The sequence below is a fragment of the Lates calcarifer genome, linkage group LG6, assembly GCF_001640805.2.
Source record: "Lates calcarifer isolate ASB-BC8 linkage group LG6, TLL_Latcal_v3, whole genome shotgun sequence".
Classification (NCBI taxonomy): Eukaryota; Metazoa; Chordata; class Actinopteri; family Centropomidae; genus Lates; species Lates calcarifer.
The window spans coordinates 4,551,875-4,696,053 of NC_066838.1; the positions used below are offsets into that span (position 1 = coordinate 4,551,875).

Here is a 144,179-nt window from a genome sequence, read left to right on the forward strand (position 1 = left end):
AGGTAGAAACACACACACACACACACACACACACACACTCACATCCACAGAAAAAAAAGAGAGAGAGTTGTATGAGTGTAAAGTGTGCCTGAGTTTTGTCTTGAAGGCAGAGCTTTAAACACTACCACATGCTAAGAATCCAGCAGTGAAAAGAGAGAGTGAGAGAGACAATGTGTTTGTGCATGCTTATACAACATACACACGTTGCATCTGTGCACAGCAGAGTGTGTTGTGTATTTATATGCACTTACCTGAGCATATGAGAGTGAAAGAAACAAAGAAAGTGGACTGAGATTTGACTCTAGTTTTATTGTCCACCGCTGACGGCTCAGACCAATTATAGGACTGATTAGGCTGTACTTGGCAGAAAACCATGAGGCTCTGCTTGCCTGCTTATAGTCAATAAGACACACAGCAAAAGAGTTAAAGTGTTGTTTAACACAGTCACTCACACACTCAAAATGTTGCATATAATAATGTACAATAGTTCTGTGGGAGAATTATGTAAGAAGATGCATGGCCAGTCAGAAAATGTGTTTTCCAGAAACTGTCATCATCGTCCAACGTTTCCTGGTTAGCGTTACAGTTTCTTTTGTGGTCTGACTATTCTCTGCCCCTTGTGTGTATGTAGATACTTGTGTATGTGTGTGAGTGTGTGCGTTCCTCAGTTAATGTTCCCCACGTTTATATGAATGTCAGACCAGCCCTGGACATTTCCAAGAGAAACCATTCATTCAGTAAAACCATCCCATCACATCACGCTCCAGAACCACAATGAGATGAGAAAATCACATCCAGTACATCTCACAGGCAGATTTTGTCCAACAGATTCAATAGAGAATCCTTTATGTGAATGGAGTAGAAACGATGGAGTGTTGGGAAATGCGTGTGTGTTTGTGTGTGTTAGAAGGATCCCTCAAGTTTTGTGTTGTGTTTAACTCTTTAAGAACCCCCTATTAAAAACAGCTGAAGAAAGAATTCATTTGATGTGCTGGGCGAATGCCACATATATATAGTAGCAGTAATACCATACTTGAAATAACCTGGTTAAAATCAAGGTCCAGAGGCCTAAGTTTAAAAATAAAAGACGTGCAATATATTTATAAGATTTCTCAATCACCTGTGTGACCATACACACTAAATTATTGGAGGAGTTTTTTACAACAATAAACACTTTGTGTAAAAACTGCTTCTTCTGCTCAACATTGGCTTACATGGGTATTCCCTCATGGGTATTCTGTCTAAGGTTCCGACAGAATCGAGGAAGTAGTTTCCCTTTTAAGTGAGTTTGCTTAACTTTAGCTGAAGAAGTCACAATTCCTGGATCATGCTAAATGCTAAACCACAGAGTAAGAGTAGCACAAGTGGAGAAGAATGTTGAGAGTTGTGAACAAGCTGACTTAGTAATGATGGCTGTTCACAGAACAGTATCTGTCTAAAGTTTGCTGACATTGGCTAACATTAGCAATGACAAGCTGCTGGTTATAGCAGACCAAGTGAGGCTGTAGTGGCAAAAGAAAGGCATGTGTATGTGTCCAATTTTTTTCTCGAGAAAGATTGTTTTATTTAGCATAATATCACTTGAAGTCATTTTGACTGTGTGTTCCTGTCACACACGATGGAATTAAACTAAAGTGAAGGATAGATGGTTTCCCTTTTCTATGAATGATTTTAGAAAACATATTTACTTCAAGCATGTGGTCAGTGCCAGTTTAGCCACTATGGAGCCATGGTCACCAAAATAACACATCTTTACTTGGAGGGAGTTCAAGAGCTCCACTAGTGAAAGATATAGATTGTAGCTTGTCTCTATTTACTGATTTGAAAAAACTTAATGCTAAATATATATCCAGCTGTGTAATATAGCTCTACAAACTGTATAACTGCAACTAGTGTACCCTGATCAATATTTTGGTCTATGGATTGATGAAATCACTGTGTGTGAAACATGTTATTCATACTGAACCCACAGACAATTCTCACCCAACTCTGTAGTTCTCATCAGTTCTACAGAGCCTTTAGGTGTCTTTCAGGTCATTTTTTCCCCATTTTAATTAAATAATGATGGTTCAAGCTCATTCGTTAGCTAAAATGTTAACCTATACATTTGTGAAGTCTGAAGATGTTATGTATTTGCAGTTACACATATGTGCTCGTTTGAAGCAGACATTCAGTTCAGAAATAACCAAATATCCAACTGCTTATAACCAGCTTAAGGAATTTTTCACAAGTGTTTACAATTAAATTAACACAATTAATACAACATTGCTGTTATTGGCCTTTAGAGGGTTTTATGCATGCTGGAAAGTATGCAGATTTGCTAGATTTCAGGTTAATGCTAATGATAAGATAAGCATTTAAAGGGTCATCCATTTAATTAAAAAAATTATTGCCCACTTACCCCAGGTGCAACCCTGTCTTCTCTACATTATGTTTTTATACAACTAACTTGTAACAGCAAATACATTTTGAATTAATTGTAATTGTGACGAGATAACAGTTTATATTAACGTAATGCAGAAATGTTGATAACTGATGTATTTGACAAAATGCAATACACAAATTTTCAATGTATCAGTAAAATTTCCTCAGACAATGTATTTGTTATATTACAATAACCACTTGTTGTGACTATACAACATTATTAAACATGTTATGGTTATGTTTAGGCTATCACAGCACTTGGTTAAGGTAAAGGAATGATCATGTTCTTGTCTAGTATAGAAAAAGTTCAGACCATAACCAAAACTACAATCTTTCCCTAACCAAATTAACCAAAGTGCATTTGTTACCAAACCTAACCAGACAGGACTCTGGATGTGAATGGTGGTTGCTGGTGTTCGTGTGCTTTGTACACCCACCATCCACCTCAACCCCATCTAAATCTAAATGTAAAATATAAATTAAAAATGATCCAGTCAACTATTGCATTGCCACTACAGCGTAATTGGGAAAAATGTTTATTTGTATATGAGTGTGATCTCTAAGAGACAGGGTTGACTAGTTGTAATGAATCTAATATTTGGTTTCATTTGTCCAAGTCTTGAGATACTGTACATGGCTACCTCCAAATAGGTGTATGTGAATGGAATTTTGCTTTGCTCATTGAAAGCATTTCAATATTACATTAAACAACATCTCTTTCTAGACACATGTCCTGTCTACCCATAGTTACTGTGAACAGTCTACACAACACACTGATAGTTTTCATAGACTTTCTCTTCCACTCCAGCCAACACCAAGTATCAGCTTAGCTAAACACTCCTAGAAGTGAGAAATTATTATTGTCATTATTATTATTTTGTAATTGTAACCTTTTTGAACGATGTACAAATCTATTGACACACTGATCTACCTTGTTTAGTGCATAATGACAGTCAGAAAATATGTGTGTGTGTGTGTGTGTGTGTGTGTGTGTAGTGAAGTGTTTCCACTGAATAGATCTGGTTTTACCATCCATGAGTAAGAGAGTGTGTGTACAGCTTTTCTTTGCCATTGATTATATCAAGTAACAGCCCATGGTCCTGCAGGGACTGAACGCTACTTGGCTAAGAGAGGACAAGGTTTCACTCTCATAAGCACAATAAATATTTCTCTCTCTCTCTGTCTCTCTTTCTCAGATGCATTCACTTTGATAGTTCTCCAGAGTGTGAGTCACCTCAGACAGAGAATGAAAAGTGGTTCAGTGACTTTCTTTTGCGTCATTTTGTGTACTTAATGCTTGGACTCAAACAAGCAGATTTCCAAACAGAAACAGCAGACGTGGTCAGCTAAGCCTCATTCATGAGAGAACTTTCACACTCAAAGCAAAGCCACATAAATACGTATTCACAAACACCGGTTATACTGCTAAAGCCATACATCCTTGAGCCTGGAAAGAAAAGGAAAAGAGTGAAGACACTGACGCTGACACATCTCACCACCACTGAGTACAATCAGGGCGGTGGCTAGACTCCCTCAGGACAAGCAAATTCATTGTACCAGTTTGGTTTTGTATAGTTGTTGTGCACAGTCAGTAACATGAATGGAAACAAATGAACAAACAAACCAGCAAACAATATCACATGTATTTATTCATTCTTAATTTGTGAATTTGGTTTTGGATGAAGACAGAGGAAGGAAACGTTTCATGTGCTGGATCAGTTGCAGCCTGTGGCAGAGTAAAATAAACTTTATGGTGAACTGATGGGGAAGTGATTTCAGGTTTATTTATAGGGAGAAAAGAACTATTACAAATGCATCCAAACAGTATTAGAGTGCAGGAAGCAGGGGTAGTTAAATATGGTAATAGTGACATTCCAACAACATAAAAATACAAATACTAATTAATGTGCAGCTGTTGCTCATGGTTGTTTTGTTAGGCCTCAGTGACAGCAGAGTCACAGAGTGCTGGTTGTAGATGCTTTTTTCCTCTGCTCTGTTTTACAACCTTTCCTGCACTCTGGCCTGTTTCCCTTTTCTCACAGCAGGCTGCTGGCTCTGTGGGAGGAATCAAAGAGTCTGCTCACTTCATTATATAAGAGCACTGCAGCTTGTTATCAACTTTTCTCAACTGTCTTTCAGGCTTTTAGCTTCCACAAACTAGCAGTAGTAGTAATGTAATAGTAATGTTATTATTAGCAACATTATCCTAAGTAATAATAGAAGAAGTGATAAAAGCTATACAAACAGTAAATCTGTAGTACACTGGTGATACTTTTCTCAACCAAAGCAGGGATGAAAAGTATTCACTGACAGTCTTTTTTCATTATAAAAACAAACAACATTGTTAGGAGCTGTGAAAGGAACGTTTTAGTCAGCTATCATCTGTTATTGTCGGGAAGAATAAATACATTGGGGTTAGGCTGTCAGCCATCTTATACAACAACACTGAGGGCCAGAATCAGCAGGGATTTTGTACCAAAAATTGTGTTTTTATCAAATAGACAGGAGGTGTCATTTGTCTGATTGTTAGCAGGATACATCTCTGTTCAGTTCTTTTTCAAGGAGACGAGTTAACAAAGGCTAAAGTAAATATATTGTAGTCAAGAGCCCTACACTATCATTTCTTTTCTGAGCTTAGTGATGTCATAGAAAACCCACTGCGTCACTTGCAGAGTGTGTCTGGAGGACTGTACCAGGTGACTGTGTAATGAGCTGCTGACGTATAAATCAGCTGCTGAATACACACAGACCATGACTGCAAACTCAGTGACAACTGCAGCAGACATTTGCACAAAGCAATTTTCTTAGTGAATCTGTCCCTGAGTGACTATGTTCAAACAGTTAGTGTGTGTGTGTGGGAATGACAACTGTGTTTAGCTGAGGAGAGTCAGTCCGTTGTATTGTTGCAGAGCAAGAGACACTGTGAGGACACAGTCACATAGTAATAGTAAAAAAGTAGTAGCTGCAGTGTTTGTATTAATTGTACTAATTATAAGAGTAGCAGATTTAATAACCTTGGTTGTAGCAGTTATTACAGCAGCAGTAATGATGGCACTGCAGTGTGAAATGACAGGAAACTCAGGGTGACACATGAGCAGCATGAGCTGCTGTCCCCGCACCTGTGTGCTCACGGCACAGTTAACAACTGGTTGAGCCACTGAGATTTACAGTGACAGTGTGTAGAAATAAACCACACACACATTACTGCATGGAATAAGGTTGTTTCAGACAAAAGGCTTGGGTGCAAAATGCGCTACATTTCAAATTGACTACACAATAAGTACTATTGCATGTTGGGTTTTTCAAAACAATTATAGCTGAATTTATTGCTGAATGAAATGTAACATTTTAATTACTGATTTTACTGATTTAAACAGCTGAGTAATCCTCATATCCAGTCCCGCAAGAAAAAAATAAGCAACACCTGCTGCTCTCAAGTTGATCTTGAGAAGAATTTTGAAAAAAATGAATGACTAAGTTCTGGGAAGGGGAAGAAAAGAAAGCGGTAAGTGAGTCAATAGAGGCAAGACGTATGGTGTGGGCTGAGTAATCCTGATTAGCTACCATGCAGTGACTGCTTCCCTGCAGGCAGAACACTTTATTTTAACCCTTCTCACACAACCCAACTGACCCCAAAACTCTGAGCCCGTCTATGGTGCACTGAGCACCCCCAGACCTCTGTCCCCTTACATGGGTTCCCAAAGGTTGAGCAGAGGACTCTTTGACCCTGAACCTGATCATTTCAGACTGCCAAACCACGCAACCTGAATCATCTTGTACTTCAATCATGATCGTTCAAATTTCCTGCCCATCTTTTTTTTAATCATAGCAAAATCTGTTAAGCACATCCATGTTTTTTTCTCTCTTTGATCTATAAAATGACTTTAAAGTTGTATTTTACATAACTCTGCATATATAGATGTTGTTCCATACATTCACTGAGTGAATAGTCTTCCCTGGAAAACAAAACAAAAAGGACATTTAGTTTATTTTCATCATTAACATCAAGTGATGAGATTGTTTTTAAATTATGCATTTCAGAAAAAGTTAAAAAGCAAATGATATCAAATTACAATGCCAGAATAAATAAATGGAAGTGTTTATTTGTGATTCACCTCACATCATTTTTCCAGTCTATGGAAGCATTAATGGGAATTTTTATTTATACCCTCTTTATTTTGAAGGGTTAAAACTTCACTGCAGTCAGGCTCGTAAGGGAGTAGTGGGAGAATAAGGAGTGTGTGATGAGAGTATATCCTTGAGCAAAGGTGTTGGCACATAAAACAACTGTGTAAGGAGCTCCAGTCATCCATCATACTGTAAACTTCAGCAGGATTATGCAACATGTCCCTTTAACTGCTCGACAGCAGCAGATCAACAGATGTCCCATCTTAACCCCTAGAGTGAAAGCTGATACATGCTTACTACACATGCACATACTGTGCATACTGAATGCACCTACAGGCATGCAGGCTGGGACTTGGTACACTATTAAAAGCCCCTTGGTTTTACAGAAGAAAATTGGCAGCTGTGGTTGCCAGAATTATTCAGTAAAAAATACAATAAAAATGTAAACAATTTTACAGAACAATATGTAAACTGTTGAAATTCTGGTAATTCTTTCAGAGAGTTACATCCAGTTTTCACTTATTTTACATTGATTCCCATTCATAATTTTTCAAATGCCTTCTTGCTCTTGAAGTACCTAGAGGCCACAAGAAATGTTGTTTTGTTCTAAGTGGACTTAGGAAATAAAGACATTCTTGATTCCAGATATTCTTGGATAATAATGTCAAGACAGCCTACCTGTAAAAACAATATCTTTTGTGCACAAATTATATCAGCAATATCTATAAGATGAAAAGTCAACTGTTACACGTCATCCTCTGGATTTTGAACTCCCTGTATCACCAACTGATACAGGCAGCAACATTAAGAAATTTCCAGTTCTGAACCTGAAAATTCGGACCCCTCAGCGTTGACAGCACATGGTGCTGTGAGAGCATCACATTCTTTGTACTGTTTGATTGGCCAGTTCAAAACTGAATATGTAAGCCATTTCTTTTTCTTCATGAAATACTTAAAGTATGGTGCAACATCTAGGATAAGACACCGTCATATATGCCATGGCCTGAATTAGGTGGGAGACCAGGCTGGCAAACATGAAAAGATTTCAGAGCATTGAAAACAGAGTTCATGCCTTTGATGTCCTGACTCTCTTGAACCTGTAGATCACCAGCAGCAGAATCATAATTCTCAGGGGAAGATCATCGCTCTGAAACTCACTTCACTTAATTTCAGAAAACCTGCAACTGAGAAAGGTTTTCAGTAAATGCACCAGTGCTGTGTTAACCCAAATTGTCACAGAGCCCCGTTGACTGTTTCCCCACTGACAGTTATTCCATTTTCTGCCAAATCTTGTAAATCTTACCAACATCTCTGACAAAACCTTAGTACTTCCAAATTGTTTTAGGCCATTCCCTCCACACAATAAGACAAGAAACATGTGATGAGTGATGGACTGCACATGAGGAGGTAAATTTGCCACAGAAAGAAAGACTGCAACATCTTTTTGTTTTTCTTAGCAGAGCCAAGGGGACAGACAATTTCAAAAGCATCCAGGTTAGCTTGAGGTAGCCTGGATTTTCAGTGAAGACCTGATTGGTCTGGTATGGTTTTGTCCATCACTTATGTCATCAAAATCATCTGAATCTATTTCACAAGACTGTTGTATATTTGAATATCTTTTTGAAGGCCTGAGCTGTGGTGGTCCCTGATGACACAGAAAGAACAGATCTGAATCCTTCACCCTATCACAGATTTTCGCATTAGTATCATCTGTTGGACACATGCCTTTTTAAAAAAAACAAAAACAAATGTAGTTTACTCTAAGTGTTATCCTACCCCAGCTCAAGCGACTCCTCAACCAATGTACATTCCTAAGACAGGTCTCATTGACATTCTGTATTAATTCAATGCTTTCATTTGTTGTTGCATCATTTAAGCTCTGGGAAGCATCTTCACAGAAGACTGAGAAATAGTTTCCCAGTACAATGTCACTTATATCTTCTACTGAACATGCTCTATGTTTCTTGGACATATGAGCCGTAACCTTACCAGTCACCTTACATTTTATATGGAACCCATGTTATGCTTTGTTATTCCCCCGCTATTCTTTACCCCCCCCCCCCCACCCCTCTCCTTCCTAACCCTACCAGTCGAGGCAGATGGCCGCCCACCCTGAGTCCGGTTCTGCTTGAGGTTTCTGCCTCTTGGTGGGATTTGTTGGGTCTCTCTCTGTAAATACCTATTTTAAAGAGTATGGTCTAAACCTGCTCTATATGAAAAGTGCCTTGAGTTGACTTTTGTTGTGATACGGCACTATATAAATAAAATTGAATTGAACTGAATTGAATTAACTGTGAACCTATTTCTACAACCAGTTACTGGACATGCCTCAGGTTGCCCCTCCACCTCAGACTCTTTTAAGTGGGATATTAGTTCTTTCATTGTGTGACATTGTCACTCACACAGTGAAATGGGCTTCAAAATACAAAAATGTCCACTTGCAGTCAGCATCAAAACATTTCAAAAAATAATGGGATCCGTTCCTATGACCTCTACAATCCAGCATATAACCCCTCAGTGTCTCCAGAGTTTTACAAAACAACTGCTCTACAACAGCATGAAGTGAAAGAGTTAGGTATGAAACCCACCAGATTAACCCCCAATCGGTCCGTGTTATTATTATGACTGTAAAATATACTTTGGTCACAAACAGGAGCTAGTATTTTTCTGATATCAAACAGTCTTGTATTTCAGTTTAGTATTTAGTTTACCAGTGCCACAGATTGTGATTTTCTACGTCATCGTGTACTCACTGCCCCATGGGCAGGCAGACTTGGTACACACTCAGCCAAGAGGTGTGAACTTCCCCAAGCAAGTGGACTGGTAGTGTCATAATTAAGTAGTCCAATGAAAGAACAGAAAACAGAACTACTGCTGTGAGTTGAGGATGCAGAGTTCATGTAGACTGAAATTTAAACAAAGGCGTTTATTTTAGCAGAAATGTAAAAAAATTACACTGAAAATCATTACTATTACACTTGAAATCAGTATTACCAAATGACATTGTTCTGTAATGAAAAAACATTAAAAGACCTTTTGATCTTCTACAGTTGATAATTAATGATTAGAACGCACAAATATACAACTAATGGACAGCCATGGAACTGTCCATTTGACAGATCAAATGTCTGCAGTTGAATTGCCAATCACCTTATGTTTAAACATCATGAAATGAAAAACTGAAACTTGATCATTTTCTGTCATTGTATGTATTCATGTCTGTAACATAAATGAATAAAATGTAATAGTTTCTTGTTGTATAAAAAACCTGACAAAAATCAATATTTTTACATGGTCATATCATAATTGTGATAACACAATAGACAACACATGAATCACCAACAAAAATGGCGACTGTCATGGCCAGACTGGACAAAAACAGGGCTTTTTGGGCATTGTGTACTGTATGTACTCTGTCACCTCTAACTTCCCACTGAGTTCAGCCCACACAGCAGATTGTTCACAGCAGCTTCATAACGGGACAGAAAACTAGAGACTAACCAGTGCTCCCTGGCTGACATAGCCTTGGCTCCAGGTTCTCAGTGTCATTTGATTTGTGGTAAATTTAGGAATATGCACCATGTGAGCAAAATCTAGGTTGAAGTTTATTAGAGGAATCAAAGCTAAATTGTAACTCCAGACCTCTACAAGAATCAGCCTCAAGATTAGTTAATGCTGAATCTGCCAAACCTAACAAATTACCAGTTGATCGAATGACCAAAACCAGTTGTAGTTAACCACTGATTTTTGGGTGTACTGGGGGTCTGGGGCCCCAAACTTTAATCCAGCTATGGTGACCTGTGTCACCAGTGTTTTACTGTGAGAGTGTGTTTGGCATTGCTTGCTTGTCAAATACTGCTAGTTTTAGTGTATGTATACTGTAAAAAGGCCATTATACAGACAATCATGCTCCCCAGCTGATAAATCCTTATCACCCTGGTTGTCCTATCATCTGACTTTTCCTCTATCACTACCATGAGGTTGACTTTTTTGTTTGTTTGTTTGTTTTGTAAAATATGGATGAAAAAGAACAATACAACAACACCAAGCTTTAAAACCTGCTATTGATCCCAAACTGACTGACAAGTCAAACACAACAGTTTCACACAGCAGCAGTGTTTTTATTAATGATCAGTTGAGACCCACAAAGTGCGCCCATTCCATCTAAAAGTTCAGCTCCTTAGTGAAATCTCTATGAAAGTATTCACCTAATACAGGTTCAGCTAGTGCACCATGTGTTAGAGTACAGATCATCTGATACTCCCCCCTCTTAGATCCAGTGATATGTGAGAGATTCATGAATCTGAGAAAGAAGATTTAAACTTGCTGAGATCATGATTTAGGCAGTAAACATCAACATATGCAACAGGATAACTTCTCTTATTAGATCTTTCTTAAACTTCTACTCTGCAACTGTTATGTATGTCAGCAATGCAGCTGATGATTGACAACTGGCCAAACAAAACGTTCCAGTGAAATTATAGTGACAGAAAAACATGATAAATTAGATTCTGGTCATTCGGTTTCATCATAACAAATGAGTCATGGCATCTTCTTTAATGCGCCTCTTGAAAAGCTCTCCACTGAAACAGGAAGACAAGATTGTGATGTTGAGTCATCACTGTGCTGATGCACTCAAACTACTAAACATAGGGATAACAGGGAAGTGCTGGTTGACAAGATATCAAAAATCATAAACAGCTCTCGTACCATCTGTACAAACAAGTGAGCTCCTTCTTCTTTGCCCAGACTAAAAACTCTCCTGATACAGTGTTTAGTGGTTTAGTGTAGTGTTATTGTAACAGTGTGATGTATTTTGCTGGATCAAGTCAGCAAAATGCATCAGTTTGAATTCTCATTGCATCATAGTTTATTTGAGTGATGGTTTTCATTGCCTCATATGTTTTTTTTTTTCAACAGATACATATAATTTCTGTGCAGATGATATTAGGAATTGAACCTTACAACAAAAAGGAAGTTCTCAGCAAAGTGGCTTTTTCTGAAAAGGCTCAATTCAAATTTTGCCAGAGGGGGAAGCTAAAACTATGGTAAGTGCAAACTGAACTATGGTCGGTTTATGACTAACAATTCATTACTGGGGGATATTCTGTACTGTGTAAGAAATGTGGCAAAATTTTACAAAACGGACAGCATCATTTCATTGATGACCTAATTTGACTTATCTTGCAATACAATAATTTAAACAATAAACAATAATTAATTATAAACAATAATTTATTTATAACATAATATATTATATTATTATTATATATATGATATATTTTTTTAAGTTTAGTAGGCAAGCTCCCCTTTGTAGTGTGGTGGTGACTTCCAGATACAGATCCAACTCCAAACTTTCAAGTAAAGCATCAACTTATATTCTTGAGTAAAGATTACAAGTTGTTTGGACCAAAGTTCAACAGCCTTACTCAAAATGATATTTGTTTCTTGCTATGATATTTTGAGTTTCTCTTTTTAACAGTCTTGAACACACACAGTGAGAGTAGTAACAAGAGTAGCAGTCATAGTAGCTGTAATGACACATGGGGGTGTTGCAAGAGTGGGTGAAATACAGTAGTGTGTGTGTGAACAGAAAGGGACAGGGTGGCAGGGTGGGTGAGTGGGACTATCACAAGGCCAACAGCTGCTGGTGTGACCAGCAACAGGTGCTCCAAGGTAAACCAGAGGCAGGTCATCAGAGAGACATTTAGACAAATATCTTTGCTAATATCTTTGCTGTGTAAGACTTTGAAGGATACATGATAAAACAGTTTAACCCTGTTTCAGCATGACAGGCAGCAGACAGACAGCCAAGAATGCAGACAGACAAATGGATGGTCAAACTAGTAAACAGAGGGACAGGACAGATGTTTCATAATGAGACAGGTGTAAGAAAGACAATAAAGTAGGCAGTCAGAGAGAGAGACAAACACAGACAGACCACTGACTGACTGACTGACTGAAGGGCTGATAGTGTGGCTGGCAACAGGGGACAGGGACATTTATTTATAGCAACATTACAAGTTTCCATGATAGTTTCCACCACGTAAGCCAGAGACTCTCGAAGCACATGGCTATCTATCAGCCACTGCACTTATCATCACACAAGTACCTAAGCTACTCTGTCGGCAGCAGCTTATAAAACATTGCATGGACCAAGAGTCTCACTGTCCTGAAGCACACAGCATTTATTTATTTCTATCTCCTAGTAAAAGGAATCTGTGGTGTGTTTTAGTATATGCATTAGTATAGAGTGTTTCCTTGTTTCTCCATTCTGAGAACAAAGTCAACACGCTTTTGTGAAATTGTGAAATTTTAAAATACTGTTAAATTACTGAGAATAAAGACACCAGAACTGTCTATGTTCCCTAATTGCATCATCAGTTGCTCCTGTGTCCCTGATTCCTCGACACAGTACGCTAAATGGAGCCTACTATAACTGGCATTGGCATGGAGCCTATAGTATCACTTGGCTTAATGCATGTGTAATGTAAGTGCTAATATGGGGCACTGGAGCCTCCAGTCCACTGTGATGCACACATAATTATGGAGTTAATGTCTATAGACTCTGGGATTTCTAATATAATTTAAAGGATGCTGATTTTTGATATAGTCAATAAATGCCATGAAAAGACCAAAACAAGCCATGTGTTCATCAGTCTCTATCTATCCAAACACAGGAGGGCATAGTGCATTTGTTGGAAACTACATTAATCCGCGGATTAATATACATGCAGTGGTTTAGCTCGTGTTAACAGCATCAGGATAGCGAGTGATGGATTGACTTAAAATAAACTTAAGTGCTCCAAAACAGCAGTGTGACTCTGTAGTTATTTTTGTTAGTTTTTGGATAAACAATGGAACTCTGTGGCAAACAAGATATATCAGACTTTCAATAAACAAGCATCACTTGTTAGTAAGATCAGTTTATTCAAATTCAGAGCAAAGCCAGACTTCTTGTTTAAACCAGGTTCAATGTGTTTGAACACAGCATGAGTTTGTAATGATTGTCCTGCTGCTGGTACAGTGATGAGTTCTTACAATTCAGAATACCTGAACTATGCAGGACTGAACATTACATTGGCAGAATTTTATGTAGATAGTATCTTACCCAAGCAACTACATTATCCAGAGGTTATGCGTGTCATATCTTTTTCAACATAAGCTGACAAATGTAACAATGGTCCAGAGAACCAATTAGGATACTACCACTACTACCACTACTACTACTACTACTACTACTACTACTTATTCTACTACTACTACTACTACTACTACTACTACTACTTATTCTACTACCACCACTACTACTACTACTACTACTACTACTACTTATTCTACTACCACCACTACTACTACTACTACTACTACTACTACTACTTACTACTACTACTACTACTACTACTACTACTACTACTTATTCTACTACTACTACTACTACTACTACTACTACTACTTATTCTACTACCACTACTACTACTACTACTACTTATTCTACTACTACTACTACTACCACTGCTACAGAATGCATAAAAACCACTGCCACAGGAGCTAGTGTTGCTTGACTGTGATGATATGTTTGTAAGAAAAATGCCTTTTTATAAATGATGTAGCTCATACATGATGTTCTGCCTGTGCATGCATGTGCACTGCATCTGCACAAGGGCGTTAATGAGGTGCTGAAAATGCCAAGGCTCACACAGCCACGGTAATCTGAAGCCAAAGAAAAAGAACACCACAAAACACGTACGGTACACATGGGAAGGCAATCTTAGTCTTTCCTGGTTTTGATTATAGTTAATATGAGTTGAAAATAAACAGTGAGGGGCTGTAAACCAGATTTCCATAACCCCCAGGGGCTTTCCACCTCTGAATAGAAGGATATAGGAACCCATAACTATAACATGTATCATGTTACTATAAACCTAAATAAGACCAGGACTTAAAGCCTGTTACAGACAGATCATCCTTGCAGACCACCATGCTGTTGATACCACCAACACACACTGCACCTGAAAGTTTTTTTTTTCCTCCTTTAAGATCTTGGAAAATTGCTCTTCATACTTGTCAACTCTAATATGTAGAGCATTTTTACAAGCCTCTTTGTTTTGATTCCAGTTGTTAGGAGCAGGCCTAAACTGTTCAACTGTACTTATAAAAACAAAGTCTCTCCATCGGGGTCTGTTTTTAGCTTTTGTATAATGTTGCAAGTGGGTGACATTTTTGCCAGGCAATAGCCTTTTTTTGAGACATGAACTGAACTGAATCTTTTTCTTTAATCCATGCTACCACCTAGTGGTGAAATTGTGTATTGAAGTGGCATTTAGCACTGTCATCTGCTAATGGTTAAACATCAGCATTCACTACAGAGCAGGCTCACTACAGGACTTTTGAGCAGCAAGAAGAAAAACAGGAGTTGAGTTCTCCTGCTGGGTTGATGATCTTGTCTCTAAACGGGAGGAGATTGAGATGTCCTTCAGCCTCAACAGAAAAAGTGGAATGAATACTTAGGCACACACTGCAGTGATGTGGTCGAAATGATTACCATATGGTCTCCAATTGAGCTCTTTGGGTGTTGATTCATCTATAGCCAATGCTTCATAATACACTATCTAAATTGATTCAGCGCATTTTATTGGGTTGATGGTCACCCATCCAAGGCAATTTCACTTTATAACCCAGAGCATATTATAGCTTTATGAGACACATATGTTGCACCCTCAGATATGCTACAGCAGTAAGTACATTTGTATACACATTTCAGCCACTAATTTTAATACAGAGTTTGGTATTGGCTTTCTGCTGCATTTATCACTCTTCTGGATTTACTTTCTGCATCTGATGATCATACTGTAAAACAATAGTGACAACACAATGTCAGGCTTTCTCATCATTATCTTTTGTTTTACTGTAATCAGTTCTGAACAGTGTTTTATATGAACAATGGATGAAATAACAGTATAGTGTGAAAGTTGTGTTTGTGGTGATGAACCCACAGAGAATAATCACCCAACCCTGTACGAGGGGGCTTCAAAAAGTTTGCATGATGCAAGATGCATGATCAATAAGCAGCTGACATTTAATGACAACACCACAGTAATAGAACAGCCCAGCAATGTCTGTACTTCCTCAAGTTTTCGACACACCTGAGAGGTGGATGTTCTTTTAATAATTATATAGTCATAATGTCCATACTTGTCTTTTTTGTATTACTTAGTTTGGCAGTCTCTCGACAAAGGTCAAGAACAGCCTGAATAGAGTGTCCTCTTCTTCTTCTATTTTGAGCTGCTTCCTTCTGGACAGTGATACAGAGTACCAAAGGCCAGGCTTTCTCTCTCATTCTACCAAACTGTTAAATGCTGAGGATGTGTGAGGAGATCATCATCATCAGAATCAGTTTTCTATATAATATTGGTGGGTGATGATCTTGTTTTAACAATAGGGATTGGGTGGGAAAATAATGGCTGGATGTACTCCAGGTTTTATATTGTGCTGTCACTTATGTACATTGTTTTATGTGAGTTTGTGTATGGTGTTTTTTACCTGACACAATTACACTACACATTACTGGTACAGTTATGACTTCAACCACCATTTAGAGCAGCTTACTATCTGATAAGTTTTCAGTGTAGAAGTAAAAGAAGTTATTCTCACTCTGTCACCCACGTAAATGAAATACACAGGTGAGGGTTGTATTTAAACGCAGACCACTGAGGTATTAACAACATCACCATGACATAACCATTAAATGTCACAGCATGCGCACAGTGTGGTGTCATATTACAAGCAACAGTGAGCGCCTGTAAAAAGATCATGATGCTGCTCTGTGTTAGTGGATGGCAACAAGTCTTGCCATGAATAGAGAAGACATTCCTGATGATAGATATTGAAATTAGTATTTATTATTAGTAGTAGTATTATTTTATATAATATTTTAATCACTTAATGGTTGGCTTCTTGTTGTTTAGAATCTAAACAACCATCATCAACCATCATCAACCATCATCAACCGTCATCAACCGTCATTTGACTGAAAACTAAGTTCAGTTATCAACTTCAGATAACTACATAACAAAGGTGTACTAAAAATAAGAAGACTGTAAAACCAGTTTTTTAAACATGTTACACAACTTGCATAGATTACAAATCAGGACAGGGAAATGAGTCATCAAAGGCTTCAAGTTTAGGCTGTAAGATGCTGTACTTATGGAACAAAAGACAAATAATTTCACTAACGTTTTGTGCTTTAGTTAAAAAATGAAAAAAACAAAACTCTTTCAAACAGGTTAGTGACCCCACTAATAAACATGAATTTTGCAGGAATTTGTTAAATGCCAATGATGAATATGATGAATTTGTTGTAAAGTTTATTCATGTGTGAATGAAACAGTGAAAATGCTGTAGCTGTCTGCTGCTGTCACCAGTCCACCAGAGATGGAAAGAGACAGGAGGGGGATATCCTTAACTGCCAATGCCATGAAATTCAAGACGGTGCTCCATGATCCATGCACACTAGTTCATACACTGCATACACACTCACTCACACACACACAGCCTAATGCAGAAACATACGTACAAAAATTTACGAGCACACAGAAAGCAGGACATACACATAGCCTAAATATAGACAGACTTCTACACTCAAACACACACACACACAACATAGCAATTATTTTTGAGAGCTTGCCTTCACCTCAGCTGTGCTCACACTCAGCCTCACAAGCTCTGGAGACAAAGGTAAGAACGATCAAATCTCAGCTTCAATACAGAAACTTACCTCCACAGTGTGTACTGTAGCTTTAATCCAGTTGGGTATAGCCTGAGAAAGACAGCAGTAATGTGCTTTTCAACCACAAGTTAACGAGTGTATATGGAAAGATCATGTGTCTTCATTATCAGCAATGTCTGCCTCTGGCTTTATCTTAACTGCGGTAACGCAAGAGTAACTATGGTTATGCAGTGTATGCCTTACACTTTGGAGTGGGCCAGTCATTGGGATATCACTCATGATTGCTCTCAATAAGACCTACATTGGTTTCCCTAGTGGAGTTCAGGAAATACTATAGCTATTAAATCTGGATTCTGTTATTTTCTGTGTTGAGGTCTTTGACATGGAAAGATTTTCACCCCTTGCCATATTAGTTTATATTATGAAGGATTTTATCAATCCTGATATGGTACAGCAAATAAATACATCCATCTTTTATTACTACAACATAGTCAAACATAGCTGGCTATCTGAACAGTAAATACTCTCTGTGACACTGGGATTCCTTCACAGTCTATGAAACTGAAGGTTTTTCCCCCAAATTTTCATGTGCTTCCTCTCCCCACAGGGGGGCGGCGCTACACGTTGCCACTATTTTACTACTGTTTCTACCCAATCAGAGAGCGCCTGGTTGTGTAACCACTGGTTACCAGAGCATTACTATTATGGGATGTACACATGGCAGCCCGCAGTACAGGAATGCATGTCAACAGAATGTGTATGCAGCGGTACATTTCATTGTTCTGATGCCCATCTCATGGATCCACAGATGACACTGAACGTTTCGCGAGATTTCCGGGGCTCTGTCGTCGACATTGTGTGTATTAATATCTTTATTTCTCGTTTAAAACACCAACCCTAACGTTGTTTTTGGTTGTTTGGCTCGGATAGGTTTGACAGTGAATGGATAATCAGCACTCGTATCATATGATCAGATGATTGAGTGCTGCTGTCGGCACCCATCGGCTTTTACCGGCACACATCAGATCAGTCTGCAGAAAAAAATAGCCATCAGATGAGGTAGTGCTACATAGAAAGTTTGTTAGAGCGTCTCCTCCAACAGAGACTGAAATAGCAGTAGTCCTTACCTTTACAGACAAGATTACTGTTGTCCTGGCTATTCTAACATTACGCATGTTAGAATCGATACTTAACTAGCTCACCACTTTCCTACTTCTTAGAATGCTATTAGAAACATCAGGCACCCCATCTGTGACGGTTCAGTGTTTCCGAGCCTTGAACTATTTCTTCACTATGGTTTCAATGATTAAACTCATGTGAGAACAATAGTGAATGTGTAGTTTCTTGTGTAAACAGTTTGGCACTTTCCATTAAAGAGTTTTGCACATTTATGAAAACGAAAATAATGAAATTACAAAGTAGTTAAATTCAATCAAGCAGCAACTACTTGGGATTATTAGAGCTGCCAGTGAGAAGCTGAGGAGACAACCTTTGCAAATGTTCAACACAAAAAGCAGTTACCAGGCTAATACACAGGCTAGGTGGATGATTGATGGTCACATTAACTGAGGAACTCTGATGTCAGTGATTTATTTACTCTGACAACTAACTGACAAAAGACATAGTCAAAACTATAACTGAATACATTAAATACATCAATAATACAGTTAGTTAAGTAATTAATATGGAACAGTTTCTTGGCTTCATATTTCTATACAATAAATTGGGGGTTACAGGGGTGATTAAACAACAGTTTCCCTTCCTAATGTCCTATTTTACTCTATTGCCAGATTAAACCGACACCTTGCAAACTGTCACAGCCACCACCGCCATCATGCCTGGTGAGGAGAAACCGCCACAGCAGACCCGCCAGAGGAAAAAGACCAAAAAGTCCCGTTCCAAGGGGAAAAGCCCCGGTTCGAGTCCCAGTGCCCACCTGGGAGGCACCTTAGACGGACAGGATGACCTCATCTCACCCCTCATCCTCCAGCCTCCTCCCAAAAAGCCAGCAGAGGAGAGGCCAAAAGTGTCAGCAGCCAAAGTTGAGGAGGAGTCGTCCATAGCCATCTGTCTTCAGGTGCTTTTCCCCTACCTGCTGGCTGGGATGGGCATGGTGATGGCTGGCATGGTGCTGGACAGTGTACAGGTGAGTATGTGCACTCCAGAGAGTCACCTGTATTATTATTATGACTTCAGTGGCTTGTTGTCAAAGTTGTCAGTGAGTTTTTGAATAATGAGGTGGTCATATGGCCTCACAACATCATTGCATTATCCTCAGCTAGCTTTGTTTGTATTGAAGCAGTAGGGTGATGTTTTTATCATAAAAAATTTTAAGAGCACTGATGCTTAACCTATCAGTACAATGAAGCTACAAGAATATATGTTTTATTAAGAAAATAATTTGGAATAATCAGTGATGGGCCGTGCATTTCACACCTAGACCTTCACTGGCGTCCCACCTGAATTAACCCACCTCTTAATACTGTCATTATGATGTCACGGCTATAGAAACCGTCAACAATATACAGAAACACAGTATAACAGAGCTTTGCATCACAGACAGGGATGTGATGTAGCCAGAATAAATGCCATTACTGAAGCAATGCTATAAAAACCCAATTAACACAATTCAATAGGTCAAACACTGCAGCCACAGCTGAGCCACACACATCATCTCCATCTCAATATTAACTAATAAAATGACAAAGTCGTAAACAGTAAAATGTAGGTAAAATGCATTTTACTCACAGAAACTGCTGATTATTTGTAGACAAATAAAGAAACCTGCTTTTGTTCAGCAGACACTCTCAGCCCTAAAGCCAATTAGAACTTGTGTGAGAAGGCAGACTCGACTATCAGCATTAGCCTCAATAGCGATAGAAAAGGACTTACTGTTGGAACTGAGACGCACAGATAACCTCTACAACAGAGTCATTGAACTGTCCCTCCTCCTTCAGCCATTGTGGGTTAAAAAAACAGCTGTTAAATCTGTACTAACATGTTTTAGCTTGTACTTGTAGCTATAGATGTGGTTTGCTAGCCCTGACCATTACGTTCTCTGACCATCCAGTCAAATGATGTGAAAATTTTGACATTAGTACAGGCCTGCTAGAAGGCACTGGCCTCGCCAGCTCGAAATCTGATTGGTTGAAGGAGGCAACAGTTTCATTGCCATTTATTTTAAATTACCGGGGCCTGCACTGTTGATCCTGAAGGCCTCAAGGCAGATTTCTGTTCTGTTAACTTGGCAACAGGGGCTAAAATCTGATTGGATAAAAGCTCTAACATAAACAGACTGTATTGGAAGCAGTGTAATCAAGAGGAAATTAGATGAAATGAAGAGAATAGACTATTGGAAGCAATTTATTTATATATATATAAAAAATAATTCAGTGTTTGGGCCAGCAGAGAAGGCCTTACCAGCCCTGACGGCCCACCACACTTCTGTTGGTTCTGTCCGACCAACTGCCCCAAACCCTAAAGTATTCAGTTCACAGTGACACTTGAAAGGCTGGAACCAGCAATTTTTGGCCTTTTTCCTACGACAGTGACTAAAACAATTATTAGAAAATCAAAATAGTTGCAGATTTTTTATTTTATTTATTTTCTATTTTTTTTGATGAATTGACTAATTGATTTAGGGCATGAAAACATGCCTTTTCTTAAACAAGTGTGGTAGTGTAACAGTGTAACTGCTTTAATCTATTCTCTTAGGCAGCCTGTATTCCCTTTTAATTGATGTGAATACCTGTGTATGTGTGTGGGCTAGTTGTGTCTTTATCCTCTGCCAGGCGTCCCTGGCATTTGGTCTGCAGCCAGCTGGGCTCAGGAAAGTCAGACACACTGCTGTCTGCTTTATGATGAGCTGGTACCTCTTTCCTTCTCTCAGTCCTCCACTGATAAACACGCGTCTGTCCTCATATGGCGTATTCCCTCCACTCCATCTGTTGCTCATCAGTATTTCCTCCACTTTCTCCTCCACAGTGTCTGTTACCCTCCTGTGTCTGATGGAGGGTGATTAGTCATGAGTTTGGCTGAATGCTCTGTTTCAAAGCACAGGGGACGTAGAAGGACATGGAGAGTAGGGTATCTGAATGGAAAGGAGATAAAGAAAGGAACACTTGGCTATCAGCAATTAGGATTCTTACTGTAGCCTGTGGTGGTTTAGAATCTTGTCTGGACAACCATGTCCTGTCATCATACTTATACACATTACATCCTACATTCTGCATCTGCCCTCTGCCTTCCAAGTTATGGCTCCCTCAAATTTATTAAGTTTGGGCTGCATTACACAATTATGGAAATACAGTATACTTCTTACACCTCCATAACATTACTTGTTTGCTTGAAATGGAGTTGGGGTTGTGGTGTTCATAGTTGGTGAGCCTCCCAGAAAACTGGGACATTACATGCTGTTCATGTTTAATACAAACAGATCTTATGTCAAACTATTACAACACAGACCAAGAGAGTGGGACGGCCATGTTTGTTATATTTATTTTATGGCATACACAAATGACAAATGAGAGGGATGTGTAGGTGAGAGAAAAAAAAACAGGTTTTGAGCAGTCCAAGGATGCATCCATGGTGATGGTAAACAGCTCCTCTTGTATACTGTACAATCTGATGATTTGGAATTGAATAAACAGCTAATGGGAAGAATAATTTCAGTAGTTTGTTTGTGTCCTGCGGTCTGGGATGAAGCTGTAAAGAGTTCATTGACACTCTCAGAATTGTGATAAATGCATTTTGTAACTGTATTTTTTATTCTTCTTTTGTAAATGCTGCTGTTCACAAATATTGCTTCAACTTTAAACAGCCCTGGTTATTGTAAGTTTGTCACATAAATAACTCATCATTTATTTATATAGCACTCTTAAAAAGCAGGATTTAGTGCTTCACAATCATAATAGAAATGGTAAAAAGAATTTGAGTACATTTTTATATCAAAGACAAGCAGGGCAGGGCAGGAAAGCATTAGTAAAATGAATTTGAGAATGAATAGGTCTTGAGATGAGATTTAAAACACTATAATCTAGGAGCCAGGACATCAAGCATTTGGTCAACATGACTCTTAAATTTTTAAGTGGATGCACCCTCGTCCTGGACCCCAAAAGGCCTGCTGGATCAGTATGGGATCTGCATCATCTGATGTACGCTGAAGCCAAATTACGTAACGTCTCAAAAGTAGTTAAAAGGATTTTTAATTCAGCCCTAAATTTGAGAGAAAGCCAGCACTGGGGTGATATGAAAACAGTCAATCAGAATTTGAACTATTTTCTGGACATCCTACTGCTTCTTGACAGTGCTGAATAACCTCATTAAAGTCCCTGAAAAGCTATTTCCTCAGCTTCTTTACTTGGTTTTGGTATCTGTATTTCTCAGATGTAAACTACAACATTTTGATATTTTACAGAAATAAATCAAAATATTTCACACTGTCCATTAACCTGAGTTTCATTCTTAATGCTTACATAGGTGAAGGTGAAAAAAATAATTTAAGGTGCAAAAGAAGTGGGGATCAATTAAATTATTTGATAATAATAGAGAGAAGAATACCCATTTCCCCCATTCAAAACAGGAAGTGACAACAATATAGTATGCTTACATACAGTCTTTATGTAAGAGAATAGGGTGAAGAAAAAAAGTGATTTGTAGATTTTTATGAGCTGAAAAGTGCAATGAAATCAATATTTTTGTTCAGTCCAGCATCTTAAAAGCAGGGCAATGTTTTAGTCACCCAGTATGGTATGATTGTTTGGTCTTCATGTAGTGTTATGGAACAAGGAGATAAAGTACCAGAGCCATGACGGTGCAAATGTACTGTAGCAGGTGGAGAGGAGGTAGAGATGGAGGGAACCAACAGAGAGAGAGAATGAGTCACGATAGGGAGAGAGCTAGGGAGAGAGAGAGAGAGATTAGAGAAAGAAGGATGATAGAGAGAGAAATGCAGCGAGACCAGCCGACGTAGAAAGAGGGATGTCACATGGTAAGGGGGAGGTAGGATGAGAGGCAGACACGCAGCAAGAAATAGCAAGAGGGAGCGTGTGGGGCGGTAAGCCGGTCGTTTCCCTCATGAGTTTGCATGTTGGGCAGCGCAGACAGCCCTGCCTCTTTCTTTGCTACGTCACAGCAGAACAGAGCGGAGGGAGCAGGACTACCCTGATGCTGACAGGAGGAAAGAAACACTCCAGCCTGCCAAGAGCTGGCTGCTGCATCTTGTCAGTGAACCTTTCAGATCACTTATTGACATTATGGAGATCTTTTTGTTTTCCTCTTTAGTCTTATTGTGACCCTGCCAAAAGAGAAGAATGGGCCGGAATAACACAGACATGAAGGGATCCTGCTGGTTCTAACTCTCAAGACCTTGGACCTGGACAATTCTTCATCCTCTTCCACTGCTGTCAGTCATTTAGCTGTCATAGCAAACACTGCTATCAGTTACAGGATACAGCCGTGCCTTTACACTGGAGGTCAAGTAGATTCCAGACTGGATCAGATGGATTCAGGACTACAGCCAACAAACATTAAACTCAGTTGAAAGGACTTTAAACTACATCAAATGGATTATCAAGTAGATCGCAGAAACTGGACTTATTCGGGACTCCTTGAAATCCAAACTGTTCATTGTCAGGTTCATTGTCTTTAAACCTGTGTATGGACATCAAAGCCATCCTTCTAACCTTTAAAAAGGCTGGTTGGCTGAAAGGAAACTGAGACTTTGATTGCATATGTGGAGCATCTGTGCTTGTAGAGAACGTTGCGACCTATGAATCAGGAATGGTGTTAATGATTGTGTTCCCCAGTGGTGCTGACGAATGGATACCTCATCACTGCTGACTCACCACTGGGCCAAAGATGCCATGCTTCATTGCCCTCAAGTTAGAGTTTAAGCCTTTATCTTTGCCTGGGAACGAAGTTAACTAATTTTAACAAATGGATAATTATGTTATCATCTTTTACATATATAGCATTTTTTTTCCTCTGAACATTTGAAGACATAGCAGTAGCTGAAGTTTTTCCAGAGGTCAGAGGGGTTAACATAAACTGATTGTTTGACTTGTTTGAAGTCAAGAATGATTCAAGCAAAGGCTGTGATTTCTTTGTAATCCCTCAAGAGTGGAACAACCATGCATTCACAAATTTTGTCTCTCAGTTCTTCAACAAAGGCCTTAGTGACTACTTGAACATTTGCCCTTGGCCTTGTTTAAACCGAGGAAAACAACATTGATTGGTTTCTTCTTCAGCATTCACCCTGCTCACTTCTTAGGACAAGTAAAAACTAAATTCATTTGGACATACAGTATCAGAAGCAGAAGATGTTTTTTGCCCCTCTAATAGTCATCGTTTATGTTTGGATTGCAGTTATACTTACAATGGGATAACAATATGTTGAACTAGTTACTAAGTAACCCCTCACTCAACATGGTAGTGACTCGGCTTGAGCTGGAACTACGCTACCAGGGCAAGAAGCTGCGTGGCGTGACGTGGAAGTTGACTCGATCGGAACATGGCTTCCTACCAGAGAGTTCCTGGCTGATCGCTGCTCAGGTTGTGGTGCCGTACCTGGTGTCAGGGCTCGGAATGGTCTCCGCTGGTATCGTTATGGACCTTATACAAGTATGAAAATCTAAGAAAAAATATTTGTGGAATTCTTTTTGAGAGATTGATTGTTAGACTAATGGTTAGGATTGGGCACCATCTAAAATATTTAATACTAGAGCCATTACAATTACCAAATTTTGGTACTCGTACCAAAACAGCAATAACTTATTTAACATATACAAACTCATTTTCTGCTAATCCCCTTTTTGTCTCAGTCTCTCTTTTTTACCAATCCCCAGTAACAGTTTTTACAGCCTGTGCACATTTCCAGAATTTGATGCTCTCTACAACATCTGCACACAGTAACTACAGTATGTATGTAGTAGACAGTAAATGAACTATTTCCCACATGAAAATCAGACTGACTTATCTTTGCCAGTCCATTACCCTGAACTTTATTTCCTCATTTCCTATTAAGGTTGCACTACTTTCACCACTTGTGCTGATCGTTGATACTGGACCTAAATTGTGAGGTGCACAGTCATCCAATATGTATGTAATTACTAGGGTATGGGGCTGAAACATAAATAGATCTCCAAGAATGTTGCCTGAATATAATAGTTTGAAGTTGCTGAAATTTATATTTTAAGACAAGGGTCAGATCAAGGAATGAATACAGAAAAGGACCAATTTAAGCAAGCATTTGATGCCACCTTTTTGTCCTTGTAAGCTTTCAGTGCTATGGACACTTGTCAGTTGGTACTAAAGAAGCATTGATCTTTGATACCTAGCCCTATGGATGGATGGGTGAATGGTTGGATGGACTAACATTACATAAATAGTTTATTATGTTGGCACAGTCTAATGAATTATGTAGAGAGAAGGGTGAACATGTACATACTGCATACAGACCAGAGACATATGAATGGGTCATTGGAGTATGAAGAACAGATAGACAGTAGAGTTCGAGGCAGAGATTGACTTTACCTGCTGCTGGGGTGACAGTGGTCTCAGCTGGCATCATTTCATATCCACAACCATAAATTGGTGAGAAAAAAGTGGGTGACGGTGAAGTTGGTAGAAGGAGGCAGAATTTTGGAATAATTGCACTGATGGAGGGAAGATGGAGTGAACAGATGGATGTATCAATGGAATGATGGACTGATTAATGGCTGAATGGAAATACTGAAGCAAGTACTTACATGTACAGCAGTGCTTCCCCACTGATGGTGCTGTATTCTGGTCTTGTGTAACATCCACCTTTCTGAGCTTTTCAAATTGGATTTAGATGTGGGAGAGAAAGTAAAGCCTTGGGATAAAAGTGAACAGTTAATTTAATAAGTGGTTTGAGGATGAAAGAAGGGAGGCCAGAGAGATAGAGAGGTTTAAGAAACATTGATACCATGATATCAGTTAGAAGAAAAGACATTTATTCTGCAGTGGAGGGAAATGCAGTCAAAAAAGCAATGTTCACACTGACCACGGCAGTTTACATATTTCTTGCTGAAGTGTTGTGTGAATTGTTCTGAAAATAACTAAGTGCACATGCTGATGATATAGGAAAGGTGTTTCTAGTGGTCAAGTATTAGTATCAGTAATTATATTGACAATAACAGCAAAAATAGTATATGTTTTTTTCTCCTGAGAGATCTTGAGTAGCACAGTGTTTTGGCTTCTGGCCCATCACAGCCAGGCAGCAGCAGTATTACAGCAAAAGTGGGCCATGTCCCAAGATGGCCTCCCAATATGACAGGCGTCAGCTAGACCTACCAGTCAAGAACCTGAGAGTGATGTGTATAAATAGATACACACACGAGCATGCAGACTGAGGCACTATAACCCCATTTATCCCTCTGTCCTCCCTTCTGGACTTGTTAGGCTGCCTTAAACCTCATCACTGCCACACCATTTGGCATATTACTGTTGTGCTTATACAAACAATTCAGGAGGTAAAAGTGATGTAATTGGAAATGGGAACTATGGCGTTGTTTCGTATTAGTGTAATAAAGGTCTGTGTGGAGTGATAAAGGTTACGATCACTCCACACAGATCTAACATGCTGAAACTTAGTATTCACTTCAGGGTCTCCTACTGCACTGAAGCTTTGTGTGTCCACAATTTTTTTTAAATTCACACTTCATACACATCGTATACATTTGTTTCATTTATGTGCAAAAAGGAAAATGTGCGTTAAAATTAGGCAGAAACACTTTTTTTTTTAAAAAGTAGGTTCCTTCCATATCCATGATATCCACCAGTGCTCTCCCTCAATGCAGTTTTTTCAAACCTTTAGATGTAATTTTTGCCGTCTAAAAACCTCTGTTCTAGCCACAGAGACTCAGCTCGCACATGGACTCTTTAGCTGGTGATGTTGAACCCACAGTAATCCTGGGCTCAGGGGAATTTATTTATTTATTTATTTTCATGCATCTTGGCTGATCAGGCGAGAAACATATCTAGTTAGCTGTAGACCTTGCCTTTTTATTTTTACTCTTCTCTAATTAATTTCTGCAGCTATATTTGCTGCAGAAATTAATCTTTTCAAGTTCATACAAGGACGCATTTGCTGAAAAAAACAATGACTTCAACAGTGTGCACAGGCTTTCTGGCCAAACAAGTACAATGATTTGTGCACCAACTGTTAGATAATGCATCATGTCGAGTTACTGTGTACTGTATATGTGGCAGAAAAGCCTCTGGTCCATGGCTGTGGTTTATAGCATACTTTAATATTGAAGTTGGTTATTTCTATCATTGCTTTGGCAGTGAAACATTTCCTTCATTCCTTTCACTAACTCAGTGATAATATTTAAATTTTTTGCTATGATAAATGTTTATATAATAAAACTTTTGTTATAAAAAATACTATAAAGATACAAAAAATACATAATTTGACTCTTCTTCTCTCCTCTTTCTCCTCTGTTTCCGGCCTGCTCTGTCATTCCATCCTCTCATCTTTAATCCCCTGCTTCTCCGCCTGCCACTGTTCCGCATCACTCTGCTCTTGGCAGCTGTGTTGTTCTTTTATATGTGCATCTATTTAAAGATCTAAACCATCTTGGACCTGCCAACGGGAGTTGTAGTCAGAAAATATGAGGCAGACTCTGTGAATTGAACATCTTCTAAACCCAGTGAACCTGTGCATTATGGTGTGGTGTCAGACGATGCTCAGAGAAGTGGAAACAGGAAAAGTAGGCTACTAGGTTAGTCTAGAATATGTTATGTGCTTATTTAACTGCATCAGGAAGGGGCAAGGTTCAGAAAGTTCATCTGTGATGGTGGAGATGACAGAAATGTGTCAGTATTAAGGTGGAAGAACCGAAAGAGTTGTAATTCAGTGGATTTATATTTCTGTGTTCTGTGTTTTTGTGCAATGCGCTGTAACTGTCTATTCCATATTTTATTTTTCCATGTGTGTGTTCCAGCATTGGAAGGTGTTTAAGGTGATAACAGAGGTATTCATCCTGGTGCCTGCGCTGGTTGGACTCAAAGGAAACCTGGAGATGACCCTGGCTGCTCGTCTCTCCACTGCTGTAAGAAGGGCTAGGTGTTAAATATTTTCAGGTCCTCATGCATATTTGTTTCAGGACTTGATAAGATTCTTCAAGCCCATTGTTTGTTTGAAGCCTGTTTTTTTTAGTTAAGAGAACTCTTATTACATCCCTACTACATTTATCTCCATACTTACATCATGCACAATTGATTTAATACAAAGTCACACAAAGAGGAATGTATTTTCAAACCTTTTAAACCCACATAGTATCATTAAAAACTAATAATGTTGGCAAAATGAAGTATGTTTTTTTTTTTTTTAGCTAAGTCTGAGCTGCACATACAGCCAGTTCACCAAGTAAACTACTTTAACTTTTAGCTGCTAAATGGCTTTGACAGGGTAATGTGTAATGCAACACGCTAAATTATTCAGAATGATATTGAGATCATGTTTTAGTACTTTGGTCCTGAGCAGATGGCACAGCAGTTCACAGTGTTTTTTACAGCCTGCCTGGATTTAATCTCCATCCTCCATGTAGGTTATTAGAACATTTTACTGACCAACATCACTACTGAGATCAGAGGATCAGAGGACATGGTAACTATATGAGCTCTGGTACATTTTCATTAAGCCAACATATTACAATGTAATTCATTCATTTGGGGTATCAAGTTAAAAAAAACAAACATGTACGTAAAGGTGAAGAAGATGAAAGGTTAAGGAATAAACCTTAGTCTCGTATTCGAGACTGTACTGCCTATTTAACAATTACAGACACTGTAATAGTATTGTTTAAGACAGGAAGAACTGGTTAAATGGGGCTGCAGTAGCAGTACTGGAGAACCTCTTAATATGTTGTATAATATGTTAAAAATCTGTTGGCTTAAAGCATTACCAGAACCCCAGTTTTTTAAAAACAAAAGAAGGATTTTTATCAGGACCTGATTAATTATTTATTGATTCGTTATTTACTCAGCTCTCCTGTCTCCTGACTCAGACCTGGAGTCTACTTTTCTGCCTTTGACATGACTTTTTAAAACAATAATTTGAACAAGTAGAACTGTATTATTGAATTGGTATCTCCATGTTTATAGGCCAACACAGGCCAAATGGATGACCCTGATAAACAATGGACCATGGTGTGCAGCAATCTGGCACTAATACAGGTAACCTATACTTAGTGTATACGTTCACACAGCTTACTGTTTTTATCACTGTAAACTGAACATCTTTGGGTTTTGGACTGCTGGTTGTATAAAACAAGGAAATGGTTTGGGGCATTTATTACTATTTTCTGATATTTTATAGACCAAATGATTCATTGTTTAATTCTGGAAATAATCAGCAGATCAATCAATAATGAAAAGAGCTGCTTGTTGTAGCCCTATGTTAATGGCACAATAATGTATATCACATTCATTGATGCACTGCAGGTGACTGATGTCCTCTATTTCTTCTCATTTTCTGCAGGTTCAGGCCACAGTGGTGGGCTTCCTTGCAGCAGTGGCAGCTGTGTGTTTAGGGGCAATTTCCAGAGGAGGTGTTGAACTGGACCAGGCAGCTGTCCTGTGTGCCAGCAGCATCACTACTGCCTTTGTAGCTGCTCTTTCTTTAGGTTAGTGGCCTGCAACACTTTTATTGTTTTGCAAAATTTTACAGTTGCTGTGACTCAGTTTTCACAACAGTGTTTCAGTTTGCAAAAGAAGTCGTTGCAAAGTTCTTGCACAACAGAAGTCATGTTGACATGTGAGTCAAATCAGAAACTCTGAATGTGACAGAACCAAATCCCACTCACTGTCGATCAGAGTACCTCCCTGAGGATAGCATGACAACAAATAGTAATAATAATAGTAAGTAACAATAGTAAGAATAGTAAGAATTTAGCAAGTCAGTTTGGCTCTCTTGCACTTTAAAGCCCCAAAGCAAATGTATAAATACAATAATATTAATCCATAATGAAGATCTCGAGTGTTGTCTTTTCCTGGGATCATGGCGATATCTTGTAGATGATTCAGTTTTACTTTACTTTTAATGGACTAGGGAAATAGAAGAAATGTGTCATAGTCAAAGTAAACATCATCAACAGACTTAACTCAGCATGCAGACGCATCAGATTTTTAACTGTGTACCTATCCCCACATCACCCCTTCCAACATGTAATTACTGCATAATCCATAATTTATCCTTGCCATAAATGTTCTGGTGTTAAGCAGGCTTGATGAGTGAGAGAACTAAATTGCTCCTGGTTCTTTTTTTTTCTTTTTTTTTTTTTTTGTTAATGTCATGTCTCAGCTTGGAATAATCTAGCTTTCCTCACATGGCTCTGCCATTTCAACATTTGTCTGTAAATCCATTTTCTGATATGATATGAAGATATTTTTTATTTTGCTTAGTGCTGAATGTAGCTTGTTTGATTCTTTGTTTCTCTTTTCTAGCAAGCTGTCACTCTGTGAGGCTGGCTGACGTGTTGAAAATTGTCTTTATTGTTAAAGAAAAAACAACTCTCTTCAGCTGAAAACTTTTGTCAGCATGATGTTGAATTGAACACTGAATTATGTCTTTCTGCCTGCACTTTTACTTCACGTAGGTCTCGGTGGAAATTAAAGACAGTTTTGTTTTTTTCTGACTCATTTTATTTCCTGTTTTTGTCTTTTCACACTAACTCCTTTCTGTCTGTCTGTGCCCTCACTCTCTCCTTTGTCCACTCCCCCACACCCCATAGGTCTGGTGATGATTGGGGTGATCATCGGATCCAGGAAGGTAGGGATCAATCCAGACAACGTGGCTACCCCCATCGCTGCCAGTCTGGGGGATTTGATCACCCTGTCCCTGCTGGCTGGGGTCAGCAGCACGCTCTATGAGTATATAGGTGAGTACATAACACTGCCGTGAAGTCCTGAGGGACAAGAACCAGGTCTCAGATTTGATGATGATGATTTTGTGTCACACATTCAGCTCAATATTTTCTGCACTTTTGGAATTTGACAAGAGCTTATTGGTTTCCCTCAGTTTGGCATGTTTGGATTTATGACTTTCTCAATAAAAGAAACATTTGCATTTTGAAGGTATATGTAGTAATGAGATCAACTTTAGAATGTGATCTTATTACTGATATTAAGTTAAAGAGAAACCATGTTGTCCATTAGAGAACATCCTTTTCGACAGAGCCACCATGCTGATAACCAGAACACAAGATGGCAGCAAAAGTCAAAAGATTTATTTTCCCAGACATCTCATCATGATGTTTGTGTGTACTTTAGTATAGTGCTGTAAATGTGTGTGTTCATACTGTTTTTTATTTTTTTTCTCTGTGTTCCAAGTAATTACACACTTGTCCTTAGTCTGTTCCAGGGCCTGTCTGTGCAAGTGTGTGAATGAAGTCTATAATGTAGAGATTTTTGTACACTTGTGCAATGTAATGCAATCCAATATGACAGCCCTGCTATAATGTCGAAGCTCATAATGTTTAGTTTGTTGACACTGTTGGAAATTCAGTTACATGTTTATTACAGAGGTCACAGTTAAAGGTGGTGTTGTACCACCTCCAAAGATTCCTTTAAGGTTTTAGCTGTTACTCACATACCTTTAAGGAGAGTAGCCACTAAACAATACTAAATCTTCTCCATCAACAGTTCCTGATCGTAGGTCCTCTGAGATCTCTTTTTTGGTCAGCAGATGCTTCTTGTAAATAGCAAACTCAGAATGTTTAAGTGTTTTTTATAAGTCAAAGTAGCTCTAATCCACATCTCCAATCTTGTTTCATTGATTGGATTCTAGGTTCGCCAACTCCTGACTCCACTTAGCTTTGGCTGGAGGGTTCACGTACTTTTTCCAGCCCACACTGTGAAAGTTTGAATGATGTTTTCAATATGGAAGAACTATACTATGATTGGTGTGTTATCAGTTAATTGTGTGTAACTAAATTAAAGTTAATTGTAACTTAGATCTGACTATATATATATATATATATATATATACACACACACACACACACACACACACACACACACATATTGTGTATTTCTTCCCCACCTCATACCTGTTCCTGCTCTACAGATATATGGTACCTGTCCCCCCTGGTGTGTCTGGTCTTCTTGGCTCTGATCCCACTGTGGGTGATGGTGGCTCGACAGAGCCCTCAGATCAGAGAGGTTCTCCGCTCAGGGTGGCAGCCTGTTATAGTGGCTATGTCCATTAGCAGGTATATATATTCACACGTTTATTATTATTGTTGATTATTAATTTATTTAGTGGAAATGTACACTGATGTTTGAAGTTCAAGATTTAGAATTAAGCTGACCCAAAATAAAAACTCACAGACTTGAATAAAACTGTTAGCATAGCTGTCCTCTGTTGAACTTGATGCTGCAGGGAAAGTCATTTTATACAAATCAAATCAAAGTCTTTTCCAAGGAGTATATAATTATGAAACTGCTGAGCCCCCTCCAGGGCTCATATGGTAGGAAAAAAAACAAAAAATGAACTGAATGGGCTAAATAATAAACTGTGAATGTACTGCTTCTGTGATATGGATCTGGCATTCAGGATGAAAGCAGGGAATAGTTAGTGATAACTATAATTATAATTTTCCTGTTTTCATATAATGCAGTGTAGCACTCAGTTGCCATACCAGCTAAATGAAAGCACAGACTAACTGGTAATGGAGAAATTATGACATGAATATGAATAAAACAGTATTTCATATACATTACTGACAAAAAGGCAGTTCCTCTTTGATTGTAAAATGGACATGTTATTCATTAAAACATCACCTCACATCACATATAAATTCCATTATACACATTAACAATCAAACACTACTTGCACAGTCTCTGAATTTGTACACAGCTCTGACTGGCTGATTGTGCAACACACAGGCAGAATACATGTTAGAGTATTTTATTTTTGTGATATTGATAATTAATCTTATCTGGTTATATCCAATGAGTATAAATAATAAATGACATCACCTTAACACAATCTAACCTCTCCCACCCTTTTTATTCTGAAGGTCAGAGGTTTATATTGGAAGCCATTTTGTTCCAGTGAGTGGAACTTGATAGAGTGAACAGAACACTTTAAGTAAAATTATCTGTGTGGATTGCAGATCTAAGTAATCCAGATGGTAAGATGTTCAATGAGCAAACATAAGACAGCCCTCTGAACTGGTGATTAAGTAGCTGAAAGCAGGAAAACCCTTTCCCTCAGGTCTGGCATCAGGCTGGGAAACCCAGCAACTGTGTGAGGTCCTGATCCCTTCTCTGTTTATGATTTGCAGTTTTGGAGGCCTTATACTGGACAAGACAGTGAGCGATCCCAACTTTGAGGGCATGGCTGTCTTTACACCCGTCATTAACGGTAAGCTAATTGGTCTTTAAAGCTAAATAATGCCACAAGGAGTAATCAAACTGAGGGTTAAATTAGCATTTTTAGCCATTTAGAGGATATTGTCCAGAGTGACAGTTAAATAACACTCACATCATTAAGATTAAACCATTACTGTAGAGATGTTTCTAGTGCAGTGTTTGGCAGCACATGCACATAAGCATGTTCCCTACACAAATCCAAACAGAATGCTAGAGTTTAATTAGCACAGTAATCCCAAACAAACACACCTCACTCATGTTTGAAGGGTGCATAATGAACATGGCAAAAGTTGCCATCACAATTGTATTGATATCAACACTATATTGATCTAAAAGCAGGAATGAATGAGGGACAGGCATCAGTGGCAGTCAGCAGCAGATTGGAGTCATGCAGGGAAAGCTCAGCAGTTGAAGGTTAAATAAAAGCACACAAAATATACATGAACTAACAACATTCATTTCAGTCATACACACCTGATCATATAGTCAACCCTACTCCTGTCATACAATTACATTTCAAGGAACAAGTTGTGCTCTTAGGGTGCTTTGTATATGAATCCGAGCAGCATACCAGACACTGAGTCAAAAGCGCAGTCCAACTCTCGGAGCAGAATAGTAATGTTTCCTCACTGAGATTTGGTGTTCAGTGCGTCACTAATTCCCAGCAACATACCTTCTTCAAATAACTTTTTGGATTGATTTCTTTCCTTCCAGACAGCTGCTAGCAGTTTTTATTTATTTATTTTTATTTCTCTCTATCTTTAGTTGTATGCTGTGACTTGAAAATGCTTATAGTAAGTGAGTATAAGAATACCTGAAGTGTGACATTATAAAGGTAACTGCTGTACAGTGTTGCTTTCAACAGTGGTACAATCAGATAATTGAACATAGAGGACACACAGTTATGTACCTAAAATGATAAAGTAAACTTGTTTTTTTTTTGTATTGAAAAGTGTCCTCCTGAGTAAAGATAAGTGAAGCCTTTAGAGTGTACATTAACAAATAGGACTGGGTATCAATAGTTAGTTTGAGCAGTATATACAGTCAGGAAATGACAAATGTATGATTTTTAACTCTGATCAAAACCAAGTGAACAACACTGTTCATTTGACCAGGCATTTGGGTCCAACTTTCTGTACTCTCATGCCTTGATTCCACAGACACATTTAAGTCAGTACCATATAAGTATTGGTGGTATAAGGTAAAATACACAGCCCTAGCAAAAAGGGTAGCAATCAGGTTCTTGCTCAAAATATCATACATGCTAGGCCTGTATGTGTCTGTGGTGCTCTGTGTGTCTGTATCCTCTCCTGTCTTCACGTTAGCTCCACCAGGTGCTCCCTGACCAGCCATCAATGTGCTTAAAAGCTCCTGTGCTAGCATTATAAGGGGGAGGCCTCTAGCATCGGGCTGCTGGATTCGATGCCTCTTAGCCTGGGGTTTGTGTTGATGTTGTAGTCTTGATTTAGTCGTGGTTATTTTGATGTGTCTTTATCTCTAAATCCCATGGATTTGGTTGTTCTAAAGGTGATTTCTGTGGTTGATTTGGGTCAGTGGTAGAGTGTTGTGCCCCCATAGAACCTATATCAGTCAGATTTTTCCAAGTTGATTTAAATTATCATTGACCTGAATGACCTGAAACCAGTGTCTGTCTGGAAGGTCAGAAGTAAGTATAAAATCATCTGTGATGGTTTGGAAAATGTTTGGCTTTAATATTAAAGTATACATGATTTACAGTCAATGGGCCAAAACACCAGAGCTGCCAAAAGGTCCTGTAAATGAAGCCTTAAAACCACTGGAACATTTTGAGAAGCACCAGCTATTTCAGATGCACCACAGCACCAACATGTGGAGCATCAAACTGCTTTGATGATTCACTCAGTTGTGCAGTCTCAACTGGAGAGAAATTCACAACACTTATGCATATGCATACACATGCATGTGTGTAAAAATGTGTGAGTTGAAGTAACAATACACCCTTTGCAGCTCATCAGCCCAACCACTGATATGCTGGATATAGGAATCATTTGAACATTTCCTCCTCCAAACTGCAATTGTTCAGTTATAGCTTGGCAACTGTAACTAGGCATGGCAGGTCTGTTGGAAAAAGTGAAGGGAGAGCAATAACGTTAGCCACAAATGTTAGCGTGTCCATCTAACTACAGTAGTAGCCCAACCCAGCATTACCTCCAAGGCCACAGAACATGTCATTATACTGCTTTATTAGGTTGGATTACAGGTTGTGTTATAAAAAAGTTAAAACTTCACTATAGCGCATCTACTATCATTAACATAACTATGTTCCCAAGGTCCTATGTTTCTATTGTTTTTGGGTCAAATTTGATCCATTTCAACTGAAAGGATGAAATACCAGTCTGATCCTATATCTGTCCTAATTGTACATAAAACATTAGTATCTACTCTCTCTGTAGCTTCAGTCTCGTTTCAAAACTTGTCATTTGGCAAGTCAGCCTGAGACAGCATTTCAAACAACTCACATAGCTAATATTGTCTTAATTAGCTATCTAGCTAAAGCCTGCTTCTGCTTGTGACAATTCTCCTTTCAGCCACTAAATGTAATGGTTACCAACTATAAAATGAGAAGCATACTTTTTCTTTTATTATTACAGATCCACTACAGGATGCAGTTGGGGGGATAGGAAGAGCAGGGGAAATAATCAAGAACAGAGGGATGGGAAAACAGTGTTTTGCAGTGTGTACAGATTTTGTAAACTGACCCATGTGCAATCCCTAACAGTTTAACTTTTTGGATTTGCATGCAGCTCTTTTCTCCATGAAATAATCCCAATCAACTGTAGGCATCAGAGAATGAAATGTACTTTTTAAACATAAAAAATGATTTTCACCCCATAATGCTGTTTCAGAATGATGAAAAATGCATGTGGAAGCAAAAAAGAAGCAGCCTTCAGTATAAGTGGTTTGGCTGTGAGGTGATGCATGTAGGGATCCACTGAGTATAGGAGAGAAGTCGATTTAAACCACTAATGGTGCACACCCAGTGTCCTGGCACAGCTGACAGGCCCTTTAATAACCTTCGACTCACTGTCACTGTTTCTCATTTTGTCTCTTCCCATCTTCCCGCTGTTTCTCAATCTCCCTCTCTTTCTCTCTCTTCGCACCCCTCACTGCGAAATTCTAAATTCTGCAATCTGGTTTGAATTTGCCATTTTCCCTCATTGGCTTGCATATAGACGAGTATTATGTTTTACTGAAAGTTCCCTCAAGTCTTTTCCATCTCACAAAAGAACATCTGTGCCATTTTTGGGATAAATAACTTGGAAAGGTGTTTGATTTAACTGAATTAGGCACAGATACCCTTGTCAACACCAAAATTAAAATGGACTTTTAAAACCGGTGGGATCTGGAAAAGTTAGACTAGACTAGAATGAAAGGATAAATATATCTTTTTATGTTTTACCCTGGTGAGGCCTTTTAAGTTGCTTTGAAGCACATAACATCTGGGAAGGATTTAAAAATCTGAAAATTATTTATCAAACAGATCAGACACCTTGACACAAAGTCTGTCAGAAATAAGCGATCTGCCAGAATGTGAGAAAAGACACATAATGATTTTTGCACAACCAGAGTCCTGTTTCACTGTCAGAACCATATGGCTGCATGTGATTGACTTTGTTTCCATACGTGCATATCGCTGTTTTTGTGTCTTTCTGAGGTATCAGGTTGTGCTTTTGTTTGTATTCATCTCTTTAAATTCTTTTCAGTTACTGTGATACCACTAGCCAGGTTTTAGCTGTGCTTTGGCCTGTGTGACTTATTAAGACGGACACTTTCTATAAACCCTGACGGGATCACAGCCGAGCCAAGCTTGTGTCATTACTTGGCTTAATTTGTGTGCAGGCGATGATGAAAGAGATTAAGCGTTACTGATTGTAAAGCTGTGTTTACTATCCCTGGTTTGAAAGAGCTTTCTGTTTCACTTAATTATGATAATACAAAATCAATATCAGCTTCTCAAATCAATGTGTGGGAAAACAATAAGTCTTTGTCATTTGAACACATACAATAAATCTTGATGTTTTTAGGCAGAAATAAAGTTACAACCAGTGGATTAAAGTGTTTGCTCTGCTTTGTGCCACAACTCCATTCATACACTCATTGATTCTCTCACCCACTTAGTCAGTTTGTCCTTGTTTTTTTTCTACTCCTGTGTAGGAGTGGGTGGTAACTTGGTGGCCATCCAGGCTAGTAGGATCTCAACCTACCTGCACTTTTGGAGCATCCCAGGGGTGCTGCCCTATAAGATGAGGCAGCACTGGCCTAATCCCTGCATCACCTTCTTCTCCTCAGGTAACACTGCCATATTGGACACACACTGTGGCATCTGAAAACAGTAGAGCATTTAGCAGTTGAAGAGATGGAGATGATTCTCAATAGCTGCTGGATACCAAAACAGTCCAAATGAATGCTAATGTGGTTTTGCTGGATTTGTATATTGCTAACAGGTTTGCAATAACAACTTTATCAATATTAATTTATTTGATATATTAATATTGAGGTAACCAACCAAGTAACCAAAAAATAAATTAATGCACCTTAAACATTATTATGTTAGATTATAGGACAGTAACTAGTTTGGGAAACACACATAGATTTACAGTATCATGGTTTAATCATTCCTTGAAGATAGTACGTGAATTCCTGAGTCGAAACACTGGTGATAAAAGAAAAGTGGAAATCATTTTTAATGACGAAAGAGACGTTTTTCATCAAAATCTGTTTAGGCAGGACTGCGTTAACATAAAGGAAAATTCAAGCATTAAGTGATCATACTACCAAAACAAATTAGCCTGCCTGCTTACCAAGCTGAGTAAAAGCCTTTCGTCTCCATCTCACAGGGGTGAACTCCAAGTCAGCACGCGTGCTGCTGATGCTGGTTATCCCTGGTCACCTCGTCTTCCTCTACGCCATCTCTCTGCTGCAGGGAGAGGAGGCACCCATCACTATAGCCTTCACCGTCTGCTACCTGTGTGCTGCTTTGCTACAGGTAAACTGATGCACTTCCATATGCACGTTTTTACATGTTTTCATGTCCCCTTTTAATTGCAATAAAACAGGATACAGATTTCATTTCATTTTTTTTCATTTTCATTCTCCAGCCTGTGGTAGCTAACACTGAGCGATTTCTCATGAACTTATTGGCCCTCAGCTGGCCCTTAGTTGGCCCTAAGGTTTCACACGACCCTCTGATACAAACTGTGGAAACCAGTCATCAGAAGGTACATTGTAAGACTTTGCACAGCCTGATAAAAATGGCTGCTGCCACCTGTTACCTAACTGTGAAATGACTTGTGCCAGATGTTGGTGTTTCAGCAGTTCGCTGAGATAAAGATTTGTTCCAGAACAGAACCAAATGTACACTGCACTCCTGCCACAGTCCCCTTTCTGACCTCCTCAACATAACATCATCTCAGCTGCTAAGTGTTTATAAAAACAATGTTTGATGGTCCTGTCAGTACTGTTGTACTAAATTAGATGTTGTTTTCTTTGGTAGCAAGTCAGTGACTGTTTGGCAGATATATAATCTGACTTTTATTTGAATCCTCAAGAGTTTACTGAAATTGCCAGAGCCCAGATAAGTTGACTCAGACCTTGAATGATTTCACTGCTCTGGAAGATACATAGGAAGCTGCTATTGAGATCACTTGTCTGGGTGATGTGGTAAAATAACACACACAAAACATTCACAGGTGCAGAGAGAAATACATCAGTACATATTTACAGTACGCATATGAAGTGCACCAGTCAAATGTAGCTAACTACTTCAATATCTCGGCTCTCAGTCTGACCAGTTTTTGCACAATATCAATAGCGACATAGTGCTATAGTGTTGCCACCAGGTTGACAGGAAACACCCTTAAATCACCCAATTGTAGATTGTAACTTAATGATTTTTGATATACTAATGGTTACTGTCAGAACAAGATTGGATTAATGTGAATATGTTGAGGTTTTTTTTTTCTATCAAATCAGAATTTGTATTTTTCACATTAGTTGAGTTTCTCCACAGATCAGTTAGATCAGGTTTTTCTTCTTTTTTGCATTATCTTTTTTTTCTCTAATTGCAGCCTGTTTAGCTCTGTTTTCTTCTCTCTCTAGGTGGCTATCCTCCTTTATGTTGCTGACCTCATTGTCCGTTTGATGTGGAGAAAGAGTCTGGACCCTGACAATTTCTCCATCCCCTACCTGACTGCCCTGGGGGACCTGCTGGGCACTGGCTTTCTGGCCCTGTGCTTCCGCTGCGTCTCACTGGTTCAGGGCTTGGGTCTATGAATTTTTCCCCTTTACCCTGAACCCTTCGCCAGCCACTGTCATGTTGCACCAATATTATTTGCACAGAGTTGCTTTTGATTGGACAATAAAGCATTTTCTGGTCTTTATCACTGGGCCAGTTAATACCAAAGAATTTGTCTTCGTCACAAATTCAAACCTTTACACTGGTGGAGAGACAGCACATGTGACACCCACCCATTTACACCCATCCATCTGGGTAGAGGGTTTGCTGAACATGTCCAGCCCTCAGCTGGATCTAATTCTTTTATTTGAGTGCAAAGGACTTGAAAGTATTTAGAAGTTTTTGTTCTCTGTCCTTCAGAACATCTACAGTATACTGAATTTAAGTTTTAAAATCATTCCTCTTTATCTGTCCATCATTTAATTTTCCTGCACTAAGATTTGAGTTTGGTGGCTCTGTGTTCACCTCATCTCCTAGCTCATCTCTTTGGCTTTATCAGAGGAATATGTAGCAATTTTACAACATAGCAGCTGGACATCATGACAGCATATCAACTCTGTAGGCCAGTAGAATTGTTTTTCAGCGGCCTTTACTGTGAACAATTAGTATGTCTAAAGGAAATTTGTTTGAACTTGGACAGAAAAAACAGACTGTACTATGCATTAAGGCTAGAGGTGGTAGAGGTTCACATATGTAGTTCACTAACTGGAATTTTCATGGATGTATGTATGTTTGGAACAGACAGTTTGGACAGATGTTGTTTTCATGCACATCAGGTTAAATACCTGTAAACACACAATATTTCAGAATCACATGAAAAAACCTGAATCTCTATTATTATCCATATATTATCTTTTGTGAGAGTGAACACCCCTGTCCCAAGGTTTTAGATGTTTTAGATACTGTTATAACAGGGTCTGACAGACAGATTGCATGAGGTATTTCCATGGCCAAAGGCAAATGGCACAGCTGCACAGTGGAACAGTATGAATAGGAGGAAGAAAATTAGTAGGTTCGGTTGGAGTTTTATCTATCACAAACAATGGAATCACATCTTTCCTTGCAGTTTAACGCACAGTGCAGAATCACCTTGAGAGTCGCCACCTCAAGCATCTCCTGCAATGTGTAGGAGGTGCAGACATATCCTGTGTTGGTCTAGGGCACCTGCGAAGTGTTATGGGAGATAACATATTTAGTCACTCTGTAGGTGAACCATTACATAAATGAGGTGAGGAGCCAAACAAAACTGACCATAAAGACTGTTGACTTTAGGAGGGATGGAGGCACACACCAGCATGTTTTTGACGTCTATGAATGATGTATTTGTGTCCAGAATCCCTACTCTTTGTGTCTGTGTTGACACCTATGGGCATACGTAGTTATTCCTGGCCAGTGGAATAAAATCAAAATCTACTAAAAAGCTATTATTCAAGCAATTGTTTGACATAAACTAATATCAAGTTATAGCCAGCAGCTGGCTAATGTAGCTTAGCACAAAGACTGGAAAAGGGGACAGTTAGCCTGACCCTTTCCAAAGGTAACTAAATCTCCTGCCAACACCTCAAAAGCTCAATAATGAACACATATCTTGCTTGTTAAGTCCATACAAAAACAAATATACAAGTGTAAAAAATTACTGATGTATGGGGTCCTGTGCCAAACTAATTTTTGGCCATCATCTTTGGTTTTTGTACAGATTAAACAAATAAGATATAATGTGTTTGTTAGTAAGCTTTACAGCTGCTTGCATATTCCTGGATTCTGACAATGCCTGGTTAGCAGTTTCCACCTGTTTCCAGTAATTCAGACTGAATGTACACTGTACACACAATCCTCTCATCTAAACAAGAAAACAAGTAAGCATGGTTTGGAATAGGACTCCTTAAAGCAGTGTAAAGGATATCTGTGTTTGTACAGATTGCTTGGTAAAGCTACAGTAATATTCCTGTGCACAAATCCCTGTAACCACTGACAGCTGTTCCTTCTTAGACACTTCCTCCACTATGGAGAAATAGGTTTCACATCAAGTCACCAAAATATGAAATAATTACAGGTAAAAGAAGGACCAATTTGTGCTCAGTGAAAATATCACATTTTTGACTTTTTGACACAAAAACTGTCTCCAGAATGTCTAATATGCAGATGATGTATGGCTTTTCATTGCACATACAGTGGGTATATACTGTACAATGCCATTAAACAGGCACATGCAAATACTACAATAATAATTCTAAGCAATGAGATAGTTTTTCAGATTCTACATCTACATAATAGAAACTAAAGGCTCAAACACTTACACAGTCACGTTCCAAATCATTCTGATGCTCTGAAAAATATGTCCACACCTCTCTATTTGTACAGCAATCTCAATGTTCAAAAAAATTAGTATTACTTAGTCAGTATTTTATTTATTGTGAATAATTTTTGCTGCCACTCAATGTAAACAAACAAACAAACCGCAGTGAGCTGATGCAGATGACTTCTACAATTGTTTTCATCCATCAGCCCAGGTTTATGTGTTTACATCAACTGTCTAGCTGCAGAGGATCTTGGGTAATCCCTCACTTACTGCCTTACTGCTCATTGTGACATTGTCAGAACCATAAAACCTCATCATTACTGCAGTGAGTGCATGTACATGCACATGTTACTCTTCAGGGTGTTCAGACAGACAGCGAAGTGAATTCTGGCTTCACATAATTCGCACAGATTTGACCACTGGACGGTTTGGCTTCAGCTCAGCCGCTGACTGACTTCGGAACTCAGCTTGAACTCCAGTCCTTTCTTATTTTTTCCCACAGTCCCTCTCTCTCGCTGTCACTCTCATCTCTGTATGTTTATGAGATTCATATTCAAATTGAAATTCATAAATTCAAATTCATGTGCTTAAGACATATTCAACTGGCACAGACATGGCAACACCATCCTGGTCAAATTTGCACCTAATCATGTCTTTCCATTGACCTTGTTTTCAGTCATGTCATGCCAAATTACCTTCGCATTCTGTTTGAAGTAGCACTCGTCATTCAGTTAACATTTAAAGTCATGTTTAGGCATCTCCATATTATAAACGTGTATTTTTTCAGTTGACATGAATATACGGAAGATTGCAATTTGTATGTAACTGCAAAAACCTCCTTGTGTAGGATACAGACTCTATAGTCTGATGTATATTGGCTATCTGTATCCTTGCTATCATACTTGCATTTCTTCACGTGTATGAGCTTCATCTCAAAGATTTACACAATATCTCAAAATAACACAGAAATACAAATGTGTGTGTAGATGCACTCATTAAATCACATGGAACATGTTTGCTGTGTGCTGTTACTAGTTGTACCTATTTTGAGACAAACCTCCTAAACACTGAAATCTGAGGCAAATGTGAGAATAACCTGTTTTATCAGACTGAATATGTGTGTGAGGTATTTCAGTGTTAATAGTGCTTTGCTAAAAGCTTTTATTGTGACACTGTTACACAGTACTTTCTACACTAGAAGGTAATGGAATATAATACTGTACTGTACTGAATCACAGTTAATTTCACTCAAGCTTACTGTATGAGATTAATGTGTTAACTGTGGTACTGTGAGAATTAGAGCTAAGGTAGTGTTGTGCCAGCACATTCAGTAAGTGTGTCATGATCAGTTGGGCTGGATGATATAACCTGAAATCTGTATCATAATAAACTGTCACATTTATATAGATAATGAATATAATAATTACTTCCTTTTTTTTTAATACATCATCACATTTGTAGCGGCCATTTAAAGATTCAACTTTTTTCTGTAGTTATTCTTGAATTATGTGTAGGGAATATATAGTTTACTTGATTTTTTTGATAATGACTAGGTCTAGGTTGGTGATAATGATGGTAATTTAAAGGACTAGTGCAATGTATGGGGAATATACTTATTCATTCAAAGATGAGAATATTGCTAGAGAGCTAAAACTTAACCAGAACTGAAAAACCCCAAAGATCATTAACATTTGGAATGATGTGAATAACTACAAATCCTGAGCTGGATAGCCCTTCTCAACATATGTCATGTAGTTCATTCCATAAGTTTAGATAAGAAAAAAAAGACTATATTTATTCAGAATTTATGCTTTTAGCTTTAGGGCACACTATTTCCTATAAGGCCTGGACCATGGCGGATATGGATTGTAACCCCATCTACTAGAGTAGATGAAAGAAATACTGGATGAGAACATGAAAAGATATAGATGCTAGTGGAATGAAAAATATGAAACTGAAGCAAAAGCTATATGTTGAGAGTAAAAAAAAATATTTCATGCTACAATAAAAGAGATAGGATGAAGTTATTTGTTAAATTTAGAGACGCAGGCAGGCAATTTTTAACTAAGAAAGCCAGACTAACTGTCTGCTTGCTATAGTTTTAAATTTAGCAAACACATGAGACTGCTACCAATCTTCTCATCTGACTTTTAGCAAGACAGGTATTAAGTGAATTTCCCCAAACTGTGTTTAACTATTACCTTAGAAATATGGTTTATCATTCAGCCCTATTAATCAGTATGTCAAAGGGATTGCAAACTTGCACTTTTGTTTTAATAGTTGCCTTGAAAACAAAATTAATGTCAACTAAAATCTTGTCATCTACAACCATGTCAATGTTAACAAATGGTAGCTGTATCTAAATGTTGCAGCAGTCCTTCTCTGTTGCTTTCTGTAGGCAAAATTTTGTACTGTACTTAAGTGTTGACACTGCCACATAATGTCTTTAGAGGCTTTTAAAATGCCTTCATTTTCTAATCTTGCCGTGTTCACTGTCACCTGAGCTTCCACACCTCCAGTGTGTTGTCTTATGTGTGCGCAAAGATCAAGTGTGGAATCATAAACGTGACGTGTGGTGAGTGTTTATGTGATTTTTGTGGCTATGAACAATTATATTTTAATAAAAAGCAACAGTGTAACAAACTCAGTGTTACTTTGGCACCATCACGCAAATTAGCCAAAAAAAAGGACTACAAATTAAAGCCACTGTTAGAGTATGTGTATTATTTTATAACTTCTTGATACTCCATAAAATGAAGTATCAAGCATGACAGTAGTCAGGTTTACATCAACACAAATTAATGTCTCCATCCCCGCTGTAAATATTGGGAGGTGGGCTTATTTAGATAAACACAAGGTGGCACTAATTCTCAAGCCATGTGCCTTTAAATCATTGGTGCAACATGATAACATAATCATAAATGCACCATAGAGCTGAAAAATACTACCTTTTTAAGAGCCTTTTTTTTTTTCTTCCAAGGCTGGCCTGTTTATCAAGCACTGCAGGCAACCATAAGTAGTTGGGGAGAAAAACAAGGTCTATCTCAATGAAAATCTCCCTCTACCAGCAACATTGGAAGAATACGAGGTATAGCTATTAAATAATGAGACTGCGCTTATGAAGACAAAACCACATGGTTCATTGTCACACCCAGTGTTATATATTAAAGGTTGGGTATTCATGCACAACTGCTGTAAGTTTCCAATAAGTGACGTTAACTTGATTGAAGTACACATGTTTTTGGAAAGGTGTCGGAAAATGATTAGCAAGTTGAGCAAGGCTTTAACTTGAAATTTTTGGTGAAACTGAACATAACAGCAGCTGAATCTATTTGTACATTAACTGAGGCGTATGGGGAACACTGCATGTCACGTGCACGTGTTTGAAAGGCACAAAAGAGATTGTGCAGGCAGATAGGACGTCCAAGACGACAAACTTTCTAGGCGCCCATGAACAAATTGATTGATGACTCAGAATAAGAATGATAGCAGAATTGGTCTCCACTGATAAGGAGACAGTTGCAACAAAATTTGAATGTGACAAAAGTGTGGGCCAAAGTTGTCCTGAAACTTCTGACTCCTGATCAAAAGGTGAAGCAGTTTCTGTCCCAAAAACAAATCCCAAATCCCAGTGCTTGATCACCCTCCCTATTCACCTGATCTAGCGCCATGTGCAAATCTGTGCTCAAAAGAACACTTTCTGAGTCTGTGTCAGAAGTTAAGAAAAGAACGACAGAGGTTCTGAGACAACTGTCCAAAGAAGACCTACTGCACTGCTTTGATCAGTGGAAGACCTGAATGCAGCGGTGTGTTGATGCAGAAGGGGAGGGATGTTGAAGGAGAAAGACACTACAAAATGTCTACGTTCAATAAAATTGTAGTACAGCATTAGTCCTGTTCCCTTGTATCTCTGAGTATGACATAACTGTGTTTGTGAGGAACAAAAAAGAACACACACACTCTCTTCTGCTTTTGAGCGATTGTATTTGTTGAAACTTCAAGGTAACCAGCCAGTCAATCATCGCATCAGCAAGTGCACTTCAGTTATCACATTCACAGTTTTGGGTCACAAGTAAACTGGTGCATGAGAGTCTTTCAGATTGTGCTCTGTTCTCTGTTTCACAGTGACTCACCAAGCCACTGCTCTGACTAAAGGACCATTTCTACAGAAAATGGCTGGAGATGTCTGACTAGCTGTGCTTATTCACAGCAGCGTCTGGGCTTTTGAGATGGAAATACAGTATGTGTAAGCCTTTTGAAAGAATAAGCTACTTGTTATTTGTATTCTGTAATTTCCAGGAAAAAAGAAATTAAAAGGTAAAACATATATTTTGAGCAGCATGTCATTGAGCCAGTAGGAAGAAAAACATTAAGGGTGTGATTGGGTTTTGGCAAGTGACAGCTTCTTGCAAATTATGGCTTAAATCACACACTGCTACAAAGGAGAGCATTAAAAAAGAAAACCCTGTGATCCATGGCAAACACATGATGGCACAAAATTTAAGGACTGAATAAAAGAGGAAGTCACTTATAAAAACACAGCTTTTAACACCATACTCACACACAGATATTGCACCTTTCAAAGCGTAACTACAGGAAGAAAAATGCAATGTTTCCAGAGTGGGCCTGCACGGACCTGTCTGACACAAATGAAATGTCTTATAAAAGAAATCTGGAAGAGACTAAGCTGGTTCCTGCTAGTTCAGCGCCAACTTGTCTTGACATGCACTAGCATAATTTGTGTGAACTTATTGAGCGCAACTGTAACTAATATCCTGACTGCGGGGCCTGCCTATTTCAATGGATATGTTGACTTTTGTTGTTTTGTGGAGGATTCCTGTTTTTCTCAGGACAACAGGTCCAGATAAGTCCCTGCACTAAATGTTTTCAATTCAACCAGGCTAGATTAGTCTCTTGATAAACAGAGAAGCCCCAAGATATTCTACGGGGAGACATTGTTGAGACCGGAAAATGTTACACTACATTGCAAGTATTTGAACAGTTAGTTTGTTCTTTTGTTCTTCAGGCTCTCTGCCTCTGTACAGTAAAATAATGGGTAGTACTTAAAGCGCCATGTCTTAACTTTAATATGAGTCGGCTCCACAGCTGGTGGCTGCAGTGGAAGCTTGTATCACCAGACAGTGTCTGCTGTTGGGTCGAAGAGTTGAGGCAATAATACCTATCACAATTAGGTTAGACTTCATTTGTATCTGTATAATTACTTTTGAACTCCTTGACTTCGGGGACTATGTGTTAAAAGGATTCCACCTCCCACTGTTCTCTCTCTATATTGATGTAAACCTACTCAAATTAACACTGAGACTTCGCACTTTATGAAGTATTGATTATTTTAATTCAAACTGAATTTAGAGAGAACCTGAAGAACAACAGTGTACAACTTTCCAAAAAACTTACAGTCTGCACTGTATTTGTCATAGTTATTAGAAAGAATGTAGTTATATTGCATTATATACAATATATATAGGTGTGGTCCCCATTTCTAAACATTTTGATGTGACAAGGATCCAGGTGGGAATTCAACGTAAATCTGAATCACAAATTTAAGATGGTAGATGTAGAAACATGCTACGAAAAACAAAACAGCTTCACTTCTGACAAAACAGGACACACTGATCATCACAGATGCATATGATAGTCAGTGTGTCCGCGCCTTGAGTCTGACTGTGAGATTTTACAGCAACATTTTATTTTACGTGTCCATTATTTCCTAATCATTTGATAGATGGTTCTCCGAAAAGAACTGTGCAACTTAGTTTTAGTACTGTAGGGAAAGCAGACAAAGTTCCTATTCTGTGAACTTCACTTAATTGTGTTCAAATATAGCAGCACATTTTCCAGAGGAATTTCCTTGATAAATTCAAAGTAAATATTTACTCAAAAATCGTTTATTTTTAAACTTTACAGTGGAAAAGTTGACTCGCATGCTGTCCTAGACAGGTCAGTGTCTCCATACAATTTGCATTTTCTGCATATTCAGCTGATTTGCTATGCACTGACACACACACACACACACACACACACACACACACACTAGCTTTGTAATTCATTGGAATGAATTTACTGAAACCACAGTTTCTCTTTTACTGTAATTAGTGCAAATTTAGGATTCTTTGTTGAAACTTCACAGCAAATTTTAAGGAATTTATGGAGCTGGAAAAATAAAACATTACGTTTTAAATTCTAACAAATAATTTCAACTCATATGTACTCTAAAAGTCTTACATAGTGTAAGGTACTGCAGTTTAATGTACTAGTTTTCAACAGTTTTGCACATGCGCTGGCAGATGTGACTGTATTAATTTAAATCTGTAAAGCTACTGGGTGATTTTAGCCATAGTTTCATGAAGTAATGGACACTGATGACATCATGATGAAGTCAAAACTTTGATGCAGCAGAACCAGAGATATCAAAACTGCTTGAAGCCATTTGTTAAAAGTGATCCTTCTGCAGCACAGGTGATTAATAAACACTGTCCTACATTAACCTCTGTACTATTAGCATAAATTTACTGACATTTGCTGCACAAGGCCGTTCAGTGCAGCAGTGATGACTACTGTGGGTGGATTAACCCTTCATGTGCCTGCCTTCACCCTAACAAGGGGAGCTCTGACCAGGAGGAGTGCTGGGCTGGACCCAGCCCTGACCACAGCTATGTGGTTGTTTGTTCAGCCTACCTGCCCAGAGCTAAATACAGACAGCGATAGAGGAGGGGTGGCAACAAGCGTTTACTGGAATTAAAGAGATACTGCAGGCTTCCCTGGAAATGCTCTCACATATAAATTTAAAGATAGTGTTCGGTGCTGTGACAAGTTAAGATAAGACAAGTCCTGGATGTGGATTTTCAACATGGGTTTGAGAAAAGCTTTTTTTTTTTTAAAAAAAAAAAAAAAAAAAAGAAAAGAAAAAAGTGTGATATGATAACTTTAGAGTTGCTCAGAAGATTTCTATTTGGCATCAGTTTATGTGCAAAAGCCAAGACAGCAAGTAACTTTCCATGCAAGTAAATATTTACTCTGAAAGACAAAAAACCTTTATGCCTTCATATAAAATTCATTTTCACAAAATCATGAGCTCAAATCCATACATTTCAATAATAAATACTTTATGCTCTCACATACATAAATAAAGGCCTTCCAGAGATATTGTACTTCAGGTGCTTTGAAATAATCTTCTGTGTTCTGTTTCACCTGTATACCCATGTGAGAGGAGAACCTGCTCCTCTGAAGTTTGACCTTGATTTATGGCTCACGTTAACAAGCCATGGGGAAATGTCCCTGTAGTGGGCACCACAGGAATGCTGGTAAGGCACATTACACCAACGTGACAGCCAGATGTAACAGACTAGAGCTAGAAATGGCAATCAGGAAAACAAAAAATAAATACCGAATTCTAACTGAACCTAAAGCTCTGACAGAAAGGACCTGTTTGTGAAGATGCGTGAAAGTAGACACGTCACCTGCATTTTCAAACACATTTTGAAAACAATCTGTCTGTTCTGCTAAACATCAAAACACTAAATGTGACATATGCTTGGTAGATTACAGCACAAACTAACTGTCTTTTCCTTCTCAAGACGAAATTTGGTTCCACTTAGAATGTTCCATTCACTGAAACCAGAAAATCAACTCATTCTCCACAGCCACCGGTTTCTGCTGGAGAGTAGTAGTGACGAGTCTATGCCTGTGATGGACCACCTATGCAGAAATGAAAATTTTAAAGGTCCATGGCAACCAGAAAGTGCAAAATAATCATTGTTTATGAGTATGGATGGGATGTGAAAGAAAAACTATCACACCCGAGCCATCTATGGCACTCACTCTGCCCCTTATCGAGTCCTGAGATACTCTGGTGTGGAGTAGTTGAAGAGCAAGAAGTCCATTCGATACATGTTGAACAGTTTTTTCTGGTAGAAAGGACTGATATGCTTAAAGAACCGTGCTGCCATGTTGCCATCAGTCCTGGTGCTCTTACCAGATGTTGGAAATTGAAGTGTCCCCTCCACTCCGGCCAACCTGAGCACAGCCTGAGCATCTGGCTCCAGAGTCTCGTACTTCCCCACTACATCATAGTGGATCAGACAGGGGTGGCAGAGGGAGTGCACCCGCTCCCAGTGCTCATTCAAAGGTTCCTCCCGTTGGGTCCGAGGATCCACGAGATACTGTACAAACTCATGGAAAGAAACATCATTCCCTTTCTCCAGTGCCTCAGGGTCAGGGTTTGGACGGTGCCGGACGGATGATCTTGGTTCCGTAGCGCTTGTGGAAAGCGGTGTTGTAGCTACGTGTGAACTTGTTCCGGTAGGCAGACACCAGACGCTCAAAGGGCTCCCGCACAAAGATGAACTTGAGGTAGCTGCGAAGGCGCTGGTTGATCTCTGGGACTGAGAACTCAGAAAGCGTGCGGAGGTTACCAGCTACGTGCGCCTCGTTGGCAGGGATGGCAAGAGGATCAGTGTAGCGGCCGTCACTAGTGAGGACCATAAGGACACGTTTCCAATTTGTGCAGGCTACCTGGAAGTCATAAAAGGGAGGAGGATTTTCTTTCAAGCAAAAATTCACTTTCATACATTGGGAAACTAGAGCTGCTGTTTTTATACACTGCAACAAACTCACATCTCAGCAGTCTTAGCTACAGGGGCTTTCAGTCTGATATTGTGTATTTCACAAAGATAAAATCGAGACAACTGTGCCAACACAAACTCTGTCCTTGTCAACAGGAAACCTGATGTTACCAGTGACTTACACTCTGGGCTACAATTTGAGCTTTTTTTTAACCAATATTTGCTTACATTTTTGCAAACTGGCACAATTAAATGTATGCTGAATTATTTATTACCGGTTCCTAACTGCAGTGTACCCATCGATGTTCAGACAAGTGTGACTGGATTAGTTTGACGCTAAAGAAAACTTAAAATGTGATGATTTTCAGGCAAGTTCAAGCTGGTATTAGTGAGGTTTTTTAATGATTTCTAAGCAGATTTATAGCCATGGATGCTGAGTCTAACAATATATGTATCATGCCTGTGTGTTCAGATTTGACTCAAACTGCAGGCTAATTCGGCGGCCAAACTACAGTAACTATCTTCTGGTTGAAATTAGAGATCAGGAACCTGTCCCTTTCATCTCACGCAGTATCTTTGCTTCACGTCTCTAACTCTGTCCCCTCCTTCTTCCTTCCTGTGTGACAAACTAACACAGTCTACAATTTCAGCTGCACTATTTAATGTAATGGTAACCAACCTTGGGTACGTAGCAGTAAATAAGGCTGTGTTTATCATCCACAATGAGGTGTTTGAGATCCTCAGGCGAAAGGACCCGGCGCTTCCTCGTGTGGCTCAGACATGCCTGCTCCAGCAGCTCCCTGCGACCTTGGAGGGACCTCTGAGCTGCCAACAGCTCCAGCTGCTTGTGATGAGGACAATGCAGTATGGATGAAAGAGGGACCAGACAGACGATTGAGAAAAGAAGAAGCACAAACAGAAACACCTCTTAAAAACTGCTGCAGTCTGTCCAGAGCAAAACTCACAGAACAAGAGATTTAATACTTTTGATACAAGTTCATCTATATCTTAAAATGATTAACAAAAACTGCATATATCAAGTTTAGAGTACTATTTTAGCTCTTTCCTTTTTAAAACCGAATGATGAACAATGAACAAATGAAAAATGAACAAATTTAAACCAATAACTTCCAGTAACTCCTTAACCCTCCTACCTATTTACAGGAGGTCTGGTATCTCTGTTGACTTGCTTATTATGCAGGACAGCTTGTTACTGTATGTTTTTGTTGCATGTATTCTTCAGTGCACTGCATGCTAATCCAAAATGACAGGCTGCAATGTGACCTCAGTGACTGACCTTGAATCAGTACTACAAATCATATCCAATCAGCCAAACACTGTATGTGACAATAAGCATCATTTGATGTCAGGGTTCAGGTTACTCTGATTCTAAATGTTAATATCCTACAGCCCAGACTTACACCAAGACGCCAAAATGACCTTTTTCTTAAGAGAAATTTGGGAATTGTACATTTTTCTCCTTCCAATGTCAATATCTGTTGCAAAGACCTCTTGACAGAACCTCAAAACTGGACAAATCTACACTCAAGACTGAGACAGCTGCATCTACAATTTTAACCCTAAATATAAGGCTAGATCCAGCAGCTGGTTAGCTTAGCATGGAGGCATGCCTGGCAACCTTACAGTGACAACAGGAAGTCACTGTACCTAGGAAAGATCAAGTCCAGCACACAACCTCTTGAACGAGTAAATAAACATGGAAAGATCTGACTTGACTTGGCAAAGCTAGCTGTTTCTCCATTTCCAGTATGTATGCTAAGCTAAGCTGCTGGCTGTAGCTTCACATTGAGAAGATATGAGAGATATGAGAGAGGTATGTAATACACATGTATCCCGAAATCTTAAACTATATCTTTTAGAAAATATGGTATTTAAATTGATAAACTCATACAGTGCAGCAGCAGACACCTGAATAACCATCTAAAATGATAATTATTCTGGTCGAGTAAGATCACTTAAAATCTGAAAATGAAAGTGCCAAGTAAAAAATATGTTTGTTGTTCATTGTGCATGCATTTGTGCTCTCACCTGGTCTCCATTGTAGAGGGTCTGCAGTGGACTTCTTCTGCTTTTCCCTGGTCTACTGCCAGTCTTTACACCAGGTTCTACAGTGACAGAGAAAGATTTTATAAATCACACTATTCTTCATTAGCTGTGCAGCAAACAAAGAATGTTTAATAGGAAAAGTGTGTTTCTGTGTTATCTTTATGAACTCATGCTATAGTGAATTTCTCACCTTTTCTCAGGATCTATGTGAAATGGAGAACACCACAGTAAGTTACATATTTAAGTTATATGTTAACAAGAGAGCTTGCTGTGGCTTTGTTGACTTTGTCATCACTAACTGAAATCTGACCACATTGCTGTTCATTTTAGATCACAAAGGAGGAACACTTTTTATGATGTATCATGTATTTGCACAAAGGTTTAAATTACACTGTTAAGATGTCAAACAGAGTTATAGGGAAGGTCAGTCAGAGCCAACTTTCCAACCCTCCTCTGGTCTGCCTTTGTCATGACGTGATCCCTCTTATAGAGAAGCCTCCCACTTTTCATTTATAGATTCCATTGGAACATTGTGTTCCCTCCAAACTCTCTCTCTCAAACTTCACTCTTTACTACTCAAACTTTTCTAAACTCACAGTTTACTCTCCTCCTCCTTTTTGTCTCTCTTTGACTTAGCTGCAACTTTTTTTCTTTATCAGTCCTGTATAATTTGACTTTGTATCTATCCACAGCAAATTATCTGTTGGAAACAAAACAAAACAGATTTGGAGAATGCCCAGTACCAATTTCCTCATCCAGGCTCTGCTGGTTTGAAGAAGTTACAATATCTGGATGGAGACCATGTTATCGACTCTCCTCCTACCTCCAGCCTCTATAAACACATCTGTCTTCTCCTTCCACCTCCCATCCACTCCCATCCCCCTTTCCTCCAGGCCTGATGGCAGTCAGTGTTGGTGTCTGCAGCTAAAGTTACTGAGCAAGAACAGTGTTTCGTTTTGCACATGTGGCTAAACAATGCCAAGGGTTACTTTACATCTTACGCAAAGCTGGAATGAGAGAGTGAGTAGAGAGAGATGAGGAATGTGCTTTATGTAGATATTTGCATGAGGGAAACTATTTGAAAGGAAGCCTCTGGAATGATGAGAAAAATCCATACCATCATATGGAAAGTATATCAACTGGCAATAAAACACAAGGTGAAGGGTTATTCTATGCATGGAATCCAGAAGGAGACAGAGACTGTTTGACTCCCACTGTTTCTCTTCTTTCTGCTGAGCTGGCATCAAGCAAATAAAGTGGTAGTTTCACTGTTTTGAAATGTCAGAGAAATATAATAAATCTCTACGTTGGCCTGGTACTCTGGTGTCAAACTGTAAATCATAACAGCTTCCTACATTTTGAAGAAGACAACAAAAAGGAGAACAATAACAGTAGTGATGAGTCAGCAGATACAGTACATGTAGTAAAAGAGGATCAGAGATAGACAGTGAGTCTGAGACTGCCGTGATACAGCCTCTATCTGTCCCTCCTCTGCGTGAGCTCACATAAATCACCAAAAATCCTCAACTTCCTCTGGGTGAATCTGTGCCACATCATCTGAACACACAGAGATAGACATCTAAGTCCTGCTGGACCCTGCTGAAAAGCTTTGCTGGATACATATAACATCCACATCTTTGGCCCTGTATGGATCCAGGGCACACACAGTTACATCTCATTTCTATATTCTATTTTTTGATTATAAGAAAGTATACATATGATAAAATCTTTTGTACAGCACTCAGAGAGTCAAAGCTACAGTACTGTTAGAATGAAATGTTGAAGAGGTCACAGAAACAGCACACTTATAAAAATAAAAGCTGATCGCAGACAGAAATCAGACTGTCTAAGTCTCAGGTACCACTGAATATAATCAATGAGGTGTCCAAGCTCTCAGTCAACAGCAATGCTGTTCATGTTAAGCATCAAAGCCTTCAGCAAACTCAGGACACTTCCTAACGAAGCTGGAAACTAGGTCAAAGGCTCAACTTGTGTATAAATGGTTTATTGTATGTATAAACACAACATGATGGAGAGGAAACATTTAAGCATTTAATCCATACTGATATCATGAGGGGAAGACAGCAACAGGGGAGAGTAGATGTCAAATACAGAGCTAATTTATCAACTAAAATCATCATAGGAGAACTGAAACCTGTTCGTGCTTGAGCATCTTTAAACTCAGTCTGAAAAGACTGAATGGTTTGAGACAGTATTCAGACTCTTGTTCATTAACTGATATTCATGTTTATGCCCTAAAACTGGTGAAGAGGGTGATAATTTGTGAACATAGTTTTACTTTCAAAAGACAGTGCTCAATAATCAAAAGACACATTTAAAAAAAACAACTAAAATTCCAGTGGCCCTGGACCCACATCACACCAAACACACAGGAAAATTGAACCAGCAAGAGCATGTCAAATGTTGATTCACCTCCCTATCTTTGTATATTTTTCTAAAGAAAAAGGAAGTCATGTAGTTTGTACTTTCCAAGCACTGGTAGCCTTTGCAGAATTCCCATCGCTCTATGACCTTATTCTGGGTGTAGACCACATGGGTGCTTAAATGAGTTAATCACTTGGAAAACCCCAAAAGGAAAAACAATGTTGACAAGGTTTCAATACATAATTTCTTTTGCCACATCAACTCAAGGCACACAAAGGATGGCAATGATGGTCCATCCGACTGGCCATGCTGATCCAGACTGAAATATCTCAACTGTGTGCAGATTGTCATTACATCTTGTACAGGGATTCAAGAGCATGTATACTGTGTGTTCAGTGCTAGTTAGCAACTGTTAGCATGCTGACACTAAGATGGTGAACATGATACGCATTACAAAGCACCTCTGTGCCACAACTCTAAGTCTTGTGTGCAGATAATTCTGATTGTGACACCAAGCTGTGCGTTATCTGGACTAATCTCTACATGAGTGAGTGTGAACATGAGCTTGTTGAGGGGAGGCAGGAGGGTGTCCTTTTGTCTTGCTCTTTTTTGAACAGACAGAATTTCTTTCTGACATGCTACTTGATTTGTAGATCTGCAACTCCATAAACTTTAGTATAAAACCACTCTAACTCATTTTACTGATCCTTTCTCTTCATACATAAAGGTCTCCAAGTCTCCTGGCCCTACAAGATATCAGTCAGTCTACAGTTTCTCCTCTATTAGCAGTGCTATCTTTTATTGTGGATATAAAGTCTGACAAAGGAATGACGTTCTTCTCTGTGCATCAAAGCTTTTACCTGAACTCACACTATCAGGCTTTGTTAAAAAGGAAAGCACATTTCTGAGTGCTCCTTTCTAATCATCACAAACCACATCTTTTTCTGTGTCATGTGCTCTATCACATACACCAGAAAACCACTACTTCCTCTCAGAACCAGGAAATGATACAATACTGACAGTTGAAGAAGAGCAGAGGAGGCCTCAGTCTTATGACACACACAAACAGCCACATTTTGAACCTGGACTTGTCTGGTTTAACAGTCTGCCAGGCATGTAAGGCTCTGCTGTTGTTACATTCTCAGACAAACAAGGTTCCATTAAGACTGTATACTGGTCTGGCTCATTATAAACAGACAGCACTATCTTGTGACTTATCAGTTAACAGGAAGCGACAACATTTATTAAGAATTTTGCTAAAATGCTTTGATTGTGTGGGTCCAATACATTTAAAACTTTTATTATTGTTGTTATTATTTCATTTATTTATCAAGACAAATCTCTGCCCCCTGTGGTGGCAAATAATCTTCTAATTTTTTAGAAAACCTCTTTCACAATAAAGAGCCAAGAGGATCCTGTGGCATCAATAATGCAAATATTTATTTAAAGAGGTAAAACTGCACTTAATTGCACTCAAAAGGAAGGCCTGTTTTTACGAGGGCCACAAGACGGAAGTTTCCATGAGCTGAGAGAAAACCGCAATGCAATTTGCTTTGATTGAGGTATGTAAAAGTTTCACAATACAACTAAAGGTGACAGAAAGATAAAGTAAGATGTCACAAATGAAAACAACAGATGGCAGGAAGAGACAATGGGATTACCAGGAGTAACAGGCCACCACAGTTTTTGTGTTTGTTTTGAGCACAGCTTGGTTTAAAAGTGTCACACTGTCCACTAATGAGAGCTGCAGATGGTGGTAATTAGGCCAACAAGATGGGCTGACTTTACGATCAGTGATATCCTTTGCAATGAGGCAAACACTTCCTTTTAATCTTACTCATACCGTCCTCATGTTCACTGGCACAATTCTTAAAAATGAGTTGAAAATGCAACAGAAACATGCCTGTAAAAGATTTCCTGAGTAATTACTACATCAACTAAATAAGATGTCAGACTTAAGGTTGACCTGAAATACATGTGCAACCCTCCCCCCAACTCTTCAGAACATTAAAAAGGTTAAGTTTGACAGACAATGAGTTCACTTAGGTTAGACGTTAAGGTAGGGAGGCTCCTCTTAATGGGTGAGGCCCTAACAAGTTTGGGTTATTATTCACAATTATATAAATACAACTTGAATATTAGGACCAGGAGGAGAGGGGATCAAGTGACCCCAGTAGATAATGCTTTCAGTCCTAAAGGATAAATTTTTGTATTTTTGAACCTGCTTATTTTCCTGTGTTTTGCAAATGATTGATAGGAACGTAGTACCTGGCAACCACAAACAGTAATGTAATCCAATGAGCATTTGTCCACTTCAAAGTACTAACGTGCTAACTTTTGTCACTTGTGACAAAAATGTCTGACAACACTATGGATAGTTTTCCAACAGAAATAGACTTTCTTTGTGTTGTGTGATATACTTTTACTTATATAAAGAATCTGAATACCACTGAAAGTGAATACTGACCAAAGATTGTGTTAGCTACAAAGAGAAAATCTATTCACACAATTAAATTATACAAAACTCTTCATCTTATCAGTCTAAATTCTCACATAATCAGGGTCAGTTGAAATCCCTCATTCTTGATGCCATGTTGGCAACCACGTCTTTTGCCATTAAAAAAGCAGCATGTGTGTCTACAAAAACACAGCAATGTTAGAATTTGTTCCTGCGTTTCTCTGAGTCCCTTACAAGTCATTCTCTGGAACTGGTCTAATTGCTGCTGATCCACTCTTGAATGCTCTGTTGTCTGGTGATGCTACATGTAAAACCTCAGGTTTTAGTATTTCCCTTCTTTTTAAATACAGGTTTTAACAGAGTTAACAATATACATATATATAGTCTGTTTTGTATCTGACTCTCAGTAGCCTAGCCCCATTTAGGACTGTCTCATCAACCTTTTGGTCAAATGGGGCTATTGCCAAAGTCTCGCCACACCACTGAGGTCTTGATATCATAGCTTGCTGCTATCTGGCTATCAGACTACTGTGCTTATTTTCTGAGGTATGCTGTCTGTTCCTTAAGTACTGTCATATTGTATCGTTAATTAGAAATAGCTTCATTTCTGTGATGTAACTATTTCAAAAAGTTGTTTGTATCACCCAGCCCTACTTAATATTAACATCTAATATAAGCACATCACAGGTTTGGGTCCAGTTTTCCAAACCGTTACAGCATTCTGACCATTTCTGTCTCTTAATAAAGTAGCATCACTACTTCCTGTTTGTTGATCCAAAAGTAATAAGCTCCTTTATACCTGACACAACACAGAGGCTACAAAGCACAGCACAAGATGCCACAAATGGATCACAGCTCACCTTCAACAAAAAAATGACAAACATAACCTGCTGCTGGTTTAACAGAACAAGAAAGATCAGAGGCACACTCTGATCAGACCATGAAGCACTAAAACCACAGCATCATCTTCAACTACTTAAGAAAGCAAGCCTCCAGCTCCCGTTTTTGCATATAAATCCACTTTTGCTTTAGTACTTCCTCTTTGTAAAAACCGTCATTAATGTTATGGGGAAGGCCAAAAGACTTAATGATTTAGAAGATAGAGCATGTTTGGGATTTTACAAATAGACTTTTAGATATGCACCCCATAGAGTGAGGAAGAACAAATAGCCAGCAGGTGTAGCATGTGGTGTACAGCATGCTCTACAGAGCTGTCGGCATTGTGGGGACCTTAAAGGCATCACAGCATTCTTTGTTTGTTTCACAACAGCTGCACTGATGTCAATATCAGATGGAGGCATGCATGCATGCCCATAAAGTAGCACTGATGTGTTCAATTAGAGGATTACACTGTGTATTATGTGTGTAAATAGGCATGTGTAGGGATGAGCAAGTGTGTTTGTGAGTTAACACATGTGTTCAGTGACAAAGACTATGGTGTCTATTTTGGTGCCTACAGTAGGTTTAGGAAAAATAAATAAATAAATAAAAATGGCGTGTAATGTGCACAGACTCTGTGTGTGGGCAAGACACATCAGAGTCTTGATGTCGACTCTGTTTAGAGTTAAGAGGTGAAATCCATCACTGTCAGAAGAGTGAAGAACATAAGTGATGTCTGGAAAAACAACCTTCAAAAAACTGCCACTCACCTGTGGCAGTTTATTTTTTTAATTGACCTCAGATTTGATCAGTTTGTGTAACAATGGTTGTGACAGATCACTCGAGACCTACAACAGTGGCATGGTGTAAAGGCAGAACCACGGCTATAAAATGTGTTATTCAGGTGCCTGCGGGCAGTTTGGCTTGTTGATCAGACAATTCGCTATTGTCTACCATAGCTGGGAAAGAGAGAGGAGAGTTTTCCCACCCTCTAGCATGTGAAGCCATGTACAGCTGCCTAGCAAATGAAGTGGAAAAGTTGGAAAGGGTGAATGTAGAGCAAACAGCACCATGAACAGAGAATATGTTCAGGTTCAGAAATAATGATTTTACCAAGAGCAAACCCCAGACACACTCAAGTCCTGGTTGTGCTCAAGGGCAACATTTGTCAGTTCAGTCTGAATTCCATGCCATGATGCACAAACCATTATGTACAAAGGGTTGTCATGTGAACAGACGTAAAAATTCTAAGAAGGTGACTGTGCTTGTTTCCCTACAGAGCAGTAGATAACGCGGGTTCTGTAGATGTTTTAGGTACTGCAGATGTGATTCTTTTTTGACCAATGGGGGCAGCATAATATATATCCCTACAAGTGTTCTAGTCTGATGTCAAGCACAAACGGAAGAAGACAGATGAAGAAGACAGATGAAGGCAGACACAGTAAACAAGTAGAGCAACACATGGAATGGTCTGCCACATGGACAAAAACACACCAAGAGTCATGGTTTCCTGTGTCAAACAGCAAGATCTAAGACTTGTCAAATTAGCACTTTCAGCATAAGTGTGGATTTAAACTTGTCTTGTAAATGCTGACAAATTAATTCTATCTTTGACGGATGCTCACAGTGTGCCACCACCCTTCCACAGGGAGAAGTCACACACGACGACACACACAATGACATTATGTCACACAGCATTGTCGAGTCAACACAGCCACATAAAAGAGAGAGAGGAAAAAGAAAGTGGGTGTGCGTCTCTATTTTTGTTCAAATTATGATGTATCTAATAAGAGAAGCTGACTGGAAATAGCATACGTCAAAGACATTTCCTCAATATGTTAAAAACATTTTTATGCTGGCTTGAAGGATGATTTTTTGGGGACAAAAGTTTGCATCTTATCTTTTGTAAAAAACAAAACAAATCAGGTCGAGATTATATCCCTGGTGTAATCTCTAGTTTGGAGACAAAGAGAGAATTTCATTTCATGGCAGAGGATAGGGATTGCAAGGACTTGAGCAAGTGCTATTTTTATCAGGGATGCACATTTGATATCTTCTCACTGGTGTCTGCTTTCACTTTTGATAACTTGAAAAAGTGACTTGAGAAGAGGTACAGTGATGACAGAGTTAGCTCCTCTTACGTCTCAGTTTCAGCTACTTTACTGAGTGATACATGTCTTATTTAACTAGAATATAGCCTAAATCCTTAAAACAAAACTCTTCATGCATCAGTTTAATATGGTCCTTGTCATTGCTGGTCTATGAAGTAGTTTTGATGCACAGCAGTAATCTGAGACAGAAGTTATCTATTACAGACTGATAAACGACCAACATCAGCTTAGGAAAGAAGTACACCTTGCAAGTCTGTGGACTTTAACATAGCAGACCACACTGTTTAAATAAATGACTAATAATAACATTATGTAACGGTACATGTGGTATGCTAGTTCTCCAGCAGTTCTGATTCACACCACTTAGACATGGACAGATACACCATACACGGTAAACCACATTGGTGATGACTAGTGAGGTGTTTTTGCTGACGTTAACTTTCATTAACATGTAATTCACAGAGTTCATGAACACTATGCACCTGTAACTAAGCAACAGTATATCTAAAGTATTTTTTGTTTTGGTTTAGCCTTAAGCACTGTGCTATCATTTATTTAGTCCTCTATGTTTGCAGTATCTTGAACACCACTGATCTCATTTTAACAAAACATGAGGATGTTGTCTGTGAGCTCTGTCTGCAAGTAAAGCTCAAAATAAGAGCTGAATCTCTCTAAAATACCTTAAACAAATGAACAGTTAACAGATAATAAATGTGACATGACTTAACTAGTGAGTTTATAATAGCATACTGGGTCAAACTTGTATTTCTTTCCTGAGTCCCTAACCCAGGGTGTTGGCACCGGAAGTCAGACAATGGAAGCACAACAATAATATACACTGTGTTTCCTGTCCGATATTAAACAGTAGGTTTAATTGGGAAATGTGGTTCTGTAAGCTAAGTGGAAATGAAACATGAGAGCATTTTAAAATGAGATCTACAATGCCTGTGCTCAACTTACAAATACACAACTATGCAAGAATTATTCTCCTTTTGAGGATGGAGGCCTTGGCTCAGTGTTACATGGGGTTTTATGAAAGCGAACAGAGCAGAGCAAGAGGCAGGAGGAACAGAGAAACAATGAGAAAGTGGTCCTCTGATAGATGACTTGTAGAAAAAATAAGCCTTTGTCATATTTGACTATAAAGTAAAGGTGAGCGATCTCCCTAGAAAAACATATTGCACTCTTTTTAATGTGCACTCAAAATCAACGATCTGAATTATCTTTTTTTTCCCAGTTTTGAAATACACTATTGACAATATTCAGACTTGAAGTGGCTTATGGACTTATCTATCATTTAAAACACAATACTGCATTAAAGACACTATTTTCAAATGGTTATTAAAACCTGAGTTAAACTCTAAATATTAAATTTGTAATCACCAGTAAATAAGTAACACAAGTGCTCAGAACTTGAGTAGTAGCAATTGTAGGTGTAGTAGTGATAACTGTTTTTGTTTCGGGACCTCATGAAATACAGATGAATGGGGTTGTACCGACCTCAGTGAAACACTCTCGCCATTTTCCTTCAGATGTTTTCTTTTAAGATGGCTAAACAGATTGCTGACCCTTGCCCAACAAAATTTACAGACAACTCTGCTTTGAGAAACATCTGACTGTGCCACACTACTGACGTTGAATCCTTCTTTGACATCAGCTCATCTGCCATGCTGCTGGCTCAATTTGAATTGCTTTCAAATACATCATGCACAAAAGAGACGTGGTATCATTTGGTCAATCAGCACAGCCATTTAGTAGCAATCATTATGTTGATCTGTGAATGTAGCATGGGTCCACATTATTAGAATAGACCGAGTATTAGTAGGAGGACACAAAATGTCACAGTCTCTACAATTCACTTGAAAAGTGAATCATGGACATGTTCAAGATCGATCACAATATATTATCATCAAATTGCCCAACTCTACTATATGGCTTCACCGGTGATGAATGATTCTGATCTGCAGTGTGGGCACAATAACAAGTGAAAACTCTATCAGCAAGCGACCTAAAACATAGTTCACACATGATAATCAAAAACCTGTATGTAACAGAGCCCTGAGGAGAGCCCAAACTGCTGACTAGCAGATCTGACAGCTGTTCACCTTTGTATGAGTGCATATAATTACTTGGTAATTAATAAAACTGGGACTGTTACTGCAGTACCACAGTAACATAACACCAACCACAGCATTAAGCTCATTACAATCTGCACTGTGTTTTTCTCTTTAATACCAACCAAGTGCCCACCTCACCACCCACAACAAGGGAACGTTACTGGAGGGAAACTGAAATTTCTCATCCTCTATATTCTGGTGGTTAAGTAAACATCAGACCTCCAACACCCCGGGAAAGGCGAGCACTCACCCCATGCTAAATCCTAATGGCTGATCACAGCTGTCCAAATATATGAAAGTCTAGTGTACAAACACAGTATGAAAGTATAAATCACATTTTTGTCAATTGGGCATACATTTGTCATTAGCTAAAGTATTATATACAGTACATAGTATAACAATTCATTGTACTTGAATACTACCTGCTGGTTCTTTCTATCCTGTTTCTATTTACTGTGCTCAAGTCAGACTGAAACAAGAGCATAAGTGAGAAATAAAAAGGAATGGAAAAGGCTGGGGTAACACAGAAACAGTATTAATACAGCAACAGTGTTGCTTCTCAAACCCAGTCTGACTAGACACACAGTAATTAAGGAAGACTTGTGCTTTGTTGACATCCTGTGAATTAGTCCTCTCTTATGTGGCTTGCATGGCTACTGGTTGGGCTGAAAAGCAGACAAGCCTAAACGCGTCAGGCAGTAAAGGCATACACCTACTTGGTGGAGGGGGAGCACCAGGGGCGCTAGAGTGTGTTACTTGTGGGTTTGGCAACATGTGGTCTGTTTGCCTGTCACAGACAGTTCCACATTTATTCAGCATTTGGTGGTCTAAAAGGTGATTTATTGCAGTGGTGGTGTACTGTTCTGGTGGTGTACTGGTGTACATGATGGGGTGTGTGCTGGGGACAATTCAGGGCAAATTATGGGTGTGATGAAAGTTTTTTTTTTAACTCTTTTTTGATCATAATCTTTCATATGTAACACATATGATTCCATGTGTTCTAGTATATGCTGTGACACGTGTTTCCCCATTGCTGCAAATCTGAGCATGCTTTGCAGAGTTCATCTGAATACATTTTAATAGAAACCTTTGTTCACCAATCAAGCTCCTCTCTGCAAACAATATCACCATAAACTGGACACTGTTTTCTCCTTTCTGCACCATTCTCCTCCCCTGCCTTTCTTCTTAACCAACCACATGCAAAACTCCTTGTTTTTAAGACACACTCTTCCTCCCTCTCTTCTACACCCATGTGCCACTTTGCTTCAGTACATATGGTCAACACAAATTGATTCACCTCTAATTCTCCTCTGTTTCTTCCTCTTTCTCTCTGACTAAGCTTTAACTTCTCCCCTGGAAGTCTGCAGTCCCCTGGGGGCCAGTCTGTCTTTCAATGTCCAGAATAGGCTCAACCCAGGAAACAAAGGGAGAGGAGAGGTAAGAGGAGAAGGGTTACAGCAGAGGAATGCAGGAGGTCTCTGGGAGGGGGTTTTCAAAACATTCCACTGTTCACAGTGCACTTATTCATACTTAATTTCATTCACATTTCATTATGTCTGTGCACATGCTCTCCGATTCATACATGTACACTAACACATACACACATACAGGTGTGCCAGTGTTTTATAGTTTATCAAAGATGCACAACCTTTGCATGAACCCACTGCCCTATTCAAAAGCCTGAATGCTGCATGAGATACAAGACACCAACACATTATCTACTAGTTATTACTTCCACATTGTACGCTAGCCATGTAACATTAATATAATGCAATATTATCAGTAATTACAGTATTGCTTTTGTATGATCAAGCTAATTATGGCTTGTGCGTGTACTACAAATTGGGACAAATGAAATTTGACCCAATAGTTTTACTCTCTTTGTGGTCACCGCACTATATTTCTAAAGTAGTATTCGTGTGGTATTTAAATATAGAACCCGTCACTTTAAGAATATTACAGTACGGTTTATGTAGTTCTTTGTCAAAAGATTGTGTGTGAGTATATGTGTGGTCTCACCTGGTTTAGTGATGCTCTGAAAGTAAAGCACAAGAACGAAGAGTGAGCCGAGGCACGTCGCCAGGAACAGGCGTCCTCCTCTGGGCATCTTCATCCTGAAGCCCGGCTCTGCTGGCGGAGCCCACGACCCCTCGTCGCTGCCTCGACACGGTTCATACGAGACCACCCGGCGGAAGATGCGAGACTCTCCGGAGAATTAGTAGCCTATTCATTAATTGCGGAAAGTGAAGAATAACCACAGCCCATCCAGGAATAACGTTGACCGGGCTACTGAACGACACATTCATCAACGTTAGCCGTTAATTTTAACGTGAGTGGGACGTAAATCCAGGTCCGCCCGATGTGGTCTTTGCCTGGTGTATAATATTACGTTGACTTGATAATGATGACAAATTAAGAAAGGTCACCTTAGATAAAACATTACATAATGTTACACTGACATGACAAGTCCTAAAGCAAAATAAAAACTTATTAATAAACAGTTTTGTTCCGTCTGAGCTCCAGTTGTTACCCACACTAATGGTGTCTATACTTTGCGAAGCTACACAAACTTCTTCTCCGCCAAACATGGACGGGGCACCATGCCATGACGTCACACCCACCCCTCTCTCGCGCCCTCTGCCCGTTTCATAGGCTGTTGTGCTGCCTTCAGGTAATACCGGACATATTTAAACCAGACTATGGATTTTCCATGTGAAGTATCCTCAGATGTCAGGTGTTTTTTATTTATAATAAACAGTTCAAACGACATATGTTATTACTTTGTGGGTACAAAAAATGTAGGCAACATTTTCCCCAAACAATCAGAAGCTGCCGTGAGCCCACTGCGTTTCCTTTGCCTAAGCCGTACCACCGATCTGAGAAGCACTGGCTTACAAAGAGAACGTGAAGGCAGCATTACAGTCGCTCACAGAGATTTCAGCGTACCTTCAGGTACAGCGTGTTCTGTGCAATGCGACTTCTAATACCTAAATGACGCTTGAAGTAATACGTTTTGTGAACAGCGTTAAATTTAAGTAATAATAATTTACCTAAACACACAGAAAATAAACATACTATTCACTGTATGGATACCAACTTTCCTGCTGTGAAATGGGTCGGGTATCTGTAGTCCACATTTTATTTTCAGTCATATTTGACTTTACTGATTGCAAACCTAGATTTTGCAGGGTGAAGCAGTGTGCTTCTGCTGTGTCAGTGTTACAAACTTAAGATGGTTGCAGCACTTACAGTAGCTTCTTGCTTTGAGCACCATCCTGCAATACGACATGATGGGCCTACTCATAACAGTCTTACACTGAATAACAGTACCTTTACAGACGCATAATTGTATAATTGAGTTTATATGTACTACTGTGTTTTCTAATGTTCTTTTAATATTCTTTCACCGTTTTTATGCAGTTCATAAACTTCACTTAAAACAACTTAATATGTTCAGATTCCACTCTGATGAGCTTCCATAGACTTTTCCATACCAAAATCCCCCCAAATGTTTATGATAAATTTAGTAATGGAGGATGATGTTCAAGTAGAAGGATGACTGGATTCACAACAATGACCCCAAGTAACTCAATGAGTAGATTAAAGCTGCCTATGTGATCACTATTAGAAATGATCCCTGTTGCTTTCTGTTTAAAGTTTCCAAACAGTGTGTGTAATGCCCCACACCCCATTTAATCACAGTGTTATATCATGTTAAGTCAGTTTTATTTACTGTTGCACATCTCAGAGACAGATCAACGGCGCCACAAACCTAGAGTAACTATGATAAATGCACACATATAATAAGTACGAAGGAAAACATTTCTACTAGGGCTGTCAACATTACTGAGTTAACGCTCGCAATTAATTCAGAGACCTAACGCGTTTTTAGCGCAAATTAACCATGTTACCAAGTTTGAGCCCAACTTCCTCCCATAATTCCAGCATGAGTCCTTACCGTTCGGGGTGAAAGGTGAAAGTTGAGGCTAACGCTGCTACGGCCATGAGTGAGGTGACGTTCACTGGTGTGCTTAATGAAAATTTTCGTTTTAAAAAGCGTCTAAATGACAGTTTTGATGAAACCGAAGTTGTGTGTACGCGATGTAGTAATGAACTTTCCACCGACGCACAACGAGTCTGAAGTACCATCTTCTGGCAAAGCACATCTTCGCTAATGTTAGCAAGATATTAGCACCGAGACTGGATGTAGTTACGCTCGTCAAACTACGTTGGGAGAGTTGAGCCAGGGCAGGTCTGTCAACCACACGACAACAACTAAGCTAACTACTGCTATCGCAAAATGGACCGCCACAGACTGCAGACCCAACAACATTGATGAAGACCATGGGCTTCAGGGCATTATCTAGATGTATCAGGTAACCCACTTTACAACACTCCTTCGAGGGGAATTGACATAAGAACTGATGAATTGTACAGAAGTGAAAAGGCACAAAATACAAGAACACTTTTATTATAAACCTGTGATCAATCATGATTAATTACACCCTATTATTGTGATGATTTCACTTATAAATTAATTTCATTTCATTTCTAATTTTTACCCATTTTCAAACGCATTTGTCCACGATTGGATCAATATCGAATGGCACAAATATTGATCAAAACAGATTGTATCGTTGACTGCTGTCACACTCATACACATTTAAATGCTGACTGTGTAAGTCATTAACTGCAAAAGTTTAAAACCAACTGTCAATAATCATATACATTTATTTGGTGCTGCTATTAGGATGGCTAGAGAAGGGATGTGCAGAACAATTACAGAGAATTATGGGAAGTTTCAAAAATGCTGTCAGCTTGTAATGTCAGTATCAGTACTGGATTTTTCCTAAATATACACTACAAACTGCTTACCTCCTTTAACATGATCAAATTGTGAGTACGTGGCAAAAACTGAGCCACCGAGGAAGTGCCAGGTTGGCGTGTGAGCAACATAACCATTCCTGCTGCTTTATCTAAGAGTGCTGTAATTATCCACATGCCCATCATTAGACCTACAACATGCGGTGCCTCCTGGGTTTCTTGGAAACACTTAACAGAGATCTCAGACTTGAGAATGAGAGAGGCTTGGTTAGGAATGATTTGGCAAATTATGTGGTTGTTCAGGCCAGTGTTAGCTTTTACCACATGACTCTCACCAGTAGATGGTTTTCTGACCACCCACTGGTCTCGATTTCCTCCCTACTTGTCGTTGAGTTTCACCATCTGATGAGGTGGAGTATCACCACCAGTCCACTGACCAATACTGTGGGCATTGCACTGCGTGTGCATTCAAATCTATGGCAAATAAGATGTTTCAGTTTTGAGCTACATGCCTTTGAACTGTGTAGTCAGCTAGTGAGATATGGTAACAGTTATCTGAGTCATGTTGATGCTAATAGCCTAGTCAAAATTTTGCCTGTTTCGGCTTATCCGAGACTAAGGAACCCTTTTTTGATTGTATAGTATTCATGGATAGAATTTATTTTGGTTCCAAAACATTTTGAGTAATTTCACATGTAGTATGTTCTTCACATTATAAACCCCTGCAGGCCTAGTCTTTCATTTGTGAATGATATAGAATCCACTTAGCTAATCCTAACATACTAGTCTGGAAGCAGAAAACAGCTCACCTACTCTGTCCAATGGTGAAAAACAAAATGTAATTTGTTCGTGTTCAGAGTAAACAAAAGAGCTGTTACCAGGTGAGCTTTAGAGCTGTTAGTAGGCAGATGTTTTAACTTTGGAGTTAGCCGGGTTAGCGGTTGCTTCATCTTCGTGCTAGGCTAAGCTAATTGACTCGTTCCTTGGTCTAGTACAGCAGGTATAGAACCTAATGTACAGACATGAGTGGTATCAATCTTCTCATCTAACTTTTGGCAAGAAAGACAGAACATATTTCTCAACTATTCCTTTAAGAAAAACAAGTGATTGAAAATAAAGTTAAAGACCTTTTTCACAGCAGACTTGCCCAGCCAAACATAGGCATAACCAATAACATTATTACATGTTATTGCTGTATTGCTTTAGTTCCACTGCTTTTTATGCCAAGACAAATCAATGCTTCTGCTGTGACAAAGGATCTATGAATGTGATTCATTTGGGAATGATAAACAAGATTGCTTTGATGCCAGGAAGCTACCAAGATTCAGGTTAGCATGATTTATTTTCAACTTTGTAAGAGGGGCATGGCAGATAAAGTTTGGAATCACTAGCGTATCTAAAGAATTACTGTCCCAAAAGATGCATATACTGCAGTCTGTTCAGCTCTTCTGCAGATCTTCCTTTTCTTGTTCTGCAATTGTCTTGTCAGCATACCACCAACTCAAATGTAGCATTTACACTATTTATATTTCAGTGTTGATATGTTAATATAGGGAGATTTTGTCAAGGGAAATTTCATTCTTATCTCTGCTGTTTTTATTTACTGTCATCCCATCCTGTGTTCATAATGATATGAATCAAATTTAATATTGATAAAATGGTTGACTAACAAGTTAGTCTAGAGTAGTTTTACACTACATAAAATTCAATTTTCTGTAACTGGAGTGTCCTTTGACTGTGACTTAAATGACGGATTTTAGCAGTATCAAGAGTCATTCAACAATATGAAGACATGTTGTATCACTGTGCCTAACATATGCTTTTAACCCTTTAAAGCCTACATAGACAAAAAAAACACCTGGACATAGATTTATAATTTTGCCAATTTCAGTCAGTATCAAGTGTTATACGTCAAATGATTCAGTGGAACCTACCATTTTTTCTGGTGCAGTATAAAGTCACCATCATTCATTACCTCTGTGTGAGGATATCATATTTGACATTAAAATTTTTTTTACAAATGCCCAGTGAAAAAAAACTTGTGTTTTGTTGAACAACTCCATAGTCAACCAGTGTGAAAAAGTTGTAATTAGGTGTTTTGGAGCTCCATATGAAGTTTGGTGCAAGGGTACCTTTTCCTCAGTGAGTTTCAGCTCAGTTACTTCTCCATTTATGACAGCGGGACGCACACTTTATCTCTATCTGTCAATATAGGGAAGACTTTTTCAAAAATAGAATTTGAATTCATTCAACAAGTTTCACCATCTTTAAACCTATGTACAAGATAGAGCTAAAGTTGCCTGACTGCATGAGTCAGGCTAGCAAATGTTGCTAGCGGGCTAGCAAATGTTGCTAGCCTGCTATTTTATGTCAAAGAAATTGAAAATTTGTGCTCATAAAGGAAGTTATTAAAATGCAACTATTAACTGAAAGAAATGAAAAAAACAAAACAAAACCAGTTTTATGTCTTCAGTTTAGATGATAAGACTGCCCCATTTGCCCCACTACCCTCTGCCCCTCTTCCCTCACTGTGTCATCTGGCCCACCTTCCACTCCAACAACAGCATCATCAACAACAGCATCATCTGTGCGTGCGTGTGTGTGTGTGTGTGTGTGTGTGTGTTTGTGTTTGTATGTATATGTCAGTGTGTCTGTCTGTCTGTCAAGCAGGCACAAAAATAAACACTAGTCTGTAGGTCTGAAGGAGGAACAATGTTACTGTAGAGCAGTAAACTATACACATAACTATAAACACATTTATAGTTATTTGCACACTACTATTTATGTTTATGGCTCTGCAGCATGCTCCATTACTCCAGGACACTTCTTGTAATGCCAGTCCGCAAAACAGTTTCTGTGTGCCACCAGACACAACACAACATCACAGTGACTGCATTTCCAGGTGGCACATTTGCCACCATTTGCACAGCGCAAACTGTGGCCTTACCAGGTGACCTCCCCCATCCTATGATGGTACCTGAAGCAACCCCAGGTTCCTTGTCCACCACATCAGTGTTTAGGCAGACTGGCAAACAATCTGGTCCTCCTTTTGGGGTGGGCCAATCCTTTGAGACACCGCATAGACCAGCAGCCAGCTCCTCCATGAACTCCAGGTGAGACATGGGCTTCCTCTGTGATGCAGAGCACTGCTCCTTGTATAGTGTATAGCTGTTTGTGGCAGCTATATCTACCACAGCAGCAGTGCCACAGCAGGGTTCTGTACCACTTGTTGGTCTCCCTGCGCACCGAGTAGTATTGGATGAGCTGAACAGAGAGGTCAGCACCCTCCATGTACTTGTTATAGTCCATCACAGCATTAGGTACTGGGATGACCTTCTCCCATCTTCCAGTCTCCTTGTCTTTGGCATTTCTCACCACAGTTTGGCCACTGAATGGTCTGTTGATGGTGGAGCACACACAAGAACAGCTCCTGTTCCCTGATCCATTTGATGGAACCCCTGGTGCTTTTTTTTGGTCAGGGCATTCACTGTTGTTCTTGGGGTGTCTCTTTGGGTGTCCCAGTAAATGCCACATGCAACACAGCCCCACTCATAAAGGTCTCTGAAGAGCTTAGAGCTTGTATAAAAATTGTCACAGTAGAGGTGATATCCTCTCCCCAGATGTGCCTCATCCATGAGCGACATGACCACGTAAAAAAGTCCCTGTCCAGAAGTGAACCTACTCTTTCCCGTATAAATTGTGAAGTCGGTTGTGTAGCTATAGGTGTCCCTGCTCTCTCCCTCTTTCACGCCCACTCCTTCCTCTGCGTCCTCTCCCCCGTCTCCCTGGTGATGTGGTGGATTGTGGTGAGGATGATGCAGTTGATTTTGATGCTACTGTTGATGCTGCTGTTGTTGATGATGGTGTTGTTGGAGTGGAAGGTGGGCCAGGTGATACAGTGAGGGGTGCAGTGAGTTGTGGGGCAGATGGGGTAGTCTCATCATCTAAGCTAAAGGCAAAAAATAAATAATAATAAAAGTGCAGTTCTCATTTTCTGCAGTTCATAATAACATTTCCATCATTACTTATATCAGCATTTACATCAATTTTCAATTGCGTATTTTACTTAGCTGTATAAAGACAAAAAAACTCTACTCAGCATCTGCTAGCTTTATTCATGCTAGTTCATTACAGCCAGACAACTTTCGCTCTCTTTTGCACGCACCCCGCTCAAAGTATTATTTAGACGTAATTGAACAAAGACAGAGAGAGAGAGATACAGGCAGACAGAGAGAGAGAGAGAGAGACAGACAGACAAAGATAGATAGATAGACAGACAGACAGACAGACAGACCTGAACATCTGCTAGCTTTACTCATGCTAGTTCATTATGGTCAGGCAACTTTCCCTCTCTATTTTGAGTGCGCCCATGAATTGATAATCAGTAATAATTTTCCACAGAATTTTATTGAAATAGCACAATCACACACAAGAATGATGAACAAAATTAGCTGTTTTTCATTGCACAATAAGACAAATCAATTGATACAACATTGCCTGTCATTATGTTTCGTCTTCAGACAGATCAATGCCCTCCTCGTAGTCCTCATCCGTGTGTCAGCTGTCAGGGTCTGAGTCGCTGTCATGTCCAGTGTCCTCGTCTTCATCAAATAAAATGTCTAAAACCTGTTTTACATAAAATTTCTTCATTGTACAGCTTCTTCTTGTCTGTCACTCCTGCAACTGCTGCATGCTCCTGTCAAACAAAGGACAAACTGCATGAAAATTCCCAGTGCAGTGAGCCAGTGAGCATCCATTGACGTACCACGCAATTATAAGCACCGTAAAGCGGCATTGATTGTCGTGCGTATTGCACCCGTTACGCTCAGCTTCTAAGGGTTAACCAATTAAATATTTTTACAATGGAACACATAGCCAGTCAGTCAAAGTGGAAAAAGGTCCAAATCACTGTATCACTAAGACATTTTAAAGAATCAAAGACTGGATACAGTTGGTGATTTTGTCATTCAAGAGCACTGATTGTACGTTAATGAATCCAAGCTGGAAGAAATCACAGTCTTAAAGTGTATTTAATTTATGACTGACTGAACTGGAGGGAAGTAAACGTTTGCAGTTTTCCATCTAGCATGTGCTGTAAGACCTGCAGTTGGTGGTTAACTTCATTACCATCCTTTGATCTCATATGGTTTTCTGTTTGTGGTGCTGGGATGGGCTGGGTTGACTGGTGTAGTGTGGAGACATCCCATGTAAAACTGAAAGACAATAATAGGGCCTTAAAACATGCTGTACAACATGAAGGGACATTTTCCTGGACATGAATTTGAGTCAGTTTTTAAGGTCTCAGAAAAGATTTAATCATAAGCCTGAGAAGGCAGCCTATAATACACCAACTGCTTGTTTCAGACAGCCATACCCAAATGACCTGCAACAGGTCACATTAGTGAGAATGGCATAAAGAGCATGTTGTAGATTTGTCATCATATTGTATACTGTCTGCTGACCATACCTCTCTGTCTACATGCATGCTGTTGCTTTCATTTGATACATATTGCTCCAAAAACAAGTCCAAATCAGGTTTATGTAATCACATTCCCAGTCTCAGTGTTTCACAAGCCCCTAATTTATGAAAACTACAGAAAATCATCCTCCCTTGATCAATCCTTCAACCTTTTGACCCAAAGTGAGAACAAGCAGAAAACTCCCACAAAAACCCCATGACATGAACAACCTAGCCTGTGCTTTAATGTTCACCATATAATGAATATGTGCCTTTTACATGCATGCAAGCCACTAATCTAGGCAACATCAATACGACCAAAAGATTCTGCCTATGTAAACATGTAACATGTAAAGGGCCCCTGCTGCACATGTCATCACAATGTTCAAATCTAACCACAGCCTTTTTTGTAGGTCATCTTTTCTGTTTGTACTTAAACCGGTCTAGTAAGGGTTACAATCCCACCAAACACATGTGGCATATAGGTCTAATCTTCATATGTGAATCTAGTTTATGTGCTTTTAATTGTACAGGTACATCATCACTATTGATATGACAACATTTCCAATTTGTAATTGACTGTGTTTTCGATGCCTTGTCACAAGAACAGATAGTATGTCCACCAGGGATGTTGTCTAGCTTATTAGTTCCCATGTTGTTTTGCAGTATGACCAATTAACACTTGCAACTTGTTATCACAGGTTGGGAGCGTTTTAATTAAAGACTAATTTTCCCCCCTGAGATGGTTAGATTTGTATACTTTTTTGAGGAGACAGTTTCACCAGCTTTTTGAAGGTTAAACCTTAGCCTGGTTATAGTGTTTACACAGTGGATATTTACGCACCATATCAACCTGTGTGGAGATTAGTTGGTACTGATATTTACACCCACTAACTTACTGCTACACAGCTAACGCAACTATTTAGATTAAAGTGTAAAAGAGGCAATATAGAATCCAGTCTCACCTAACACTTGATCAAAATGCTATTTAATTGCAATGTAAACTGTAAAAATTTTAAATTGCATTTGACAAAATTTGCAGAATTTACATCAGACTAAATGACCAAATAATGTTATGTTAGCAAAAAGCTGCATATTTTTATTAATATTGTACGTCAGGTTAATTTACACCACACATCAGCCTTTCTGCAACTTTTATGCTTGCACTGTGTGGATCAGTTTGCTCACCAGCATAGATGGAACCCCTTGTCAGTTTTGACATTCATAATTCCTGTAAAGTTGATTTAAACAAGATAAGGCAAGCCTCAGAAATGGTGACAAAAAGAGAGAAAGCCAGCATTATTTGTGTAATTCTACCATGAATGGAAAGTAAGAAGTAAAAGAGAAAAATATGGAACCAGAGCAAGAAGATGTAGACAACACTGTCTGCAGATACTGTCTGTACCACAGCACAGTCTGAATCAGGACAACAGTTTCAGGCACAATATGTAAACTATGCTCCACTAAGGTTGTAATTTTTTGATGGCTGTGTTTTATTTTTCAGTAAAGCTTTTTTCGATGCCAATACTTGTTTCAGTGCCAGTACAACTTTTTACAAATATTTCAATGCCAATGTTTCCTTTTTCAGTTTGGGTTTTGTTTTCAATGCAAAATCTTAATGTCACTGTTCTAGCTCCATAGGAGAGCTCAAATTGGAGATAGCTGACAAGAGCAACTATGTGAGAACAACATTATTGATCCCTCAGGCAATTAATCAGGCACTGTTACTCCACTCAAAGTGCAGGTCAAATGACAACTGATCTGGTAGTAATTTGACCCAATTTTGTAATTACTCAGATGCAAAAAGTCGGGGATTAAAATCTGTCTTAATCTGTACAGTGTCTGCCCAGTTTAATCCAATATTTCCCACTCACTATAAACTGCATAAACTCTGAAACATGCATATTTTTTAATGTATGAATATATCATTAAAACAAATTAATACTTAGTTTATAGTTGCTATATTGTTTATAGGCATGACTGAAATTTGCTGCAATTTATGATAGCTGATTGCTTTTGACTCCTGTATAACATATGTTAACAACCAATTTACATACTGATGGAGTTTTTACTAACTTAGACTTCCCTTCGGTTTTGACAGTGTCCCCCGATTTAGTAAACTTCTGGTTTAGCAGAAGTGTTTTGTTTGTTTTTTAATTCTTGTGTGACTTCCTAGAGTAGATTCATCTTCAGATTCTTTGTTGGGGTCCAGACCTCCAAGTTTGGAACCACAGCTCAAGCTAACACTGCTGTGACACTTGATCTCTTTTGCCTCTCTCTGTTCCAGCTGATGAGGCTGTTTAGTCACCCTATAGGAGATTACTTGACTGTGAAAACACTTTTATTGAACCATTACTACCATGGAAAGCATGACTCACTGTGTGTGTGTGTGTGTGTGTGTGTGTGTGTGTTATGGGTGTTATGGTACATGTTAAATGCTGAAGTAGAAGAATTTAAGCAAACGGCTCCCTAGACACTATTGCTAAGAATGCCTAGGGACTTTCTCTTGAAGGCTTCATAAACTTGTGTGTTTATAACTCACAGATAACTGCCAAAATAAAACAGAGCAGAATTACATGTCTTAGTGGGGTGTTGTGCTGTCAAAAGATGCCAAAACACCTTCAATATGTGTCTGAAACTCAGTTGGAGAGCTGCAACACCATCCCTCCACAAGCCATGACATCATCTGATGTTTTGTTGATGGTGGTGGAAAATACTCTCTTTCACATGGCAGACCAGAGTTTCTCTGAAGTGTTCAGCTGGGTCGAGATCTGAGGTGCCATATGTTTTTTCTGTTTTGTTTTCGTGGTCATCAAACCATTTGGTGACCATTTGTGGCCTCACTGGATTAGGGACAGAGGCTGACTCCCATTAAGTCTCAAATCACCACTGAAGGTGCTTAATAAGAACATGTGTATATTGTTTGTTAGGATGGGAGGTGTGCAGGTCAAATTTTGGCAAAGTACAAATACCAGACTGACTGCATAGTTGTTGTAAAATTTACGAGGCTAGACGTAACAACGGTGGCAGAGGCAGATCTCCCTCACTAAATGAAAGAAGTGACTTGGAGGATTATTGGAGCCCCTTGGAGATAGGAACAGAGCTTGTTGTGGAAGATCTTGTGGAATATTACATTTATTATTTGAAATTTCCACTTGTTTCTTTTTCAGTCTCAACCTGATAAACATGTTTACCTGATGTGATTCTAAATAATTATTTTGCATATACAAATCACCAAATGTAATATAACGTGAGAAGGATATAAGGTGCTGTATTCATCTGTCAGTGATGGAACAATCCCACTTCACTTTTCAGTTTCCTTTTTTGACCCTGACTTTGTCCTTGTAAATATTTGGACAAAAACCTTTCTTTGTGTCAGCTACAGCTGGATGTTTAAAACCTTGGCGATTCTCTGGAGCAAACAATGTCAGGTTGATGTAATGGTCCTAATTTTTTCTGCTAGCTTTGGTAGATGTTGATGAGCAAATTTACAGATATATGGGAACAGGCATGAACAAGTAGTAAAATAGTTCACTCAACCAAAATGTGTAGTTTTTCAAAACTGAAACTTTTGGCCACTTGAGAGCAGCACAACAAACTGTAGATGCAACATTTGACATACTATGTGGTGTACAGTGTAGGAATAACTTCTCTCTTCTGATGTGTTTATTAATCAGGAGATCTGCTAAAGTGTTGTTACAGTGCAGGGCTGGCTAACAGTTTACCAAACATACTGTCTGCTGACAATGGTAGGCCAACAGAAAGTGGATAATAATTATTCTCATAAGCATTTGTTTATTGTAGGGATTCTCCACTCTTCAAGGGTCAGATAGCAGAGGATTTCACAGGCCTAAGAGAACACTGCATCACACAAGCAGCAAAAGAGCCATTTTCTTTATTAAGAGTGTAAATGTTTTACTGTTATTTGCTGAATTAAAAGTAATGTTCCTGGGCCAGTGATTACAATGGTGGGGCCAGTGATCTTGAAAAGATATAACTTAATGTCATCCCCTGGAATGTAAACTGCGAATGTAAGTAAGTTTCATTCTCCTTTTACACATAATTTGGTGTCACTAACCACACAGACATAGTTAGTGATTAGCTAGTCACTAACTAATAAACGGAAAGACGCATCCATGCTAAAATGCTCCACAGTGGGGGGAAACTGCAGAGTCGGGTGATAGTGCTCTGTGGGTACTGCACTATGAGTGACACCCTTTACATAACAAATAGACACTGTTAGAGCAGCTTTAAGTTGTAGTGTATAAACATTACTAAATAATTCTTGTTAATAGAAGGATGGAAAAAATTCAGATTTGTTATTTCCAATTAACTATACAATAATGCTGTGTGCACACTGCATTGATTGTTAGGCTGGGGTAATACCACTGTTTCTTACATCAGTATCATCATTTGTTACTTTGTTACTCTCTAAACCCACTGCTTATTTTGAGAAAAGCAAGAATGGGATTTCAAAGTTAGAAAAGTTCCACTTAGTTAAATAGTCTGAACATATGCCCAACACAGCTGAGTGGTGCTCAGCATGCAGCAGAGGCAGGTACAATAAGCCAGTGTTGAGTTTCACAGACAGTTTGTGATGTACGGAAATGAGCTCAGTAGGTCCATCCTGCCTGAAATGCAAGCAACAGGCCTATCCAGCTGCCCTGGACCTTGTTGTCCTTAAGACTTCAAGGATGAGTTAAAGAAAGTTACAAGTTTAACACTCATCTGCATTCCTCACAGATATTTCAAATGGAATCCATCTCCTACTTCTGTTCCTGCGTAGTTCTTTGGGGTGTCTCCAAAGCCATATATCTGGCCACCAAATTTGATTTTTGAATGTTGACACTGGACATTTCCACATAATCTCAGAATAATTTCAGTGACAATGAGCCCTCATGAAAGAACATTTCCTATCCCAAACCTCTCTCACTTTAGAGGTGAGATTTGTTTGTGTGAGTATTCCGAGTAAGATTTTAAAACAAACACTCATAATTAGAAAAACCTGCTGTTTTGCTTGTCTCTGCCTGATGAATGCCACCTGTTCATGAGGAGGTACGCATTCATGAGATTTGATCATTTGTATAATTGATGCCCCTAACATTGCTGTTTAAGTGTACGTGATCTGCTCCATATGTGGGCACGTTTCATTCACAGAAATGTGTCCAAAGAGTAAAAAGAAGGCTTTCACACTGCAGATCATTCTTTTGCTTTTGCAGATAAGGAGACAAAAAGATAAGAAGTTTAGCAACGTCACACCCATCAAACAGCCCAACCTTCAAACTCTTACTTTCCACTTCACTGCAAAATGGGCAGACTACTTCCTGCATTGGCTCTGAAAGTGAGCACTGGACATAAATCCTGATGTGCAGAATCATCCAATATGAATGTAATTCCAAAGGATATTGGCCTGTCATTTCTGCAGCTATGTATGCCAAAGAAACCATGTGAGAGTCATTTATGTACTGCTGTTCCCTTTTACCCAAGCAGCATCTGTTGAGATGATTATTTTTTACCACACCTTTCATGTGGTGGACGTTTGTGTTGAATGTCCTGGTTGACTGATTGGTCTGACTTGGCTTAGCATGCAATATTGATGTTGAATGTCATCAGAGCCTCTCAACCTTTTCAGCAGCTAGTTGCCTCTTGTGTTCTAGCCTAGAGGGTGGGTCTGGTTTTAACCTTGCATTACAAATTCAACATTAGTGAAAGGTGAATGCAGGTTCGTCATCAAAAGCAAATGAATGAAGACCAAAACACAAATAAATTTAATCTTGAACTATTCAGCTGTGGTCTACACTGTTCTTCTAAGACTGTTTACACCACACCATCCATTACCACCACTCTCTCCCTGTGCTGTCCCTCATCCTCCTCAAAGCCTGGCTGTCAGTGTTGACTTCAAAAATATGACATTTGAATTGGTATTTAGATGTTTGGTTGATCCTCTTATCACATAAAGTAAGCTAATATGAAAAAGTGCAAAGGAAAAGATAAACTGTGGAAAAAAACCTGTCTATGGAGGCAATCCAGCAAAAGACTTCCACATAAATCAGTGTTAGCTGGAAAATATAATGGATGTTTTTATTGACTTGTTAAAATCCTTCCACACCACAATGTAAATAATTACTATCTTGGGATTACTATGAGCTGCAGACGGAATACTCCCTCATCCTGTAAGATTTCCCAAATGATTTCTATATTAGATTTTGGCAGTGGTTCTCTGGTGAAGACAGCAAGATGATAGACATATGCACTTAGTGTTGCATAAACACAAGGATGAGTCTATTTTACCAAGCAGAAAGAGATTACAAAATGTTGCATTTTCTGAGTTAAGCTATGTCACTCTACTATCTCCATTATGAGATAATATACTACACACCATTTTTTTTAAAGGAATGCTCCACATTTTGGCAAATACATATATGTGCTTTGTTTGCCAAGAGTTACAAGAGAACATTTCTACCTCTCTCATGTATGCCTGGAGCAAACAACCAGTTAGCTTAGCTTAGTATAAAGACTGGATTCAGAGGGAAACTGCTTGGATTTCCAAAGATAAAAAAAAGTCTACCCATACAAGCACCTCTAAAGGTCAGCAATTAGCAAGTTACACAATTTTTTGTTGGTTTGATCCATATAAAAAAGAACACTTTTGAAAATACTGTTAGCTTAGGTTAGCTTGCTAAGATAAGCTAGCATACTTAACAGACAGATATCAGAGTGGTATCAATCTTCTCATCCAATTATCTGCAAGAAAACTGAACTACTGTCAAACTATTCCTTTGACAGCTCTGGGTTGTGTCTTATTTGTAAGGCCATTTGATATAACAGCCAGACCAGTCATGATTTCTTAGTCTCTCACCAGGACTTTGCTCGGCCAACTATTCCGCCAATGCTGGAGGTTTGGCATGAGCCACAGGAGGAGAACCTCTTGTCTGACATCTTCTTCCCTATTTCCTACTTCTCATGGTAGTAGAGAGAAACCTGACCAGCTTCTAAGGTCACAGTGATTCTAGTTGTAGTTCCAATGGCCTGTTCTGCTGTGGCCTCTCGGATACTGAATCTGACATATAGGGGAGATTCAAAGCAAAGCAAATTGAAACTGACCTCTCAGTACATGCTATTTTAATGATCTGTCCTGTGAAGGTGGAAAATTTCACCCATGACAAATGTTGAAGTCACCAAATAAAAGGAAAAATATTAAACACTCTCATTTAGATTGTTTATTTTAAAAGCTATAAATAGACGATACACTAGTGTAATATGTTTTACACTGTATATACTACACATAAAGGCTGCATTAAAAGTACTATTATTACTATACTATTATTATTATTACTATATTTGAGGATTTGTTAGGTAATTTACAGACTCTGAGAGCACAAACTAATGTAATCATGCATTGTATGATGTAATCTTATGATTGTAATACAGTGTATGAAGGAAGATCTTTACTATTCAATAGATCCTGTGCTTTCCTTGCTTTACTGTAATAAACATTACCACAGAAAATAATAACAATTCTTTGAAATGGCCAAGCATTCAGCATTTAACAGTGTTCTGTGCCAGGCGACTTGGATCTGCCAAATATGACCTCAACATTTTACAGGCCTGTGTTTCTGCAGCTGGACTGCCATGATGCTAGATTCAGCTATTAACACTTCTTCACTAAAGATGTTGCTGACGTCAGTGACATAAATGCAGACACAGTGGGGACACCTCTCATATAAGGCACATACCAAGGGGTGACTAAGACAAACAGGAAAATGTAAAACACTTACTCATAGTATTTTATGATACTATGTTATAGAGAGATAGAAACACTATCAGCTATGATCTTTAATCTGTCTGATCCCTCCTCTCTCATGACATCATGAAACTACTGATTTTACACCCAAACAAATAATGCACATCTTTATCAATATACAACAAAGGGTACAGATGTCTCATTGAATAAATCTGTGCTACCACACATAGCTGTGATTATCTCTTTTGCAGTAATTGCTGTTCTCCTGCATGGTTAGGTGGTCTTCAGAGGAGAGTATCACTAACACAGCCTGAGTAGTTCCACATGCTGCGTCTTAGCTAATGGTTTGGCACACGGGATTTAATGAGAACCCAAGTCTTGGCAGTCTCATCCTGGGTTCTTTCTACAATGCCACATCAATAGGAGGACACATGGCTTGTCATTAAATCGATCTAATCAAGTCTGGAATATGTATAGGCCTGTGATTTCTCTGCCCATGGTCACTGAGTCCATGGAGAAGTAGACGCTGTACAGCGAGGCGTGTCTGGTGACTGGGCCATTATCCACATTGACACTGCAAATTATTGTAGAACTCATACCTTTCCAAATGTTTGGAGGAGCTCATGGCAGTGGAATGCCTCTGCATTTCATCCATAAAGCTTCAGCTTCTTCTGCTTCATTCCAGCTGGAAGGTAAAAGTGCAGTGAATATATTGCAAATGGGTTGTCTAACCACAGTGAAACCACTTGAATAGTTCCCAAAGTATACAACTTCACTCATGTGGCACTCAGGCCCAAGCAATCCCTCCGCACTCCAGCTGAGGTTGAGGCATTTCAAACACCACGGTGGCTGAAGTAGAACAGAAGAAATATTGATTTCTAATTATATTCATCAGGGAGGAAGCAACCACAAAGGATGGACTGATTACAACCTGACATTATCCTCCCTGGGTGTTTTCCAAGCTTTCAGTAGAAGTTAAAAATGACTTCAGAGTAGTATGTAGGATAAATGGAAGAGGTAGAGAGTAAATTAGATATTTAGAAGGAGGAAACAGCTACAGTTCTTTATAAAAGAATAACATTTACAGCTGGGGGAAAGCAAGAGCTCCAAATGAAGAGGTTTAGGCTGACAAAAAATTGCGACACTGACATCTGGTTAGAGGCATTAAAGGAGTAGCTCAAATGCTAGCCTGCCAGCAAAAGTGTGCTTGCCATCACATCTATCTTCCCCCCCGCCCCCTGCTTACAGTTGTTATGCTAAGCTAGCTGGCTGCCTGCTGGCTGTAGCTTTGTATTCAGTAGACTGATATGAGAGTGGTATTGATCAGTTTGACCTCTGTGTCCACCCACTGCTCGTTCTCAAAGACACAGCCAAAAGCAAAGTTACATGTATAGGGGATCTGAATTTTTGTACTTGTGGTGCAAATGGTAGGTGTACAAAACTGCCCCGCAAGAGCAGTATCATAATTGATACTGGGCGGTACCCTGTATAGAAGCTGCTCCTCTCACTGCCTTTTTTTTCAGAGTGTCGGAAACAGTTCAGGGTAGGAATAGAAAACGCTGACCCCAGATCGACCTGTGGAGGTGCTGTCCTGTCCAACAGTGAGAAGAGCAGGTACATGCAGTGTTTGTGCTCACATTGCCAACCATATCTGATCTTGATTCCTTTTCAGTCAGAGAATGTGCATTATGTAACATATTGTAGTGAATATTTGGTGTGGAATTCTGTGATGGAATTGTATACCTGAAATCACAAAAACTGAAGCAATAATTTCTGATCATTGGTACACCAAAAATATTAACAGGGTTTTGTCGAATTAATTCATGGAGTCATGACAATTTGTCATAATAATTTGAACTGATTTCCCACTTCACCCAAATCAGCCAACAGCTCACTGTCATTTCGCTTCCTGAATACTTATGAATTTCTGAAACCTCAATACAAGAGAAAGAATAGCTGCCTTCCACTGTGCAACTAAAAATTTGTGACTTATGATTCTTTTTTTTTCTTTAATTTTGGCTTGGACAAAATAAATTCATCAAACTTAAAAAAAAAAAAACTTATTTTTAATAACTTGGAGAGCTGTGTGATTCACTTCACATAATCAGTGATGTGAATGAGGTGTGAGTGGGAGACAGAGTGACAGACAGACAGAAAAGAAAATGAGGAATTATGAAGAAAGCTAGTCACAGTTTTCCAAAGTGAAGACAGACAGTACTGACCTTGTATGTGCCAGCTGGGCTTTAGAGGTACCAGCATTTTATGTGCCAGCTCAATATTTTCCTGCTCCACCTACTGTGTCAAAGACACACACACACACACACACACACAATCACCCATTTAACAAAGACTTAAATACTCACCAAAAATACATATGAAGGTTTGGTTGTGTAAACACTGTAGCTGTAAATCAATCCAAATTTAATCACCGTAGAAACATAAGTTCCCCTGCCGTCTTTAAAAATCTAAGTTAATTGAACTGAGGTTAAATTGTTACACATCATTTTGAGTTTTGACAGAATGAAGCTGAAGCTGCTGAAGACACTCAGCACTTTGAGTGTGTACAAACACAACAGGCAAGGCTGTTAAATTATGTCAGATTCAATACTCACCTTCACCATGGTGTTTTAATTATTATAAAAAGAAACAATCATATACCCTCACATGTATTAAAGACAAAGCAAGTTTACTTAATGTCTGTTTTGTGTGAACTATAAAAAAAGGAGTCTCTAGAGAGTTTTAACTCTCAAACAGTGCATGCTGGGAAGTCTGTTAATATGCTAGTATAGCTTGTTTGTTTAAAAACTTCATTTCAGGTCAGAAAACCTCACATTAGAACATGGGTGTCAAACTCAAATTTATCCCAGGCCACATCAGCATCTATCTACTCTCTCATATTACGTAATTGCCTCTGCAATCAATTATTATTAGTTTTAATAATAATTTAATTAATAACTAGCTTTGGAGGTAAGTTATCATGGGTGTGTGGCAGTTGCTTTTTTCCTCTTTTACCAGTCCAACCAAGCTGGTTCCCTCACCACACATGGCAGGCTCACCATTGGTAATAAGCCCCACCAACTTCTCCCAGGGTAATTTCATTTTACTTACAGACTACTCCACCTCACTGAAGATGTCCCTTTCCCTTGTCATCCCGTGCATGGCGGCCACTTCCAAGAGTTCCTCACTGATGGACAAGTCTGCCTTCACGGCTCTTAAAAAATGGCTAAATGCGCTGTATCAGTATTGTCAGTGCTTTCGTCACTGGCTAATGAAAAAGCCAGATAACTGCACGCTTCTTCAGCCAGATTTTCCAGTTATCTGACTCAGTTTGTCTCTGGTCAAGGCACACCTGCTCACGGTCATTCACTGCTTTAGAAATGCACCTTCTGAAAAACACTTTGAAAATCGGGCGATTGCTTCAGCCAACAATAAAGCTGGCGTTCACCGCTGCATCATTTTTTGCTGTAACCTTTGCAGACACATTCTGCTGAGACTGCAGGCTGATTTTTTTTAATTCTTGGACCTTATGTTGCTTTTCTTTGGCAGCTAAGGTTAGCATGCTTAGCTCTGTGCTTGGTGTCTGAGTGTCGATGCAAATTGATTTCCTTAGACACTGCCTCTGCCTCGTAGTAAAGAAGACATACTGGCCTCTCTCCATGTATTTGCTTACCCATCTCTCATTAAATTACCTTCACTCTGCATCAATTTTTCTTTTCTTGGACATTCTGGGACTATATACATTTTTTCCAAACCTCATCACTGACTGAAAAACCGTGGCAGGAAATGGTTGTTATTGAGACACTGCCATCCAGTGGCTAGATGCTTTCATTGCACAGGTAACAAAATTGAGATGCTCTCGCAGGCCACATAAAGTGGCGGGCCTTGAGTTTGACATTAGTTAGTTAGTTAGAACAACTCACACATAATTTCTAGACATTCTAACTTGAATTAATGTGCATATTTACATTAAGTTAATGAGAAAAGATTTGTGGAATCCCCTCAGTTCCTGTATGACATAACAGTAACTACATGCCAGATGACTTTACTTTAGTAGAATGTATTCCAAAACAAAAGGCTGCTGCTAGTTTACAAAGAGGAGTAGACAAAATTAGATAACTATACAGTCCAGAGCCAGACTCCATGTGGCCTCCAGACCATCTGGTTGGGCTTTGAGGATCTGGCACATCAGGGATCGGTCCACACTTGTATCAGCCTACTCCCACTGATAATCAGCTCACCAGTCTCAGCCTCTATGTTTACAAAAACACACACACACATACAAAGAAAAAGAAAAAAAAAACTGGTGTGTCCTTTCCCACACAACAACTGATGAACTGATGCACTTTAATTATCAGTTGGAACTGGGTGTTTAGGCAACAATGGCTGAAAAGACAGTAGGGTCACCAGCAACATCTGTCCCATGACTCCTCAGCCAGTACGGCTGTCAGTGGTCCATGACCTGCACACCTCCTACAGGACAGCACACAGTTAACCAGTCACACATGCTGTTGTAGTTTTATTTACACAACTGTGGCAACTTTCCTTTTTCTGACTGCTTTTCCAACTAAGCACAGAAGCAACTGTTGGCAGCTTTTATGCAGTGTGCATCTTATGATTCATTTAGCATTATTTTTCTGGAGCTAGAGATAGTTTCCAGGTGGGAAACTGTCTCTGACAACCAGGGGCATCAACTCAAGATATGACAATGTCTCTGTACCCAATGTAATTTGCAAGCTGCAGTTTCAAATCCATTAATTTTATTGGACAAATGGAAGAGAAACTGATAACTGATCTGTTATTGTTTATTTAATATCAAACATCTGTGGATGATATTACATGGTTTTTTTTTTCTCTCCCTGGTTGAAAAGCTGTTAAGTTTTAACATTTGTCATGACTGTATTGATACAGAGACCAAGGCAAAATATTATAGTAAATCTGATTTATGAGGCAGGAAACATGCGCTCCCAACATGTTTCCCCATTTTTCATGAACAAAACCCAACATAATTGCCACTGCCGCCTTCAAAGGCACACATGCAGTATAACAGAGAACATAGCAGTAAAGATGAATTGTAGAGGCCATGAATGAAGCTTGACTATTTACGGCGATCGCTGGACTGCTTGAATATGAGGAACACTTAGCTAAAACTAATGCAGTCTAAAAAAATAGATCCTTTCTCCATGAAGGTTATAATGTTCAGCTTTTGTTGGGACTGTGTTAAAGAGGTGTTCACTTAACAGTATGATCATTTTGTTGGCCCAGTTTGTGGTCCTGTTGAACTGCATTTTATTATGTTGACAGTTGTTCTTATTATTCTGTCCACCCCATTCAAACCAATAAGGGGAGGCCAAATAAGAGGTACAGCTCTGTTTAATGCAGTGCAGTTCAAAAATACATGTACATCCTCAAAAGATAGATAAGATTGATTGATTGATTGATTATTCAGCAACAACATTAAAACCAGTCACTGATTTTAATGTTGCCGATCTGTGTAGACTACATTAGTTGTAGCTAGGTGTTCCTAACAAACTGAGTGTATGTGCCTGCATTGTGCAAAACTGCAGAGTGAAATCAATCATGAATAGGCGTGACCACCTCTGTCAATCAGTGCAATGAAAACCAGAGCCTGTTTACATAAAATATCCTTCCATTTGCAGAACTGATCTGAGGCCAGTTTATCTCAGCAAGCCCAGTAAAGGTTGGTAAACTATGACCTCTGCTGATCACAAAGAAAACAACCACCAGCGTAAAAATAGATATGTATATATTAATGCTTAAATTGATTATTATTTGCATGTAAAATTACATAAATGAATGGATCAGCCTATCGAGGCTGGAAGCTGAATTCAGTAGGTTACTCTCCAGTCACCTTCCAGTATATCATCATAGTTCTGCTGACAAAAATACAGAAACACAAGCCAAACAGTTCCAGCAAACTTTTGACTCATGAAACACAAAGCTGGGGAAGAGAGTGCTTTTTTTTTTCTTTTTTTTAAGTTGATGCTGTGGTGTGACTGATTCAGCACAATGAATCTGGTGTCAGGTGATGTTTGTGTTTAGAATACATTCAATGCTGAAAGATACCAGACAAATCATACTGTACTCTGCGTTGAAACAAAGCCACAGACGTTTTCATGTCACGTCATGTCTGGGCCAGCGGGTGGCAGCAGCAGCCACAGCTCCTAATCAGCTCTGTCAGTTGTTTGTCTCAACACTTAAATATATTTGACAAGGACGTTTTACACTTCATGTGCAGTATCTCTCTCATCATTCTTACCTGACCTCATCAGTGTGTCTTTGTTGTCCACACACTTGAGAAATTAGATCACCACAATGATTTAATGAGAACAAAATCACATTGAAGCCAAGACACATGCTTTTTGAATTCCTGATTAATCTACCAATTATTTTCTCAGTTAATTGTTTGGTTTATAAAACAGAAGAAAACAGTGAAAAATGTCCATCACCATTATTTCCTGTAACATAAGACCAAGAAAAACAGAAAATTCCCACATTTGAAAAGCATCAAACATTTGGTATTTTTGCATAAGAAATTATTTAAGCCATTAATCAATTATCAAAATAGTTGCTGATTGATTTTCTTCCGCTTATTTATCTATTAATTCTTGCAGCTCTAATAGTGAAACATTCACATGCTGGCACCTTTCACAGATACATACTACTTCCACTGCTGGGCAGAGATGTTTTGCTTGGTAGGGTAAGTTGATAACCTTTGTCCGCATTTCCGACGAGTATTACAAAGGATTGCAAACAAAAATGTAGTAAATACTTATCCCTCTATTATTTTGACAGTGTGAGGTGTTGAGTGGACAGACTGATCTGGTATATGTTAGTGCAACAATGTCTGTTTAGAGTGTGATTCCACCTGGTCATGGGTGTCTCCTCTCAGTAGGTAAATGCTGCTGGTAGCTGTGTAACATTTCCATTTCACTTGAGGTAGGTTGTGTAGCTCAGCACTCCTCACAAGTGTGACAAATTTATATTAAGACATCCCCTGCATGAACATGTTCATGTCATAAGCACTATGCAGTGTTACAAGTACAGCAAATGAGCTAGCTCTCTGTTGTGCAAAAATAACTTGCTAATCTTTCATAGAGCTGACAGTGGCAAACTAAATGTATGAATGACCAGTAAAGCAGTCTTGAAGCAGGAGCTGGAGGTGCAGGGAGGCTTTTACCCTCAACCAAAAGTGGAGAAATAACTCCAAAGTTGTTGTATTTATATCTTGTGTATTTTTAACTGGCTTACTGAGGTTAGCCACTGTGAGCCTGCATTCAAGAATCATATGGTTGTGTTCAGTTGGAAGGTGTATGTACCCTGCAGCTTTACTATGAAGACTTCTGTAGTACAGCTGGTTGTAGTTATGAGACAACAAGCCCCTGGGCACAGACTTGTAAAAGCCCCCCACCCCCACCCCAGCAAATCACCCAGTTGTTTTGCCTCTCTTTGCAGGGGGTTTGTGTCTATTCATCACTTTCTCATAGCGACTCTTGCAGCATCTGGACTGTATTGAAGAAGTAGCACTGCTCAGTGTGCATATTCTAACCTTTTGTATTGTAAGTGCAAAGATGGCGACCATCACCATCACCATCACCCTGTCTTACAAATAGCTGCTTTTGTGTGTCATTAAAGTGCAAAAACACTCCGGCAAAGAGTCAAAGGACAGATGCACCTTGATGTCTGATTGTATGGTGAACAAACTTTTCTTTTCCCAACTTGGAGTGGCACAGTTATCGCTAACCACAGCAACCATAGTTTTCAACAGAGAAGTCCGCTCTCCTCAGTATTTTTTTATTTTTGAAACAGTATGAAAGAGTGAAGGAGCTCTGAGTGGGTAGAACGAAGAGAAAGGCTTCTGGGGGATTCAATTCCCTGGGCAGCAGGGGTAAAAATGGTTTGACAGGTAGGGGGTCTTAACCACTGCAACATCAGTGGGCATGACTCATCTATTCAAAGAAAATAATTTGTCAGACTTATTCAAACACAAAACATGCAGATCACAAAGACAGGAAAACCCAGGCAGCACGATTCCTATACTGAGACCATCCTTCCCTCTCACTTTCAAAAGCAAAGTTTTTATTTCTATTTTGTGTCTGTGTGAACAGTTGCATATTGCAAGTGTTTGTTTCCCAGACTCCCTCTCTGCTACTTGACAAGCCAGGTCTGTTCTATCTGTAAGTGTGTCCCTTTGGAAATGCAAACAGAAAATGGAGCCACTTGTCATTGCTGAAACTGTTCTCTGCACTCTATTAGCAACTTGCCAAAAACAGTCTGTCACTTTCCTTGCAGCAGTCACAACAACAGAAATAAGGAGAATTATCATCTGCTACCTGCCTGTCACAAACAACAAAATGCTGAAAATGAAATTATTTCAACATTTAGCATAATAGAATGTCACAGCTCTGCAGTTGTCCAGATGTCTCTAAATCATTTTTGGAAATAGACTGTATTGACTTTTGCTACATTGCACTTTACAAGAGTTAGATTACATAATTTGTTAGATGGGTGTTTTTATGTTGCAGCATGTGCAGCATATTTTTGTGGATCCAGACTTTCTCTCCGTTCCAAGTGTTTCATATCTGTGCACCTTTGTTGTGTTATAGGGTGAAGCAAAGCAAAAGCAAAAGAGGTAGAAGCAGATGCAGGATGACCTGGGGGGGAACCCCAGAACTGACTTTGTGCCTTTGCTCTGTGTTTTCTTACATGGCAGTTTTAGCACAACTGGTGTCTTTTTTGATTGTAGATTGAAGTTAGAATAAATTCCCACGGTGCAAAAACTAGTAGAAAAAACTGAGAGGAGGTGAATGAAAAAGGAGGAGGTAGTTACAAAGACAACTCAAAGATTCAGAGCCAGGTGAGAGAAAAACAGCAGATCAACAACCTTTATTTTCAATACAGGTTAATTTGCTTTATTTTATGTGTAAGTGAAACTGATTATATGGCTCTTATGGCAGGAGTTTTTCCAAATGTGACACTGTTACCCCCAACATGACCCCCCACCCTCCCTCGGCGTTGCCATTAGGGACAGGCCAATTATCTGCGCCGATATTCAACATTTTGACACATATCGGCATCGTCCTTTTTTTTTTTTTTTTTTTAAATCCGACGGCCAATAAGAAATCAATTTAATACTGGGTTATTTTGGCTCTGATGCAGCCGCACCTCTCTGTCTGCACTCACTACTCTGTCTCCAGCATTGTCCCACCAACAGCACCATCTGATTGGTTACACACAGAGCCACAGCATGGGTAACAGCCAATCGGCAGTGAGAGTTTATAAGAAAGTTTTATAAGAGATGCTGCTGACCCTGGGAACTCCCTGCACTTTTTGTTTTTGTTTGAACTTAAAACAAAGATAAGTGAAAGATAAAATAAGATTTCAGTTATATTGAAATTTTGGAAAAGTTTATTTACTGTAGAAAACTTTAGGGAGCTATTTATTTGTTTAAGTTTTCATTTAACTTTATAAGACATGCTGCTGAGCCTGGGAGCTCCCTGCACTTTTTGTTAGAATTTAAAAACAAAGATGTCTATTGTCTAAGATACAAAAAAAAAAAAAACCTTTAACATGTTGCAAATCTGAAAAGCTATTTAATAAACATATGCTTAAAGGCATTTAAACTAAGTTAAGTGTTGGAGTTTGTATTATTCTATATTTGACGCCAATATTTTCACTTTTACTGCAAATGAATATCTGCTCCAAATATTGGTTATCGGCCTCCTTGACTACTAATAATCGGTAACGGCCCTGAAAAAACCATATCGGTCTAGTTGCCATGGATTCAGTTAGTTAGCCGTGGGCTACAGATTTTAGCCTATATTCAGATTTTTACAAACTGGCACCATTAATTAAGCTGAATTAGGTATTAGCAGTTCTAGCAGTTTGCACAGTACCCATGGACATACAGACAACTATCCCCAGGTTACTTTGATACTGAACAATACTTAAAATGACAGTTCTCAGGCAAGTTCTGGAGTAATGAAAAGTGTCTTTTCTCTATGATTTCTAAACTGGTTTTGAGACATTTACTTGCATGGACATTGGTAATACTGATGCCCTTGAAAAACGTTAGTCACACAGAATCTAAACACGTGCGTAACATGTCTGTGTGTTCACTTTTGACTGTTAGGAGAGGGACTGTGATTGATTTGATGCTGTTTTCAGAGCACCAGCGTGAACCTGTCTCTTTCACCTCACATGGTATCTTTGCCTCACATCTCTGTTCTGTATCCCCTTTCAACTCTTGTGGAGAGGTGCACCTCCCAGTCCGAAAACCTCTGATCTAGGACTTCTGTGATGATGTATGAAGGCAAGAATTAGATTTTATTTACGCTCCATTAAAACAGAGTCTCTGTTACTTTTCATTTCCACATTTGCAGCCTGTCTATAACGCTATGTATTATAAAATATTTGCAAAAAGTTAACACAGACACATCAATAATAAACAGTCTCATCTTTTATTTCTGCATGTTTCCAGTGCTGCAAAGGAATCAAAACAAACTGATGCAACCTTGACTGAAAATCTAGTTAGTGGTCTTGCACAACAAAATAAGAGTCAAAGTGGTTGCTTAGCAACAGATATATCACTCTGGCCTTCCTCCAGCAGCAGATGCTGTTGGAGGATGTTTTTCAACCCATCACAAAAAAGTTGACATGACTTTGTTCAGTTCTCTTCGGTCAATAGAAATATCACACTTCACTGAATCTTGTGAGAAATCTGCCTTACAATTTGGGAGGTTAGAGGTCAACATCCGAATATTGAACATGAAACAGCAAGGAACATCATTATCTGGGTTTAGGCTATTAAACAACAAGGGTGGTTTCATTGTTAGAGAAGGATAGTTGGCGTCTAAACTGTAATTTAACTCTTTTTGCTACCATTTCTACCTTGAGCCATGCATGAATTCTACCAGACTTATTGCTCTGCATCTCCTGTGGTTTAATCTTTTATTCACAGAAATAATCAGCCATCAGAGGTCAGTACCTCTGCTGTCCATGTGATGGCACCATTGACTCATATTATGGATGTCCTTGTAGCTGGAGCCTCTCACATGTGAGCCTCTTTGCAGCACACATGGAAAAATAACTCTCCTTACATCAGTATGGTAATGAAGGGAGTTTCTAAATGCAGGCTTCAATATGTCCCCTCACACTGTGGCATGAGCACTTAGGCTAGTTGATCCTTTGATGTCCCAGAAATAGGCTTGGAAGCAGGTATCATTAGGGTTTTAGAGAGGGAGCGAGAGTGTACCTTCTCCATCAAAGCATGTGCGCTCCCCTTTGTAATGGAAACACCAGATGAGAGCTGCACTGAAGGAGTCTGGCCACGAGTTTTCATGTTTGAAAGGCACAAAACACAAAACATGCCACACAGTCACACAATTTTTCACCTGTTTGCTGTTGAGTCTATAAAGCAGAGTTCAAATTACTAAAATAACATATAAAATAGGACAGTTTATGAGTTACACACTATCATAACGAACCATTATGCACAAATTCACGGTTGGAAATGAGTAATGTGGTCTTTCAATCAAGGAGAGAAATAACGCAAATCCTCTGTACAGGAGATGATGACTATTGTATAATCTTTTTTTTTACTTTATGAATACATGTTAGTCCAATAGCTGCAGCTAGCTGAAGTGAAAGGCAGAATACAGTCTCATTGTGCTTTTATGGCATTGCCCTACTTACCTTGCCTTAGATTACTTAAAAAGGAGCATTGATATAGTTGTATATAGGTCATTGTATATGTCTTTGTTATTCATCTTGAGATTAGAGTTAACATATTTAGTTGTGCTACTGATGAGTCGATCACACATCAAACAAATGTTTGGTAACCAGTAACTGTTGAAGTTGTTTATCAGGCAAAAATGAAAAATATACAGTGATTCAAACTGCTTTTCTGTTTTTTATATTATTTTCAATTTAATATCTTGTCTGTCAAAACAAAACATTTGCAACCCTGGCTCCTAGAGACTGCATTTCTACAACATGTATTACTAAGTCGTAAAAGAAAGTATGTTTTAAAAATGGAAACATTGATGAACATGTTTCTTGCAAAATGTAGCTGTTTAACTCTTTCATGGTTATCTTAATCACCCAAATCACTTGGTTAAGATTAGTCAGAGGTTGTCATCTGTTTTGATACAGAAAAGGACCTGAAGCACGAGACGTGATGTTGCTGCAGTTTTTACTACTGACACACTCATCCAAAATCAAAACGTTCCCTAATCTTAACCAAAGGGCTTTTATTGCCTATACAGAATCAAAAGCGAGTCTCAAGATGTGAACATTGGTATTAAATCCCTGCACTTTGTTCACCCATGATCCACCTCCACCAGCTCACTACAGCTTACTTGTGGAATAAAAGTGATCCCAGAATCAATTTTTCAACAACAACATTTCTTAGACATCAACAAATAATCAACTGATCAGACAGAATCATAGATTAGAATAAAACAGATGTTATTTGCAGCCCTGTTTGAGACGGTAGATGGTCAACCACACCTGGCATTGTAGAGCCTAACAGCCAATAGTACTTCATATACACTGATCAGCCATGACATTGAAACCAGTAACTGGTTTTACCATATGTAAACTGTGAGGAGGTGGTTAATGAATGCAGACTTGATTTGCAGTCTGGATCTGAATACTTGCACATTTCATTTTGCGTGTTATTGCAGTTGGTTTTTTTTTTTTTTTGCTTTGTGCATCTCATTTCACACTTCATCACTTCTTTACTTAAAGGAAGGTGTAGACATGACACACAAAAAGTCCTGAAAGTGGCGTGATATTTATATTGTACTTTTTCTGCCACTACATTTCAGTGAAAACTATAATTTCTTATATTTCATTTACAAAACATCAGTTTATAAGATATTTTGTATTGTTAGATGCATAGATAGATTAGACCACATAATAACATGGTTATGTTAATGCATCAGTATTAGCAACTCAGCAGTATCACATATAATTATGGTGGGGGCTCTTCTGTGTGATCAGTTTTGATACTTAAGTACAGTTTGCAGATTATAGTTTATACTTAAATACATAAAATTGTCTTGTATTAGTTCATCCACAATCCACTATTTTCTTTTATCAGAATATTTTACACATTTAAACACATCCTCCACCATTGTCTCATTCTGTATGTATTTTCTGTTCTGTGATTTAAGGGTGTGTTTTATGATACACAGTAAGAAAATATAATGAAGTAATTAAAGAGAAGCAATTTGCTAGTCACTCAGCATAACTGGAAAGTAATAAGACAATGTTTCTGAAGACAATTAGATGAATGAATTCTGACAATAAAATGTTTATAAATGACTTGAGTTGTTTGCCTGAGGTGGAAATTACAATGCTGTGTTTAATTTTTTCTGAATATAGCCTAAGGTGAGCTCATACCTTGTAGGCATTATACTCTGTTTCTATGGATTTGTATCCACTCAAGGGCTGTATATGCTGCCACAGCAATATTTTCAGGATTCAGCTGCCCTTAGGTAACATTAGATAAAAAAAAAATAAATAAATAAAATAAAAAAAAAACCTATGTCAAGGTAAAGTCTGCAAAGTTGTCTGTGCCTTTGTGGGCTGGCCTAATTAGGCTTATAAATCTGGCCAAAATCTATGCAGTAGCTGCGGGTTCCACTCAGACTGTGACTCGACATATTCCAGGTTTTACCCCCAAATCACTAGGGGCATCTCTTGGAGAACATAATCCTTAATGCTCCAATTCATCAAGACCCAGCACTGTAACGACGACACAATGAAGAAAAAAATAAATAAAATAAAATACAGCAGTGAAAATACAGAGTGAAAACTTTCAGGTTGTTAGAACTCTGAGCTTATCCATTTGGCATCAAGGCCCTTTTGCTCTGCACTCACATTAGTCCAATCCCTTATCGCTCTCACGGTCCAGACACACTCAGATCTGGGCAGCGGTGGGAACATTGAGTTTTATATAAATCAATACTATGTCCCCAACACTTTGCTGCTCCCGGCACCCCAGGGAAGATTATAAAAATGCTTGGCCAGATCATCTCTCCCCCATCATTTCTTTCTGAGGCAGAAACTAAGAGCTGAATTGAGGAATGATTTCTTTGGAAAAGGGGGTGGGGGGGGGGAGTGACTCAAAGACAAACAATGAGGTGTCCTGTCCGCTCCATTGTCATTACAGTCAATTCTTAACTGCTGGACACATTTCTACGAGTGACTGTTGTTATTGAAGTCATGAAATTGTTGCTTCTTGAATTGTCTTTGAACTAAGTGCAATCTTCTCCCCACGGTCCTGCAGTCAGACCAGTTAGAGGCTGCTCCAGCTGTAATGTCAATGAATAAGCCAACACCGTGTTATTGAAATCTTAGTTGAAAATGTTATTCACAAGACTCAAAGCTAACAAGTAGCGAGTTTAGGAAGCCTTTCAATTCGACAGGTATTCAGACTTTGGGGAGATGGGAACAGGTTGGATTAGATGGGATAGTCTGTTGCCTAAGCAACTGCTACACTCCACTGTGTTCGAAGAGGTTGCTTTATCTGTGAGGATTACACTGGGCGCAGGGAGGGAAAAAAAGAAGAAGAAAAAAAGCTGTTTGCCTGGAGTCAAACACTTCAGTGCCGAGGCCAAGAGCTGTGTCAGTGCAGGACTAAATCCTCACTTGGTTTAAACAACAAACAAAAGAGCGGAATCTGTCAACAAGGCGCGAAAACAAAGTCAGCGGTATCAAAGAAAAGGTGACAAGGAAGAGGGAGGAAAGATAAGAAGCGTAAAATGAGGTTGATGTATGCTAAGTCCACTCCAGACAAAAATTATCCTGAAACAGCAGCACTGCGTACCTAAGCTCTTAGGTGAAAAGCGACTGGATTAGTTTATTTGTTTAATTATTTTTTTAGCTGACAAGTGGAAAGAGTAAAGCCACGTGGGATGTGTCACAATCCCCCAGAGCTCCTCCAGCTTTTCCCCCAGTGAGCTGACACTTGTTAATATTATTTATTTACATCTTCTTCATTTCATCGTGCGGCGCACCTACATCGCTGGAGCTCCAACCTGTGTTGTGCTGTTGTGGTGGTTTATAATAGTGGATTTCCATAAGGAGATTATAAAGGTTGTGTGATGGCAGAAGGATAGAGACAACAACACAACAGCCTGCTATCAGAAAAAAAGAAAACAACAACCATGCTTTCATCTCTGGAGTTCACAGGTGCCTTTGACAGGAGTAAAGCTGTAACTACTGCAACTACACCCACACACAAACAGTGGAGCATGACCTCTGCTAATGTCATGATGGTTTTAAGACTGCGTATGCAGATATGTAAACAAGTAATATGATTATACAGCAGTGTTACACTAATTTATCCAGGCAGTTAGAGGCATATTAAAAAGTTTTGATGAATGAGTGTAATAGCGTTCTGTTTGTTTGATCACATATGGATATTTACAACAGGAATCACACCACACTGGACTGCTGTGAAGTCTTTTACCCAAACTGATTCATACGTAGGGATGGGGGGGGGGGATACTTCGATATTCACAAGCTATTCATTTGATATTGATTCCTTTAAAAAAAAAAAAAATTGATAGTAAAATTAGATAGAAAAACGTGGGTGGCTGCATCACTACTAAAAGTTTTCAGGGCTTTCATATAGTGTCTGTGCTGATAACAGCCTGTGTCACATGACTGTGTGACCCGAGCGTGCAGCAGCTTTCACACTTTCGCATCAGGCATGAGAGATGGTGAACAGTAGAAAGAAAGTGCAGCGTGATATGGTGGTATGTTACACCTGTAGATAAGAATACAGCAAGGTGCAGCAACATGAGTAGCTCCTGGATATATTTCAAAACAGCACACTGAAAGTCAACAAGAGGATGCCCACACCTCCAAATATCCAGCGTTACCCTCTGTCCAACACACACACACATTTTACTTTTCGAAAAAAAATGTGTTCATTTAATTAATCTTATTTACTTTTGTAATTAATTTTATATTAATGTCTGGTATGTGTCATGGGATTTGAATTTAAGTGTGATTATCTTTTTTGTTACCATTATTTTGAAAAATCACAGTGAAATTTAAGAAATGAATAGTATCAATATCGGTATTGCTGGGATCAGTATCGTATTGAATCTTAAAAGGTTGGTATCGCCCATCCCTAACTTGTATGTATTCTTTAATAAAAAATTAAAAAAACTCAAATTAGAATTGAAACTATTTGGTACTGTCTTGACTTAAGAGATGTACCTCTTCACAGAAGTTGAAGGGGGGTGCTGAGGAAGGGATGTAAAGATACAGTGTGAGGTGAGAGGGACAGGTGCATGTTGGTGCCTCTTACACTTTCCAAGAGCATCATTATTTCCAATGTTCAGGGAAATAAAGGTCCCAAAATTTACCTTTTTTTTTTTTTTTTTTTTTTTTTTTTTTTACCCATGTTTAGTAGGCCTACATATTTCTGTTTTGCATTTTAGAAAATTTGAAACATTATTTTTACACTAGCAGTTTAGAGTTGTGTCTGTCTTCATCTAATTATTTTAAATATTTACTTTTTAAATTTAAGAGCTGGGGATTACAACCAGGCAACACATTGTTGTTTTGGTCTTTTTTATGGGATTTATTGACAATACAAAAAAACACAACAACACTAACCTTTCCCATACTACAACATTTCCATTATTATACAGCACGTACACTGTGCGTTTCTGGTTTGGCCTTAGTGAAGAATGTCAGGTCAGCACTGGTGCAGACTCACTGTCCGTCACTTCCACTCAGCACCAGCTAGCGTGTGACAGCTTTTAATATGGAGAACCCTCCACATGAACACCCCTGGAGTAGTGTAGTGTGTGGAAGTTACATTAGGATAGAAACTTTTTCTCTGATCTTTCCCGAACAGACAGAAGCTTCTTTTCTGATCTTCTCACCTTTGCTATGTCAGAGCCCTGATGATGTCTAAGACTATAAAGTGACAACAGAAAAACACACAAAAAAATTATGACTGAGCTCAGTAAATATTTCCTAGAGGTTCTTTCACAGTAAAGCATTTCCTGGTTTCTTATCTTTTACTGCATTCTAGATTAACTTAAAAAAAAAAAAAAAACCTTCTATGCAATGATGAAACAGAACTGTTGTTTACATATCACAGTCACAGTTTATTTTGGTATACCCATATATTTTTAACACCTAAAATAAAATCTTAGCTTAGCACTTTTGTGACTAAATGCCACTGAAAAGCTGTTTGTGTTTGTACACTGGATGTGAGATTAAGAACGACCAACTGCAGCCTGGAGCTGTAGTGTGAGATAATGGCTGCTCTGCATTTGGTAAACCTCCTGCTTTATTAATAAAATCCTTCTCTGACATTTGGCTCATCAGGCTTCAATTACAAGTCTTAGTTGACTAATCTGAAGATGGAAATGGTCACATATTACACTTCACATACGTGTAACCACAAACATGTAACAGCAGCTTGAACAGAAATGCTAAAGCAGGGCTAAATGGATTAGCTTCCTCAGAGGTGATCGCAACACAGAGACTGATTTGTGCCTCTGTGTGTGGTGTCATGTACTGTGTGTGTGTGTGTGTGTGTGTGTTTGTGTGTGCACCAAAGCTGCACTGCAGGGAGCAGAGACACTGAGAAGAGCTGCTTGACTCCTGCCATGTCTTCACAGTGGAGGCTTGGATACCATAGTAATGAGTGGTGTGCATTGTGTACACAACTCCGCTGTGATTGGGCTTACCAGAGGATAAACAAACCCGTTACGCTACACTTGCATGTTCTCACACACATCCACACGCATCCTCAGAGACACAATTAAAGAAACAGAAATAAAGAAATTAAAGCATCCCTAATGTAAATATGAATACAGTGAACGCTCCATTAGTGTTGTGATAGGGTCTCTGCTGAGTTGAACCTTTCTTGTTGTGTTTGTTTAGCTTGTTGTGTTGTGATCTGGCTGAAACAGCGGGACCTCCATTTACCCAGGGTTCCCGGCAGGTCAGTGCATTAACAGCAAAATGCTGAACACTGTTGGATACGAGGCTAACGGGGATGGTGAGGAGTTATTTCATGTGGCACTCAGCAGTGAATGTGGGAGGACTTCTTGGAGTAAAAACACACACACACACATTCAGAAGATACCCAAAGCTACACAGAGATACAAGTGCAGTTCTGACACATAAACAGTGCCTGTGACTTTAAAGAAACACTAATGATGTGTGTTTTAAAGCTGCATAAGGTCCATGTCCTCGAGCATGTGCTTTGTGAAAACCAAAAGGATGAGAGGATGTCATGGAGGAAGCGCTTACTTGCTGTGTATTCAGAGACTTTTTGGATGTCTCTCTGAGGTTTTGACTCATCACCTCCTGCCAATGTGAGGAGCAGGGGTCCAGCTAGAATCCCCCACCAGTAACAGCTCAAATTAGTTAAGTCTTTGAAGAATGGTTCCCTGTTGTTGGTTGGGGTACAGTCAGCTCATAGTTTGGTATGATACAACACTGGGATTACAGTTTGATGCACTTTGATGCAATATTCAACACTGTTTCTCAAGTTCGTTTAGAAAAAAAAAAAAAGTAATTACTGCGTGAAATATGTTAATGAGCAATGTGCAGCACCTAAGTTGTAGGGAGGTGGTTGAGGTCAGTAGTGGGTGTACAAAGTGCTGGACTTTGATGCCAGAGACTAGGGTTCATAGTGATGAGATTAAAAAAAATTATTAATGTTGTTTCAGTTCCTACAGGCAGATATTGCAAGAGCGTGTATGGCAGACAAAAACAAACAAAACACATTCTCTTGGAATGTTTTACAGATATATTCAGTGTAACATTTTTCAGCCTGGTAGACATTTTAGTGTCCTGAGTGAAACATTCCACCAGCACCTGTTATGACAAATCATTTTATAATAATTAATTATTTAATTGTTTTCAGCTTAACTAAACTTCTGTGCCATCAACATCATCTGTCAGTTAGTATCTTAATGCCAATTATTGCTGCTGATATTCGTCATTTTGACACATATCAGCATCTGCCTTTTTTTTTTTTAATCTGGCGGCCGATAAGAGATCAATTTAAAACTGGGTTATTTTGGCTCTGATGCAGCCGCACCTCTCTGTCTGCACTCACTACTCTGTCTCCAGCATTGTCCCACCAACAGCACCATCTGATTGGTTACACACAGAGCCACAGCATGGGTAACAGCCAATCAGCAGTGAGAGTTTATAAGAAAGTTTTATAAGAGATGCTGCTGACCCTGGGAACTCCCTGCACTTTTTGTTTTTGTTTGAACTTAAAACAAAGATAAGTGAAAGATAAAATAAGATTTCAGTTATATTGAAATTTTGGAAAAGTTTATTTACTGTAGAAAACTTTAGGGAGATATTTATTTGTTTAAGTTTTCATTTAACTTTATAAGACATGCTGCTGAGCCTGGGAGCTCCCTGCACTTTTTGTTAGAATTTTAAAACAAAGATGTCTATTGTCTAAGATACAAAAAAAAAAAAAACCTTTAACATGTTGCAAATCTGAAAAGCTATTTAATAAACATATACTTAAAGGCATTTAAACTAAGTTAAGTGTTGGAGTTTGTATTATTCAAAATTTTGACGCCAATATTTTCACTTTTACTGCAAATGAATATCTGCTCCAAATATCGGTTATTGGCCTCCTTGACTACGAATAATCGGTATCAGCCCTGAAAAAACCATATCGGTCCATCTCTAATCTTTACATGTGCATTAGTCCCTGTAATGTATTACCCTGGTTTCAATCATGTTCATATTATAATGTAGAACATTTATCTACCATTATCCATGTTACTTTTCATCTGTGCATGAGTGTCCTGATGCCTCCACATTCCAGACAGTTTGTCATTTCTGTATTAATTGCTGTTATGAATATGAGACCTTGAATTACCTGTTATCTGTCCTGACCCCTGTCCCCTTCATTGTACAATTTACAGTGCACACTTTAGGCCTGTTATAGATTAATAGCTCAGAATTATTATACAAAATGCTTGTTTCCTATAATATTTTCTGCAGTAGAGAGGATGTCTCACCCATGAACCTCTGCATTAACAACATACTTATAACAGCAGCATTTCAGAGGTGTGGCTCAACTGCAAAATGTCACTGAAACAGATGTAAAAAGCTTGTTTGCTGCTGCTGTCATACAACTGCAACTGCAACTGAAACGCCTTCAGTGTTTTAATGGAGCACAGTAGGGTGATTCTGACAGCTGTCATTCCAGGGGCAAACATCTGGATTTACAGCTGATGCCTAATTAATACCTAGTGCTACCTAGTAATAAAAGTGTTGGGATTTGCCTGCCTCAAGACATCAGTTACATTGCTTTCATTTCAGTGTACAGGTATCTGTTGTTGAACCCACTGACTATTATATGACTTTAGTTGAGGACACACTTGTGCACATACAGTTTTATCTGTGTCCTGATTATGATTTATCCCATGTAGATCATATTATAATGTTTGCATGTAAGACAAGCAAGTTATGACAGTGAGAGACAGCCCCTCTACAGTCTGTAGTCTTTTTTTTAACAATGTAAGCAGCACATTGGACATCAGTGACAGACTTTTTAAGTAGTACAATTAATTACAAAATATTTCTACCTCCTACTTGACTTGATATAAATGAGCCCAGATCATCTGATTCACATAAAGTCCTGCTAAATCAAATCTGATGTTGGACTGTTGTGTCCACTGCTGCAGAACTTTGAATATTGGCTTGAGAATAGGCACTGAAAGTGTGTATTCCTTCTATTTCACCTGTACAAAACCTAAGTTCAGGCCTTTGGTAAAAAGGACCATGTCTAAAAGTGGCAGAGTACAATTAGTCCAGAGTACATATCCCCTATAATCTACTGGATCTGTGAGAATTTCATATACTGTACAATTATAGTGCTAGAGTGACTCAAAATGCAGAGTTTGGCTTTGGAAAGCTGAACAGTTTCCAGCTGAATGGATCCTTTGTCAACAGTCTTTTCCTGTCAAATTTGAAGGGAGAGACAGACGTGTATTGCTGCCAGTTAGACAAGGATCTGGACAAGGAACTCAAGATAAGAAGATAAGGACCCATCTCAAGAGAGTTTGATAAAAAAAGAAAAATCACATTGTGAGGTAACTTGAGCGACATGTTAACACAGACAGGGCCTACAAGATGTTAAAACTATTGCACAACTTTGAAATAAAAAATAAATAAATAAAATCACAGAGCAAAGTTAATTCTAGAAATCTATGGCATTCATTGGCTCCATCAGTATGTCACCTTCCACATAATGAAGGTCTCTAATGTGGTCTACTAGACTTCTACTAAAAAGCCAGTGAAGGAAGTGATGCTACAGCAGCATGCTCAAGTAAAATTGTGGTTTGTGAAGCATACTTCTGTTAATAGTTTGAGAAATTTGAGTAGGTAAACGCAGAGCTAGTACAGACTGGATGTCACATCCTTCAAGTCTGCATTAACAATTGAAACCCAAGCCTTGTGTTTTGATGTCAAAGTGGAATTTTCATCGTCTGCCAAATGTCACAAGCCTCGCTCACTTCTTTGAAATGGATCATCAAGAGGTGCGCTGGCATGTTGTCACAAGGTGGCTGTCACTTCTGCCAGCTGTTGAGCGCATCCTGCACAGCTGGCCTGCTCCTCACTCCAACTTCCTCTCTGAAGGAGAAGAACAGCGCAGTAAGGGGCTGAGGTAAGTCAGCCCCCGAGAGGAAGCTGAGGTGTTGCACATTATATACACAGTCTGTGTGTGTTTTCCAAACAACGGTCCTGAAGTTGGAGAAAATTAATGCATCTGTCTTAGACTTGCTCTCAGTCACTGTCATTTTTTAAAAAAAACTTTGTGAAAGACTTTGCCTGTTTACCTTGGGAGAGAGAGAATGGTATGACATCCAAAAATATCCCCCAGGTAAATATGTGGTACACACCTTAGCCATGAGGCTTCCCATACACTTGGTCACAGTTGACCTCCATGCCAAAGTGATCAGAGGGTATCAAAACTGAAATACAGTTACATTACAGATGGTGTGACTATAGTTCACTTCTGAATCTATGTTCATTCTGGTGCTTGACACAGCTCAAAACAGCCATTCCTCTTTCCCAGAGACATAAAAATAGGCAATAATAAAAACTGTGTTGTTGCACAAGACCAGACAGTCCATGATTCTGAGGCCTGATGGAGCCTGATGGGAGCACTGTCCATCTATCTTCCTAGTACCTACTGTGAGACAATCTTCAGTCTCATGACACAGTTTTGGACCAACAAAGAAAACAGAATGTTCAGAGGTGACATGAGTGCATACAGAGTCAATGGAAAGGCACAAATGAAGGCAGATAGATGCAGTCACACACTAGTAAACACACGTGGTTGAGGTAAAAATGTTTTTTTCTTTTTCTTTGTTATGATCCTGGGTTGGATATTTTTGTGTTGTGACTTTCTTTGACAGATCTCTCCTCTCCACTGCTGAGTGTGTGAGTGCGTGCGTGTGGGTGTGCATGCGCCTGAAGTAATTGCAGCCATTTTACAGCTGAGAGCAACATGATTTAGTTGTGTGATGGTGTGCTAATTCTGCTATCTTATTTAAAAAGTAAATTTTGGTGTGTAACTTTGCTGTAAATTCTGAGCACTGTGTAACTAGAGCAGTAATAGTTTTTCTTTTGTGGGTGTGAGAGGCCCTTTGGTTTAACACCTGTAAATAGTGTGGTTTAAAAAAAAGGAAAACTATTTATTCACACATCAAACCCCTATACATACATTTTATGCAGCAGTGTTGTCATCTTAACCTATCAAATATACAACCTTGTATCTAAATTCGCTCCACCAACTGGTGCCTAACATGTATGACAGCCAATCAGAATGCAGTGTAGCTGTGACAGTGGGGGGTAAGTCGGGTCACGGGGGATTCAATTCAGTTCATTCAACTTTTGCTTTTAGCTTTAAAGCATTAACTATAAAAAATAAAAAAAATAAAAAAGATCTTTCACTTTTTTGGACCTCTTTAAAAACAGCTGGAACTGGAAACAGAACAGATAGACTGTAACTGAACCAGAATAACTCTTAAGTGATAAACTTAAAGGATTTTAAATATTACTCCCATCCATGTACAGCAGCATTAGCAAAATCATCAAAACATCTACATAAAGTTTTCTCTGCCACTGAACATGTTTTATTGCTGAGAGAGGGAGTGGTGATGGTCGCTTGGTCGCTATGTAGCAGAACTTTCGAATACCTCACTACTACAATACTCAGAAGTATCAAAAGTAAAAGTACTTGTTAGACACTATAATTCCCCCTGTCAGTGTTAGATTGCCATATCATAAACTGTCTTACCAGATTATTATTACTAATAACATCTAAACAGCATTTTAATGTTGGTTGAAATGATTCTTTACATACTGTTTGGTGGGTTAATTCTTAAAATTCTATCATTTTATAAACTTGTCATAGGTTGACTAACGTGTAAATTTATGACCTAAAAAGTAACTAGTGACAGTAGTTGTCAGATAAATGGAGTGTATACAGTAGTAGTGTATATATAACTAAATATACCAATCAAACTCCCTTGGACAGGGACACAACAGAGACATCTAGGCATCTGGTGGACTTCCCAGTAAGTCTGGAAATAAGTCTGTTTGAGCTGTCATACACTGAGTCAGTGTTTGTGGTCATGTGTTGCTGGCAAGTGCAAAACATGTCCAGAGGTCAATACAGGCTGAAAATTCACTATCCTGCGACTGTGTTCATGTACTCTGTTTGGAAGAGGATTTATTATTTTCTATTTTTCAGCATCATGATGCATGCATGATCATACTTTATCACAAAAAAAAATCATGATACTGTAAACTGCTGCCTTGCGAGCTGTCAGTCATCTTGTTGCACCTCTAAAGTCTTCAACAAAAGTAGGAACCAAAGCTATTAGTGCAGTGATGAATTTCTTTGCAATACCTACATGAAGTTCCCCACCCCCTCAGTTTGTCAAAGTAAAAACCAATCCACTGAGTAACTCCCTGACTCACTGTTTTTTCCCTGGAGAAATTCAATTCCAGGTATTACCTTTTTTTGGCGCTAAAACTGGGATGTATCTGCCCATAATCAAGCGTTATTATGTGACTTTGTTCCAACATTCACAGCAAACTACAGAATAATACACTGGATCAATACACTTCTTGATTACAAATTTCTCCTGGGAACTGTACTCGATATATATTGTTAAATTGATCGTTAACGTCACGCCAGTGTTGCTTATATGCCAGAGGTAGAAAGAAAAATGAAACTCTGGAGAGATGAAGTGAGAGGGAGAAGGGAGCTTAAGGGAAATAAAAGAAAGTGAGCATAAGAAGGAAGGAGAGAGAGAGCTGTTCAGACGTGTGAAGTGGCTGAGTGTAAAAGCAATCTATTTGCTAGCACGGTGATGACAGGAGTGGGCAGGCGTTCAATATCATAACAGCACAGAGGTGGAGTGGCAAATCCACCTTTCCTCCGTCCCTGCCATCCATCCACCCATCTGTCCATCTGTCTGTCTCTACATGGGGGTGGGGGGGCTGAAGCAGTGGAGTGATACCTGTCAGTCAAGAGAGGAAAGGAAGGATGTGAGGTGTGGAGAAGAGTTGTGGTAATGGATGGCTGAACAGAGGAGGAACCAAGGGCCAGAGAGGTGGGCCAAAGTGACTGAGATCATAGTTGGATAGTGTGTGTATTATTTTATAAATATATTGGATGGTAAATGGACGTTCATTCACATTCATACAGTGCTTTAACACATTCACACACTGATGATACATCGGGGGCAACGTGGGGTTCAGTATCTTGCCCAAGGATACTTCGGCACAGACTGGAGAAGCCAGGGATCAAACCACTGACCTTCTGATTAGTGGGCGACCCACCCCACCTCTTGAGCCACGGCCACCCATATTCTCACCCAGAACCCCATATTATATCTGATACATCTTCATACTAACATCATTTATCTCCTTAAAAACACCTTCTATTACTATACATACTGCTATGACATACAACTCAAGGGTCATGTGGTACTAGGGGCATGATGAACTAGGGGCACATTCAAGCTAAAATGGTGACTTAAGTTCCTCTTTAAAACCTGCCACACTGTGAGAAGGTGATCAGCAATTAGCGTTAGCAGTAGTGTTTCTAATCCAGATAAAATATGAAGATTAAATAACACACTAGTTTTGGTTGGTTTGTTGCTGCATCCACCAGCCTCTAACATGCCGGTGCAGGGTTTAGGATTTCCGTCAACTCAGCCTCAGAATTAATGACAGCTCATCAAAATGAGTGACAAGCAGGGAAGTGCAGACATTTTAAGCACCAGTGATTCAAACTAAGAATAAGGGCATCCCCCAACCTGCACACAATCTCATTCGCTCACACGCAGACTTTCATGCACATGTGCACAGACACACACATACACAATGTGAACATATATCATTTAAATTTGACAACCTGTCTGTCAGTGACTTGACAGGATGTTTGTCATTTTGATGTGGGAAATGCCTTTTCTGCACAATCTATAATTAGGAGTCAAAAGGTTTGAATATATTTGCTTTGCTAGGCTTCTTATTTTAGCTCACACCTATTATAACTGGACATTTTTTTGTTTAATTGATTCATATTCCATAGATTGACCCAGGACATAATGAACGTCTTTGCTAATTGTCAGTTTAGGGTTTTCTCCAGAGTGTGTATTTTTTTTACACTTGGCCAGAGAAGGTGTCATTGAGAAAGGCTGAGCAGAAACCATTCCTCTCATACTGTAAAACTAATGTTAGTTTAAGCTGCTGCAGTGAAGAGATATTATTGGTGGTTGTATTTGTGTTATACTGCTAAAACTGAGCAAAGCTGGTCTATTTTTTATTTTTTTTATTTTAAGAAAAATGAGTTTTGCTTGAAGATAAGCGCTTACCTTTGATGTTTTTAATTATGCTAAATAGAATCTTTTAATGACATTATCTTAATAATTCAAAAAGGTGTGAGGTGTGTAAAAGAAAGCAGACACCTGTTGTCTTAGTACATCAGATACACATTTATTTAACAGTAAATGTCCTGTACTATTCAGGTCTTACAACTCAGGTTGTAAATACAGATTGTGAACATTAATTAGACAGCCATTTAAAAAGTATAATTTTTCTGTCTTCACAGGTAGTTCTCAGCTGAATCTTGGTGTACTGTACTTAAGGGGGTGGATTTAAATTTAATATGTGCACAATGTGAAGTGATATGAGCCTCAAAGCATTTGATATTAACAACATAAACAAAAAATGTACTGATGGACTATAACTGCATTTTTTCCAGTGACTTTTGTTTTAGAAGGACATTTTTCATGACAATCTCTGTCTTTTCACTGTTAAGTAAATATCACAACCACACATACAGTGGTTTTTCTAAATTGGCCAGGTTACAGATGTGCTAGCTGAGAGATAGTGTCATATGTGTGTCACCAAGCAAAAGGTGCGAATGTAAGTTTAGATGTAGCAAAGACACCCTCTGTAGCAGTGGGTAGAAAGACCATAAGAAATAAATACAACAAAAAGTAACAACAAACACGTCGGTAGAAATGAAACAGCTACCTACCATTTGGAAAGTTGAGCGCTATAAGGGAGTGGAAAGGATTAAGATCACAGAGGGCCAACGATAATGACAAATGGCCCAACAATAACACAATGAAGAAAAAAACAACAACAGGGTTTAAGTGTAACAGCGTCATGTCACTTGTGGCCACAAGGGACCGCTGTTGTTGCTGTTCAGTAAAAGTCATATAGTCTTCTGTTAACATCGGCTGTTCACTTTGATGCTGAGGGAGAGGCAAGCATACAAATTAATCTAGCTAGCTAGCTAGCTAACTACCTGGCTAGGTAGCTCAATGGCAGTCTTTTAAATCAAAATAATAAAGAGGTTGGTAACTGTTACTAAATCAACTAAACTCTTACAGTTCAGTTGATTTAAATTTACTTAAGTATTTTTGTATCTAACAGGTGCTAGCTAGCTAAAGGGAGCCTGCTAGGAGAGGCCATTATGAAATCATAGCATGAAACTTGAAAGGGGGCATTTTGACACTTTTTTTAAAATAATGTAGTTAATGTAAACTCTGATTTATATGAGCAGTATAAAACATATCTATAAAAAATATTTTGTTAATAATACAGTTATCCCCTGTTGCATTAAAACATAGTGTAACAATGCCTCCAGATGACTTATGGTTCTTGTGGCTGTCTGGTTTAAATACAACCCCTCCCACCACCTCACCTAACCATCACCATCATCACTTAGTATAACTGATGACTGCAGAGACGTATATTATAAACATACCTGAACTAAACTTTATGCTAGACTTTACCCTTTTCTTGATGTTTTCCAACTTTTTTGTCTGGGACAAAGTTTTGAAGCCAATAAAAAGAGAAAACAGGAAAGCTGTGATTTATTTAAAGGTGAATGACGAGGGTAAGTTCAAAAAGAGTCAAAAGACTTGGGAGACAGCCTGACCTGAGTTGTTTGAGGAAGGATAATGGTGGTTCTGAATGGAAAGGTAAACTGAAGCTCAAACCAGGTGAAAGAGGGCAGTAGAAAGCAAAGATGAGAAGAGAGAACTGAGGGCCAGAACATAAAGCAACATACTGTTTGAGTTTAGTTTTACTGGAAAACAAAGACAACAGTTCACACATCAACAAGCACACACAGACGCCATACCTGTCTGATGCTGAGGAGTGTTTGTATGTTGGGTCATGCTGACTGAGTGCTGCAGGTGTTATTTACCCAAGCCTGTATGGCCCAGCACTATGCCATGGAAAAAAGCACTGATGGGTTGTTTCAAAGAGCCTTACCTGCTCTTTCAGCATCCAAAAGTGCACTTAGGAACCTCTGTAATTTTCCATCTCTTTCCTCAGCTCAGGTTGGGTTATATTATGATGAGCAATAGTCTCTCTCCTTCTCTCGCTCTCCGTGTCTCTCATCCTCTCTCCAGCCGCCAGTCTTTCATCCTCACCCCTCCTCTCCAGCCCCCTCAGTCTATCTCTGCCCTCACCGTTTCACATGCTACCCTGAAGTGTTGTTGCATTAATAACGAGCCTTGACTTTGACCAAAAAAACAAAAAACAAGACCTATTTCACTTTAAACTCAGAGTGCTCCTGGCAGTGATTTGGTTGTAATCAGAATTGTATGCAAAAATGCATTAAACTGATATGTAAATATGCTACATTTGTACTGAAGATGTAATCATTCAGAGAACGAGAACCTCAGGAGGTGATGTATTTGAGCACATTAAAAACAAGGTGTAAAGGCAGTGAGCCACCAATTAACATACTGCTATTAGTACATACAGGAGACCATTTGTATGTGGATGTAATCAAGATCACATGTGACAGGCAGCACAGATACAAACTGAATGGTGCACTGAAAACGGGTCAGACTATTTTTCTTCCATTTTCTAATAAGGCACCTTAAAAACAATTCACAAACCCTTAATAAACTCTACTGCTACTGCATCATAGACTTCAACATTTGTAGCTACAGAATTGATGGGTTATAAGAATGTTAGATCCAGTAATCTTTATTATTGAGTTACTAACTGCAGACAGTTTAACAGATTGCCAAAAATATTATTTTACTATGATAAGTTGTGATTGATCAGACTGTATTCCTTATTTTTTATGTTGTTTTGTCTGAAAAGAGATTTTCAATGTCAGTGAGGAAATATAGACAAAGCAAGAGTCAAGAATGAAAAACAGTCAAATACATTTTACACAAAAGTTGTTTTGATTAATGCTTTGAATGATACACTACTTGAATGATTTATTAACCACAAAAAACCCATCACAAAGTACTAGTGTACCTTTTTTAATGGATATCTTATTACAAAGTGTTACCCAAAAAGATTAAAGTTGTGGTAAATTTGTATTCTGAAGGAAATCCAATATTGGTCAACTGTCAATTGCCCAATTGTAGTCAAGATCAATATTAATGAATACTCATTAGTGTTGGTGTCACAGATTTTTTTCAGTAGCAAGGGACAATTCACCCAATCACAGACTCTTAAGGGAAAAAAAAAAAAGTTTTCTGTAGTTTTGTGTTTATTCCATCTATGACTTGGCCAGGGAGGCATGAAAATGCCAATATTTAAAGGAAGTAAACAACAGTACATTTCAGACACATTAATTGCTTAATTGCTGAGAGTATTTTATCCGCCATATTAACATAAGCAATTCCTTGGAAGGATAGTGCTTGCATAGCAGAAAATTGGCCTGGGGGGCTTTGGGGAATTAAAAAGGCAGATTGCATGACGTGGTGGAGGGAGAAGTCTAAGCTAGCGGAACCGACATTTGAAGCTTTTTTTCCTCCTAATTATGATCCGTCTGTGCACTTTTTACTGCACTCTCTTTCCTCCAAAACTCTTTCAAAGCTCATTTCATTCACTTGGAAGGGATCTGTCATGTGGAAAATAAGCTTTTATGTTTGATTTTTATTATTATTATTATTATTATTATTATTATTATTATTATTATTTGTGTGTACTAATGTAGAGACATCCTGTTTGAATTACATGACGTCAAGGATCTTAATTTAAACTCTATTACTGAGCACTCTGAAAGAGGAAAACTCTTCACAGGATTCTTGTCCTAATTGTTTTATTTGAATGTTGATCAAGGTTAAAGATGCATCACACAAGTGCATCTTTTTGCACTTATTTCTTAGATTAATTTTCATTATTTCAAATGTGGCTCAGCCTAATGGCACATGCAGTCTTTTTTTGTGCATCTTCTATCTCTGCTGTTTACTTTTTGTGTTTATTTCTCACAGTTGTTCTTCCTCCTTCATTTCCATTCAAACATTGCCCACCCATCCAGCATGAAGCAAAGAATAAAACCTAAACGAGATCACCCACCATGTAATCTAGCCAAACAAATGATGAACACCCGCTGCTTTCACGAAACACTGGCCGCAAACGGCTCCCGCTGTCCGTGATGGCAACTTGTGAGCACGACTAAATGCACCACGCTGACGGCAGCCAAAGCATGACAAGATGCTCCGCTTTCATTTCCATTTACCCTGTGCTGTTTGCTGACTCCAGAGATGCTTGTATTAATGGGAAATTGAAAGTAATGAAATGCTGAAGGAAGAAATAAAACTCACCCCTCCTCCCTCCCTCCTTCCCTCCCTCCCTGCTTTCTCCTCTATCTTTCCATACGTGCTGCAAACACGCACATTACCACACCATCCTCCAAAGCTCGCCCCTTGTCCATTCTGGCTCATTACAATGATAAAGGTCCGTGGAGAAGCCCAGATCTTTCATTCTCCAGGCTCACTCCTGTCAGCACTTTCCCCAAGATATTGTTGGGGCAAATCTGCAGACATTTCCCTCACATTTTCTCTCTCGTCAAATACACGTTGACCTCTGTCGCTTCATCTTCACGGCAGTCAAAGGCCACAATAAGAGTAGTTGTATTACAAATGATTCTGACTCCCGACTTAAATCTGCCTGCTGGAGCTATGACGTCCTGCACTACTTCTGGACTATCTGCCTACTCTAGACTTAGCGCTCATCTTCCTTTCCTTTTACTGTCTCATCCATCTACACCCCCCAACATGAATTTGTCTGTAGCCACATTTCTGAGTCTGAAATATGTTCGCTGGGAGAAGAGTTTCTGTGAGTGCTGCCAGTACTGCAGATCACACAGCGTGTGGGTGGCTTGATGACTTTTAAAAGCGATGTTTGTGATATTTTGCTTTATTGTATTGTGAAATATTCTGTTAAAGAAACCCAGAAGTGTAAAGCCCTTTCTAGTATGCATTAGTAAAACCAGAGTATGGCAGATAATTGGTTAATTATTACCACAGGAGCCTTTTTAAACTGTTTTAAACACACAGACATCAGTCTGCTGTCTCTGTTTAAAGAAAGCAGCATTGCTTTTCTACTGGTGATGGGGTTTGATAAAGCCTCACAGAGCGCTGTGGGCTAACATCAGCCACATGACGCTGCTTCCTGTGGCGCACATTCTTATTTCCCATGAGGCCGATATCTGCTCTTTCTCCTACTCGTTTTCTTTCGCTTCTCAATCTCTACTCTAAAAACATTACTTTTTTTTGCTTCTCAGTGTGGGCTAAAGCATATTATTTAGGACTTGATATTTTCTATTTCTAAACAATTGTAGTGTTAGTGGGTAGCCTGCTGCTGCCCTGTTAGCAGGGTTCCCAACTCTCACACTTCTGGCATGTGACACATGCTTTCATTCTCAATCTAACACTCTCACGCTGCCCAAACAGTTCTCATTCCAAACCCAGATGAACTAGCGATTGTATTTTGGTTGGTGATCTACTGTGTTGATAGACAGCTGCTCAAGCTCACAGCCAGCGAGGACTAGCTAATCACAGCACAGTAGGGTGGGAGATGCTGCATGACTTGCTAATACTTAATGTTAAGGAGCCAGTTACACTCCCATTAAACCTGGCTGAATGAAAGTGACCATAACAAATATCGATTGTGGATTAACTAATGAACAAACCCTAACAACAAACCAACATTATTTAATATTTGTATGAATAAATGCTCTGTAAGGTACAGAGTAAGTTTGAAATTGCTTAAGCTATGTAAACATCTAGCTAGCTATATGACATTAAGTGCACAGCAGAGAGAAGAATGAGAGCAACATGTTGCAATGGTGCTTGGTTTTTCTAGCTACTATGAATGTTTTAAAGAATAACTTATAAACTTTGTTATTCCAGATGATGAGTTTATTGAGATACTTTAAGAAGGCAAAAGAAAGAGATGAGGGCCCAGCATTAGCAAACACTTTAGAGGAACACAGGGATAGAGGCAGCAGGAATGAGAATGAGGGCTTGTAATTTGTTATGATTTGTATGCAATATGTTACGTCAATGTCTACACTTGTGTTCAATTAGCTATATCTCTTCTAAATAGACCATAGAGTGTATTAATGGAACTTTGTGCCCTTTATGGTGTCCATGTATGTCTATTATTGTGAAATTGTGAGTATTTATCTAGGTGGAAGTCCTGGGGTGTTGTAATCAGGCTAATATCCTTAAATTGTAGACCTAAGGTCCCATTCCCAACAAGTGTTAGCACCTGCATACTTTTTAAAACCATTTGTTTAGTCTGTGCCTATATGTGTGATTAAGCCCATGGCATCAAAATCTCACTCCAGCCAGGTACCCAAAGTTTGCAACCCTGCTGTTAGTTAAGGTAAGTTACTAGCTTAGCCTACCAGTTTATAACGTATAGGGCTTAACTTCTAGTTTTACACAGCTAACACTACCTCGCTAACTGTCTTACTATGGTGAGTGGCAGCTATTCCACTCTATTCCACTCTCTCTCACAGACAAGTTGTTTCACTCCACTCTTCTCTCCCAATATTATGTTAATGTAGCATTAGCACTAGCATAGCCCCTTAGGCAGGTGGTGTGAAGTTTATCCCTGTTCGCCAGTGAGGAAGGGTTTGCAAGAGCAAGCAAGGGGATTTGCCTTAATCTATAAACCTATTATCAGTTTAATCTAAGGATACTCTAATGACCAACTGGTCCATAGTCACAGTTTTTAGAAGAATTTGGAAAATTTATCTTAGACCTTGTTACACATATAAGACTTTATCTTAATTATAGGCTTTATGACTTCAATATTCAAGGCCTCTGACCCTCTTAAGTAAAGACTTTCTGGCCCCCATTGTTACTTTTATTACTTGTCTTTTTTCCACCCAGTTGAACCACCCATGAACCTGCTCACTGCAGTGGTAAAACACCTGTCCTGATTGTATCTTGCAGGATTGTGATTTCTGATCTGTCTTCCCCATCACATCTGTTACATCAGATCACGAACTTCCAAATTTGAGTCAATACTGTTATGTTACGTAAAAGGATAGCATTGCTAACATAACGTTGGTGCTCATGTATTACTAGACACAACTGTAAATTCTCTTGCTCAGCAATTATCAGTGGTCCTGGTTCCGTTCACTGAAGCAATAGTGACTCTCTTTCTGGTCTTAATATAGCTGCATCTCTTACCACTAAAGCTCAGCAGTCAAAGAGGTCTGCACCCTGGTTTACTGAAGAAATGTTTGCTCTTAAGCAGACTTGTGGAAGATTGGAGCGCAAATGGTGAAAATCTAAACTGGTGTCTTCTGTCTCCAGCAGCACGAATGTGCACTGAATGACAAGCATGCTCGGTCCGCCACTAGAGCAGCATATTTCTCTGACTTAATCAGTAACAATAAACACAATCCTAGATTTCCTTTTGACACTGTAGCCAAACTTACTCAAAGGCAGCAGCCTCTTAGCTGTTCACACTTTAATGCTTATGACTTTTAAAATAAATTCAGTACCCGTGGGACCTGCCTAATATTGCATAGGCCCCCCTCATACTGGCAAAACATATCTGAACTGTTGGGGCTTGGACACAGGATCTCTGAAGATCTCCTGTAGTGTCTGGCACCGGGACATTGGCAGCAGATCCTTTGGGTCCTATAGTTTGTGGGATGGGGCCTCCATGGATCTGGCTTGTTCTGGATCATCCCATAGATGCTGGGTCAGATTGGGATCTAGGGAGTCTGGAGGCCAGACCAGGTTTTTTGTGTTCTTGGGGACATTTCTGTGCAGTTTTTGTTGTGTGTTGGGAGCATTATCCTGCTGGGAGAGGCCCCTGACACTTGGGAGTGTTGTTACCATTGGAGGGTTAAGTGCTTTGTTTGTGACAATATGGTGGTACATGACAAAGTAACGTCCAAATGAATGTCAGGACCAAAGGTTCCTCAGCAGAACATTGTGTTATAACAAGGTGATCAATGTTATTCACTTTATCCACTAGTGGTCATAATGTTATGGATGATCGGTGTATGTGTGTATGGAATCATTGTCTACTACTACTACCTACTTCCTCCACCTTCTACCAGCTAAACATTCCCAAACTGTCTGGCCTGATTCTCTGAAGCTATAATCCTATATGTTTATTACTTACATCTGGCAGGTCTCACCAGCTTTAAAACTCTTTCTGATGTTTCTTCTATGTTTTCCCTTATCCCGTTTGAGGGTCTAAGGACAGAGGGTGTTGTAATGCTGTGCAGACTGTTAAGCCCGTGAGGAAAATATTCCAATATAAATAACGTTTGACTTTGTTGAATATGAATCCAGTTCCTTATCCGCTTATTGAATCAGAATCCTTTCAAAACCATTGTTGACTCTTTTTGGGCAGTTTGTTTAGTGGTGAATGAGGACATGTTGGGTAAAAAAACAAAAACAAGAGAAAACTATATACTGTTTGATTTCACTCAATATAATCTAAAATGTGGATATTCTGCTGTGCTATTGGGGCTTTCACCACATATTTTAGTGCTCCTTGACATTCAGTAACCTCTTCCTGACTCATTTTTCCTTTGCTGCGAGAAAAATGATTTTGCTTGGAAGGTGTGAAGCTAAAGTAAAAACTGCACAGAGTAAATTACATTAATTTTATTTCATCATTCAGCAAATACAAACTATATAAATCCTGCATGCATGATGTACTTGTTATTGCTACAGGTAACAGACTGACACCAGCAATAGCCTGAGGCTGAGTTCTCACTTTAACATGATGCATGGTCAATAGCGAGGAAGTTGTTGTTCCCCCTTTCCTGGCAATATTGCATTTTACAGTTGTTTTGGTGAGTTTGGTGAAGTTCAAATGAGAATGTTTGAGTTAAGGCAGTCAGTCTGTCTTATTAACAACTGCGTCGCTGAGTTATCACCAGTTGTTTTTTATTTCTTTTATGATGCCTATAGTGTCTGAAAGAGGCAAAAAAAGATGATCTAAGAGAGATTGTGAGTGAAAGATTCGAAAAAGGATTTGCTGGCTGCCGAACTTAACGAATCTTGGTATTTTACCAACTTGGGACTGGATCCAAAATGGAACCAGCAATTCCTGTCCCCACTCTCTACAAGGACACAGAGCCACTCCAAGAGAGATTCGTCTGTTTTGCTATACTCTTTGGCTGACATTGTGTGGTGTCCTTAAATTGCCACAGTCTACTAAAAATAATTGTACTGTCTAGATGACTACAATTACCAGTGTGGACGGGCAAAATCAAACCAGCCTCCCTGGTAATACCACTGCTGTCTGGACAGAAAAAAAAATCTCTCTGTCCTCCTTTCTCTCAGTCTAGCTATGCTATCCTAACTTTTTTTCTGAGTACCAAATGACAGACTCTGCAAAAGGGCACCACCATAACTACCAACAATAGTTCAGAGGAGGAACAGCAGTATTGATCAAGCTGAGACTCATCACTCCCAGTTATCTATTATTAAAAAATCTAATACAATGACAGTAAATGTTTGAAGCCAGGAGGAAAAAAACTGCGGCACAGAAACAGCTAAGTGACCAGAGCTGATAGGAGGCACTGTTGACTGACATAAAGCCTTGGCTGCCTTAAGCTGTTAATGTGACTGATAAACTCCATTAAAGCTATAGCTATATTAATTGCTGTGTTGACATGAGTGTTCTAAGTTCGAATTTATTTTCTTTTTGCTCATCAGGCGTAATTTTCCTATCCTGTTTAGAATATTAACCATTTTCTAACTTTACTCCCGATGCATTACAGTCTAGTTTGTTGAGTTTGTGATGCAGGCCAAATATCAAAAAACAGTTTTATCCAGTATTTGTTGTACAATAAGGGTGGCAAATGTTAAACAGTGCACTGAAGGAGAGACTGACAGTGTGTGCTGTTTCTGTTTCATTTAAATGATTACTGCATCTCCAGGTTTTTCAACACACCTTTGAATGTCACAGTTCCAAAACTGCACTTTGCACACACTATTTTGAGCCTACCCTTGCCTTTCATGTCTGCTGACCAAGTTTAACAACTACAAGTCCTCAGCTCTGTCTATTGTGGAAAGTCACCTGGAGAAAGAACTGATGTACTACTACCACTGTGATATATAGATTCCACTGCAAACTAAAATCCCAAAGCTTAGCCCAAAGAATAGACCACAATATCATTGCCACATTACCAAGAATAAAGGTTAAGTTTGCACTTGGGCCACCAGTGCTTAAAGTATGCGCTCATGATGCTACATCGCACTTTGGGTAGGGGTAGTCATCAGCTGGCATGTTATTAGTGTCACCTGTTAGACCCATTTTTGTCATGAATTAGAAATGCAGGTGGACAGGATATAATGTAGTGGAAGTAGTGAAGTATTTAATCTGTGAAAGTGAGACTGTGAGATTGTGCTAATGGCTATTTTGGAGCACTTGTGATATTTTGGTACACTCAGTTTAATAATACTATATAATACACACTGAATATCCAGATATGGTGTGATTAAAGCCTTCACCCTCACATGGAATTACATTTTTACTGAGCACTTCTCTTCAAGCACTTCACTGTCACACTGTCTCCTGTTTAAATCCACCAACCTGATTTTGAGATCTGCGATTGATCTCAATGGAATATATGTATACATAAACAACCATCTTCCCTGTGACAGATTTGAATGCACTGAAACGACGAAAGGTTTAAATGTGTTGGTTACGCATCATACAGTATGGGGCTGTTGCAGCTATTTTTGATTCACTTTTACTGTTTAAAGGGCTTCGGCACTTTCTTTCATGTCTACTTTGTGTGAGTGAGTGAAATGTTTTCAAGAAAGAGAAAGATATTAATGAGACTAAGAGGGAGAAAAAAAATCCAGCTTTATTGCAGAAAAAAATGGAAGTAATTCCCTCTCTGACTTGGACATCTGTCCATCATAATCTTACCAACAAATATATAAATGCTAAATTACCAGAGGTGGATTTTGTCACTGGAATAGTATGCTGTGGTTGTCACTGTGTCCTCAGATTATATTTATATTTTCCTTCATTCCAGTTCAAAGAGAAAAAGAAAGGGGGGAGGGGAAGGTATTAATTTGAAATGAGGGAGACCTCAAACACCTCCATTATCACAGAATTTGTTTTGGTGTTTTAATACTTACACAGTGGTAAATTCAAAATTAATTATGCATGAATTTGATGCATAAATTACAGGTTGAGACACGGGGATGCAACACCGAGATGAAAATGGAAATCGGAGGCTATCATAGGACAATGTCAAAAATCTTTCACTCTGTGCAGAAGATGGGATAATAAATGTTTATTTTCGGGTCACTGGGAATGTTAATTAGAATAGCTTTTTTTTTTTTGTCTTTCTCCCAAGCATGAATGGTGCTGGGCTCAGCGCTGAATGGGATTGCCACTGCAAGGCCATATCTGATGCATTGTAAATGACAGCTCGTCAACTTAAAGGACATTTTCAATGACAGGTTGCCTGTTCCTCTGAAGATCACATCCTCCGACCTGATGGCTCCAAGGAGAAGTGGATGGAGCACTATTAGGGTGTACACCACACACTTCCTGGTGTTTACACTGATTGGATACACAGAGATTATGCTTTAATAGCACTGTGGTGCACTTACATCTATGAATACACTATTAAACTATAGCAGCGCAGTACATCATGTGTAAGCTGCTAAAAAAAAAAAAATTAGCTGGAAAAGAAATCACATACGCCTTTGCAGATGGTAACGTTGGTCATAGCTAAAGCCTTCATGCATAGTGAATGACTGCACAGCTCCATATTGTGTGTGTGGCCCTAAATGGCCGCTTTATTTCAATTTCCATCAGAGGCTCTGATTGCAGCCATAACCTCTCGAAGAGCATCTGAGTAGCGCGCTTCCTCTCTGTTTGTCAGCTCCCAAATGTGCACTTCATTTGACAAACTGCTCACAGCAGCGTTTTCACCAAACATGATGGTAATCAGACGATGTGTGTCTCTCCCGCTATGGCTTTCCGCTTTTGTCCTGCACCTGTAAAGACATTTCAGACCAAACCTCGGCTCTCCTGAGGAGGACAGAGTGGGTGTGTGTGTGTTTATTGTGTGTACAGGGCTGTAAACATGATTCACCACGGGGATCTGATCATATCTCTGCTGCAGTACAAAGCCAACAACAAGTCTTGCTTCTTGCTTCTGTACCTTCGTTACAGTGGAAGGTTAAAGTGCATGGACACTTTGTATTTTGCCCCGCATTTCTACAGATGAAGGCAAGCAAGGTTTTTACATGGTTGGTTGGTCTGCATGCAAGAAAAAAGAATGATTTATCGTAGTGTAGAACTTAAGTTAGCCTTCCTAACTCACCTCTGCTTCCACAGCCTCTACAAGGTAAAGTGTTTAGATACAGTGGTTTTCCACCAACTGCTGAGCTCAATAATATGGAGCGTGTTGTGTTTAGAGTACGCCTGCAGATTCACCATCTGTTTCATATCTGCCACTCTGTTGAAAGCATTAAATAGGCTGATTATAGACATTATCGGTAAGTGCCACCCATTGTGACAGCAGATGTGAATCGCTCTAGCAGTGGTGGTAGAAAATGGTCCCGTCCGTTGTGGCTAAAATCAAACGGTTCAGCATCCCTTCGTTCATTTGGAAATCCATTATATTCTGAAATTGTAAGTCTATGAATATAAAAACTTGTGAGTAATTATTTGGAGCATCTATTGACCAAGCAGGTGAGAAATAAAACCAGAAAACAATAGTTAAGCAGTTATTATAACCTCTGACTATAAAGCAGACAGAATACCCGCCATTCTGACTTTCACAATCAATAGAATCACTAGCAGGGAAAAAAAAAAAACAAACAAAAAAAAAAAAAAACAACAAAAACACACATCATGGTGTGTATCTCCAGCCTGCCATCATTGATTCAGCCACCTATCCATTTCCAAACACCTTCAACTAATTAGACCCTCAAAGTACAGCAGGAGAGAAGTATCTGACAATTAACTCCAGCACTGTGCTCCTATGGCATTTAGTTTTCGGCGCGTTCCATGGTTTGGTATCGACTAAATGCTACATGGGCATTGATTGCCCTCAACCATTAGCATGCCTCTGATTCTCATCTCATAATGCTGGTTATATCGTCTTCACAGTCAAACTCTCACACGTCTGCCATTCGTTGGGGCAGATGACATGATGATGTGTTAGTGCTGCTGAGATATTACGTCTCTCTTGGACACCAAAGAAAACCCCTGTGACGCCACCTCTATTTATTGGTAATAAGTGAATCCACTGTCACACATTGTTTTTCAAATGCCATCTCTGCATCAAATAAAGTAGTTGGTTTACAGTTTATTGCATCTTCTGATTTCTAACTAAACTAAAACTCCCTTTAAGTCAGAATGCTACAGTAACAATAAGGTGTAGGTGATTTATACTTTGTATAGTGTGACTAAAATACACGTGCATGCTGTGCATTTTCAAAAAAATGCGTTGGAACATGGCATAGTGCTAGCAGTGCTCGTCTTGTGTTGAAGGGCTGCACTGCATTTGGTTGTGATTGTAATGCTGTGCTATTTGTTATGTAATAATGTAAAATCTGTGTTTTTTAGTCCAGGTTGTTTCCAATGCTGGTGGTACACATGGTATTTTGTTTACATGTTGCACACTGCCATCGATTCAGATCAGCATTCAGCAGTGTGTGTCATTGAAAACTACACAAAACAGCCAGAAGAGAATGGAGTAATAGACCTTTTTCATGTCAGACATTTCAACATGTCAAAGTAGGAAAAGCATTGGTGTACTCCATTTAATTGTAGTAATAGTAGTTCCATCTGTGCTTTTCCTGCCATCATAGTTGAAATAGTGACTGTGAAAAAGGTCAAAAGCTTATTCAAATAGATGGCTATTAAAAACAAACAAAAAAAAAAAACCAAACAAACAAAAAAAAACAGACTGTCTTGAAATTTCTCTTTGATAGAGCTGAAAAGTAATTGTGTGTGTGGATATTAATTTAAAGCAATGCCTTGTGGGAAATACACTTATTCACTTTCTTGTTATGAAGCTATAGTAAAAGGCCAGTTAACTTAGCTTAGCATAAAGAAACAGCGAGGGGCAGCAAGCCTGGCTTGGTCCGAAGGAAACAAAATCTGTGTCCCAGCCACTCTAAAGCTCACTAACGAACATGTTATATCTCTGATTGTTGTACTTTGCACTATAAAGGGTATATGTGTGTGTGTGTGTGTGTGTGTGTGTGTGTGTGTTTTTAAAAGTATATATATGGTAAGTTGTGGTTTTACAGGGGATTATGTGGAACCCTTTGGAGCTATTTCAGTAACTTATTGAGTCTCACTGCTGCAACCTCAAAATGATAACAGTCACTCCACACTGGTTTACTGTACATTGAACATTGAGGTTCAGGTTACTTGAGGGACAGATACAGTGACACTGATTAACATGACTTATGTAGCTAATACTGCACATTCTGTGACAGATAGTGGGGATGTATGGGATAGGATTTTTCAGCATGTAAAAGAGCTCATACTATCTGTCTCTCCAGCTTTATTATGTTTGTATGAAACATAAACGTACATGCTCTTGCTGTCTTTGTTACCAGTACACACACAGATGCACGTAAACAACTCACAGCCAATTATTCTGTCTTTAATTATTTTGCATGCTGCCCTTTATGGTGATTACTATGACCTTTCCCTCCAGTGCATCTCCTCCACTCTGCCTCTGCCAGCCCACCATCTTGGAGGCTTTTAGCCCCCATGTTTCAACCGCACTCCTAGAAAGCCAGCCCCCGTAATCGACCAGGCGAAAGACTGAGACCAATTAAAAGTATTTTACCCAGCACTTAAGGTTGACAGGAGCTGGCGCACTCAGCTCAGCAAATGCCATTTTAACGGCAAATTCATGAATGTGTAATTGTTGGGCTAATGAACCTGATGGTTTGAGTGTTGTAATAGAGGGACCCCCCACCTGGGACACACACACACACACACACACACACACAAGCACACACTAGACACAGCCTTGTCTCCTGTTTTTATTCATCAGCCTTGTTTTTTGGAATAGCAGAGGAATGAAACCACTGTCTCCTTAGACTAAGTTTACATTTCTCTCTAAAAGAGAACTGTCTGAAAAAGAGAAACAAAAGTTGGAGTGCATATACATGCTTGTAATTAACACAATGTACTAATCAATGCATTAAATGTACTGTGAGAGCTGCGACCAAATTGACCAAGTCCTGACCCCCTTTTTCTGTTGCTACACCTGTCAAACCCTCCATTAACACGTGGTACATATAGAGTTTACAATGGTAATTATGTATTTGTAATTTTTGAAACAATGGGCCCAGAGGTATGAAAAAGCAGGTTTCTTATTTCTAGCCTGAGGCCATCAATTTTACCAGACTGACTTTGATTTGTAAAAATGTTTCTCACTTATTTATATGCCAAAAAAAGGAAAAAAATTAATTTAAAAAAAGCAAACTCTTGCTCCTAAAGGGTTTTCTTGAATTTGTATTATTATTGCAAGCCCGAGATTATGAATTCCTGGAGGGACTGATACATCAGGTTTGTGATGTTTAATGTGCAAAAAAAGCAGTATCGTTATTACCTTAGTAGAAGGGCTGTGGCAAATTATGAGTGACAAGGTCATGGCACATGCATATGTTAGTAATAAAGTTGGAAGGCAGTTAAACTCACTCCTGTGGTGGAAATTCCAAATGCCACCTCATTTAAAGGCACAATCGAATTAGTTTGAACACAAGTGTGACTATCAATCATGCTGTTAGGTGCAGGACAGATGGGTTCAACAGTGGGGAAGAACCCCAGAGTAAGCCAGCATTGTAACTCATAAATGTTTTGAGAAAACTTTATGAAAATTCAAATTTATGTATTTTTCCATATTTGTATGCCAGGTATTATGAAAGCTTTAAAATAAGGTATTACTAATTCTATTTTATTCTTCAAAAACATAATTCCTATGAATAATCAGTAAAAAAGGGATCAGCTGTGTGTCCAGAAAGCGTGTGTCTGCCTTTCTTTCTCTCTGTTCAGCTGTGTGTTGTCCCTTCCTGGGGTTATTACACAGGCCTCCACCAGGCTTTGTTTGGCCTTCCACAAGGCTCCAGAGGGACCTAATGACTTTCATTATCAGATGGGGGAATTTAATTTGAGCTACACCGCTGTCAGAGATGAGTAGCCCGATATGGAGCCACGCTGGAGAAAATAAAAGAGTGAGTAATTACTCTTTAGGGGTCTGGGCGGGGTGGGTGCAGTTTGTGGGTGACGAGAGCACAACAGGTCGAGACATGGAGAGAAAGAGCGGGAGAGAGAAGGAGAGACACCGAGCGTGGTTTATGAAAGAAATCAATAGTGAGTTGCCACTGTCAGGTTATGAGATTTGAGTTGGGATCCGTTTCCTCATTGTGACCGGAGCAATGGTCCGCGTTATTATCCATGAGGCTGGTGGACGGGTTAGCAAACAAAAGGGGAAGCCGGGTAAACGTGAGGTGCTGTTTACAAGGACATGAGAGCGAGGCCTGATTTGTAATGTGTGATTAGGAGGGTATTCAGTTGCGGAATTAGTGCCTTCTACGTCTTGACAAACAGGCCTCCCGAAATGCGACACAAACCCGATATGACTAGTTCATTTCTGAGACAGAATGAGAAAATGACTGAAGAGAGAAATGATGGCAGAAGATAAATATTCATCAGTTCCAATTCAATTTCCCAAACAGTTTGGTACATAAAAGCTATGGCTGTATATAGATAGTTTTGCAAAAGCTACAAGATAAAAATAAACTAGCAGTTGATTGCAATAGATAAAGATAAAATTGCAGTCTTTACTTCGTGGCTCACAGTCAAAGCAGATGTTGTGACATTGTCTTTCTCAGATCACTTGCAGCTCACTTTGGCAGCAGAAAAGTGACACCATAGCGCCAACCTTGATGAAGACAAGAAGGCTGTAGTAAATGGAAATCTCTCTGAGGTGTGCCATTGCCAGCTCCACTCCTTGCTCTTCCAGCATTTGTAAATCTCCCATCTGTCTCCTCAGGTCTCTCCAGTAGCAGGATGCCTGCTCTGCTGCAAAGCATCAGTGTGGTAGCTTGTGCTTATTAGCCAAATATCATGCTGCCAAACAACATGGGATAAAGGAAGCTTGTAGAGTCTAGCTTCTTGCAACAAATACAGACACACGTTACTGTGAAGGGAAATGTTATAAATCTTATAAACTCAAAACATATTTAAATCAGAGGCACAGATTCAATACATCAAGGGTCAAAATAATCAACTACCTAGTCATGTTTATGGAGCCAAATTGAGTCTGAATTAACAACCTAGCTGCTGGTGTTAACACTAACTCTTTGATGCCAAGTAAGCCTAGCTAGGTAGCATAGGTGGGTAGCATGTTTGTTAAGCTAAACAAAAGAAGAGGTTACTTACTGTCGGTAGGCTGTTTATTTACAGCAGCAGCTTGTTGGTTAATTCAGGTTTACCAGCTGACAAAATTTTCAGGGCTGTTCAGGGCAGTGATGCCAACTATAAATATACAAAATAAAAAAATGTAATCAAAATAGATGTAACTGATTCTAACTAACTTTATCAATAGCTATTTTCCATTCATCATTACAACTGTACGCATCTAAATATGTCTGTAATGTAACACTTGTTGTGTCGGCTGACTGTGGAAGTATCATGAATAGAACTAACATTGTACCTGTGTATGTAACAGTGTGTCAGTGCACAAACGTGTAGAAAATAACATCACAGTGAAATGCAAATTGTGCCAGAGTGCTAAGTGTCTGTTGGCTGTTAAGAACTCTACTTCAAATTAGAAAAAGCACCTGCAGAGGCCCATTGAGAGGGTTTCTTTATTGTTGTAAAGCTGCTTTATGTGTGCCTAGTTGTAGTTGTAGTTCAGAAAAAAAAGTCTTAATAAGAGTCTTAATATTAAATTGATATAATTTAATAAATTATTATCATTTGTATATTGCACTCTGTTTATTTCATTATTTTATTTCATAACATTTATTTATTTCGTATTTAACTCTTAATGGCTCCATATAAATGAGCTCTCTGTGCCTACATCAGCAGGACAATCAACGCACTTTGAAAAAAAACTCACAACAGCTATGTTTATTAGAATTATCAGGACAGTTTCTTTAACAACATCAGTCACTGTCAGACATGAGGAAAGTGAGACTAAAGCTAAAAAAAGAGGCTTTTGCCTGGAGGGGCCTAGTGCAATGCCTCCTCCGCATCAGCTGGTCAAGTTCCTGCTCCAATATTTGTCACTCATCCTGAGGAGCAGCCTAACTTTAAACAGCACTTCTCCTGAGGCTGAGGAAACCAGTTTGGGTGAATCCAAATCAGGCACTGAAGAAGGCAGCAGTGAACACACCCAGCGTGCACTTACAAGGCCTAAAGTCACTGCTTGCCCATGAACTTTAACCCCTAAATTAAATCATAATTATCTATTGTAATTTCAAAGTGAAAATTGTTAGTTTGGAAGTTAATTCGCCAAATTCCACTCTTACCAGCTGAAATATACCTTACCTTTTCTCCATATCCAGATGTTCATATGGTAATAGCTTCATTCATATGACCAGCAGAGAGCAGCATTGCTATCTGTTTGACAGTACTGAGAAATTTGGACAGAGGACCCTCTCACACTGTTTGTTACCTGACACTGAGCCAGTGGTGGTGGGTGGGGGGTGTCTGAATGAGCAGATCTGGAAAAGAAAAAAAGACTGAGTAGGGTGGATAACAGGAAGGAAGAGAATAAAGCAGCAGTGAGTGACAGATTGGCAAGAGGTGGGGAACTTAAATATTGTAATTCACTGCAGATCTGATGGGAGTCAGGAGATTAAAATTGAAATGCCTGAATTAATTTGTGTTACATTCACAGTCACTTTGCACTGTGTTTCATTATCAGTGTGTCATACCCCCCAGTATGGAAGGTATCACCATCATCACCTTCCTCACATATCAGCACATCTTTCCCTATCATCTTTAAATGCACTCGTTCGTGCATTAAGATTCACAAATAATAAAGTTAAAATAATTTTAGCTGCATATATTTTCACTCTATTTCCTTGACCGATTCACTAAAAGAACATTAAATGACATTTTTTTGAGTGTATGCCATCAAAAACCATGACCTTAATACTGAGTTGCACCCAATTATGTTCAGTTTTAATCTCAGTTAACCCCATAAAGGTCTTCCTTTCACCTGTGTGCTGCCTTTTATCTGCATCTCCATCATATTCATGAATCCATATATACAAAAGGATGAAAGCACTTGCATGAATTCAACATGTCCTTCTCTTCCATGAAAAGAGTAGGTGGCTCTAATAACTTACGTAGTCAGTCTGTTGAGCATATTGGCCCTGTGCCTGAGTACTGTATATCAATGAAAAGAACATGACGTACTGCCTGAATTAGGGCTGATTCTCACTTAGTACACCATATGAGAAACAAAAAGTGGGCAAAAAATTTGTGTGTCCTCTCTAGAACACAGAAGTGCTGGCTGCAAAGGCATTTTGTGTGACTGTATAAGCATGGTGGGTTGCATGGGCATATCAATTGTGAATCTGTATTGTATCTTAATTGACTGTGAATACAATTCCATTAAGACACACCAAAAAACAGCAATACCATCTGAATATCTCACCAAATTGTGGAGCATTTTGTTAGAACTGAAAGCTTTAATTACACCAACAATAGGAAACACTTTCAACACACGTGAATGTATGGTAGAGGTCTTCATGGGTCCAACATTTTGGACCTGATCCCAAACCTAGCCCAATCCAGTGTGCATAAACTAATTTTGAAAAATAGGACCAGAGAATAATTCAGCACAGTATTCCTAGAATTTACTTCACATCTGACAGTGTTTTCAATGTAAATGCAGCATCAGTGGCAAGGAAATGGAGGGCACGGCTATGTGCCGCTTGGTCTCTGAGCTGATGATGGTTCCTCTTTCTGTTTGTTGCCGTGGCTCACCATATGACTGTGGCAACCACAGAAACCACACAGCAGTAAAAATGCAGGGGCTACTCTTGTATTAATAAAGTTCTCTGAATGAAGCCACGTTGCCTGCAGTGGGAAAACATATTAATGAAGAGAAAAGGTCTTGGAGCAATATTAGGCTCAAAGGTTAATTTTCAGGCCATTAAGTTTAGAAAAACTTGCTTTATCAATTGCATCTTGCTCTCCATTGTAAGATAGAGGACCCTTTTTGGCTACATGATGAGATTAGAGTAGGTGAATAGCAGTATGTTACAAGTTGTTAATATCACATTTTTCCAGAACTTCAAGGTTCAAACTACATCTGATTCATTCAGACACATTGACACATAGACCACTGACCCATACTATAGATTGGAACCCTATACAACCCAACTGCATCTGATTAACTTGCACTCTGACCCTGGGTTTGGTCTTGTTTACTTGGAACTGAGTTGACCCGTGAAGACCTTTACTATGTGGGTATAAGGAGATACATTTCTGTCATGCTTCTAAAGCCATAGGAATCCTTGTTTCTAACCAGCAGAGCAGGTAAATTATGGCAAGGAGTGGAGACATATCCATTACGTTTCCATAAAGTGACAAAGAACAAATCTTTGCCCTCATAGGAATAAGAGATTATTAATGTTCTACTCAATCTTTGTGATTCATAGGGGTTGACTTTAATTGTACCATGGACCTAAATGAACCAAACATAAAAATGTCATGAACTAAACTTTTCCACTGTGGCTTGGACCAAAGAGAATGAACTATAGGTGTGTCTGCTCTCACTGGCACTGACACAGAAAAAGGAGAGAGTGCTTTTCTTTCCTTTTTCCTGTGGCATAAATGCATTTTCTCTACTTTTTTCCCCTGCATTTTAGAATGTGGCTGCTGAACCATGGGTCACTGCAGATAACACTGAGATGCATAATGCGAATGCTGAAAAGTTGTCATTCATCGCACACTGCGCGGTATAATATGACCTTGTTTGAGAGTTGTGTCTGAAGCAGAGATCAACAGTGTAACAGAGGCAGACTCTAGACTAGACATCACATCAAACCTCCTTTTGACTTTTCCCTTTTTTCTTCCCTCTGCTCCTTGTCTACTTATTTATTCCAATCTCAGAACACCATGTTCCCAGAGAATATTTCACTTGAATATTTCACTACATGCTCTCTCTCCCACACCCATCCCCCTTCTCTCACTCTCTGTCTGTGTGTTATAATATTTATTTATTTCAGGAATAATTTTTTGGCGAATTACAGCAAAATGGCTACAGCTGTAATCAGAGGATAAGTAGCAGCCGACATGGCAGGTGTTTGAGGGGAGATAAGGCAAGAACCATTGTGAGACCGTGCTTCACTTCCATTTAAATGTTTTGGGGCTTCGACTTCCTTGTTTGATTTGTTACCTACAGCTTCCCTGTGAGCTGTCAGGAGGGAGATAGCGTGAGTTTTTCCTTAATGTGGTTTCTTGGGCTACTGTGTTTGTGCCGTCCTTCAGATGTTAGGGGTTAGATTTTGGGCACGCCTGCGAGGTGCGACGCAGAAGAGTGCATGTCAATGGCAGGGTTCATTATTAGATTACAAGGAATCCTGCTTTAAATCATGTTTGCCCTCTCAACTTCAAAAGCAGGAGGAATAACAGGCTGCTGCACACGTGCGCATACATGTACGAAGGTGGGGTGAGAAATGGACCGTGCCCACAATCATGCGTCTATACAAAGGCACAGATATATATTAAAGCCACAATGATACACACAAAAGCACACACTCACTTGTCTCTCAGGAGGCAGTTGTTAATTATATCACTGTGCTGTTTTGTTCCACCAAGTCCTCCAGACAAGTTAAAGCCAATGTGTTCTTGTTTGATTTTTGGCTACAGAACTCACATAGAGAAAACTGTTTCCACCATGCCCTTAGTCCTCCATTATTAAGCCAATAAAGAAACATACAATGCTGTGTGTGTGTGTGTGTGTGTGTGTGTGTGTGTTGGGGGTGGTGGTGGGGTTCCTCTGTTGAAGCTGTGACTGCACAGCAGTCTCATTTTTATTAGCTCCCAAGACACAATGGACGCCAAGAGAAAACATCACAGCCCCACTGTCTTCCTTGCTTCCTTTCTTTTAAATTAAAGCGATATCTCATTGCTGTACAATAGACTAGCTGTCTAACAGCTGGGAAATGGAGAGGAATGATAGTGATGCCTGCCATCACTGAAAAGATACATCTGCTTTGTTTCAAGACATTTTTGGGAGGAAGAGCACATGGGGATTTGGAGGAAGTAAAGGAGCTGTTGCCACGCCATATAAGCTTGAGCCATTATTACTTAATGTTTTAAATCAAAACAATGGCAGCTTGACTATTAGAGTTCTGATTAAGTTATCTGGCGTAATTAATTATGGTAGGTATGTGTCTTAACTTGGTAGCAGAGACAAACTCCAAATTCCATCTTTCCCTATGAGCCTTGCTGTAGGCTGTTAGCAGTCTGCTTTGTCTTCCAACACCTGAATTCCCTGATAAACAAGATTAACAGTCTACAGCCGCTCTAGCAACTCTGCAAGTCTGTGCAGTGGCATCTGTATGTTGATATAAGCATGGTAACATATAATGACAATGCTAAATATAAAGTTCAAATGAAGCTGGTGGCAATGTCTTTAGTTTTGTACTGGACAAATTGAAAATTGAGCTCATGATGCTGCTGGATAAAATGTCTGATGATCACTGGAGTTATTACAAGTTATCCTGAGGGATATTCAGAATCAAATGGCAGTTTCACTCAGTACCAAAGTGTTAACCTGCCAGTAGTGCTAAAAGAAAAGTCAGGTGTTTGTAGAAACAATTATGTATGAATGTCTCTGCTAAACAGGATTTTGTGCCAATGCGTCTAATATATTTCAAAATGCTGGATAACTAAAAACTTGACCTGCTGTTGGTGCTAAATATCAGTAGATTCACCAAAGACTGGATTCATCCTCCGGAGACCACCACACTTTGTGGCAATCTATCCAATAGTTATCGAGATATTTAAGTCTAGACAAAAGTGGTGGATGGACAGACTGTCATTTCCATTCTGTGTGTAGTATTATTTAAAAATAATAATAATAATTCCCTCACCTGAACATGGCAGCAGTGCATTAACAAGCCGACTACACACTGCCAGTGATCATAATGAAAACATTACATCATTGATGCAGTGTTGCACACTCACTGTATTCTACATGTGTTAAAAAGTGTGGCTTAAGTTTGGAAGAATGGGTTGCCCCTCTGGCACTGTGGAATCTGGATACTTGATCCCCGGTTGTACTGCAGCAACAACTGCTCATTTCTGGCTTTTTGCACATATCCAGTTGTAACCTGCTGGGACCACTTTTTGTGTTAGCATGCTTGTGGCATCAAACACTGCATATACAGCTTCTTTTAGACTTTGTAATTTTCAATTCAACCTCATGATCATCATTATCCATAAAGATTCTGTTTTTGTAAAAGAAATAATGGTGCATGCAGAAATGTTCATAAAGAGGGTATTCGGTGTAATATAGTGTTATAGTAGGACAGATGTTCTATGTCTGCCAACACTGGTCAGGATTGGCACTTGTATATGAAAACTCACTTGGCAGTGACACAGAATACTGGAGCTGTCAGCAGAGTCTTGTGTTGAGACAGGCTCTTGTGGCTTTGTTGTTAATTAGGTATTAAATACTGGATGAAGACAATAATTTAATTGTGTCAAAGACTTTCTTTTTCATAAAACAAAATACATATTATTGATTTATCTTTATTAAGAACAAATATTAATTTTAATATGAAGAAGTGGAATCATAAAAGATTCCCTCACTTCATCAATATCTGCACAGGACTATTTGCTGGTTCTGTAGTCTGTCTGTGGCACTCAAGCCCACTGGTTCCTAATGAATATGTAGCTCTTAAAAAACTGATCATAGATGTATAGTTTCACTAAGGCAAACTGTTTTCTACAGTTGGCCACTATAGATTTTAACAAACAGAAGTAAATAGTCTAATTACTAGGGATTGTTGTCAGTGGTGGATTGATTCATTTATGATGCAGCAGGGTGGTGTATGTGGGACCGAGTCAAAAAAAAAAACAAAACAGTTCCATGGTGATGATGGAACATGTCACTCATAAACCTTTTACACCAATGTGAAGCAGGATCTGTTCCAGGTTGCACACCTAATTTTGAACCACTGAATTATCAACAAAAATAAATTGGTTCAGAACCTGTAAACTTGGACCAAAAAACAGCAGATTTTCCTTGACCTCAAGTGTGAACCATGATGACATCAGTGGGTATGTCATATTCTACAGACTGGAAAGAGAGAATGGAGAAGACAACAGTGGAGGGTTTGACAGTTTTTTTTTTTTTTTTGGGTGGGGGGGGATAAAAACAAAGCTAATCATTGCGATCTACCACCTTGCTACTACTGTTTACCAACAGAACCATTTCTGTCCCCAAAATGTTCTGAAAACTCCTCCTTGCTATCAGTATGACCAAGCCATTTGGTCTGAATAAACACAACCTTGCTGGTGAAGTGTTTGAAATTGGAACATCGCTGCAGACGTAATGGCAACAGCCTCAAAATCTAAATCAAATAGATTACTGACCTTTGTTTGCTACATCAAAGCAGCTTCTTCAGACCATGGTAAAAAAGAAGTTTGGTATATAAAAGACAGGTTAGACAAAAGCAGAGGAGTGCATTTGAGAAAAAAACAATTCAATATCTCCTGACTCCTCTGTTGCAATTATCTTTAATTTGCTGCAGGGTGTTGAAGTTTGTCATCTGTTGTCTACCTATACAGTATGAGAGTTAATGAAAAACCTAAGTTGTAAGTAATTTTGTAACACTTTGTTCAGCTTCTCAGCTCAGCTCAGCTACTCATCAAAACAGAAAATTGAATATTGCCTCCTCAACCCGTTGTCGCACAGTTGTGACCTTTCTGGGACATTTGAACAAGGATAAATGATGTCTAAACGCAGTACTAGCAAAACAGTGAGCGGTTGACAGTGTTGCCGCACTACAAACAAATCCTAAGTGTCAGGGATGTTTGCCATGCAGATCTAACATGCATCCCCTCTTTGTTTTCCTTGCGTTCCTTTTAATCCTCATTCTTCTGAAGTCAAAGCGAAAAAGACAAAGGTTTGTTTTTAGTTGGCACGGCTTCCTGATCTGCTGCCGCTAATTGACACTCACAAGATTTGAAAGTCAGAGCGAAGGCAAACATGTCATAAAACTTTCATGATCAAACAATGTTGGATTCTCTCTCTGACAGTTTATTGTGGAGAAACAACGTCTACTCTGCGAGGCCCAGGTTAAAAACTTTGCTGATATAATTAACGTTTGCTATTTTGTCTACAAGGCTGTAGAGGGGTTAAGTAGGGAGACCTGTGTATGCTGTATTTATGTGTGTATCTTTAATCCTGTGTCTATAAGATGATTCTCCATCAGCCAGAACTCCTTGAGTCCTTTAAAAGAAATGTGTGTTCAGGTCTGTTCAGGTGCATTTGTGTGTGTGCTGGAGGAGAGGAGGGGAGGGGTCCCCTCTGCACTAACCCCAAAAAGTCATCTTCACTGAGGCAGCTACTCCTGATGAAGAGGAGCCAGATTTTGTTCCACGCCACCAGTCTCTTGCTTTTCTCCCTCTTCATCTAACCTGCTCTCTTGTTCTCCACCTCTGGCTCTTCTCTCTCTCTATCGCTCTCTCACTCCACCTGCTTCAGCTCTCACTCACTGAAACCTCTTTGGACTCATCTGAAGGAGCTCATCTGAGAGTTCACGCAAAACGAGATCCTTTCTTTTTCTTCTTTTTTTTTTGTGGATCGGGGAAAAGGAGGAGTCCCTTTTGAGGCTCTTTGATGCAAAACTTTACATCTTACCCTCTCACAGAAAGTTAGAGTACACTTCCATGTTCTGTGAATAATTCTTTGGAGACTCATCTTTGGTGGAGGACTATCAAAGCAAGAGCCTTCAAAACAGATATGATTACAGCTGTGCAATATGCACAGACACCCATTTCCTAACCCTACAGCAAGCATGATGGCTGGCCTTGCAACTGCAGAAAGAAAGAAAGAGACATAGTGACACTACAGACTCTAACACACACACATACATAGACAACCTGCATGGGGCTCAACAGCAAGAGCTAAACAGTGCAGGAATGTTTCTAATTGGAAAGCCTGCATCCAGAATTCTAATGATCCCCAAACCCTTTTAACATTCACTTAATATTCAGTCTCTCTCTTTTTCAAAAACACCACCTATCTTTTTTGTCTTTTGAAGACATGATTGTCATTTTACGGATATTATTCTATGAAAATCACAGCGGAAACATTAGGAGCTGCATGGCTTGAGTCAACCGTCCTACCCACAGACAACAAAACATTTTAGCATATCTGAAGGTTCAGTAAATGAAACGTGGAAGCTTTGGGTTTCTGTGATGCATTTTCAGCTTTCTTTTTGCAGTAAGTTATTCACAACAAAAGCCCAATCAATCTGGTGCTGGGCCAAGCTAACAGTATGCTGCTCACCGTGACGCTTTTCTTTCACACTCCACCGCGACCTTGCTGGCAAAAGGTTTCCACGCTCTCTTCTGTCGACTATTTTTGTGAGCATGAAAAGATGTTTTCCCAAGCGCGTGCTCCTCTTAACTTGGCATGTCACCCCCACCCCCCCCCTTCCCCCACCTCCAAAACACACACACACACACACCTCCACACTGCATTTATTTGGCTTCTTTAAGTGTTTTAATTAGTGGCTTTTGTATAATTTGTTAAAAGCGTTGGGATGCTGCTGAACGTCTGACAAAGGTAAAAGGTGTGTGGGATGAGGCGGTGAGAGGACTCCTAATCCTCTGTTCTCCTTTGCAATGAGAGGTGAGAGAAAACAGGTGTCGCAGTAGAAAGGAAAGTAGAAGATGTAACTATAAATTAGAGCGAAAGAGAGAAATCACTCAGGTTTCATTTGTCGGAAAGCTTGTACACCTGTCGAGTGTTTGCATTTGCAATTAGCCGTCAATTACCAGCGGTTGTTGTTTGGCCATCTGTCCATAAATGCTACATCTCCCCATTATCAGAGCAGACACTGTAGCAACAGAATGAAATGATTCTACATGCTCTGAGCCACACACACACTTTTCTCTTCTTTCTGACCTCAGCAGGAGTAACAGTTTAACTGGCATAGATGTTGGTTTAACACACGCCAGGGATGTTGCAAACGGAGAAGGGATGAGGGAGGCAGGGAGGGAGGGATGTTGGGGTCAGGCCTGCCTCCTCTCCAGTTAATTGGCCTAGCTTGTAGCGTGCGCTTGACAGATTGAATTATCAAGCTGGCTCCACGGTCTGCAATCCCCCTGCGGTATATCCTGGTTGACTATTAATGACCAGCTACAGCAGCCTCCTCTGTTCTGCCGCGCTCTGCTACTGTTCTCTCTGTTCTGCTCTCGTTTCTCCCCTCTGCGCTCCGTTATTTAAAACCTTAAGCAGAGAATTTCTCTGCGTCTGCCTGTGTCTGTCCATGCTGCTGGATGCCCTTTGGTCTTTCAAACTCAGTTTCCTCAAAGAAAAAATCAACTTCACAAGCAAACTTTTTTTGAGGCAAAAAGTTGAACTTCTTTTCATGCTTTGCAACCACGAGGCTTAATTGTCTCTACATGGCAACTCCCCCACCCCCTTCCCTGTTTTTCTCTTCAAATGGCAAAGTCTTGACGAGAAGGTATGGCCAGAGCGATGGAGCAGATAATGACAAACAATGGAAACAGGATGCAGGTTGATCTCCTCTCACTCTGCATTCTGTTGTACAGACAACTCTAATGAAGAATCAGCAAGGGTGAAATAGAAATGGCAGAACAAAGTTGCTACGCAATGCAGAGTTCATTATCGTCCATGTCCTGAAAGCTCAACCACAAATGCAGGCCTTCAACAATGGTTAATTTCAATATACATTTGCTGCCTGACTGGTTGACTCATTTTGTTTCTTTTCTTTTCTTTTCTTTTCTTTCTCTTTTGTTTAAGATTTGTCTAACAGCATTTGTACTTTATGTAGTTCACAGTTGAGCTGCACACACCAGAATAATGAAAGACTTTGTGTCTCTATACAAGAGCATCATTTAGATCCCTGTGAGAAGTGAATAATACTGCTGGACCATCTTTGATGTGCCTATAATTGATATTTTTCTATAACTGAAACAATGGATTGCATATCTAGGCCTTCTTGTGTGTGGAAGAGGTCGCACATGGTGATGAATCCATAGAGAATTATAACCCAACTTTACAGGTGAAACTCCCTTCGTGTCCTTCATGTCTTTCAGCTCATTGTCTTTGTTTTCTGGCCTCAAACCTCACTGGTTCCTATGGTGTCATATAGAGTTTATAATGTCATTTTTTGGCCTCAGAAGGCAACTTTTTTCAGACAGAATGACCTGCCCAACACTCAACAGTTAAGTAAAGTCAGTGACTAGCCAACACAGTCACTTTCACCACTAAAGATCCAGACTGGGGTGGCTGTGGCTCAGGGGGTAGAGCGGTTCACCCTCTAATCGGAAGGTGAGTGACTCAATCCCCAGCTCCTCCTGTCCATGTGCCAAAGTATCTTTGGGCAAGACACTGAACCCCAAATTGCCCCCTATGTATCATCAGTGTTTAGCGTGTGTTAGAGTGCTTCATATATATAGAACAAGCGCTGTATGAATGGGTGAATGTCAGCTGTAGTGTAAAGTGCTTTGAATGGTCGGTATGACTAAAAAAGGGCTATATCAGTGCAGTCCATTTACCATTTACTTTTGGAGAGCAAAACAACTGAAGAAAAAGTAGATTGAAAATAAGAAACTCTTAATCAGACTAGTCCAGTTACTAAAGTGTCCCTGAGATACTGTTTGTCCTGACTTTTCTCTTGTAAAAGTGAAACATGAAACACTTTTCTGTACAAGGGTGTCTTTAATTGCTTTAATTAATTCTTCATCAGTTTCATACACACATACACACACACACACACACACACACACTCTCCTGTCAGGTTCTAAAAAGAACCATGACAGTTCAAGGTACCAGTAATTCTTGGCTATTTAACAGATGATTGACTCTGAACTTATGGCCTCCATGGCGGCAAAACACATCACACAAGTTATGATGAGCTCCTTTAAGTTAAACTGGGCTTCCTGAACCGATACCAGATGCCAGTGTTACAGCATTACTCTCTACATTCAAACAGAATATCTGATGTTGTGAACACATAATATTCTACTCTTTGAAAGTAATTCACCCATCACTTTTTACTTATATTTTCCAGTTTCTAATTTGAACGAGTATGGTATGTTGATTTAGTCCTCATTCAGCAGGAAAAATCATAGAAATAGATCACATATCAAAGAAATACCAAAGAATATTGCTGTTGTATTTTTTTAATCATTTAAGTATTTAGAATTCTTCTCAAAATTTATCATATGTACTATAATTTTATAACACTCGACTCACCAAAGAAATTGCAAAAACTGGGAAACCAATCTGTTGTGTCTTTTCATTCAAATCCATGAAGCTGTTATTAGTGATGGTTTAAACCAGATATTTACCCAAGGAATACTGTTTAGGAATATTGTTTCATCAAAGCATTGTTAAATTAGTGTTGAGTTTTTCAAATGTAATATTTCATTGCATCGAGCACCAGAAAACACACGCAAATGGATAAAAAATAAACACATGAGGAAAGCATCTTCACTGGTTTGATAACACTACATAGCTGCACCACAACAAAGGGCTACAGGCTGCACAAGAAATTGGACTGAGGACAAAAACAAAGTTTACCGGGGACACTAATTACTGACGTTGCCATGGTTATGGCTCAGGGAGTTACTTCCATGATAAAAGCTATGTTACACTACACATCCTTGCTATGTATGTGGTGGTTTTCATAGATACCTGCAATAATGTGGCACAATGAGAATGTTAAAACTGAAATAAACTGATGTTTCTGTATTTGGTTGTCTTACCTGTACTTTAAGCACATTTTGTTATGCTGTCTATGTGTTGTCAAACTGTGAATGTGTTTCTCTATTAACTCTTTTTTTTCTCTGGCAGTATTTGTTTCTAAATGCTGTGCACATGTTGAACTGGTTTGCTTTTGTTTTGTCTGCTTGCGTGTGTTTTTAAGGTTGCCATGTATCGAGCTCTCAGAGAAGCCTCAGAAAATGAAACCAGAACCATCCACACTGGTAGAAAACTACAAAGTAAATTTTTTGTGTGTTTGATTTCTGAGAACACACCCTTTAAAATTATTTTGTGTGAACTCATCTCAGTTAAAGCGTGTTTGTGTTAACAGAGTCTGCACAAAATTACCAACACCTTTTTACAGTTTACCCTGGCAATTATATAGAAATGGCACTCAGAGGTTCACTCAGAATAAAATGAAATGTAGAAAAGACACCCCTTTGTCCAGGCTGGCATATTTCTCAGTTTGAAACTGAGGCTGGTGTAATGGTGATAATGGTGCCACCTCCTGCTGTGGCTAAAACCAGGCTGCCTGCTGGCTTCCTGACAACCCTAACATTACTGTATAATCAGTGCTTACCATCGCTTGCACTAGGCAGATACACAGAATATACACACACATGCACACAAACACATTTCTACTCCCAGATGTAAACAAAAATGCATCAACTCATGCACAGTACATGCGTGCACTCTCTATCCAGCTCTCTAAAACACAACATCACTCCGCATGAGGACAACAAAAGCTCAACCTAAGCCAGTACATATCTCTTAATACAAATAAGCATCCCTTATTCGCCCACTCTCGCACATGTACACATTCACAGCTTGTGTGTGGGCCATTGTGAGTGACAGTGTAGTAGCGGTGGTTATCAGTGTATGTGCGGCTGGTATGTGTCGTCTTAAAATGCCAACCGTGGGCGTCTTACTTGAAGATAAGATATTGAGAGATGTGAAGGCAAGTCTTGCAGACCAACTTCGGCACACACTTAGTGCGTCAAGATAAATGTGCAGAAGATGTGTGTGTGTGTGTGTGTGTGTGTGTGTGTGTTAGGGAGTGAAAAAAGAGAGAGCAAAGAGAGAGGAAAATGCAGGAGAAGAGAGAATCCCATTCCAATTATCTCTCCAAGCCTGTCCCTGAGACAAATGTCAGATAAGACTTTTGCAGTGATAAAACCCACCTGACCCTCAGGACTTTTGACCCTTCTCAGACTCGGTAGCACTAAGATTCTTGTTACATTGTCTCTTCTGATAGGCTGCCGAGCCCAAAGGGGAAATGGGATTTCTTTCTCAGCTGAATTAATTCAATAAAATAAAGCTTTTCTTTTTGGGCCGCTTTCTATATCTGTATCTATGTCTCTGTATTCAAGGCAGCAGGGTGGCAGTAAGGGAGACCATTGCTGCTGGAAAACATCTGACCTGCTGAAGTGTCACCATTGTGGACATGCAAATTTTGCCAGATCTTTCATGTAATTTACACCTCACAATCTGTGTGAAATTGACATGTGATTCAGTGCGGCAGCAGATAGTTATGCAATCAGTATCTGGGGTGACGGGATAATCATATGCTATGACTAAAAGAGAGGTTAAAGGTAACAGTTCACTGGTGGACTTTGCAGTTGATTGAGCCAGTGAGTGAAGAAAAGAGGCAAAAGTCTAAACTGAGAGGTCTTTATTCAAACAGTTAAATATTTAAAAACTTGCCAAAATATTTTGCAAGGCCACCATTAAAATTCAACTATGAAAAAATGCTTTCTCTACTTATATAATTGACGCAGTATGAGTCACTAAACAACTTCTGAGGGAAGTAAAAAGCAATGGAATGAAATAAAAGAAAGGTTACAAATAAAACTGAGGCAAAGGACCATCTCATATCTTAATGAAATCCCAATTTAATTAGGCCCTCTTGTAGGCTAATGCAAACTGGATGAATTTCTCTAAAATGTTTAATTAAAAAAGGTACATTCACTGTAGTGCATGAGCAATCTATTGATGGACCATGCATGGAGTGCTTCAGATGGTAGGGCTGCCTGCTAAAAGTCGATGTGCCTGTCAGGAAGACCCTGATTCAACTCGCAAAAGTCGACAAGTGGTAACAATTTTTTTGTTGCCGCTTTCACACACACAGCAATGCAGGAACAACAGCGTGCCAGGCTATTAACTTTACAACCAAGTTAAGTGAAAAAACAACAAAACTAATGTGATGTAAGTAGAGAGGAAGATGGAAACAAAGGGCAGAGCAACACCAGACAGGGTGAGACCGGATAATGTGACTCGTTTCTGTTGGCTGATGCTCCCAGCTCCAGTGTCTAACTTCTGCTGAGTCTGCTGACAGCTACATGTCCACTGCAGGAATGCACACAGCTAAAGAGGAAACTGCTGGCGAGTTAAAATTGACTGACAGGTGTAAGCAGACCTCCAGGAGAGACACTCCATGGTGCTGTAGGATTTTATAACTGAGGTATGACCTAGACACCAACTTTGCATCTGCTGTGTCTCTGATATACAGTATATATATACAGTATATATATATATATATATATATATATATTGTGGCGGTGACCCACCAGAGCTATGTTATGGAGTCACAACTTTTAAGAGGGCTTTTAATTTGAAATGACGGTTACAGGAAGTGAAGCTAGTGGGAACACTTGGTTGAGGCAAGAGGGAGAAAGAGAAGAGAGCAAAAGGCAGATTTAAATACTAATCTGGACATGATCATGGGTGGCCGGGAGACTGTCAAAAAGTTTTTAATCAGCTGCGTCTGTGTTCTCTCTGTGTGCATGTCATTCCTGCTTCTGTGTGAGACCCCGCCCCCATGCCCTTACCCGTCTACCCACCGAGTCATCCCACTGAACACCCTAATTCTTCTGATAACTCTAAGATGAATTGCCATGAAATGTGGTACACATACCCAGGGTGCCCAGAGGATAAATCCCTGACGACTTTGGTGATCCAATGACTTTTCTGCTGCAACACCATGAGGCTGCCATTTGCCATTTTAAGCGAATCTTAACAATTATCGGATGGACTGCCATCCACAGGATGAATTGGAGCCTTTTTATTATGCAATATATTCACTGTTGATTAACAAACAGAAAAATCATGCTAAAATACAAAATTACAGTGATGAACACAGTAAATATAATAGTCTCTACACATCAGCATGTTATTAATGTCATTGTGAGAATGTTAGCATGGTCACAGCATGCTAACATGCTCCAAGCAACACTGTGCTTAAGTAGAGCCTGGCAGAGATGCAAATGTGACTGTAGATTCTTAGTCTTGTTGAAATTTGCATGAAACTTCAGTGGCAGTTGGATGGTTAGTGCTTTGACTTCCAGCTGCATACCTGCCTATGTGTAGGGTGCAGTTCTTCTGTGACCTTTGTCTACTTCATAAGGCTGAGACCACCTCTTTGGAAGTTAAGTTCGACAGCACAGTTGAGTATTTACTGCAGCAGCTCCTGATACACAGTCTTGTCTTCAGCCCTGTAAGGTCTTCAGCCTTGTGTGTGAGTAATTTATAGCATCACCTCCTGTTGTTGTAATTCTAGTCAGATCAACAAACACAGAAACAAAGAAACACAGAGAAAATAAGACAGACAGGTACCGTATTTCCACTAAAGGCACCCTGAGCAGATTGGACAGTGATCCAACACTGAAGAATCCAAGAGTAAATGCAACCAAAAATTATTAATGTTTGATAGACTGCTACTGTGTCAGCAGGGCATGTGATTATATAGATGACATCTTGTACTACTGTATGTAGCCTTTGTATTTGTGGGTTAGTGGACTGGGTGACAAAATGATAAGCAAAACTGTTATCTAGCTAGCTATTCAGTCCAGAAACTTTGGGTCACTTTGTTTTGTTTTTGTTTTTTTCTTCATTGGCAAATAATTTTTTTTATTACTTACACATGCTGAACTGGAGTGCTGTAGAGCTAGCCACATTAGACATCCATCCATTATCTATACAGCTTATCTATAAGGGTCAAGGGTCATCAACTTTCTCATACAACTAATGGAGACATATGTAAATATACATGAACCTGTTTTAATTGTTTTAGACTAATCTAAATATTATCAGGATATGAAAATCATATTAAAGGACAAGTCTGGACTGAGCATTGTATTGACATGTTTTAGGGTCCAGAAAGAGAATCTGACTGACCAAAGATGGACAAATTATCAGTCTATCCTGGCTGTTATCATCCACAAATGGACAGTCTCATGGAGAGCTTTATTGAAACAGTGAAAACGTGATTGATAAGTTCATGCAATGGAGTAGTTATGATTGAGATAAATGCTTTAATAGAATGCATTGCAGGAAGTTGTCCAGATCATCATAAGAGTGTTTCTCTTTTGTTTTTTGGGCATGAAGATTCTCAGTGGGGAGCCTCTCCCATAGACTCCTCATTTCTATTCAGAATGCTTCTTCTTCTAAAGTGATGGATGAGCTGGATATATATGTATTTTGGCATCTCAGCTGACTCAACTGCAATGCATCTTTTTAAGGATACAGTGTTTAATGAATACTGTCATGAACTGAGCACTTTATGTTTGTTTGTAAAGTGTGCAGTTGTATCTTAAAAGCTTAAAAATTAAGGGCCTGTGTGCATGTATTTAAAATCATCAAGCTGACAAATTTATGGCAAGTTATTTCACAATCTTGATAACTTTTCTTTGATCCCTCTCAAGCATGACGTAACACCTGTCCCATCACTGCCCCTTCATCTGCTTCAGTTATTGTATCATTCACACCACTTTCAATAGCCTGTGTCCAGTTAGAACTATAACTCCACGTAGCTATCAAATACTGAAGTTCTTATTTGGCTGCAGGAATGAGACTGTCCATTTTTAGGAGCACTAGATATTGCAGTTATGATGTTTCTATCTCCTTGTCTCTTCTTGTTTCCTTCCCCAATCTTTCTAACTTCCTGTGACTCTTCTATCTTTGTCTTTATTATTGGAAAAGAACCCACTAGAGTCGACAGCCAAGGACAAGTGAAACTACACTGTGCAAACACAATGAGTTATTCAGATACAGTGACTTTCAGGAAGTATTCGGACCCCTTAACCTTTTGCACACTTTGTGTTGTAGATTTAATTTGAATAAAATTGCTATTTCCACTTATTAGTATACACTCAAATATACTCTTTAAAAAGGATTCAGTCCCAGTAGTGCTATGGTGAAGGGATGTTTAGGCCTCAGGGATTCACTTTTGGTGAGAAACACTGAATGTAAACACAACTGTACTTGCACCTGCAGGACTTCCCTGCTGCACACACATACACACATACTAGCACACTCCACTGTAACGTGGAGCTGTCAGCTCACAATCTGAAGTCTGTTACCATCATGTTATCAAATTACCACCAGTCCATATTGAAAAGCTCTACAAAAACTGACCTGAGATCCACGTAATACAGACTCATTTCAGTTTTCAATTCAGTTTTACAACTCACAAACAGGCTCTCTCTCACACACACACACACACACACACACACACACACACAACACTGCTAACCACTGCTTACCACATGCAGTGTACAACCAGCTGTGAATACTATGGAATCTTGTTTCACGCAACCACAGGTGGAGACCAGGATACAGATCAACAAGAGCTTTGATTTGTAGCTCAGGTGTCCATTCACTACCATGGCTCAGTACGCCTGCATTACTGCAGCTGATGCACCTACAGATGGTCAATCTCTCTGTCCTTCTTACCCTCACATGTGAGTACCTTAACTCTCTGTGAGTCAGCTAGTCTTGGTGAAGGCATGTCACCTCAAAGTTTGATCCAGGAAGAACACACACACACACACACACACACAGACACACAGACACACACACACACACACACACAGCCAGACATGGACCCTTTATAAAGTAGGACAAGAGAGCACCAGCCCCAGCCCCACCCCCCACCCCCACCCACCTCATTTTATGCAGGCAGTTCTCAGACCCCAGCAATACTGTATAGAGCACCCATGGGACCCTATTACCAGTGACACCACTAGACTCCATAACCTTAAAGCAACACACAGTGACAGAGAGTAAGGGAGAGACAGGGCATTACAGGAAAAGATGATGCATAGTCAAAAAGAAGAGTAGATAGAATGAGGAAGTGAGGAAATTGGGGGGGGGGGGGGGGGGGGGGGCATGGGGCAGAAAAAAGGGTGGGATAGTGAGACAAAAAAGAAAGAGCAGCAGATCAGGGGAGGGAAGGGAGGAAATTTAAGCTGGTGGAGGACTCATGTGGCGACAAAAAGAGAAACAGGAGACACAGTGTAGGGAGACAGTGAGAGCAATGGAAGGAGGTCAGAAAAAAGAACAAGTATGGATAATTCATAATGAAAAGATTCTGAAAAAACATTTGATTTGGATTAAGAATGAAATCAGACGTGACTGTATTGGAAAATGAAACAATCCTCCTTTAAACATCCTGAAATGTTGTAGTGTTGCTTCAGCAAATTGCAAAAAAAAAAAAAAAAAAAAGGAAAAGAAAAAAAAGAAGGAAAGAAAGAAAGAAAAAGTTTTGCTCTTCTTTTCTTAGCTTTTCTAAAGCCATCCTCATATCATTAAATGGAGAGCGGAGAGCTTCAGCATACTTTAATTGATGATAATTCCGATATGATCCGCTCTTCCTCCCAGTTTCCACACAGATCAGAGTGAGGTAATCACAGTATTTAATTCCATTCCTTTCAATGTCCTATAATTGGCTTTTTGACACACACAAGCTCTAAAGAGTGTGTGCTTGTTTGTGACTTACATGGTGCATAATTGTGCTTTTTTTTCACCTCCAAGTGTCCTTAGGTCTGTATGAATATGTCATTAAGCATCTGTCAAGGTCTTGACTGTGTATTTTATGCAAGTACTAGAAAAGTGTATCTATCTCATGTGTAAGTAGTGAAGCAGCGGCTGCAGCAGTAGTTTTTCCTCCACATAATTGTGTACAGTTGTTGAGACAGTCATTACTGTGACAGATGAGCCGGAGCTCACAGTAGTTTTTCTCTTCTCTCAACAGGCAGATGTCTCCTCTTGATCTCCGTCTGTTGCCTTTTGTCTCTCCACACAAAGTGTTTGGTTGGATATTCTCAGAGTCAATTAGCTAACGAGCAGCTAACGAGGAGATAAGGCCAATTAAGATAATAGTGATTGTGATGATGGTAATTATGACAATGAGATTGGTAAGCGACCAGGTCAGCTTCAGGGAGAGGCAAAGTAGGCACGGATGGGAAGCAGGAAAAAAAGCCCCACCTCCTCTAAAAATAACTGGTATAATTGCAATAATGTGCAATTAAGAGGAGACGCCAAACATCTTTTTAGTATTTGAAGAGCTTATGCCGTTCACATTAACTAACACATCCACTTTGATGGGAAAGAGCTACATGCATTTCACAGGTGGTAACAGAATTCAAGCTACAGCAAACAAAGCTGAGCATCTAGCCAGAAAATATGT

At 39.2% G+C, this 144,179-nt stretch overlaps 2 protein-coding genes and 1 long non-coding RNA gene across 5 annotated transcripts; 2 read left to right on the top strand and 1 right to left on the bottom strand.

The window, feature by feature from the left end:
- Positions 1-17,047: 17,047 nt before the first annotated feature.
- LOC108882664 (solute carrier family 41 member 3) lies at positions 17,048-49,151 on the top strand. Of its 3 annotated transcripts, none has more exons than XM_018675323.2 (11): positions 17,048-17,289; positions 19,072-19,427; positions 28,252-28,359; positions 29,414-29,485; positions 29,790-29,934; positions 31,042-31,188; positions 32,376-32,520; positions 33,598-33,677; positions 37,880-38,014; positions 38,563-38,711; positions 39,824-49,151. In XM_018675323.2, the coding sequence occupies exons 2-11, from the start codon at positions 19,116-19,118 to the stop codon at positions 39,995-39,997; spliced, it is 1,467 nt and encodes a 488-aa protein (XP_018530839.1). In that variant the 5' UTR covers positions 17,048-17,289; positions 19,072-19,115; the 3' UTR covers positions 39,998-49,151. The 3 variants fall into 3 exon arrangements, with proteins under 3 accessions (XP_018530839.1, XP_018530838.1, XP_018530840.1); XM_018675322.2 differs by lacking the exon at positions 17,048-17,289 and adding an exon at positions 17,994-18,137; XM_018675324.2 differs by lacking the exon at positions 17,048-17,289 and adding an exon at positions 23,564-24,901 and having other exon boundaries at positions 19,288-19,427.
- LOC108882666 (carbohydrate sulfotransferase 11-like) lies at positions 46,223-65,019 on the bottom strand. Its single transcript, XM_018675325.2, is given in 5 exon segments — positions 46,223-50,510; positions 50,512-50,790; positions 51,520-51,681; positions 52,890-52,966; positions 64,877-65,019. Coding segments are annotated over 5 exon segments (1,017 nt in total). The 5' UTR covers positions 64,971-65,019; the 3' UTR covers positions 46,223-50,105.
- On the top strand, positions 64,158-65,357 carry LOC127142548 (uncharacterized). The gene is made up of 2 exons (XR_007813370.1): positions 64,158-64,294; positions 64,886-65,357. It is a non-coding gene; the product is annotated as an uncharacterized LOC127142548 (long non-coding RNA).
- The last annotated feature ends 78,822 nt before the right edge of the window (positions 65,358-144,179 follow it).

Coding starts and splice junctions, on each gene's coding strand:
- LOC108882664 (XM_018675323.2), top strand. CDS start 19,116: ATGCCTGGTGAGGAGAAACCGCCACAGCAGACCCGCCAGAGGAAAAAG. Junction 29,935..31,041: donor TGTAGCTGCTCTTTCTTTAG/GTTAGTGGCCTG, acceptor CACACCCCATAG/GTCTGGTGATGATTGGGGTG. Junction 32,521..33,597: donor GTGGCTATGTCCATTAGCAG/GTATATATATTC, acceptor TATGATTTGCAG/TTTTGGAGGCCTTATACTGG.